Source organism: Silene latifolia, chromosome 10 (assembly GCF_048544455.1).
Source record: "Silene latifolia isolate original U9 population chromosome 10, ASM4854445v1, whole genome shotgun sequence".
Classification (NCBI taxonomy): domain Eukaryota; kingdom Viridiplantae; phylum Streptophyta; class Magnoliopsida; order Caryophyllales; family Caryophyllaceae; genus Silene; species Silene latifolia.
In genome coordinates, this window is record NC_133535.1 from 140,793,652 (window position 1) to 140,926,736 (window position 133,085).

The 133,085-nt window shown below is 36.6% G+C and overlaps 6 protein-coding genes and 1 long non-coding RNA gene across 9 annotated transcripts; 3 read left to right on the forward strand and 4 right to left on the reverse strand.

Annotated features, from left to right (window-relative positions):
* The first annotated feature begins 12,534 nt into the window (after positions 1-12,534).
* LOC141606050 (elongation factor 1-delta 1-like) lies at positions 12,535-15,888 on the forward strand. The gene is made up of 7 exons (XM_074425035.1): positions 12,535-12,649; positions 13,083-13,190; positions 13,289-13,405; positions 13,569-13,656; positions 13,762-13,876; positions 15,317-15,430; positions 15,550-15,888. Exons 2-7 carry the CDS (start codon positions 13,105-13,107, stop codon positions 15,711-15,713), a joined length of 684 nt encoding a protein of 227 aa, XP_074281136.1. The 5' UTR covers positions 12,535-12,649; positions 13,083-13,104; the 3' UTR covers positions 15,714-15,888.
* A 35,122-nt stretch (positions 15,889-51,010) lies between these two features.
* LOC141606051 (vesicle-associated membrane protein 711-like) lies at positions 51,011-57,105 on the forward strand. Its single transcript, XM_074425036.1, has 4 exons — positions 51,011-51,353; positions 53,073-53,263; positions 55,379-55,542; positions 56,662-57,105. Exons 1-4 carry the CDS (start codon positions 51,137-51,139, stop codon positions 56,747-56,749), a joined length of 660 nt encoding a protein of 219 aa, XP_074281137.1. The 5' UTR covers positions 51,011-51,136; the 3' UTR covers positions 56,750-57,105.
* Positions 57,106-59,531: 2,426 nt separating this feature from the next.
* LOC141606052 (uncharacterized) lies at positions 59,532-87,135 on the forward strand. Its single transcript, XM_074425037.1, has 5 exons — positions 59,532-59,631; positions 61,578-62,899; positions 63,895-64,015; positions 81,933-81,992; positions 85,439-87,135. The coding sequence occupies exons 2-5, from the start codon at positions 61,710-61,712 to the stop codon at positions 86,951-86,953; spliced, it is 2,886 nt and encodes a 961-aa protein (XP_074281138.1). The 5' UTR covers positions 59,532-59,631; positions 61,578-61,709; the 3' UTR covers positions 86,954-87,135.
* Positions 87,136-87,211: 76 nt separating this feature from the next.
* Positions 87,212-93,485, reverse strand: LOC141606053 (putative clathrin assembly protein At5g35200). 2 transcript variants are annotated; one of them, XM_074425039.1, is made up of 16 exons: positions 93,326-93,485; positions 91,932-92,051; positions 91,665-91,734; positions 91,374-91,471; positions 90,976-91,117; positions 90,779-90,879; positions 90,415-90,498; positions 90,114-90,164; positions 89,964-90,029; positions 89,808-89,873; positions 89,646-89,726; positions 89,466-89,543; positions 89,153-89,299; positions 88,674-88,749; positions 88,469-88,584; positions 87,212-87,868 (listed from the first exon to the last, which is right to left on the reverse strand). In XM_074425039.1, exons 2-16 carry the CDS (start codon positions 92,031-92,033, stop codon positions 87,536-87,538), a joined length of 1,611 nt encoding a protein of 536 aa, XP_074281140.1. In that variant the 5' UTR covers positions 92,034-92,051; positions 93,326-93,485; the 3' UTR covers positions 87,212-87,535. The 2 variants fall into 2 exon arrangements, with proteins under 2 accessions (XP_074281140.1, XP_074281139.1); XM_074425038.1 differs by lacking the exon at positions 93,326-93,485 and adding an exon at positions 92,788-92,876.
* A 3,111-nt stretch (positions 93,486-96,596) lies between these two features.
* LOC141606054 (uncharacterized) lies at positions 96,597-99,219 on the reverse strand. The gene is made up of 2 exons (XM_074425040.1): positions 98,005-99,219; positions 96,597-97,302 (listed from the first exon to the last, which is right to left on the reverse strand). The coding sequence occupies exon 1, from the start codon at positions 98,778-98,780 to the stop codon at positions 98,052-98,054; it is 729 nt and encodes a 242-aa protein (XP_074281141.1). The 5' UTR covers positions 98,781-99,219; the 3' UTR covers positions 96,597-97,302; positions 98,005-98,051.
* A 557-nt stretch (positions 99,220-99,776) lies between these two features.
* Positions 99,777-110,988, reverse strand: LOC141606055 (uncharacterized). Of its 2 annotated transcripts, none has more exons than XM_074425041.1 (16): positions 110,607-110,988; positions 109,856-109,923; positions 109,032-109,190; positions 108,782-108,949; positions 107,303-107,453; positions 106,805-106,884; positions 106,126-106,398; positions 105,863-106,006; positions 104,591-104,725; positions 104,179-104,277; positions 103,808-103,861; positions 103,352-103,556; positions 102,781-102,899; positions 101,008-101,076; positions 100,320-100,418; positions 99,777-100,216 (listed from the first exon to the last, which is right to left on the reverse strand). In XM_074425041.1, the coding sequence occupies exons 1-16, from the start codon at positions 110,731-110,733 to the stop codon at positions 99,977-99,979; spliced, it is 2,190 nt and encodes a 729-aa protein (XP_074281142.1). In that variant the 5' UTR covers positions 110,734-110,988; the 3' UTR covers positions 99,777-99,976. The 2 variants fall into 2 exon arrangements, with proteins under 2 accessions (XP_074281142.1, XP_074281144.1); XM_074425043.1 differs by having other exon boundaries at positions 103,364-103,556; positions 110,607-110,877.
* A 15,482-nt stretch (positions 110,989-126,470) lies between these two features.
* LOC141609253 (uncharacterized) lies at positions 126,471-127,163 on the reverse strand. Its single transcript, XR_012527315.1, has 3 exons — positions 126,975-127,163; positions 126,766-126,870; positions 126,471-126,680 (listed from the first exon to the last, which is right to left on the reverse strand). It is a non-coding gene; the product is annotated as an uncharacterized LOC141609253 (long non-coding RNA).
* Positions 127,164-133,085: the final 5,922 nt, after the last annotated feature.

Consider the following 133,085-nt stretch of genomic DNA (forward strand, 5'->3'; position numbering starts at 1 on the left):
CAATCCGCTTACGCTGCAATCAACCATACAAATGCATAACGAATATCATATTGTCACCTACAACAATAATCACATAATACAATTACACTTTGCACAATCCCATTTTCCCCAATTCCATATATACAGTAACCCCAAAAGAATACAAATGACAAGGGAATGAAACTTACCAACAGTAGAATAAGAAACTACACGCAAGGATCACGACGATTTGCACACACAACGAGATTAGAGGATGATTAGGGAGTGATTAGGGAGAGATCGTAGAAATGATAAAGCTTTCAAATGATATTAGAAACTGACGCGGAAATATAAAATACCCTAAACATTCCCTAATCAAACCGTCGAAATAACACTCCGCCAAACCGGACACTCGGTCGAGTAAGTGTATACTCGGCCGAGTGTCCCATACTCGGTCGAGTGTTCACTTTACTCGGCCGAGTGTTACTCGGCAGAACCAAAACAACAAACAACCTCAGCACTACTCGGCCGAGTAGGCTCTACTCGGTCGAGTAGTCACCAAGGAAAATCCGTAGTGTTACACAAACATCCGAAAAAATTAAATCTAAAGGAGCAGAAGAACGAATTGTATTTTGATGAAAAGCTAACTTATGACTCTTGTGAATAACACACGAGTTACAATTATTGATAAATGAAGATGGAATGTATAAATTAAAATGACTGCGTAAAAACTTCAAAATCGGGATAGAGGGATGGCCAAGCTTATGACACCGTCTTTAAGCTGTCCGTGAAGAAGAGTGCGGCCTGAAGTTTTGTCCTTTATAAAACAAAAAACAGAGGAGAATTCACAAACAGTGCTATTGTCGTTGCGAAGTTTGGATATGGAAATAATATTGCGAGAAAGATGGGGCACTTACAAAACATCGTTGAATTTTAAATTGGAAGACTCAGATGTAGATAAAATACACGAACCTATGTGAGTGATTGGTAAGGAAGAACCATCAGCGATGACAATCTCATCACCACCATCATAGGGTGAGTGAAGAGCCAAAGTATCGAGGTCCTTTGTGAGATGGTGAGAGGCACCACTGTCGAGGAGATAGCTAGAGGCCGAAGGGGTGTTAGGGGTGGGACCGGTGGTGGCAGTATGAGCTTGAGGCAGGGGACAAGGTTGTCTGTTCAAAGTGCGAGTAGGAAGAACAACATTAGGGTAATCCCGCTTGAATTTGTAACAAAAAAACAGAACATGACCTTTTGTGCCACAGTACTGACACGAGCCCTTGAAAGGAGGGTCTTGTTTAGGCTGATTTGCATCGAACGTGGGTGGGCTGGCAGAGGCAGGAGGACGAGAATAGTGGTTGTTGGAACGAGGTGTGTAGGAGGCAGCATGAACGGTGGCAGGGAAAGGAGTCGGGTGGTGTTTTGGTTATTAGTGAGTTCGAAATTAAGGACTTCTTCATGGAGGGATTCAAATGATATAGGTTCATCACGAGCCTGAACGGCATCGATAGCGGAATGATAAACTGTGTAGTGAAGACCACGAATTATTTTTGCAACGAGATCTTCATGGTCCATTGGTTTACCTAGAACGGCTAATTTGTCGGCACATGATTTAATGGAGTGCATATACTCGGTAATGCTTTGGCTTGTTTTGCAAATGGAATTGAGACGGTTTTTTATTTGAAGGATGTGGGCACGAGATAGGTTAGCGTAGGTGGGCGCAAGTGTGGTCCAGACATCACGCGTGGTTGGGGCTTGCATAACGAGGGAGTGAATGGTGGGGTCAAAGGTGCCGAGTAAGGCACCTTTGAGGAGATGGTCTTATCGTTTCCCAGTCATGTGGGCTGGGTTGGAGCTAGATGGTTTTGGCTTTGGTGGTATCGGTTGGGTCAGGTATGGTGGCCGAAGGACATGGGTGGGTTTCATCAAGAAATTTTAAGAGGTCATAACCGAAAAGGAGGGACTCGATTTGGTCGTGCCATGACATATAGGTTAAAGGCGTGAGTTTGTCAACGATTGAAAGATTGACAAGGAGAAGGGGAACACTCGGTTCATGGGTGTTGGGTAAGGTGCAACGGAGGTGGCCATGGGAGATCGACTTAAGAGGCAGTCAAAGATTTTCAGGGTTTTAGTTTGTTAGGATCGGTAGTATTCTGATACCATGTAAAGAATTGGATGTATTGAATATTGGATTGATAATTCATATGATTACAATAAGTGAGTATTTATACAAATAAAGACTACTTGATGTGTAAGCTAACAATCCTAGAGATACTATAATTACAAAGATATGGTAAATAAAAATATATACACAAGATTACGTAATATTTTTAACAGAATTAACATATTACTCCCTCTATTTCAATCAGTTGTTTACCTTCAATTAAAATATCTCTTATAACGAATAAAAGAAAAGGAAAACAAATGATTGTAATGGAGGGAGCACTAGATTTGAAACTCAAAATCCCCAACCTCCCTATAATATAGAAGAAATGTAGTTCATCAGAAACTCCACTGGTGAACATAGCTTTGGGGAGTTTAGTGTGTCTAATTTATATATGACTTTACTCCCTATTTTAGCTCGGTTTCATTTGATTATTGCACTTTTGTTAGTGTATTTGTGAGCTAATTCTGTGTTCTAGGTGTCTTTGCTTGTATTCATTGTATTTTGTAAGAAATGAAGCATTCGATAGCTTTTTCCCGTCAAATTAGCAAGTACTAAAGTTCACGAGGCTAAAAGAAACAAGACTTGACCATGGAGGGGCGTTTTGGGAAATTTCGAGCAAAGAAATCCCGAGCATGAAGAAACTAACTTGGGTTGATGCACAAGTAAAGAAATGAAAAAGAAGCCCGAGTAAAAGTCCAAAATATCAAGTGTAGTGCAAGCTTAGGATTCCTAATCATGCAATAAGTCGGAGGAATTAAGGAGCATTAACACGGAACTTTGGATACCATTTGCTAATTAATCAAGGATAAAAGGCATTAATCCGGCATTATTGCGTCCCCGATCAGGGTGACCCTCCTCTATGAATTTTACGTTTCACCTTTTATTCCTATATAAAGGGTGCTTAATCCTTCATTAGGAGATATCTTTCATACACTTTTCATACACCTTAGCACTCAAATACTCTTAGTTTCGGAATTATTTGGATTTACTTTTTTCCTTGTTATTCCAAACAATTTCCATTAAGCATTCTCAAGTTATAATATAAGTTTCTTGCAAGTTATTGGGTTTTTTTTGTGTTCTTCTATTTCGAGTTCCATTTCCTTGTTACGGTAATTACATTTCTAGTTTTATTTCGTTGATCCATTCTTTATTCTCGTTATTACATAATTTTCATTATCATTAGCATTTCCATTTCACTATTAGATTGTTGCATTTTATTATCTAGTCATTCCCATCATAACTTATTCATAGCATTTTCATATTTATATTTCATCATAGTTAATTTACTAATCACGTGTTATTTCACTCCTTAGTTATTTTATAAAGTATATTGATTCTAATATTATGTTATCATCATTTAGCATATTACTAATTCCTAAATACTTATTTAGTTATAATTCTTTTATCATCATGTTATTCATATCTTATCTTATTAGTTTAGTTTTTAACATGAGTGAGTAGTTTACTTTGTCTAGGGAATAGGGAAGCCATGCATAAATAGATTTTGTAATTGTTGAATTAGGATGCTATAATATCGTTTAATCGTTTCTATCACATGCTTGTATCGTTTGCTAATCTTTGGTAATTGATCACTATCTTAGATTAAATTTGTTAATTCACTTTTATAAGTCGAGAGGCACGAAAATGAATTATACTAAGCATGTTTTAGGAGACCGATCTAGTCATAGCGAGAGCTCGCTAGAACCCGTTCTATGGTTGACAATAAGGCCGAGAGGTGGTTGTCATTAAACCTAACCAATTAACGTTATTATCAATTCCTAGTTTAACATGAGCATTTACATATTTTCATGTGTGACCCGACTCCCCTAGACTTTTTTATCATTATTATTTGACATCATATTATTACAAGTTTATCAACAAAATCAAACAAACAATCGTAACCGACCTAGATAGAACTCTACTCATAGCAATTCACTTTGCAACTCCCGTCTCCTTGTGTTCGACCCCTACTTTACTACATTCATTTGTTAGCCAAGTCTAAGATATTTTTGTTAGGTGTGTGATAGCCTATCAATCATCCAAGTCCAAGTCAAACGTTTGAAAAAAATCAAAATTCAAGCCTCATTTCAAATCAAATTTGAATCTTTCAATTTTCAAATTCAAATTCCAAGCCCTTTGAAAATTCAAATCCAAGTCTTTTGAATTTCGATGATTTTAAAACAATCAACTTTTTTCGATAATCCTGACTTTCGAAAACTCAAAATTAAATTTTGTCTTCAAATTTGCTATGTGAATTACTATGTGAAGCATTTTTTACTTTATATAGCATTGTACTAGTTTGTTACAGGTACATTTGCAGAATCCAAGCACTGCTGCTAATAGGTTGGTACACCCGATAGCATCACAAAGATATCAATAATCAACTGGAGTTATGTGAGCCCGATTAAACAAATTCGATCCCCAAGTTTATCACAGCTAGCCGTCACCCGTAAGAAGCTCAAACATAACTGAGCTACGGGTTACGTCCATCGAAGCGAATGGTGTAATACTACAGTTTTCTGGTCCTTAGTTACTCGGTAGAGTAGGTAGTACTCGACCGAGTAAGTCGTCGTGTGACTTCTGGTCGGGTTACTATCCAGGAGCACTCGGTCGAGTAGTGAGATACTCGGTCAAGTTGGTCGTACTCGGCCGAGTACCCCAGGTACTCGACCGAGTACCCGGTCTGACATGATTATTTCCGCGGTTTGATTAAGGTGATTAGAGATTATATATTTCGTGTTTAACAGTTACTAATTCATTTTACAAAACCTAAACTATGTTTACCATCCCTCTAATCATCCTAATCACTCCCAAGTCAAGTGCGATCGATCTTAAGTCTACATTTCATCTTTTCCGTACCGGTTTCATTGGTAAGTCTCTAGTACCTTGTTAATTAGTTTATGGTTGTCCTTTAGGGTTTGCCCTAATTGATAAAGATGGGGGGAAAAGGGTTGATTGGAATGATATGATATAGTATTGTTGCTTATGCTTTGCTAGGTGACGAATTCGTAGAGGAACAATTCTAGCCTTCATTGTTGATTGTTGATTTCAAATTTGCGAATAAGGTAGGGTTTTTCTACTCAGTTAATTACGTGATTGATTTGAGATTGATTGTGATTGTGATTGATTGTATGACATGTTTCATTGGATTGAGATTGGTTGAGTTGATATTGTGTTTGGTATTGTTGTTATGGGACCATGTTCGGGAGATGGTTCCAACCCCATGTTCGCCTCTTGTCGGTTATTGATTAGTAATGGAGTTTGGAGAATGATATTGCAATTGGATTGGTTGCCTTGTTTGTGTTATGAATTCTTATCTTGATTATACAGTTGACTGACCCCACTATTGTTTTCAAAACTATGGTGATCCATTCAGGGATGGCGAGCAGTTGATTGAGCAGGTATAGTTGTGGATAGCTTGCGGGCTTGGATGGGGGTCGAGTCATCACCGACCGTTTATCTAGCTTCCGTTGACAGTTTATACTTTGGTTTTTGATGATTTTGGTTGTAACAGTTTTGGTTAAACTTCCGTTGTATCTTGTTTAAACAATTGATATACTTTACCTTGGGCAACCGAGATGGTAGCACCTTGATATGCTAGGGTGGTCTTGGTAAGGCACCTTGGTGTATGGGGGTGTTACAAATGGGTTCCATGAGCAGCTCAACATGTCTAGGTTATGGATCACATTCGCTGAGCAATAAGCACCAATAGGTCAACGAACCTTCCAACAATAAGCACCAGCAGGTCAGTGAACCTTCCAACAATAAGCACCAACAGGTCATCAAACCTTCCTACAATAAGCATCAGCAGGTTAAAGAACCTTCCAGCAATAAGCACTAGCAACAAGCAAACAAGCAGAAAGCTTAAGCACCAAGCAGGTCGATAAGACCTTCGAGCAGTATGTCCCTTTTGGGATATTTCCGTTTACCAGCAACAGCAATTAGCAACAACATCAGCACCAACACCAAACACCAACACCAACACCAACACCAACACCAACTCCAACACCAGCAATAGCACCAGCACTAGGCTGTGTTCTTGAATAGAAGGCTTAGACAACCCAGCACAAATGAAGTAGTCAGTTTGATATTAACTAGCTAAGAACACATTCACAAGTCCGAGGCGTCCAGAACTGATAGATCAGGTATGATCTCCTCTTATGGCTGGTGAGCTTATGTACGCAGGTCTAATGGACCTTAAACGACCCGCGGAATCCTCAGGTCTTGTACGACTTAGGGTATACTTTGACTTTCGCCTTGTCCAAGCCTCAGTCAAAGTGGGAGCTCTGTAGTTACCCGTATCTGTCGATAACGGGATTTATAGAAAACCCAACAAGCACCCGATGATGATATGACGATATGTATTGACAATGGACTCTGCTCAGTTGTGGGTCGATTTGCGATGTAGGTACGGTTTGAGTTTATTTAATCGGTTTTATTAATGAAATTAATTTAATTGATTAAATCGGTTTTTAATTGATTTATTTTCTTAATTTGAGATTTTATCGCTTTTAATTTTGATTTAAAATTGTTAATTTGCGTTTTATTATAAATAAAACAAAATGAGACTTTTTTAATTTCAAAATGTAAAATTATTAAATTAATTTTAAAGTTGATTTCAAGGTTTTAAGTTGTATTTTAAAATCATAGTTTTAAATTGGTTCAAAAATTAATTTTTACGACGGTTTTATATACGGTTTTTACGCGTGTTTTCGAGCTCGTTTCTTGGGCAATTTAGGTCCAACTAGTGTAGATCCCGCGCAAATGTGCGGCAAATATAGGCCTTTTAATTTTTAGTGTATTAGTTATAGATTTTAGATTTATATCTCGCGAATTTTTATAAAAAATAACTAATATTAAAATTAATCAAAAGAATTGAATAATTCCATGAATTGTGTTTTTTATGAAAATATTTTAACTACATCAATTTTTTAAAAACAATCTTTTTTCGTCACGAAGTTAATAATAGGAGATACAGTTTTTATGTATAGATTATTTTAAATCAAAAATTAGTTTAATAAATGAAAATCTAATTTGTTACCATATATAAGTTTGAACACTTTGGAGGGAAAACTTTAGAGAAGTTGTATTTATCAGTTCACTCCATTGTTTTTATCAGTTCACTCCATTGTATTTTGATATGAAACAAAAAAATTGAAATGGAAAACTAATAACAAATTTTATTTAAATTGTGAATTTTTTTTAGTGAATGTTTTTTGTCACAAAGCTAATAGTAAGCATGTGTCAAGTTATTCTCTACAGTAATAATTATTGCATTACTGAAAAATTTAGCAACTTATACTTTATAATTTAATATCAATTTTATATTATTTTAATGAAAAATCATAATTATGAATTTATTTAAAAAATTAGAGTTTATTTATAAGAATATATTCATTGAAAATATAATAATGTAATGAAAGAAAATTTTATTTATTACCTTATTTAGCTAGATGCTTTTTGGAGGGAAAACTAAGAGAATTTTTATTCTCTTAGTAGTAGGGGGATTCTCGAAGCAACTTTCAGCCCATACTTTACCCTTACAACCTAGGTTCGAATCCCCACAATCAACATCCACCTCCTTTCTTTTTTCTTCCCCTAAACCACGACTCCAACACACCTTCAACCAACACCCTTAGCTCACCCAAAGCCCGTGTCCCTGCCTAGCCTAGCCATGGCCCTCACCCAGCCCCTAAGCTTAACCTTCGAACCTGACTAAACCATAGCATAAACCTGCCAGCATCGTGCCTCTACCCCTGCTCTGTTTTGGCGAAAACCCGCACCCAGGTTCGAGCCATCATCACACATCACCTAGCCATCTCCTTTACTTGTTTCCTAAGTTAACCATCTCTGATTCCTTACAAAATTTCGTCTTGTAGCTCAGCAAATATCTTCCAAACCGACTTCTATCTATCTCTCCATATTTTCTTACCAAAAACCGAGTTGCATTCATACACAAACTTCCTAATTGTGTTTGTCTTTTTAGCCAAGAAACCTAGCCTTTGCTCTACTATAAATACAACCCTACCATTACCATTCATGGGGGACGGAAATTACACAGCAACATACACGAAAAAACAGAAAGAGAAAGAGCAAGAAACACACGAAAATAGTCCCGAAAATCCGCAAAAATAGAGTAGTACATGTAACACCCCGTAAATTTGAAGACCTTTATTATATTTTAAAAGTAATATTTTAATCCATTTTAATTTAATACTAATTTATTTGAAATAATAATAATTTGATAAAATATAATTTTATTTTAGTTTGAAGTAATGTAATCACTTTTGATAGTTTAGAAATGTTTAAAAGTAATTTAAACTATATTTAAACCTTTTACTTTGATAAAATAGATTTCTAATAAAAGTCGTAATATTGGGATTTTTTCCATTTCTTACGGTCGTTGGGTAAACGAGTTTGGATATTGGGCATATGAGTACTTAATCTTTTAGTAAAATCGTGTTTAAGAACTTTAATATTCTCGGAAATCGCGTTCGACGAATATTTCTAATTACCGTCGAAGCGAACCCAAAACGTAAATAATTGACCACCTTCCCATACAATTTGGACCGGCCACCTACCCCCATTTGTCCCCTCTTTCAATTCTCATTTCCTCCATAATTCACTCTCTCTCTTCCTTTCATCAAACACCAAATTCCTCTCAAAAATCCTCCTTACAAACCCTAAATCATTCATAAATCCTTCATTTCTCCACCAATTTGCACAAAACTTATATATTTGGAATTCTCTCTTCAATCTTCATCTCCTAGTAAGCTTTATTTTCATTTCCCCCAATTTTGTTTAAGACACATTTTTCTAGGGTTTCGAGTTAAGGCTAATTAACATGTTTTTATTGTTTGTATAGGTGAAAATTTTGAAGATGGGTTAGGGGACTCATATATTGTAGAAGATGATGAGTGATTTCAGTTTCTAGGGCTCTTTCTCAAGTGTTATTGTTCTCTTTTTCTAGCTTAAGGTAACTATTCCGAGTCACTCGACGAATTAATGTCACATTAGTAGTTGTATTTGTTGTTTGTGGTTGTTTGTTGTCGTTTGTTGTTTGTAGTTGTTTGTTGTTGTTTGAGACGATCTCGTTGATAAATGAATGAATGGAGTAAGATGAGTATGCTTATATTTAATTTATGTTACCCATTTGTATATTATTGTTTGGAACAAATTTGGATGAGGAATTATGTGTTGTGACAAGTCCGTGTTTTGGCTGGAACGCGTCAGTACCGGATCGAGATGGTTTCCAATGTTTCCAAAAATATGACAGATTGAACGGCATCGAAAAATTAGGTGGTTTAGCCACTTGAATCACTCAATTCGGAGTCCGTATGAGTAAATGGCGTCGTTTTATCGATTAAAAATTTATAGAAAAGTTTACCCTTGGGTGAGACGGTTATTTATGCTATTTAATTATGCTAGAATTTTGTGGAATTAGTTATTTTGTAAGTTGGAATGTTTTCTTTATGTTGATAGTGTTCACATGATAGAAATTGGAATATTGCATGAGAATGATATTGTAATGAATGTTGTGATTTGGGCCAAAATGGGCCAAGACTACGAGTGGGCCGGTTTGACCGAATGAGTTTGGTCAAACTAGGTTTAAACCGGTCAGCCTCGATTTGACCAATGACCCGTCGCGGGACTCGGGTCGAGGGTTTGTCTTTGAAGTGAGATTGGTTGTTATTGGATGTTTTATGTTGATGCCTTGATATTTGTGATTATCATTTCACATGTTGGTTGTTGGATGCTTTGGATGCCTTATGCTTGAGTCTTGTTGCCTCTTTGCCATTTTAGCTTGTTCTCATGGATTATGATACTGTTGGTTAGCTGGAATTTGGGTTATTATTGATATTGGAGATATTGTTGGATTGTCAGCTGAATATGCTCTTGCGTAGCCTTTCATATGTTAGGGTGTGTATGATCATTTGTGTGTGCAAGTTTGGACTCTTTGCCCCTCTTATGGTTAATTGGGTGTCCTACTTGTCTTGTGTGGCGTGGGCTAAAGTATTCAAACTGGGACTAGGTCCTAGGTGAGTATTTCGGCCTTCGTCATAGATAGGCCATTATAGTCTTTGACGAGTGTATGTTTGCGGCTTAATAGCCTTTGTGTCTTAGCTTGGTGGGTTTATATCCAAGTTAGGGCATGACCTCCTGACGTACTCTTAGAAGTATGTGGTCAGCTTAAATACTAGCCAACCCTTTGGTGGACTCGTTAGGGGTACTCATGTGTTGATATCATGGGTCTTGGATGCGGTAGTTTTCCGCATGTCGCTAGGTCTGCGCAGGTTTAGGACTAGGGTGTTTACCTTACCTCGTGGTATACACTCGAGTTACAGAGTGACTATTGACCGTCCTAAGAACTTATGCATGTCTCTAGATATATTGTCCTTTCTTGTTTGATGATTCTATGAATCATAGAAGGTGAGATGCAAGCCGGCTATGGTTGATAGAGTTTGGATTCCTGGATGTTATGTGATTCACATGATAGTGTAGTATGAGTCGGTCTAGTATTCACATGCTAGGACTATGTGTTGTTATATTGTTGTTCGCATGATAAGCACGATTGTCTAGCATCTATATGCTAAGGCTATGTGTTATTCATATTCATATTCTTATGTTTACATGTTATATTAATTATGACATTTCGTGGCTGGGAGAACTCGGAGTTACTCCCCACTGACTGTGGCTTTCGTATTTGTATAAAATGCGATAGACAGGTAGGTGATGCATATATGGGGTACATGGACGAGCTAACGAGTAAAGTAACCATGGGACCTAGATTGGCTTTATTTTATTGTGACCCTTAAACACTTTTTATGTCATATACTTTTTAGGGACATATGTCTCCCTTTTTCATATTTGGGTTGTATAACTTTGTTTTGCGACTTTAGCGATGTTTTATTTATGAGATTTATTTTAGACCTTGCATGTTTGACACCTTCCCATTTGAATATTTTTATAAAAGGTCCAGGTTTTAAAAATTACAGGTTTTTACCCAAATGAACCTATTACAAACATATCCATGCAGTTTTATTCTAGAATTACGTGTTTACTTTTCCGCAATGAATGAGGGTGTCACAGTACATCACTCTCAAAATCCCCCTCAAACCGCGACAAAACCTCCATTAAACCTTCACAAATTCATCAAACATCATTTACACAAACCCATAAATCTTTCACAATCTTCATACACGAATTAAAGTTCCTGTTTTGTGCCGCTCTTATTTTGAGTCATTTTCCATCAGCTCAAATTCAATTTAACCTCTGTTTGTTGCTAGATATCAAAACTTTAGAGACCCACGATTCCAAAACATCTTTCGGATCGAATTTTCGTTGAGAAACGAGCTCGTGGTGACGATTTAAAAATCTAATCTTTTATTTTGAGTTGAAAACCGTCGAAAACATACCCTCGTTAAAACCTACATGCATCGATCCGAAGCGGAGTTCGTCATACATGTAAGTTGAGGGTGAACAAATTCCATCTCTCTCTTTTACTCGTTTTTTTATTGTTCATATATCATGTTTATTGTTTAATTTGATTAATTAGTTATGATGTAGATAATTAGTTAGTTAATCATCTTTTAGTTTATGCATGTAATTTGAAGTAGGGTTATAAATTTAAATTTGACTTGAATAGAATATGAGACAAATTAATTAGATTATTTACGTTTGGTTTAATTTGTTTTATTGTGTTATTAACCATGTTTGTTTATTGTTTTATTCAATTATTATTGTTGTAATAGTTTAGCTCCCAACGGCTCCCCCATTCCCGTTCTAAGCCATGCTCATGTTTATGTTTGCTAGAATAGTAAATGAACCTTTACATGCTAAATAACTTGGACAAAGTAGTTTAATTTGCATTAAAAGATGACTTAGAATAGTAAGTGGTTAGGTCAGGTCATTGCGAGCCAGGTCATTATTAACAATCAGGTCGCTTTTGTTCGATTATTTCTTTACCAATTCGAATTGAGTTTTGGTCATTATCTAGCAGAGTTAAAAAGTTTGTTAAATTTAAATATTATAAGAAAAATCGTTCATCATGGCGGTTATCTTTTGGTTCTTTTCGTTAAATGTCGAGGTTATATTTTGAGTATATGTAGGGTTATCTTTCAGATAGGTCGGTTTATCTTCTGAGTCATATCAGTTGTCGAGACGGGTCGGGTCAGGTCGAAGTATGTATTGGGTCAATTCGGGTTACAAGTTATCTCAGGTCAGGCCGGGTTCGATTTTGGGTCTGCCTTATTCTGGTTCTGTCGAGTTACAAATAATAATCGAATCGGTTCAATCGCGGTTTACATATTTTGATTTGTCGGACTAGATTGTTTGGATCGAATCAGACTTGTCAACTCTAAACAAAAATCCAGAAACCGAATTATTAAGAGCCCATTAAAATATAGCGTGGGCTGACCCAATTTTTTCTTTTAAAAGCAAAAACCCTAGTCATCTCACAAATTCTCCAGAATAACTCACTGACCCTTTCGGCACAAACCATCATCTTCTCCTTCCTTCATCGCCGTAAGTTTTCAATTTTTTCCGTTTCGGTTTTTGTTTCGTTGATTTTTGTTTTCTGTTGATCTTTTAGATGAACACAATTAATTTAATATTTGATTTAGTTGTGATTTGTATAAAGTTGTAAGACTAACTAATACGGAGTAGATTAAATAGTTGCATATGTTTGAATAATTTGTGAGATACAATAATTGTGATTGTGATTAGATCGCCGTTGTTACCAAGTAAAAATTTAAATCATATTTTGGAGCTACGGTTGATGTTGCTCTTAGTTTTAATTTTGCTCTCATGTGATAGTTTTTACGAAAACAAAGTATTGTTATTGAGTAAAACTTGATTTTGATTTGAAATCCATGTCAAAGATCCGAACTTTATAATTTGTATTATATTTCGATGCGTGGGAAACCAACTAATGATGGGGTTTTTGTGTGATTTAAAGATTCAAACTTTCTGCTTTGATCATGGCCGTCTCACTATACAACCCTAGCTCTGAGGCCGGTTTGAAGAAGCTTGATGAGTTTCTTCTTACTAGGAGTTACATTACTGGGTGAGTCTTTTAGCCTATCGTTATAGATGAAATTACGGGGTACTTTACATGTTAAGTTCACTCATAATTGTTTCGTAATTTTTTTGATGTTATTTCAGCTACCAGGCTTCAAAGGATGATCTTACTGTCTATGCTGCTATCTCTAAGACACCATCTGCTGAGTATGTCAACGTTTTGCGTTGGTACAAGCATATTGATGCACTCTTGAGGATCTCGTAAGTTATTGCTTGATACCGAGTTTGTTTTGCTTTGCATATTTGCGACTGGAGTTTTGAAAACTACGACCTAAGAAAAGTAAATGGATAGATTAAATTGCGGGGATTAATCAGTTTGGCAATTGTATTGGTGTATATATTCACTCTGTTTGCCTGAAATCAGTGGTGTTTCTGGGGAGGGATCTGGTGTCACTGTGGAAGGTTCAGCTCCTGCCTCTGAGGTCGCGACCCCACCTGCTGCTGACTCAAAGGTAATGTCATTTGCTAATGCACTTCATTTGAAGGTTTTCTGCATCTTGGTCATTTTTTGTTCTCCAATTTGTGGGGTCGTCATGCTTAGTGATTTATCGGTGTAGGCTTCTGCTGCGGATGACGATGATGACCTTGATCTATTCGGTGAAGAGACAGAGGAGGAGAAGGCAGCTGCTGAAAAGCTAGCTGCAGCTAAGAAGAAGCCATCAAAGAAAGAGTGTGAGTATTGCCTGTACCTATACTTGTATATCTAAATTGTTTTCTTAGTATACTCCGTCTTGTAAATTCTTTTTCACGTGCTGCTATTCTCTAAACAAATTAAAGTTTTTTTTTCTTATATTAGAATGTGTGTCTGAAGTGCACAGGGTTGAGTATCATATGTCAGAAAAGTGATCAACTTCTTACAAATTTTGTATACCCCTCTATCATGTCTAGGGTTTGTGCTAATGACAATTTGAGCGAGTATTTGATTTTTCACCATCCCTCTGTCCATATTTTACATTCTGTAAGAAAATAAAATAAAAATTTAAAGCTTATCTGAGTCATGCTATTTTATAAAAGATTCTCAGTTGGAAATTAAGGTAGTCTTGTGAGCGAATAAGTGAATTATGATTGGAAATATATTGTGGGAATAAATTTTACAGCTAATTGGTATATTCTGTGGTGAAGTGTCTCATATGAAGGTATCCTCCGAAATGAAATCATAGTAGGGTAGCTTTAAGCACATTCAGTCCATTGTAAATATTTGGGGCATTAATCTGATGCCATGGCAGAGCAAGTGGTGTTTCTGCTAATGTATTACTGGAGTGACAGGATAAGACATTGTTTCACAGGCTTGAATTTTCTTGACAGTTGACAGCGTTCTAATTATAAACATTTGTTTTGAATCTTTCGTCTTATTAATGTTAGGGTCTGAACTACTCAATTATGTTGGTAATGTTTAGCTGATAGTAGCAAAGTTGAAGGAGTATGTAAAGGGGTGACAGTATGTGTATTTCATGACAGTAAGGAAATTATATTTGGATGTTAACTTTAATTATTATGGTACTAAGAGATGACAGGAAGTTTGATGGAGTCATAGTTTGGGTTTGAGAATTTGATACTCGTATGATTGACATGACGTGAGGTTTAACCCCACACATAAGTAAAACTAAGAATGAAGTGCAGAAATCGTTTCAAAAAATCTGTTTTCTGTCATAGGCTAATTTGGTCCAACTAGAACATCCTTGGACAATTTGAACTATCGTGTTGGCTTTAATGATGATTTATCTGAGTTCTGCCAAGCCCAGGCCAACGGTCAGCTGAATGCTTTCTTGCTCACGTTAGGGGGCGTCTAGGATAAGCACCTCTGCATTCTAGAATTTGCCAGTTGGGTGAACAATTTGGGAGTTTGATAATATTATGTTTGATTTGATATGAGTTGAGGTTTCATCTAGACTCATCAGAAAGTGGTGTGACTTGTGTGGATTATGGTACTTGATTTACATTCTCAGTAAGAAATCAGCTGAATGCTTTCTTGCTCACGTTAGGGGGGCGTCTAGGAGAACCACTCTGTTTTCTACATGGATGGTTTTTGCCCATAATTTACATTTTCCTTTGCTCTTGGAGAAGAAAAACCTCTCATTATTTTACTGACACTTCTCAATTTGGCACCTTTAGCTGGCAAGTCATCCGTCTTGTTGGATGTGAAGCCATGGGACGATGAAACCGACATGGTGAAGCTTGAAGAAGCAGTCAGAAGTGTGAAGATGGAGGGCTTGTTGTGGGGTGCATGTAAGTCGTTCTTTCCTCCACATGTTTTAACACCCTCCTACCCTCGACTTAATAGTAACGCGTTCTTGTATATTGCTTGAAGTTGCTAATTACCCTGACTTGCTTTGTATGTATGGCAGCCAAATTAGCACCAGTTGGATATGGTATCAAGAAGCTGCAAATTATGATGACCATAGTTGATGACCAGGTTTCCGTTGATAATGTGATTGAGGACTATTTGACCGCGGAACCCATCAATGAGTATGTTCAGAGCTGTGATATTGTTGCTTTCAACAAGATCTAAGGTTTTTTATTATGGCGTGTCAGAGATATTGTCAAGCTTAAATGCAGTTCCTGTGTTAAATCGTTTTTGTTAGTCTGTTGACCCGTCACTAGTTTTGCATCAAATTATGTATGGGTTGATATAACTCAAAGACAGTGTGTTATCTTATTATCATCAAAGTTTGTGTTGGTGACAATCTTTCTGGTCCAGTTTGTTAATGTCTTTATAAGTTACTCGGTATAACCCAGTAATTATGACCCTCCATGTCGAGGGTGAATCTTTTCCCTTTGCTCTATGTCCTTCCATTTCTCTCATAGAATTATCTTTAAATTGTCCTGCAATTAAAGGTGGTCCATTAAAATGAAATGGAAGGATGCGGAGAGGATTCAAATTGCCCATAATACCATTCCATTGTTTGGATATGGAATGTAAGTAGGGAAGGGTAAGATAAGTGGCGCCGCAGATTGGAGCGTACTAATGTGTTCAGCTTTTTTGCCATCTTTTTCCTGTGTTGGTATGACTTTAATCCTGTTTGAGGAAATTTGGACGTATCAATTGCATATTTGCACTCCTTTGATTCCACTCGTGCAAACGGCTCGTCGGCTCCTATCAAAAATATGTTTTTCTACCATATTTGAGGCTTGAGCCCATAGGCAACCAAAAGTTTGCTTAGTCTGGGCTTCTCAAAGTTTCAACATATCACAACTCATAGAATTACATTATTTTACACAAATTTATTGTAAAACGAAATCTTTTATTAACCACTTTGACCCAGTAATAGGGTTGTGTTTGGATGCGTTCTTTGACCTAGTAATAGTTGTGTTTGGATGCGTGTACAACTATATTAGTGTAAAACCGCCTAACATAAGACTAACAAAACATAGCGAGAAATTGTACGGAGAAGATAGAGATAACATAAGGGAGTCCTGACTCATCCTAATCTATTAATTATTACTAGTATAGACCCCGTGCATACAATGTATGCGCGGTATTTATAGAGTTTTACTTTTCAGTGTATTATTTATGAAATTTAAATTGACAATTCATCTATTTTTAATCTTTTTCATCATTGTATTTTGATTTGAGAAATAAAAAATTAAATCGTAAGAAGTCATAAAATGTATGTTTTTTTGATTTTTTTTTTAATGAGAAATTAATGACGTTACCTTATAAATATTTACTAATAACATGTTTTTTTAGCGGTAATTTTTTATCCGGATTTTCTAACATGTGCCCTTAGGCCTTAGGGCACATGATAAGAAGTTAAGTAGGGAAAGTTTGTTGATAATTACGACTGGAATTCTGGAAATTTGAAATGGTGGACCACATGAATAAAAAGACGTAAGAAAGACGACTCTTTTTTTTGGAGTTAGAACCAATAATTATATTTTGTTTGATGTAAAGATGGACCAATAATTTGGTCCTTTAAGCTCTAGCTTTTGCTTTCGGATTATTTTACTGTAATTCCCAATTGCATATTAACAATGTCTTAATCTTTAATCTAGTGTAAACCTCAAAAAATTTAACCTGAAAGAATCTTTCGTGCATAATCTCGAATGTTAAATGTTAAATAATTGATAGAATCAGTAGTCAGTATAAGAGGGCATCGGAAAATTCATCAAAATCTTTAAATCAACAAGGGACGCATAGATGAAACTCGTTGTATGAATACAACAATCTTATCGGATTTTTTTATGTAAAAACAATTAAACAAACATAATCAGGAAAATTGTTTCAAGTCAAACATGAGAAAATTTTCATTTCTTGCATCTTCATTAGTAACATTAAGTCATCATCACCTTTACAAAACGATCAAGTAGGAAGGTTTAAACTACTCCGTATATATACACATGATATTTACAAGTTCAGCAGAAAAGTGTCCGTCACATATGAGAATTCGCCTTACAAGTTATCCGCTTTTTCATTTTATCATTGAATCCAATCCTCTTTTCCATATATCCATCAGTTGAAAAGACGAAACTACCCGTCACATATCATCATCATCAAGACATCAACCATTCAACTCTGACCCCAACAGTTAAAATACATGACTTGTCGGAGAGACTCATCGGAAGCACACTTGTGATGATTCTCTCCGACAACATCAGACCCACAAGTGGTCATGGCACGCCGTGAATCGGCAACGAAGAGAGTTTTCATGCCGTTTGGGAAAGATTTGAGCCCAGATTTCCATCTATGACCCTGGTCTGAGTGCCCATTTACTACAGCTACCCCTGCTGCCATCCATACCCTGTTCATGGTAATTTTTCTTTGGTTTTAATTAAGACTAAAAGAGTGTTGTATTATTGAGTGGTTTTTGTGCAAGTGTTGCAAACAAAGGATAATGAGCAGTATTTATAGAGGAAAGGTGGGTGGGTGATTTTGGGATAAACTACTATCTGGTTTTAAAACAAGGTGGTTTTGTAGAGTGGGGTCATGTGAAATTGGAAACTTTGTCATACATTTGTATGATTGTCATTTGTAAAAAAAGTATCAATTGGTCTCCCTTGTGACGGGTTACCATTTGTGACGGATATTTTGTGAGATAAAATGGTAACAAAATGGGTTAGTGGAGAAAGGGGACCACATGAATAGTGTTGCAGATAGAGAAAAAGTGGGTACATTGTGAGGTAAAATGGTATCCGTCTTCAGCTTGTGACGGATATGTCATGTCTTCAATGAGAATTTGTGAAAAAGTATTGTTGGACGTCATTATCTTTCGTTTGGTTATATAATTGAGATTTTGGCATTTGGGATGATGACATTTTTTTCGGTAACTCTTCCGAGGTACCGTCTCTTTCACTATAATAAGAGAGAATTAATAAATAAATTAAAAACTAACTTAAAAGTTAAAAAAAATGTTAAAATAATAATTATCTTTTATGAGATAGATATCACACTAATATTAATGAGTGACCATCTCTTTTAAGAAATTATGTTTTTTTAAAATATAATAATTTATTGAGCTAGTCTTACTCAAGAGTGTTAAGACGGATCGACTTAAGATGGGTTTAATATTACTCTGTACCATATATGGCCATAGAGGTATTTAGGACAAATTTTTACTTTTGTTTTATTCAACCCAAGTATATTTGACTCGTCTTAGGATGGATAGTGTTCGCCTTAAACAACAAACTGTGTAGTTTATTTACCACCGGTATCTCGTCATCTGGAGTATTGATGTCGATAAATTGGATATGTAAAGAACAAAATCTCACTTTAGACAGAATAAAGTTGTAGACGGGTTAAATATGTCATCACTCTCATAATAAGACAAACAACAAGTGGAATGGTGGGGATTGTCTTATTATAAAAGTAAATGATATATTTAATTCGTCAATAACGAATATATTTGTCTGCAATGAGACTGACTACTCTAGAGTAGGAGACATTGGCATATGGTAAAGGGGATCTATAGGAGTATGATTTATGAAGAAAGAGGTATAATTGGGTAATGGTTTTCTCTCACAATCTCCTTAAATAATAATTTTCTCTTTCACTTTCATTTTCCTTTATTTTTATATATAAATTTAGAACTGTTAGATGTTTTCAATATGCAATTCGGGTCATTAATAAGTACTTAACTCTCCATTTATTTTGAGAAAATGGAGAGAAATAATTGAAGAACAGGTGGCAAAGTGCAATGCTTATCCCTTCCGAATTGACGATGACTCATCCGATTTATTTGGACCCTCTTATCACATGACTGTCACCTCACGTGCTACCATATGTCCTCCCACTTCCCATGCTCTCTTCCCATGGGTCGTCTCATTTTATTGGTCCACCAATTACTGCTTTCATCTGATTATTTGTCACCTTCAGCCCCCGTTGTCCCCTTAAGATCGGGCAGAACTAGACTTGGTAAAAGGGTTCATTGATTTGGGTTTGAGTCAAGTTAGTTTGGATCGGGTCAGTTCGGTTAGTTACATTATTGGGTAGGGGTGAGCAAAACCGGGTACCCGATACGGTTTCGATACGGTTTTCGGGTATACGGTTTTTTGAACACCAATTTTTTGCTTCCGGATACGAAACGGTTTTTAACGTGTATACGGTTTTGGTCCGATTAAACCGTGTCGAAATCCGGTACCGAATACGGTTTTCTGAATTCCAAAAAAAAAAAAAAAACACAAACTGAGGTACACTACTGCAAAGTTTGACAGCAAAAAAAAGAAATAATAAGTATGATTTAATTATGACAAAGAAAAAAAATGAAGCGAGAATGAGAAAAAGAAAGAAAGAAAGAAAGCGGATCGATTATATGCATACGCAAAAAAATGAAGCAGACGATTTTATATATGGTAACATGCCCTCGATAAGATTTATCAATGTAACAACTAACAAGTATCAACTTATTATTAATCTACTATAAGACACAAAATCAAACAACTACAATAAAATTAAGCAATAAAAGACAACAAATCTTGATAAAGTGACGATTTGAAACTTGAAAGGCAGATCTGAATTTGGGGAAATAATATGATTTAATTGGGGATCTGGGTTTTAAATTAGGGTTTTAAATTGGGGGAAAATGGTTAAATGGGATGTTTGATCTTCTGATTTGGGGTTTTGATTCTTTTGAATGAATGAAGGAAGGAGTGAAGGAGGGCGGAGGAGATATAAACCTTGTTGTGTTGTACTGTTGAATGTTGATTGTTGATTGTTGTACTTGTTGTTGAATGAATGAAGAAGTGAAGGAGTTAGGGTGAGGGAGGGGATATGTATTAGGTGGGTACTTAGTTTAGTTATGCTGCGTGTTTTTTTTTTTTTTTTTTTTTTTTTTTTTTTTATTAAAACTTAAAACCGGGTCAAACCGGGTATACGCTTTTCGAATTTTGCTGACCCGGATACGAAACGGTTTCTAAAAAACCGTATCGGGTATCCGAAAAAAATAACCGTATATACGAAAAACCGTATAATGAGAACCGTATACCGTATCGTATCCGTATTAAAAATCCGTTTCGGAAATTTTTGCTCAGCCCTATTATTGGGTTAATTCTGGTTAAGTCGGATTAGTTTGGGTTTCGGGTATGTTGGTCGGGTCATTTTGTGGTCAAATATATCGGGTCATTTTTGGGTTAATAATTAAGAGAGAAATAAATATGTTTTGAATTATTATATACTTATTGTTCCGGGTGTAATCCCAGAGCAAGTATCGTTACCACCCGTGGCTTGTAGAGTAATGTCTTGGGTTAGACCCTTCTTGCTTCTATCGTCTCCCTCGACCTCTCCTGCAACAATGAACGAACTGAGGGCTTGGCTTTGTGCCAAGCGTACTCACTCCGACGCTCAAGTCGATGGCTCAAAGGATTAAGTTGTGTTACTTGGCTAGATATGTATTGTAGAGAGATAAGGGAGATATTACCAGATGAATAGTGTATTTAGGTTCAGTTGTGAGATCCTTTCCTCAATGAAGGTTGAGGAGTATTTATAGGCTTTCACCTTTTGTCACGTAGTGGCCAAGTGGCCAAGTGGCTTATCAGGTGGAAAGACCGTTCTACCCTCGGCCGATGGTCCTATGGCGGGCCGGCCGAGGGTCTTGGATGTGAGTACGCGGATATGTGCCCCGGCTGGCGGGTTGCCATGCCGATACCCAGCTAGCGGTAGATGGGGTCATCGGCTAACGGCGAGGGCTAAGTCGTTGACTTCTTTGTGGATATCTTTGACCTTGCTCGGTGTGTTGACTTGGTCGGCGGTGCGAAATATGCCCCATCAATTTGCCCCCGAGCGTAGTAGTCTATGCCGTGGTATGGGCTCGGCGTATCTTTGAGCGCATATTCAAAGTAAATTTCGAAAATCTTTCTGTATCGGTGTCTCCTTGTGTATCGGCGTCCCTCTTTCTGCCGTACCATATACCATATCCCCCCTCCACATGGATGCGTGAAGGGTATCCGATGTGGAAAAGAACAAGACGATGGCCGAGACCAGGGCTGAGAGCGCCTGGTTGAATTTGATTGCCCCGGCCGTGCTTCCCGGCTTGGTTGATTGGTAGCCGGCGGAGACTAGGTACCTAGGAATTTGTTTGAAGGAGATGAACGAAAAAAAGATGTGAATAGGCGTGTGGAAGACGCTTGGTCACTGTTGCATTGATTGACCTTCAACTGTTGCGACGATTGACGTTCCGCGGTTGCATGCTTGACACGTGTGTGTTCGCTGATTGGTTGACGCTTCATGGGCTGTGCCCTGATTGGTCCTTCTTCATTGGCTTTTCTCTATAAATAGGGTAGTTATTCCGTGATTTTGGCCTCCATTTTATTTTCGAAAATTTCTCTCTAAAATCTTCATCTCTCCAAACTTTCAAGGGTTTTCTTCTTCTTAATCTTCGGAGGATTTGATCCGGCGAGTGTTTTTCTTTAAGGTAAACAAGCAAACTTTTATTTTTTCTTGCTAGTAATCTTTGTGAATCATGTCTTCTGCTGATGCTGGGATTGGTACTTCCGCGGCGGGGGGTTCCCCGTCGCGTTTTGAAGAGGAGGAGGTACTGGAGGCCATCCCGCTAAGGTTTGGGGGCCCTAGGTCTCCTTCCTCCGCAGCTGAGATGCCTCTCCTGGAGGAGTTGGAAGATGAGGATGAAGATGAGGGGGCTCCCGGTGACGGTGGGAGGGTTACTACTCCGGATCGTGGTGAGGGGGCTCCCGTCGGTGGTGGGAGGAGGGCTATTCCAGACCATGGTGAGGCCTGCACGACTGGCCTCGACCGTGCCTGGACAAACAAATTCGCAAGCAGCTCCGGGGAAACTCTTTTCGGAGATCACTTCTTCCTTGGTGAGGGGTATAAAATTGTTTTCCCTCGGGAGGGTCAGCGGTCTCTTGTCCTCCCCGGTCATATCGGCGTGTACATTAGGCAATTGGAGTACGGGCTCCGGTTTCCTTTGAACGAACACGTCGTGCCCATCATCAGAGCTATGAATCTTGCCGTGGCCCAACTGCATCCGTTGGCCGTGAGGACAATAATCGGCTTTGTATGGCTCTGTCTCTTTAAAGGGGAGGTCCCTACGGTTGACTTATTCCGCCGACTTCATAGTCTTCGGCCGTCATTCGCCCGAAGGGTGGGGTGGTATAAGCGTGCGACGGAGCCGGATATGTCTCCGTAAACAAACTCACTTCCCGCAAAGACGCAAGAGCGATGGGTGTACGTCCAAGTGCTTGGGAGGACTACCCGTTGCCTCGGTCTTTTCCGGGCCCCGTTCACCTACGGTGTGAGACCCGGGAAGAGTATGAGAAATACGTCTCCCGGGGTAACAAGGTTAAGATGGACGTTACTTTTGTCCCTCTTTCGCGGATGAGAGGCGGGCAATGCGGCTATTTGATCTTTGAGGAGGGATGGCGCCCCGACTCGGTTATTCTTCGGGACGAGATGCTATGCCGCGTCGGCCTCATACCGGCCCTCAGCTGGGGTGAGTGGGGTCGGTGTGAGGCCCACCTTTGCTTGCTATGTTCCTTTTTCTGAGCTTTGCTTTTACTTCTTTTATGTAACTCTTGTTCGGTTTCTTGCAGATCGGTTTGGTCGGGATCTGTCAGAGAAAGACTTGGGGAGGTTGGGGCTTGATAAGGACGGGAAGGTTCTCATCCGTCATCCTACGGCTGAAGTGAAGGATCGCCGAGTGTCCCCTAACGAACTCATGGACAAACAGACGAAGGCGTTGGATCAGGAGACGGCTCAGGCACGGGTTCTTGGTGGTGTGCCGAAGAGATCGAAGAAGGCGGCGTCCAAGTCGGCGGCCGCATCAATGGCAACTCCCTCTTCGACCCCAGTGGCCGAAAAGGTTCACGTGGAGGTGATCAACATTTCTGAGGAGGAGGTGACTGTTGCTAAGGCCCCTTCTCCGAAGAAGAGGAAAGACCCACCGTCTGCTTCCGCCGTTGCCGGGGAGGAGCCTGCTTCCACCAGCACTCCAACCAAGAGGGTTCGAACTGGTACGGATTTAACTTGTGGTTCGGATTTAGCCGGCTCGTTGGGTATTCCTGACGACAGGCTTTCTGACGTGTCAACGCAAGGTGACCTGGATGCTCTGTGTAAATTTTTTGTAGATCCATCGTCGGCGGGCGCCCGTTCTCACCGAACCGCGACCGAGAAGGCGACGAGAAGGCGGTACCGAGAAGGCCGGTGACCAAAACGTCGTTGTGGACTCCTTACCCCAGAAGTTTACTCCCACCGAGCTCGTGGCGGAGGGCGAGAAAATATACAAGAGGTCGGGAGATGGAGTCGTCCGGCCGCCTCCCTTATCATAGAGCGAGGAAAAGGCCACGCCCAATCCGGGCCGCTGATTACAAGGCTCGGCTTGATCTCTCCGCTGCGAAGGGGGAAGCCGGGAAGGCTAAACTGGATCTTCATGCTGCTGTGAGGCGTGCGGAGGAGGCTGAAAAGCTGCTGAGGGCTGAGAGGGCCAAAGTTGAGGATGCTGATGGCGCCACGGCCAAGATGATGGAGGAGCGGAATAGGTATAAAGGTGCCTACGACGCTGTGGTTGCCAAGAGGGACGAGTGGGAGGGTCGGTTCCATAAGCAGACGGAGGTGCTCGGTAATGTGCGAGCTATCCTTGCTCAAAAAGAGAAGGATATTGAAATGCTCCAAGATGATCTCCTCCCTAAAATGTGCGTCCAATTAAGGACCGGGCCGAGGAGGCGGCCGGGAGGCAATCGAAGGTCTGTCCCCCGACGGCTCCTTCCCGTGGGATAAATATGACCATTCATGGATGAGATAGCCGAGGTGCGGAGCGGCGGCCGCCGAGAAGGCGGAAGCGGCGAAGGCGGCTCAGACAGCTGAGGCCAAGGAGTTACTTGGAGATGGTCAGCCTTCCTCAAAGCCGGCCACCGAAGATGTCGTTGCTACAGATGGAGGGCAACGGCAGGCATAGGGAGACGGGCGGTCGTCACCGGACTCACCCGGCGTCTCGGATAGCCACTGTTCGGGGCCAACTATTGAGCCTTCTCTCCCTGCCATCCTTTTGGCGCTTCAAATTCCAAGTCTGTAATCTTTTGCTTTATTTGTTTTTTTCGCTTTTTGTAAAACTTTGGTAGGTAGAGTTTAGGCTACCCTCATGGGGACGGTCGTCGTTTGTACTCTCCTTGCAATTACCTGTAATAAAGTTATCTTTGCCGGCCTTTGTCTTGGCCGGGGCTTCGATCATAGTTCTTCGTTTGTCTTTTCACGTTACTGATTGAGTGCGCTCGTTTCCACACTCGGCATGACCGAGGTAGTTCGAGTGCACGTCTCAACTGTGTTCAACGTCTTTAGCGTTCAGAATCGCGTAGGCATATTGACCGCTATATTGGCGTCTCAATTGTGCCGAGTATACGTCTCTCTTTTAGCGTATCGGCCGTCGTGTTCCCCGTCGCTCTCGGTTTTGACCGAGGTAATCGGGGTTGCGGCTTCGATAAGCGTCGTCGTAAATCGTGGCATATTGACCGCTAGATTGGCGTCTCAATGCGGCGAGTATACGTCTCTCTTTTAGCGTATCGGCCGTCGTGTTCCCGATCGCTCTCGTTTTTGACCGAGGTAATCGGGTTGCGGCTTTGATAGCGTCCGTAATCGTAGGCATATTGACCGCTAGATTGGCGTCTCAATTGCGGCGAGTATACGTCTATCTTTTAGCGTATCGGCCGTCGTGTTCCCCGTCGCTCTCGGTTTTGACCGAGGTAATCGGGGTTGCGGCTTTGATAGCGTCCGTAATCGTAGGCATATTGACCGCTAGATTGGCGTCTCAATTGCGGCGAGTATACGTCTATCTTTTAGCGTATCGGCCGTCGTGTTCCCGTCGCTCGGTTTTGACCGAGGTAATCGGGGTTGCGGCTTTGATAGCGTCCGTAACTGTGTAGGCATATTGACCGCTAGATTGGCGTCTCAATTGCGCTGAGTATACGTCTATCTTTTAGCGTATCGGCCGTCGTGTTCCCCGTCGCTCTCGGTTTTGACCGAGGTAATCGGGGTTGCGGCTTTGATAGCGTCCTTCGTCCTGACTGTCCTGCCTGTGACTCTTCTTTTCTGATTGCTCGGCTTCGCGGGGATCTTCCCAGGTCTTGTGGTAGTCTTCCACCTTGATGGCTTGGTCGGCCAACTTTCGCGGCGTCCGGGCCCCGGCCTCCGCTCTTGATGAGCTCGTTTTTAAGGCTCCCCTTGGGAGGCCCTTCATCGATCGAAGGCCGCCGGCTCGGGTTAATTTCTCGAATCTGCTGGACCTTTCCATCGAACCTCTTCACATAGCTCCGGAGAGACTCGCCCCCCTCCTGTCTGATAGTCAGGAGGTCAGATGTCTCTACGGCCCTTCTCTTATTGCAGGAGTATTGGGCTAGGAAAGCGCCCTTCAGGTCGGCGTAATAGTACACCGAGCCATCAGGAAGCCCTTTGTACCAGCTCTGAGCCATCCCATGCAAAGTTGTTGGGAAAATTCGGCACCAGACCTCATCGGGCTGCTCCCATACCGACATGTAAGACTCGAAGGCCTCAGCGTGGTCGACTGGATCACCATCTCCCTTGTATGACAGAGGTGGCAGCTTGAGTTTATTCGGCACCGGGACTTCGAGGACGTAGGCGTTGAGGGGTTGCCTAACCACGTGTCGAACGGCACGCGGCGATCGGCTCCGTGGGTCCCTAACCTGCTCCTCCTTCCCCGTAGCGGGAGGGGCTCCTTCTTCGACTCGGACTTCTTCTCCAACTCTGCTGAGTCGGACTCCTCTGGCTTCTTCGGGGTGAGCCTCGTTCGTGCGGCGGGGACGTTGTCCCCCCACGAGTGCGGGAAGGACTTAGGTCTACCGCGCCCACTTTGGGCTCCCCTGGCGACTTGGCTGGGTCAGCTTCTCCTAGTGCTCCGTTCAAGTTTCTCGGAGTCACATTTTGGGCCCTGGTCTCCCGGACAGTTTCCGCTGCTCTTGTCGGCGTGACAGTGTGAGCAGGCGTACTACTAATTAGGTCTAGGAGCATTTTCAGTTTTGCTATGTCAACCACATGTCCCATGATGGTGACCTGGTTGGCTGGCAGCGGCGTGTCGGGTATTGATGGCATCCCGAACTCCGGTTGGACTACACCGCCGGTGGAGGGCTGTATGACTCCAGAATTGTTGAAAGTATCATCTTGGTAAAATGCAGTTTCGTCGGTTACGACTGCATCTTGTTGTTTCGACATTTTCTTAGCTTTTTGGGTGGGTTTTTGTTGGTTTTTTTTTTTTTGGGAATGAATGTGACTAGCTTCTAGTGTCTTCCCCACAGACGGCGCCAATTGTTCCGGGTGTAATCCCAGAGCAAGTATCGTTAACACCCGTGGCTTGTAGAGTAATGTCTTGGGTTAGACCCTTCTTGCTTCTATCGTCTCCCTCGACCTCTCCTGCAACAATGAACGAACTGAGGGCTTGGCTTTGTGCCAAGCGTACTCACTCCGACGCTCAAGTCAGTAAACTCAAAGGATTAAGTTGTGTTACTTGGCTAGATATGTATTGTAGAGAGATAAGGGAGATATTACCAGATGAATAGTGTATTTAGGTTCAGTTGTGAGATCCTTTCCTCAATGAAGGTTGAGGAGTATTTATAGGCTTTCACCTTTTGTCACGTAGTGGCCAAGTGGCCAAGTGGCTTATCAGGTGGAAAGACCGTTCTACCCTCGGCCGATGGTCCTATGGCGGGCCGGCCGAGGGTCTTGGATGTGAGTACGCGGATATGTGCCCCGGCTGGCGGGTTGCCATGCCGATACCACAGCTAGCGAGCCGATGGGCTGCATCGGCTAGGCAGTCTAAGTCGTTGACTTGCTGTGGATATCTTTGACCTTGCTCAGTGTGTTGACTTGGTCAGCGGTGCAGAATATGCCCCATCACTTATAATTTAGTCTTAACGATTGATTCTTTATTTTAACGTGAATAATATTAAGTGTGATTTCAAATCGGTCATAACAAGTCTTTTTTTATCAATTAGAGTCGTGTTTTCTCGTGTCATTCGAGTTGAGTTGTTTCGGATTAAGACATTTCGGGTCGGGTCAGCTACATCTCAACAAAGCTCGAGCCATGTATAGGTCGGGTCGGGGCACTTCGAGTTTCGGGTATCATTGGGGTGTTGCAGTTCAGGTCAATTTGGGTCTCAGGTCAGGTTTTTTCGAATCAGGTTGTGATAGCGATAAACTATGTGTCGTTAATAATGTTAATTACCCTATCAAATTAAGTATTTATAACCTAACTAGACTCTTATCAACTCTAAACAAAACGTAGTTTAACGACAAATTAGGGTCAAACCTAAGGGAATGACTTTAAACTAAAGACTCGATTTTTAACTATTAATCAAAACTAATTAAGACTCTAGTGACTAATTAGGACTCACTACTTAGATTATGAACACAATGATTAATTACAATGGTTAACATGTGAAATGACATAAAAGAAAAGTTTTTGTTTGGAAAAGGCATTAACTAGAATAAAGGTGCAAACTTTACTATTGAGGCAAAAAAAGAACACTAGATGTGCAATAAATTAGTGAGAGAAAAAACTTGATATGATAAATCTTAGGTAACCACTCTTTCTCAATGTAAGACTCTATTTATCTCTTCCAATTTACTTACTAACTTACTCGCAACAAAGTGATAAATCACACATTAAACCAGGAGTGTCACAAAGTGTCTTGCTTATGACAGACACTATCCGTCACAAGCTGAAGATGAATAGTGTCTTTCTCACAATAAGGCAAGTGGGGGGGACATCCCATGGATAGTGCCACTTGCATATTGTGAGAGGCGCACTATCCGTCTTCAGCTTGTGACAGATAGTGTCCGTCTTCAATGAGAATTTGCATGAATGACTGTTACTACCCAAGAGTTTGAGAGTAGATTTGTCCCACATCGGAAAAGTAAGGAGCTTATGATATGTTTATAAAGGATTCCACCCAGCACTTAGTAACAAGGCCTTGTGCTTTTGGGCTTAAGTGAGGAAAAATAATTGACCCAAAGGTACACATCTCATCTTATTAGGGTTGTGTTACGACGGTGGCGGGTCGGGTTGTTATAAATGGTATTAGAGGAACCCTGCGCTTGTGTGGTGAGCCTGTGGTCATGAGGTACTCGGGTCACCCACCTAGCGGGGGAGGATTCTGGGCTTGGCTGCCGTCAGCTCCGAGGCACAACGAGTACGTCGTGTTCTTTGAGTGAGGGAGTTTGTAACACCCCAAGAGTTTGAGAACAGATTTGTCCCACATCGGGAAAGTAAGGAGGTTATGATATGTTTATAAAGGATTCCACCCACCACTTAGTAACAAGGCATTGTGCTTTTGGGCTTAAGTGAGGACAAATAATGGGCGCAAAGGTACACATCCCATCTTATTGGGGTTGTGTTACGACAGTGGCGGGTCGGGTTGTTATAATGACAACACATCTTAGAATGTAACATCACATATTAAACTATGCATGATGCACAAACAATAACATTAAGAGCATAGCCAAGTGAATAAGTTTAGGATATTTTACAAACAAGACTAAGCCATACAAATTGAGAAATACAAGTAAGTATTCCCCTCTCATAAAGATGTGATCTTTAAACCAATCTCACAAAATTACAAGTTGCTTCAAACAATACTACAAAATCTAAGCCAATTTTGTAATATTTGCAATAGTTAGATGAAATAGATGAAAGAATTGGCCAATTCTCACATAAATTCATTCAACATTAACATTAAGTACAAGAGAAAACCATAAGTAAAAGATGGAAGAGTTTAGAGAATCATACAAATATTAAAGGTGGCACCTTGGATAAATCACACCAAATATGGAAGACTAGTTACCCATAATTTAATTACAAACCTAAATCTTGTGGGAAGATTATCATAATCAAGATAAAAATTATAACTTTTTTTCCTAAAACAAGTGTTCTTACTTAAGAATTAGATGAGAATTATTGCAGAAAAGATGAGATAAAATGCAATAATTTTAGATCTCAAACTTTGGGTATTTATAGTGCTACACACGGATCTAGGTTAAGCTCTAAAATTGAGCCCAACTTGCTTCAAAAGACGGAACAAAAATCGTCTGGAAACAGGGAAAGGCATGCCTCGATATGAGCTCTAGAACTCGAGATGTACCCATTTGATTTTTATCCTTGTGAACCGAGTTTTCAATTCTTCATTTTGCCTCTTGTTTGTGCATGCCAAGGCGTCAAATATTCCTTTTGCTTGATTGTCTTGACTCTTCACTTGTTCTCTTGCCTTACCTTTGTCCCTCCTTCTTTGCTTGATAAGTTACATGGTAAGACTCTAAAATTACAACAAAAAGTGAAAACCAGCATATTACATAAAAGTCCAACTAAAATCCAATATCAAGCATGTTTATTGTGATAAAATTAACCTACTGACTCGTCACAATTTGATTCCATCAAATTCCCCCACACTTGGACTTTAGTCGTCCCGAGTAAAACTCAAGACTATAATGGAAAACACCCAAGTCCTTTATCGATTATGGGAGGATTCGATCACTCTTCCCTTTCCACATCCTTCTTAATATATCTCCCTCAAAGACACAACCACCTATTAAAAGGAAATATTAGCGGTCACCCTTGCCTTATTCCAAGGCAATAGCAAAGTGAGTATAGTGACCCATCAATCCTCCTATGTATCTTCTCACAAACCTCCTAATTATATCACCCCCTTATCACTCTGGAAATGTCAACCTTGTCTACTTGGTTGGACAAACACCAAGAGAACTCACAACACAAGTAACCAACACAAAACAACCAATTTGAAACACATTTTGTAATACAAAAAGAAATTAAATCTATCCTACTCTCCTTTTGATGCCCTCCTTATTACTCCCTTCTTATGCCTCCCAATATCCTCTTCATCGGAAGTACTATGCCCAATTTTTGTCCTTTTTTTTCATTTTTTTTCTCGAAAATTCCTCATTTTGCCTAAGGTGTCCTTTCGGGTTTTCACCTTAACTTTTTCCTTACCTCTCATTGGTGGCTTGAAACTCGATTATACATTTTACCCCGAATGCCCTTTTTGGTTTTCATTACATCCTCGGCCACCTTCCCACTTTTTCTTAAGTGTCCACCCTTGTGGGTTTTCACCTAACTTTGATTTTCAATTTTCTTTTTTACATTTTTTTTTCAAAAAAATGCATCAAAACTTGAAATAAAATGTACATATGTTACATCCAAACTCCTTCATCACAATTAGTTTCCACATTATCCTCAATGTGGAGGAGGGTACTAAAATTGAAGAGGAAAGGAAATGAAATAAGGTGTGCGGGTTGCCTCCCATAAAGCGCTTTTGGTTTTCGTTGTTTGCTCGACGTCTTTTAGAATATTCTTCTTTTAGCTAAGATCAAAAGCGAAAGAACTCAACGCCCTTAGCAACTTGTCATAAACATTAGTCCATAAATAAAAGCCATGACAATAGCATAGATGACCCACATAGCAAGCATAAGCAAGAAAATAGTAAACACAAGACAAGTGTCTCAAGTTTTCATGCTTAATGATGGTTTCTTGTCACAATATGGTTCTTTGAAGGATGGGTTGGACTTGGTGAAAACCAACTTAGAATGATGGGGCTCATGAGCTTATTTGGGTTTGATAAGTTTGATGGCTTTTCAAAGCTTTAAGGTGTTTCCTTCTTACGGGGTAGACTGCCACAAACTTATTTTCCATTTCTTCTTTAGCACCTTCCTTGACCTCCACACTACCAAGTTTCATATGCTTTGGAGGGTTACAAATCACGTCTTCAAGAGCCTCCACCTTCTCTTTTTCTATCCTGAACTCCTCTCATGCACCCCTCCTTGCCCATTTTACTCAAACACCCCACTCTCCGCTTCCGTAAATGTCAAGTTCAAGAATTATTACGAACCAAAGATTTGTTACCAATGAGTAAGGTATTATTTTAGTACAAGGGGTCTCAAAAGAAGGCTTTAGAGGTGGTGAGTCCAAGGAAAGTTCCAATCCACTCATATCATCCTCATCATCAAAGAACTCATCAAAATAAGAGCATTCTAAAGCGCGAACAACCTCTTCCTCGACCTTTGTACCTTCATGTTCATCTTTTTCAACAATTTTACCTAATGACTTCTCAACCACATGATTATCACTTGAGGAATCTTCACCAATAGTGCAAGAGGGGATAGTAGACACAATAACCAGGGGAGAGGTTGAAATTTTAGTGAACTCATAAGCATCTTCCTTATCGTCCCAAAAATCAATCATCAGCGATATATTCTTTATAAGAGTAGCTTATATCATGAAATTGGGGAGGAGGGTCTTCAACCTCGCAATCATTCTCTTTATTAAAGGAGTCATCATCAAAATATTTATTGTCTAGAGTGTGAACAATCTCTTCACTACTCTAATTATGAACACACAAATGAGTATAAACAAGTGGAAAACAAGGGTTTTGACATAAAAAGAGAAAATTCATAGGAATTGTGACACAAACAAACTAAAAGATGTAAACTTGAAGTGAAAGGCAAAAACACAAACACTAGATATGCAATTCAATAAAGGGGAAAACTTGATGTAACTTGTCTAAGCAACTACTTCCTAAGCAACAAAGGTTCTCTCTTTTCTTCTTTAACAATTACCCAACACTACTTTCATAAGATGTTAATTAATTACTCCTAAGCTAGAGTAACTAATCCTACCTATATGATCACCCAAATGAAAATCCACAAGAGGGGTTACATACAAAAGCATTAAGTTCAATTCCAAACAAAAGAAGTTGAGTTTAACCCTTTGGAAGACTTAATCCAACCAACTAAAAGTTACCTTGCAATCCCTACTCACAAAGATACAAACTTTAAAACAAATTCATAAAGATGCAAGCTTGCTTCACTACTTTCTAGAGATGTCAAGAACAAGACTAGAAATCGCACTAGTTGTATGACTGGTATGTAAAGTTAGCTACTCTTAACATACTATCATTCAACATAAACATGAAATTCAAGGGAAATACAATAATTATTGAAAAAAGATTAAGAGATCCTTACAATGCTTAAAGGAAAGTAGAGCTTATCCAAATTACACCAAGAAATAAAGGCCTAGCCTTCCATAATCTTAGAAGAATCTAAGAATTGGGGAAAGATTAGCATAGAACCCAATAAAGAATACAACTTTGTCTACAAGTTTTTAGTGCAAAATGGTAGATGCAACTCTAAGATAAAAGGTGATTTGAAATCTCGAATAGTGGACTATATATAGTGTAGCACGAAAATCTAGGTTAAGCTTCTCAATAAAAGCCCAAACACAGAAATTCAGCCTAGGACGACAGGTGGCAGCGTAGGCTGTGCTTTGTTCTGGAGTCGCCTCTTCTCTACTCGATGCTTCCCTTGCCTTAGACCTTGATCATGCTTGCCCACTCCTTATTTGGCCTGTACCTTACCACCGAATGATGAGAGCTCAAGTAGTTGGGACGGGTTCGACCTCCATTGTAATACCTGCCCTGTTAGGGACCCATTGACTGACCTATTGATCATGTGGGGCCCTTAAAAGAGAGGAAAGAGGTAGTTATATCACGTTATTGTTTGAATACTCGACCTAGTAAGGGTCACTCACCCGAGTAGCTATGGTACTCGACCGAGTGCAGTGTACTCGACTGAGTATGTTCCATACTCGACCGAGTACGCGTTTGGCAGCATGTTATTATATAACACGGAGGTTATGACTTAACTCATTTTCGCTATACCTTTATCATTTCTAAACCTAACTCTCCTCCTCCCAATCCTTCCATCTCTCACTACCCAATCATGACTTAGCCTTGGACCCTAATCCATGGAGGGAGATAGCTTATGCATTGAGTCATCGAGTCCGTCGTCGCCGCCGTCGGCATCATCTCGATTATCCTTCAAGGTGAGTTTGTGGATATTCGTTAATTGGTTAGTTAATATTAATAGCATAGTAATAGGGCATAATCATTGTTGTAGGGAATGATGTGGATTCTTGTAACACCCCCATTTATTCAGGAGCCTTTAGCAAGACATTCCCAAATAAATAGGACTGTTACCATCTCGGTTGCCCGAGGTAGTGAATAACAAAGTACAACAAATCAAAGTACTTTAAATTAAAATTTAGTGATTAAAGGTTTATTACAAATTAGCCAACAGAATAAACTTAATATAAATAAATTACAACTCGCAGCGGAATTAAATAAACGGGAATATTAAAACTATGTGATCTAGACTTCTAGGTAGACTGGTCGAATTCCTCACCCATCCCCATGAGCTCCCAAGTCAGCTAACTCAAGTAGTTGTCAAGTCTGCTCCCCAGTTACGGTTCATCACAGGTGTTCATGAATTCACTGTCAACCACGAGGTTGAGTAGGAAAACTAAACAATATATGATAGTAACGCAACGTGCAATAATCATATTATACCATATCCAACATAGTCGAATGTACTCCGTCACTTTTGGACACACAGTCCACACCATGACACATAGACAATGGACACATAGTCCCGCCTTAGACACAGTCTGGATACTCCTGGACACACAGTCCCTCCTCAGGTCCACGGCCCTTCCACATCCCCGTGCCTAGCCTATACAAAACTCATCTCATCTCATGCCAAATAACAACTCCCAGATCCACATCAAATAATAATAATGACACACAATAATAATGACAGTCTCAACATTATAAATTAACTAATATTATATAAGACAATGGAACAAGATAGAAATTCCAGCAAGGCATTAAGAGATCGTCGTAAACAGTTAAGCTCATCGTTCACCAATCCAGCACATCATACATTTAATCCATCTTTTAGCAATAACAGAAATAAGACAAGATCGAGTAATTTCCTACCTTTTCGCAAATCCGCGCACACAAGCCAATCAGTAACAATTTTCTACAAAGTCGAATCCTACAATTATCACATATATTAATTAATAACTAAATTGACTATTTTACTACTTAATACAAATTAGCTTAATATTACTAATCTAACTAACTTGTATACTGACCATTAACGATAAAAATAACATATATTCGTTAGTAATATTAGATATTATCATTACTACATTTGCACCATCACCATACTACTAGTACGTATATACTATTTATAGTATGTATTACTACATTACTAGTTTACTATTATATTATTAATCATTACAATATTTTAATACTATGACTACTTTATTATTAATTATTTTAAGACTAGGACGCCAAGAAAATCACGACTCGTCAGCCAAGCTCACACTACCCAACTAGTTCCAACCCACCTCAACAACCATCCTTAACCCAACACCTCCACCACATATTACCACCTTCTCGCACCACCACCGCTCTCTACGCCACCACCATGTCACGTCATACCAGCGGCATACACCAACAACCATATCCCGACGCCGCAATTCGCACAACCCAATTATAAACACCACACACACACCGTCAACGGCCACCACCGTGACACACCATTCACGGTGCAACAGCAGCAGCCGTGACCAGCGCCCCCATGACAGCCCAAACACGGTTCACTCGCTGCCCTAACTCCATCAACGACAACCTGGCGCAACTTATACAAACACATGGCTTAAACCACTATTCACGACCACCACCACCACCACTAAAGACCACCACTACTGACCACCGTACCTCAGCTCGTCCTAACCCACAACCTCAACACCTGACAATCACCAACAAACAACAACCCGACATACCCCAAACACGCGGTTTTAACAAGGACTAACTACAACCCAGCAGCACCACCAAGGTCACCCCTGACTCACGGTGGCACACCACCTTCAACCACCCTAGATACCACGACTAAAGCAGCCCCAACACCCTCGGTCAGGTCTGGCATGATGGGTTCAAACCCTTGGCAAACACGATTAACAACAACAACAAAACACCAACACTACTACAAATCCAGGCAACTACAACGCCCCTTTAACAACGCTTATTCACGAAAATCACCATAGACGTTGTAGAACGTATGGCGCGAATTTTACTACAATTAATTACAACGGTTATGGTTATATAACCGTTGTTATAAGTTTTAACAACGGGTCAAACATGCACAACCGTTGTTAATAATTTGGCGCAAAAATTGGCGCAAAGTTAGTGAAAAGTAATCACAACGGTTATTTTTTAAACCCGTTGTTAAAACTTTTTAACAACGGTTTTTAAATTTTTTTAACAACGGTTTTTGTTTAACAACCATTGTCAATACTTTCCATACTATAAACCACACAAACACAGATCAGCTACAGCCACAAAACACAAACCTTAACACAAACATAAACACAAACACAGACAAACACAAACACAAACACACACTTTCTCATCGTCTCTTTCTCTCTTTCTCATCGTCGCTTTATCATCTCGCCATCATTGTTGGTTTCATCGTCTCTTACTTTCTCTAATTATCAGGTAAATCTCGCCGTCACTGTTGGTTTCATCGTCTTTCATCGTCATTATTTTCTTTTTCTAATTATTTCATTTGCATGTATGTGTTTTTATCGATCATTATGTTATTTCTCTAAGTATTATTCGCTTAATTAGCTAGTAAAACAAATTAAATAAAATAAAACAAAGAAGAAGCAAGATGATAGAGAGGAATGCATGATAAACTTAATTAATATATATATATATATATATATATATATATATATATATATATATATATATATATATATATATATATACATAAATTAGAAAAAGAATTACATTGATAAAAATGCAATTCTTATATTTTCATAGAGAGTCTTATTCTCTTCTATGATATACACCCTCTCCTCCTTAGCTATTTGGAGGTTTTGTTCAGCAGTTGTTATATCGTCATATAGCTGCAACAACTGCTGCTCTGTCAAGCTATCTTTTTTGGCGTCCTTGAGAGCGGATCGAGCATCCACAAGGCAGCTCCTGAAACTGTCCTCAATGTGGAGCAACCGGCGGATGAAACTGTTGTTGTTCTCGATCATAGTAAGAGTCTTAAGGATGATATCATTCATTTTGTTGATGAAGTTTGGAGTTTGTTTGAAAGATTAATTAGGGTTTGGAGTTTGTTTTAGCAGTTAGGGTTTGGAGATAGTGAGATAATGGAATGGTGGTTGAGATAATGCATTTATTTATACTAAGTAATGTGTGGTTTGAGTTGTTTTTTAATTAATATATGTTTAGGAAGTTGTGCCATAATCATCATCATATCTCTCTCTGCTGCTTCAAATCTTATTATAACCCTTCTCATTCCATATTGTCCATTCATATGCACAAGGATGGCAGTAATAATGCATGCATCGGAATTATAACGGGCCGTAATTATGCATGCATCTAGTAATATTTAATTTTTTTTTTTTTTAAAAACAAACAACAACGGTTATTGAGAAACAACCCATTGTCTGTAGTTATAACAACAGTTTTGTATATTACAACCGTTGTTATAACTTTCCCACCAAAATTGAGTCACACTTTCCACAACAGGTTTTTATACTTAAAACCGTTGTTAATAGTTTTAACAACGGGTTCCTTAAGAAAACCAACCGTTGTTAAAACCTTTTACAACGGACGCTTTAACAACGTCCGCTTTTTTATATAACAACGGTTTTTAACCGTTGTTATAGCCTGTATCTGTAGTAGTGCAATCATAAATCCTCAGTCAAACCACCCTTGGTCGGTCAACGGTGGTCCTATTCGAGTCACGGTGGTCACGGGCCAGGGTCACGGCCAGGGGTATGGGTGGTCAACGGTTCGCAAAGCTTATTTAGTTATAAGACGGTTTAATATAAACTTACCTTGTTTAATAAAGGAACGGTGATGACAATGATAACAGAATTACGACGATGATGCTTGCGTTAATAGCGACGTTCAGATGGCTGCTCTCGCGCGGGCTCTCACCTGTTGCTTTCACGCACTCGCCGCATATATATATATATATATATATATATATATATAGAGAGAGAGAGAGAGAGAGAGAGAGAGAGAGAGAAAAAAGAGATCAAGTGAGTCCACCTATATATACTAAGTTCATAAGTCCTATTATGAGCCATTGGATGGAGGGATGAGATGAACCCACCCAAAGGTGATTAAAAGGCTAAATAACACACCTCACTAATCCACCATTATTAATCACTAATTTACTATATATTTATTTTCCACTCACCCATTTCTCTCTCATCTCACACATTTCACTCTTCTCCTCTCTCAAACCTGAAGGAAAAGTAGATCTATATACTCAACATATTCATATATGTTTTAATTTAATTTGTCATAAAATTAATGAATGATCTTATGCATGCAAACAATAAACAATTTAAAGAAGAATTCATCATCTTACATAGGATGTTTCGGTTTTATGGGCATAAGTGAGTTCACCTACTCACTTGTTCTTGAGCTTTCCTTATGGATGAACAAGATTCAAGTATAGAATCCCTCCCAAAAGCATATACCCAAGGAATCTCTTAATAACTTATATATTTATGATCTAGTAATAATATAAGTTTTTACTATAAAATTGACACAAATAAATTGTATTTTTACTCTTGAAAATTTTGGTCAAGAGGTGGAATTTTGTGAGATTTTATTTCTCTAGAATTTTACAAATTGTAGAGAGTTTCTAATTTTCTTACTCTAAAAAATTTTTTATCCAAAAATGATGAATGAATATTGAAAAGAAAAACTCTCTTTTCTTTTCTCATATGGTTGGCCGAAAAAAAAGCCTTGGGTAGTATGCCCAATGCTTTTTATTTTTACTCTTCTCAAAAGGTTAGGTTTGCATGGCTACTTGTTAGCTTCCATCATTGTGTTTTCCACTTAACAATTAACACAATTTTATTCCACTAACTCCCTCCATAATTTCGGTACATTCAATATAAAATGGATGGTCCATTTTATTTTGTCATTTGTCAATTGTAACATATGTGACATGTTACTTGACATATGAAATTGTAATGTATTTTTAACATATTAAAAATCAACATACTCATAAAATATGTCATATACAAAATCGACTAGTAATTCGTAATTACTTGTACCAAAATGGTTTCCAAATTATAAACTACAACATTCTGTATTTATAATAATTTATTCATTCCGTTTCAATTGTTTTTGTAAACAATAATTTCATCTAAGTAATAAAACAATTCGATTACTTAGACTGTGTCTCATTTAATCATATTTACAATAAGATACGTAAATTATACTCACAAAATTATCCGTCAATTTTAAGCAATTTAATTAACTCGTATCGGTATACGATTAATTAAATAATCAATTAAGAGTATTTCCCTATAGGTATGACCTAAGGGGATCAACTGATCACCACCGTCACACGACAGTAATGTCAAACTCTAGTCAGCCAATCATTACCGATATGTGTGGACCAGTTGACTGTAAAATATTACATCCCACATATATTCTTAAAATGAGATTTAATAATGATATTTAAATCATGTGATCGCACTATTGTTGAGGACACATTTCCCAACAATCTCCACTTGTCCTCGACAAGTGTGCGTTACCAATTTTCTTGTCCTATTACTATCTCCCACTCAATGCAAGGTGTTTTTCGGGCCGTACTTGCAAGTGATCATATCGAGAGTGGTTTCCTCGATCTGGAGAATAACTGATTGACCGGATTTATCTATCATAGATACCTTCCGAGCGTAGCCACGCATTTCCAGTTCATTACTCCTCGAGTGGCCCTGAGATATTGTTTTAACCCTGACAAGGGGGTGGACAATTCCTATTGCACTTATTCCCTTCGACTAGCCACAACCATCATAACCCAAAATATGCCCATTTGACCCCATTTACGAAGGTCGTACTAACTCAAATCAAAGTTAATCTGAAACTGTGCCATCTTAGGCGAACAGTCTTTAGTCAAAAGAATCGACTCATTAGAATAATATAGCAGCTCTCGCCACGACTAGGCTATATAAATTGCCAGAACTCTATAAGCGGTCATAAGGCCCGACAGAGTGTTCCTAACAGTCTGCCTATGTGATCGACTAGTCATCTCACATGACTCTATGGCACTTGAACTTGCCATCAATCGCATCACACTCTAGTCACTTCGAGACGTCACCTCATACAAGCGACTATGGGCTAATACTATGTTAATCCGGGTTCACTTTAACGGAGTTCAACGTTGTCTCTACAACCCGTTTGGATGTAACAAAGTATAATAAAAGAGTTTTAAAGTAAAACTCGAACGACAAATGCGATTATCACATATGAATAGTCAATGCCTGATTACTATTTCATGTTCTATAATCTAATTTGATCTTGTACGTAGTTGTTCATTTCAATTCAATTGAAATGACATGACTCATCATGTTTAGCCTTTGAGAAGGCTTTGGTTAGTAGGTTTTATCAATTTCTTGTACCTTACTCAACCTTACTACATACTCGTTTTCCTCTGTAATGTATACATTTGCATCACAAAACTTTCTGAGTACGTGTCGAGATCCAATCAAGACATAGGTCCTCTAGCCTAAGAATAGCTCCCACTATTTTTACAGTGTGCGGGACTCATCCTCTTGCACATCTCATGATTGCAAGTGTACTCAATTTCCGTTATAAATATCTCTCATTGTTCTTTATTGCCTAGAACGATTCTAGAAAATCTACTTCTTAATTAACATAGCCACAATGGTATCTTAACCATCTTAATGTGTTTTGATTATGGTTTTGTCGGAAACCATGCGCAATCTCAATTGTCAATTGTCACTTGTGTAACACCCTTACACAAAATTGCATCATAAACACTTTGCTTTACTTCCTTAATGCTTTTGCAAGCACTTAAAGGTAATCTTTATAGCTTACTTGGTAAAGATTACTTAAATTCGATTTTGAAAACAATTCATCATACTCAAGGTATATGAAGTGTTATACATCATTACTCATTTAATTGATCCGGCAGCGGAAGCAAATGGAATTAATCAAATATGTTCAATTTAATTGAACTAGTCATGAGTCTTATCGTAATTGACACGGTCGATAAACTCGATTAAAATGACAATGCATGTTTTAGTTATGGCGATTTAGCGATGCATGCGACATATAAATAAAATGCAAAGCATAAAAAAAAATTAAATCCTAGTATGACCTTCCTAAAATAGAAAATCTAATTAACTATTACATATTCGGAAACCAACTCCATTGGTCCCTTGAACTTCGGTTGTGGCACGCATCTCGAGGTAACACCGTCTTTATGTATCACCATCTTGAAGAAATCCTTCTTTGGGAACTCCGAAATGAATAAAATTACATAATAAATACATAATTTCCTATTATACATATGTAACTATAATAAAATAAATCTATTAAATTACAAGACGGTGATACGAGATCACAATAAAATTACAACCGAATCGATATTCCCATACATTTCGGGAAATACCAATTAAAATCTAAGGCCATACTAAGTAAAAATTACATAATTCAAAAATTACATAAATTAAAATTATGACAATCATAACGAAAATGCAGCATTATAATATGTATGAACATGCCCAATTTTATGCTAAATCGCCTTTAATTAGCCAATATCGTATATTACTCGGTTTTTACGGATTTGCGTGATTTCAACATTTTATAATCACAAAAATTACATAAATTCATATTTATGCATAAGTTAATTACCCTAACCTCTTAGGACTCAAAATTTAGTCTTCACTAATAATTTGACCATAATTAACTCATATTACTAAAATTTGTTCATAATGGACTCAAAATTATAATAAAATGCTATAAACTTCAAATAAATCACAAAATTTCAAATAAATTCAAAATTTGAAATTTAAACTCATGAACATTCTGGAAAAATACCATGACACTCATAATGTTCAAAACCTTAGGTTAAAAATTTCGAATTTTTCCGGAAAAACAATGTTGCGGTTTATCGGTTTTAACTAAAATAATCATAAAAACATGTGAAAAATTATATACATCAATTTTTCAATTTTAGATCTGAAAAATATAATAAAATGCAACATATAATATTTTTCCTTAGTCATAGATTATGTTTTATTAATTTTTCACTAATAATGTCACTATTTATGCTATTTTTCTTCAAAAATCCATAAATCATGAAAAAAGACTTCACTATAGCCTATTATTTTACACACATCTTGTAAAATTGCATGTGACAACATACTAAATTTATATGACCAGATTCGAAATTTATCTCATATTAACCTATTTATCACTTAAATCCGAATTTAATAATGAAAAATCCATTTTTCGAGCATAAGAAGTCCAAAAATTATGAAAATTTACAGGTTATCTCGAAATAATATATGTGACAACATATCCAAAAATCACTAGAAAATACGAAGTATAGCTAATTTTAGTCCGAAAATGACATTTTTACTCATAAAATCATATTTAAATGCCATTATTGTATAATATGAACAATAAAAATCCGTAAATTAACCAAAATATCCTAAAAACATTTTAGGACCAGAAATTTAACAAGCATAAATTAATTTCGTGATATCTCATAATAACACTAATTATTCAAGTTTTATATGTTATTCTTATAACTCGGAAAAACTTTTAACCGATTTGCATGCAAACAACCAAGGCTCTTGATACCGATTGAAGGAAAAGTAGATCTATATACTCAACATATTCATATATGTTTAATTTAATTTGTCATAAAATTAATGAATGATCTTATACATGCAAACAATAAACAATTTAAAGAAGAATTCATCATCTTACATAGGATGTTTCGGTTTTATGGGCACAAGTGAGTTCACCTACTCACTTGTTCTTGAGCTTTCCTTATGGATGAACAAGATTCAAGTATAGAATCCCTCCCAAAAGCATATACCCAAGGAATCTCTTAATAACTTATATATTTATGATCTAGTAATAATATAAGTTTTTACTATAAAATTGACACAAATAAATTGTATTTTTACTCTTGAAAATTTCGGTCAAGAGGTGGAATTTTGTGAGATTTTATTTCTCTAGAATTTTACAAATTGTAGAGAGTTTCTAATTTTCTTACTCTAAAAAAATTTTTATCCAAAAATGATGAATGAATATTGAAAAGAAAAACTCTCTTTTCTTTTCTCATATGGTTGGCCGAAAAAAAAAGCCTTGGGTAGTATGCCCAATGCTTTTTATTTTTGCTCTTCTCAAAAGCTTAGGTTTGCATGGCTACTTGTTAGCTTCCATCATTGTGTTTTCCACTTAACAATTAACACAATTTTATTCCACTAACTCCCTCCATAATTTCGGTACATTCAATATAAAATGGATGGTCCATTTTATTTTGTCATTTGTCAATTGTAACATATGTGACATGTTACTTGACATATGAAATTGTAATGTATTTTTAACATATTAAAAATCAACATACTCATAAAATATGTCATATAGAAAATCGACTAGTAATTCGTAATCACTTGTACCAAAATGGTTTCCAAATTATAAACTACAACATTCTGTATTTATAATAATTTATTCATTCCGTTTCAATTGTTTCTGTAAACAATAATTTCATCAAAGTAATAAAACAATTCGATTACTTAGACTGTGTCTCATTTAATCATATTTACAATAAGATACGTAAATTATACTCACAAAATTATCCGTCAATTTTAAGCAATTTAATTAACTCGTATCGGTATACGATTAATTAAATAATCAATTAAGAGTATTTCCCTATAGTATGACCTAAGGGGATCAACTGATCACCACCGTCGCACGACAGTAATGTCAAACTCTAGTCAGCCAATCATTACCGATATGTGTGGACCAGTTGACTGTAAAATATTACATCCCACGTGTATTCTTAAAATGAGATTTAATAATGATATTTAAATCATGTGATCGCACTATTGTTGAGGACACATTTCCCAACAAAACCCCTAATAAATAAAAACCCAAATAAAAAAACCCAAAAAATCCAAATAAATCAAAAACCCAAATTAAAAAACCCAAAAAAATAAAAAAAAATTCAAAAACCCAATTTTAAAAAAAAATCCAAAAAAGTAAAAAAAAAAAACCAAACAAATCGAAAAATCTCTTCCTTATATTACCGCCACCCACCCACCGTCCCACCACCACGATCTCGTTTCATAATCATTTACCGTTTTTTTTTCCTGATTTGGTGTTAAATTTATTGTTTGAGATCGTTTTATTTCTATTTGTTAAAATTAATCTTAGATATATTAAAATTATTATAACTCATATTTTATATTTCAAATATCGTCCTTTTTTTTATTTTTGTTTTTTATTTTTTCAAAACTCGTCTCGTTAAAATTCGTCTTGTTATATAAATTTTTCAGTTTTAGTATTTAAATTTCAATGTGTATTTATTTATTTTCTCAAATTTTAATGTGTATAACTTCAATGTCTTGTTTTATAAATTATTTAAAATCTCGTATTGTGTATAATTTCACTGACATTATGTATAACTTCAATGACATTATGTGTAATTTCACTGACAATATGTGTAACTTTAAACCATATTATGTATAACTTCAATGACATTATGTGCAACTTTAATGCACATTATGTGCAACTTCAATGCCTCTTCAATGGTACATTTTGTGAAATTTTAGTGACATTATGTGCAACTTCAATGACATTATGCGCAACTTCAGTGGCATTATGTGCAACTTCAAAGACAATATGTGCAACTTCAATCTTATCTTGTTATTTTGTTGGTTTGAAATCTGAATTTATATTTAGACTAAAGTTATACAATTTTGGACTAAAGTTACACAATTTCGAACTAAAGTTACACAATTTCGGACTAAAGTTACACTATTTTGGACTAAAGTTACACTATCATTGAACTAAAGTTACACCAGTAGTGAACTAAAGTTACACACACCAAAAACTAGAGTTAAATAAACTCAAAATAATGGATAAAATGGACTAGAAATGAAGTTATAATACTATGGACTAAAGTTACACTCTTAAATCACTAGAATTACATGGTTTTGAATATATAAATTTAATTTGTATAATTTTAAGTCAATATTGTGTAACTTTAGTCCAAATTTGTATAACTTTAATCCAAATTTGTATAACTTTTGTAATTTTTGGGTAAAACTTTATTTCTTGAGGGTGAATTTATTAAATTTTAAGACAAGTTTATATAAATTGTCCTACTATAACTTTAATCTTTTTTTGTATAACTTTAGTACAAAATTATGTAACTTTAGTAAAAAATTGTGCAACTTTAGTTCAAAAAAAAAAAGAGAAATGAGAAGAATAAGAGATTTAATATTTTAAGTTTATAACTTTAATCCAGAATGATATACCTTTTGTTCTAAATATTGTAACTTTATTGTTTAAAGGGTATAACTTTAGTCGTAAATAGTGCAAATTTAACCATAAATAGTGCAACTTTAGTCATTAATTGAAATTTCTTTAATTTGAAGACATTATATAATTTGTCCTATTGTAAGTCCTTTTTGTATAACTTTAGTCCAAAATTGTGTAACTTTAGTCCAAAATTGTGTAACTTTAGTCCAAAATCATGTAACTTTAGTCCAAATTTAAATTCAGATTTGAAACAAACACAATAACAAGACGAGATTGAAGTTGCACATATTGCCATTGAAGTTGCACATATTGCCGTTGAAATTGCACATAATACCACTGAAGTTGCGCATAATGAACATTAAAGTTGCACATAATGCCATTAAAGTTACACAAAATGTGTAATAAAGTTACAGATAATGGTCATTGAAGTTATGCACATTGAAGTTTCAAGGGTGTAACTTTAATGTTTATCTAACTTTGAAATAAACAACTAATTAACCAACACAATAACAAGACGATATTTGAAATAAATTATCCTTCCTCTTCAACACTGAAAATTGCAAAAATTATAAAAACTTGCCTTAAAATTTCAAAAATTAAAATTAATATATTCAAATTCACATTGTATAACTCCAATGTTGGTGTAACTTCAATTTATACAATGTATAACTTTAGACGTTAATAGTATAACTTTATTTTGATTATTATATAACTTTAGCACAAAATATGGAATTTAAAAAAATCGAGTACTAACAATAATATTGCAGAAAAAAAACATCTAAACTTTAAGAATACAATCTGAAAAAAACCAACAATACTAACTTTAAACCGACAATGCTAGATCTGAAAAAAAACAACCATTATCTAAGAAAAACAAAATATGTAACACTAAAAAAAAAACATTACCAACAATAAAAAAAACGGAACTTTAAAAAACATAATTTGTGAACAAAAATAGACTCCATTTTATTTATTATGTTGAATTTATGTAATTTTAGTACAAAGTCTATGTAACTTTAAATTTTCAAGGGTGTAACTTTAGTCGTAAATAGCATAACTTTTGTCGTAAATGGTATAACTTTAGTCGTATAGCCCAATTAAATCAACAAATTATACATATAAATAAAATAAATTAACAAATTAAAGTGGAGGAAGTAAATCTGAAAACAAACATATATTAAGACAATATTTTGAAAAAAACAAATCTTTAAAAAAAATTCAAAAGAACAACAACAACAACAACGACAACAACAAAGCAGCAACATAGACCCACTATTTGAACCCCAAAAATAAATAAATAAATAAAAACCAAATAGATCTGGAACCGACACTAACACCCACCAAACCGGACAGGCCGACACACAGCCTCACCCCCTTCACCCTCACCCCACCACGACCCAACAAAACCCGACACCACGACCCATAGACCTCCTCCCTCGTCAGACCCAACAAACCCGACACACCCGCCTCACCAAACCACACTACCCCTAACCTCGACAAACTCACGCAATAACCCCGACATCGACAACCTCCCCAAACACCTCACCACCACCAGATCCTATGTCCCCCTTCACCGAAAATCGCACGCAACCCAACACGCAACAACCTCGACACCAGGCGCCAACACCGACCTACCACCAGCCGTCGACCACCATATCTAGTTTTCGTTTTTTTTTGTTTTTATTATTTCAGATCTCCCTTTGTTTATTGTGGTGTGTTTTATGGTTGTTGTCGATGAAGGTGTTAGTCGGGGTTATCTTTTTATTTTTCCATATTTGGTGGTTATTTTTTATTGGTGGTGGTGGGTTTTTCAGATCTGGAATTGTTTTGGAATGGTGATGTCGTGGATGTGGGCGTGGTGGTGTGTTGAGGCGCGTGGTGGTGTGGGTTGTTTGTGTGGTGTTGTCCTCTGGTGCAAGGGGTGGTTGTGGGGTTGTTGGTCGGGTGCGGTGGTGGTAAGGGAGGGAGGGAGGATTTCTATGTTTTGAAATTTTTGTTTTGATTGGTTTTGTGTTTTCTTTTTTGGGTTTTTTTTTTGTTTTAGTTTGTTTTGATTTGGTTTTGTTTTGTTTTGAGAGAATGAGAGGAAAATGGGGGAGAATGAGGGAATGGGAGAAGTGAGAGAGAATGAATAATGAGGAAGTGAGTAGGGAGATTAGAATGAGGACGAAGTTATGGAGGATTAGGAAGAAGTTATGGAGGATTAGGGAGGGAGATTTATGGTTTTTCATTGAGATGTAATCTTATCCCTCCATTCCCTTCATCCTGTGGTCCTTAGAAGGACTTAGGGACTTACAAGATGCAAATGACTCACTAGAACCCCCCCTCCTCCCCTCGCGCTCTCTCTCTCTCCCCCCCTATATATATATATATATATATATATAGGGTCGGGATCCGGTCAGAACCACTAGTATAATGAGAATCATGAGAACCACTATTGGATATAATAATAATACGGACGACTGTACAGCGAGGGTAATAATTTGAAAAAATCAAAGCCCTTCCCCCCAAACCTTCTAATCTCAGTCATTTTCCAATCTCTCTTTCTCTCTCTTCGACTATCAACATCTTCGACAACACTAGCTCTTTATTTCTCTACGATCGATCGTCACATACTGAACGATCAATCTCTTCAACGATTTACCTATTCGAGGCTGCTTCAATCAATGGAGTCTGTTAATTCGAGGTAAAATTTCGAAATTGATGATTATTTTTTGTGAAATTAGAGTTCATATTTTGATCTCATTGTAATTTTTTAATTCGTCGATTAAATTAGTTGAATTTAGGGTTTGATTATCGTGTTAGATTGTTCGTGAAATTAGGTTTAGATTAATTTTTTGATTCATCGATTAACTTTCGAAATTGATGAATTATGCTTGTGAAATTAGGGTTTCGTGAATAAGATTGGGGAAATTGACAAATTAGGGTTGCATAAATTCAGAAATTACCTAATTTATTTGAAAACAAGAAATTTGGGAGTCAATTTCTGATAGTCTTTTTAATCGTCAAATCATTAGTTAGGTGCATTTAATTTCTGTTTATGTGCATTAAAATTAGGGTTCCATGAATCAGTTTAGCTTAATTGAGACATTACAGTGTGGAAATTTGAGAAATTATCTAAATTGGTTGAAATCATGACATTGGGGACTCAATTTCATGAATTAGATCATGATACCACATTGTAAATTTGAAATAGCTTTGAAAGTTACAATTACCACAATTTTTCAAGGTTTCTATTGGACTCTCATTAGCTAATATGGAGGACTTTACTTTTGCTTTGTACTTCCGCAATGACTTATTCCAGGAGAATGTCAGTGTCTTTTATATGAATTTTAAGATACACCTCTTTTTTTTTCATACTTGTTGAATGGTGGTTTTATGTTGAGGCGACCTCACTATGCATGCTTCATTGCTTCTTCATATGTGTAGTGGTACTTGACAGTCAGAAATTTGCACCAGTTAAACTAGAAAATGTTGTGCTTTAGCTTACTTTTTTGTTATTTAATTTATGCTTGTAGTACCTTTATTAATCGGCTATAACATATTTCATTGTGAATTTGTGCAGGTTGATTATGGTCTATTAGACATATGATGTTGTCTTTGTCATGTTCTTTGTAGCAAGGTTCATCGTATGTTGCAGTTTATCATGCATTATTGGACTTCGGTATCCTGTTGTTGGACAATTATGAGACTTTATGCTTGAGCTAAATGTGTAGCTTCGTAGTTCGTGTACTATTACATATTGGCTATGTATTTTGATGCTTGAAACAAGAGGGTGCCTCAAAAGCAGACCTCAATGTGCTCCCGAAATACAGATTTTATATGTCAAGTAATGGGGAAAAGCCAAGTGTTGGCGCTGGACTGATGGTGCATATGGATACCGATAATGGAGACTCGGCAAGAATCGTATGTGTTCTTTTACCCGAGGATGCGAGTAAGTGCTTTCTTTTCACTCTCTTTTTCAAAGTTCTAATATAAGCACAAATATCGGTATAAGCACATTCAGGGAAGATAATATAAAATGGCGTGTATCAAGACTATTTACCAACTTAAAAATTACAGCAACAGAGAACTAAGGTGATAGATGTCCAAACCTTTTTGAAACATGCAGCATCCGTACGAAGTGTATACTTTATTTGATCTCATGTAAGAAACTGTATTAATGTGTGAAATATTAGTTTCAAATAAGCAAGATTGCCAGTTGAAAGAAATATAGTATAATGATTTGATCGCATGTAAGAAACTGTATTAATGTATGAAATATTGAGTGTAGACCGTTGAGTTAGCCATCTTAATTATTTTGAAAGTCATTTAGCTCAAATGGGAGAGCATTGTGCAATGCACAAGATGTGGGTTCGACTCCCACATTGGCTAGAAAATACCAGTGTTTCTTTTACATTGAGACCGCCAAAGACAGGATGTATGGTAATACTTTCTATGCATAAGCTACTCTTTGAACTTCTAATCACTACAAAGCAATTACATTCCCTCCTTGGTGTTCTTGCTGCACGCGCAATTACATTCCTTAAACTTTCGCTTCATTTTAGTACTACTTTTGCAAGGACTGGTCTGATCTGTTATATTCGGAGGGATATTGCAGCAGGACCATTTTTCAATCAACTGGATGATGGACTTACTGTAAGTGCATTAACAAAATAGAGTTGAAACTCATATTTACCATAATTAGTGATATAATGTTGAATATCTTTCCCTACTTAATTTCTTACCATGTGCCCTTAGGGCACATGCTTTTTTATCATAAATAATCAATGAAGTTTTATCATAAAGTTCTTAAGGAAAAAATAAATAATTTATTTATCATAGGAAGACCGACGATAAATTTATGCAGAATGTGAAATATTGAATGTTATAAATATTCAAATCTAAAAGATTATGCTCATTTATAACTCGTCATGTAAATACATATAGTATATGCTAAAAATACAAAACATTATTCTATGAAATATGTTTTAGGCGGGAAATTTTGGAATTTCGCCTATTCGTTTAGTAAATAGGGGATTAGGGTATACATATATTTGGATGACAATGGATTCTGGGTATCCAACCAGTCAAATATGGATCACAATGGATTTAATAGATATGGATATGGGTTGGACATTCAGATATATACTTGTTAAACCAGGTATGAATGAGGTTTAGGGGGTGTTTGGTTCATGCATGGGTATGAGTTTGGAATCGGGAATCATACCTGGGTGGTATCGGGCTGGAACTTGATACCTCATACCTTGTGTTTGGTTCAATTTTGGGGGTATGGGGTTAGAAATCAATCAAAGCTAAAAAAAATCTTCAAAGTACAATATTTTTAATAATTTTTATACTATTAAATCATGTAGAGAAAATTTAATCAGATAATTATATAAAAAGATTTTTTTACAATTGTTTTTATCACTTTTTAATATTTCTAATTTGATACCATGGGTATCAATTTCATACTCCACCCCCCTCCCTGGGTATGAGAAACCCATACCTCATGGGTTTGAGGTATGGGTATGAAACCTTCATTTTTGCTAGGGTTTGGTTCATTCCAAACTCATACCTCATACCTATACTGGGTGAACCAAACACCCCCTTATTTGGTTGAGCTCTATATCCTACCCTTAAATTTATTTTATTATTTTTTAAAGTAAAATTAAGATAAGAGAATATATTATATATTTAAAAAAAAAGCGTACATTAGTTATGGTTTTTTCCCGTTATCATTTTTTGGTTAAAAGAAAATACTTGACTATGGTTGTTTTAATTTTATGAGCTAGTAACATATTTTAAAGCTTTGGCTTTAATTAATATTTTTATTTTTAATATATAAGAGTTTGAAATGTAAACTTTTAATTGGAACAGAAGGAGTAAATCCTAGTAAAACCCAAAAATATTAATTTAATATTTAAAAAATAAAAAAAATCTTCTAAAGATTCAAATTTTAATATGATCTGGTTTTACAATAAAATATAAAATAAACGAATCCAAATTTTAATTTTATAAATATCATATTGAAATATAAGGTTTTTGTAGTCAAATTTATCGCAATACAAAATCATTTAATATCACTTTTATTCCCTAGTAGAATTATATTTAAAACCGTTTTATAGCTATATTAGGTAAAAGAGTCTTACATACGATTAAATTAGCACAAATTATCTAAGATATAAACATGAGCGGGTTCCTTTTCATGTAATATGTAATCTACAGAGCCAGAGGGGGTGGAGATACCAAACCAACCCACCACAAATAACAACAATCAATCAAACACAACCTTCAATGGCGATTCTCTACGCGCTGGTGGCGCGTGGATCAGTACTACTAGCGGAATTCAGCGGCGCGTCGACTAACGCTAGCGCCATCGCGCGTCAGATCCTCGACAAAATCCCCGGCACGAGCGACACGCACGTGTCATACTCACAAGATAGATACATCTTTCATGCCAAGCGTACTGATGGTTTAACTATCCTTTGTATGGCCGAGGATAATGTCGGAAGTATGAATTTCCCTCTTTTTATCCTAATTTCGATTGATTTTACGATTTTTCGCTTTTTATTTGTTTGTTAGGGTTTATGAATTGATTGATTTTGTTGAATTATGTCATTTAAATGATTTTTATTGGTGATCGATTGATTTTAAATTGTTATGTGCGATTATCATCCTTTGTATGGCTGAAGACAGTATCGGAAGTTAGAAGTTCCGTCTTTTTCGTTTAATTTCGGTTGATTTGTGATTTTTCGCTTTTATTTGTTTGTTACGGTTTATGAATTAAGTTTTGTGTTTGTTTTTCTGATGATTTGCGCTAGTTTGCGTGGAATTAAGTTTTTTGAATGATTTTGATTGCTGATTGATTGATTTTCAATCGTTATGTTAACATCAGAAGTATAAATTTCCGTCTTTTACTTGTTAATTCTGTTGTTTTGTATCTTGTAACTTGTGATTTGTTTAGTTTTTCACTTTTTTTGAGCGATTTAGATTGATGATTGATGGAGTATTGGTACGAGCAATCGCAGTAAGTCGTTGTGATCATCGTTTATTTTGGAAGTGTAGTACCATCTTTTTTAAATTTAAAATTTCATTGAATTGTATGTCGAAACACATGGTCATAGTATTAACTCAGCAGTGGATTAGAGCGATGATTCTAGAGTTAGGGAACTGTAGTTGATGGGTCAATTTTCAGTCACTAGTTAGTGAGAGGGGAGAGAAGAGGGGATATAGACGGATATTTTTCAAAAAGAAAAAACGGGGTAGAGAGTTAAGAGAGTGAAAGCTGTGCAACTTTCGCAAAAGACTGAACTTTTATTATTTTGGAGATACTTTAGTATTTAGAGATACTTTTTCATTGATTTGATTTTATTAAATTGCTTTGATTTGGTTATCAGGATGTTGATATGTTGGTCAATATTCAATTTGAATAAAGATTGAATCTTTCTATATTTGACCATAAAGATTGGATCTTTGAACTTTTCCCATATTTGAAAGTAACATTTGGCTTTAGGACTTGTGCCTTCTGATTTTAGAAAATTGAAACTGCATTTGTGCTGGAAATTGTTGCAATGATTTAATTTCTCTGCAGTTGAACTTGAACAAATTGTGTGATTATAATTGCATTCTGCTCTCGTCTTTGTTCTTTTCGATTCAATGTGTTCCTTGGTGACTGGTTGCTAACTAGTTGTGAAAATGACAATACTTGTGTTTTGGTAGCGAAAAATCAACTCGAGACTCCACTCTTTTTCCCGGCCCAATTTCAACAATATACTTCCTACCAAATTATGCATATATTTGCGACATGCCTATGTAATTGGATTGCATAATTGAGAATTCATTCCTTTCAACTAAATTCACAATTTTGTTTCCAAGTGTACGACTTTAGAAAGTGGTTATGATCTGAATCTGCGAAATTACTTACACAGTGATGTTTAATTTTTGTAAGGGGTATCTCATTTCCTTCATTTAAGTATGATCATTGGTGATTTTGCATGCTACCATTGCTCAAGCAACTATAAATACTAAAGTGATCCATAGAGCAAAAACAGGGAGTAGTTGGTCAACCTAGAGCTTACTGAATGATGTGTATCTGCTTATTCTTTTGTGTTACCCCTTGAAAACTTGTTGTCCTTGTCAATGATTTGCATGATGTTATCTGATCAGTGAGGCATAATCAGCACATTTTCGCCATTGCATTCTTCTACGCATTAAATCAACTGTTTTTCAGGAAGAATCCCATTTGCATTTCTAGAAGACATACATCAAAGGTTTGTGAAGACCTATGGTCGCGCCATACATAGCGCACCTGCTTATGCGATGAATGATGAGTTCTCAAGGGTGCTAAGCCAACAAATGGATTACTACTCAAACGACCCAAATGCAGATAGACTTAATCGCCTGAAAGGTGAAATGACTCAGGTATGTGTTTGCTTCTAATCATTTTAATATTAGATTAGAGATTCTTAGCTGTGCGGTGATGTGGTAATGTGTTATCTTGTACTATTTTCTTATGAGCAAGGTTTCCATCACCGAAGTAGACATGATATGGAGGAACATTGTGGCTCATGAAGCAACTATTGATTATATTGTTGCTATCATCTCTTTATCATAAAAGTTTGGTTATTAGACTTGTGAATTTGTGTAAAATATGTGCTCGCTTTCTACATGTCTATTAAATTATGTATTTGCTTTGCCCATGAGAATTAAGGAGTTAGGGCTACAAATGATGCTCCGAATCGGTTTGGTGAAAGCCTCAGCCGAGCTCATCCAAATCCAAATCGATCCCGATCTCAGCAAGGCTCGGATCGGGTTTTGGAAACTCGTTTTGATCGGGTTTCAGAAGTTCGTTTTAGTTATATAGTGTACTTTTAATATTTTTAAATGATACTAATTTTAAAATATATTGGTATATATAATTATATTATAATTATTACTCCCTCCATTATCTTATATAAGTCATTTAAGGTTTTGGTGATTTTTGCTTTTATATAAGACGTTTTAGCCTTGCATTATTAATGTTCCACAATTTCCAATATTTTGTTAATGTAACTTTTTTATTTGAACCAATAGAAAAGCTTAAGGAAAAGAAAGTGACAAAAGTGCATTTGAAATAGAATTGTAATTCGACACATATCCACAAAGTAAATGGAGAGGGGTAAAAAAGGTAGTAAATGAAAATCTTAATTCCTGTGCTAAAACGTCATGTAATCAATAAGGGTGGGAGTATAATCTAATATTTTTAAACTAGTTTGGACCCGTGCAATAAATGCACGGTATATAGAGTTTTTTATTTTTTAATAAATTACTTACGCCCTCCGATTATATATGATGTTTTAGCATTGTGCACAGGAATTAAGATTTTCGTTTACTATCTTTTTTGCCTCTCTCTTCATTACTTGGTGCATGTGTCAAATTACAATTATATTTCAAATGCACTTTTGTATAGAAAACAGTGGACTGCTTACCACTTTCTATAATGCAAGGCTAAAACGTATTATATAAAGCAAAAATCACCAAAACCTAAACGACTTATATAAGATAATGGAGGGAGTATAAAATTATGTCTCAATAATTGTTCGTATTTCTCGTCATTATGTTTTGTTTTGTTTTGAGGAAAAAAGTTGAAACAAAAATTGATTAAGAGAATTTAGTTATGTCCTGAAAGTTAATCTAAAAAAATATTTTTATACCCTAAAACTAATGATTTCAATTTATAAATTCTCCCAATTTTTTTTTTTGCGAAAACAAAATTAGTGATTTACAGCTTTGTTTGATACGTAGTATGAGTCAAGTCATTCTCAAATAATAGCATCAATAAAATATTTAACAATTTATAGTTTTGTATAAATTTATTAATATTTAATTAAAAGATTATAAGTTTAATGTTTAGTGAAAACAATATAATTTGATGAAAAAATAACTTTAATGATAAATTAATGAAATAAATTATAATATATAAGTAGATTCCTTATTTAGTGAATGAATTTAATTGTGATTAACTTCCTTATTTAAGAATATGCTTTTTGGAGTGAAAAATCATGAGTCACCTATTCTTTTAGTAGATAGAGGATTATATTTGTTTTTCTAAAAAAGTTTTCTTTTTTTGAAGTACTTCAAAAGCGAGTGAAAAAAAAGAACATAATGACAAATCGAGCTCGAGGGGTGCGGGCTTCATTTTTTGAGCTCGACAGGCCCTGAGCCAGATGTCGGATGTCGAGCTCAAAAATCAGAGCCCAACTTACACCTCTTATAAGGAGCACACAAAGATGTGATCATCAAGTTAAGGACAGTCGTAGGATCATAAACTATACCGACCACAAATAACACGCAAAAAGGGAAAGAATTACAAGTGAGAACTTTATTCATGGATACCCAACATGAAAACTGGAAGTTTGTTCATGTAAGGAGGGAGTAATTAACTAGCTAGGATATGGTGTTGGTGGAAAGGATGTGGTTGAAAGTTGAAATATTTGTATCATCTCATTGTTGCTTTTAAGCTGATGGTACATAAATGTCTTATGGTTGATAACACAGGTGCGTGGGGTCATGATTGAGAACATTGATAAAGTTTTGGATAGAGGGGAGCGTTTGGAGCTTTTAGTAGATAAAACTGCCACATTTCAAGGAAATACTCTCCGCTTCAGAAGGCAAGCTCGACGCTTCAGAAGCACTGTTTGGTGGAGAAATTGCAGGCTAATGTAAGTTAGTCAATGTTAAAATGTATAATGATTTTGTACGTATGCTGTTCTGCTTACTTCCTTCTCATTTAAACCGTCTCCATTTGACTAGAGGTGATAAGTTTGTTCTAATGAAGAAATTTTAGTATTACCCCGGACTTAAAAGAACTTGCATCTAGAGACACCACATTACCTTGTCATTACGATATTTTACTAGGTATAGTAAACGTCCCATTTTTTTAGCAGTCCGTCTTACTTCAGACCGCAAGTTCCGTCTGAAACAATAAGACCTCTCACAAGTGTGAAGCACATGGTTGGTGGGACACCTCCATGTGCTTTCCCACTCACTCCCTAAATGGGTTTTTTGTGAGAGGAAACGGTATCCGTCTTACATTTCAGACGGATCTTGCGGTCTGAAATAAGAATTTGTGTTTTTTTAGAGGGTGTTCGGTTGAATACGTGAATATTTTTGCGATGATATAGAACGTATTTAATCCATTCTAATGTTCGTTTGGGTTAATTTTGGATTGGACATAGATACCAAGTCCATTCCAACCCATGTCTTACTCTCCCTAAATTTCCAACTTTTTCCCTACAGTGGTAGAGATGACTAAACCGAACAAGTCCAAATTTGTACGAGGTTCTAGATCCGTATCTCTCTAATATCACATTATATTACCATCTCATCTTCTTGAACTAAACGACCCTTTATTTGACTAGATTTAGAAAGGGAGCACTAAGTTGGCTGCATTTTTTTCCATGGTGAAATAAAATATACTAATTGTCCATCTGGAACTAGCCTGTGTACTCACCCAACTTAGTAAAGAGGACTAATTGTGCTTTTCTAATGGTGCAATAGTTGACCTAATTTTCAGTGATGGGTCTCCGGGAAAAGTCTCCCTATGAAGGTTTTGTACTTTAAACCCCTATTAACCCTTTACCATAAGCAGGAGTACAAGACCCCAGATTAATGTCATCGTAGGCTGCAGTTGAGGAAATTTTGGCTTTTGGTGATCATGCATACTTGATAATTTAGATATTACTTGGCTTTCTACTTGCTGTTGTGGATATACATATGTTCTAGTAACACTTGAAAATTCTCAAGCTATTTTCTTAAAGTAACAATCTTCTTACTTGCAGGTTTACATTAATCGTTGTCCTCTTGATCATTGTATACATTGTGCTTGCGTTCGTTTGCCACGGACCACTGTTGCCTTCCTGCATTTAAGTAAATGGTATCCAAATTAGTTGAATATTTGATTGGCGGACCGTGTTCCTGATTCATCGTCAAGATTTTGTCATGGTGGTGATCAATGTCTTCCAACTCCGAAGGAGTTCTTTCGACTCTTTTTGTCGTGAAATTGTTTTCTCATATATGATTGTTGTGTATAAGTAATTTATTATATCTCCATTTTCACCCCCTCTTCATTTTCTTGTTCTGGGTTTGGAGCTGTTTTTATTTAAATACTGAGTGATCTGTTGTGCAGCTCTTCATAAGATTTTGATTTGTGAACAATAAGTACCTTGTTGCTATGACATTTTGTCATAACCTTCCATATATATATGTGTTTCGAGCCTTAAAAAGACGCTTTTTCCTTTTAAGTATATATATATATGGACTATAATCATATTATCGTGATATGTTCAAGTTTTGCTTCTGAAGCTCACTCATTTCGTCACCCTAATTGTGCAAGAAAATTTGCTTGACATACTATAAGGGGTTTTCAAGGAACTCTTGCGACACAATCCTCGTTTTAGACTTGTGCGAGTTACTATATTCAGTGGATCTGAGATAACCAAAAAAGGTCGCGCAACAAATTTCTCGTTTCTATGAGTTGCTGTACTCATTATATTTAACCTTTCAACTCCCTATTATCTTTATTCCCACACCTGACCCGCTCATGTGACCCATCAATTTGACAAAAGAAACATCAACTTGGAACCGGGAACCAAAAAAACCATACCGTTGGTGGGGCTAGGGGCTAGGGGCAAGGGCCGGCAAATAGCCTCGATTACATGCAAGGCTATCCACTGTTGGATCTCAGACTAAGATGGAGGATCGTGTGGATGGTGATTCTAGGAGACTAGTATCAAACAAAAGACGAAAAAATAGACGGACAAGAAGGGATTCAGGGTAGAAATTAACATTCAATTGAATAGATAAAATTAATGAGAAGATGAATGACATATCATATAAATAAGAACATGATTTTATCCAAATACTTGAATGTTGAGACCGTCTTGCTAAATACTCGTCCGTCCCAATCAATTATTTATCTTTGACAAAAATCTCTCTTTTAAAAAAAAGGAAAATTCCCACGGTGTCCAAGGCAGGTTTGACATTTTGGTGAGTGTGTTGTTTCTTAGTCCTTTTACAATCTATCTTTCCCGACTTGGATTTCTAAGAATGCTAGTAACGGAATCCCACTTGCTACACATGATTGGTCGATGAAGTTTGCGTTAACGTGTTGGTGGATTTGGCGTTGGCGTAATAATGTAGTGTTTGGAAGGTCCGAAGAAAACCCGTCTGATCCCATTCGTTTTCTTCACCATCGGTTCAAGTTTACGAGGAAAGCTCTCGATCCTTTCTCTATTTTTATACCAATGAATCCACCCCCACACGGGTGGTTTTTATTAAATACTGACGATGCTGCTCGAGGGAACCCTGGCCCGACTGGATGTGGAGGAATCATTCGCGATGAAACTGGCAATTTCGATCGTTAATGCGTATAATTTCTCTTGCGGGGTATGTAATTCTATGAGAGCGGAGATGCGGGCTCTCGTGGTTGGCATAGAGTGAGCTAGAGTTCTCAGAATTAAGAAGCTTTTGGTTCATATGGATACTTCATCATGCGTGAGCTTCGTCCGTTATGAACAACTTCTAAGCAATAGTCTTCGTCCGCTCGTTCAAAAGATGTATTGATCTCACCAAGCTAGAAGGGTGGATAGTAAAGTTCGACCATGTTTTTCGCGAGGCAAACAAGGCAGCAGATTAGTTGGCTAATGAATGAGTTAATTCAGACATTAATGTTGTCTATTTCGACCACCGTTCGGATGGTATTCGCACGATTCTTCGAGAGGATTTACTTGGGGTTGTTATCCCCCACTTGGGTCGTTTGGTTCAACAAGTTGAAATGGAATGGAATGGAGTTTGATAGTAGGGTGGTATGGATATCTAAATCCATACTTGCCTAATCTTGTTTGGTTCACCACAAATTATAAAAGGGGAGAATGGAGTTTGAATCCATGGGGGGAGTGTGGGTATGAGATTCCAAGGGTTTAGGATGGAGTTAGAATTCATTGGGTATCTAACTCCATTCCAAATCACCCCAACCAAACAATGGAATGTATCAAATCAAATCCAATCCATTCCATTCCAATATACCCAACCAAACACCCCCTTAGTTCCTATTTAGAGTAGTTTTGTATCGTGGCTCTTCCCTCTTTCGCACCAAAAAAAACCATTTTGCACGAAATACAATTTTTTTATCCGAATAACTTTAAGAGGCCATAAGCCCATAACTCGTGTTTATGATTTTAGAAAGTAACGATTTTTTGTTTCAAATCGATCATATTTCCGAGTACTACGATTTGAAAAAAAAAAAAAATCGAGTTTGAAACTCGTGACCAAGAGATATGGTCGCTCAAAGTTTCTTCCGTGAATGAAACTTTGACATACAAAAACTCCCAGCCACGCGATCCAAATACGGTAATTTTTTCTTTCGAATCGTATTTCTCGGAGAGATGATCCATTTGAAAAAAAAATGGTTACTTTCTGATATCGTAAACATAAGTTCTGAACTTTTAAAATTTTGCGGATAAAAAATTTGGGTATTTCGTGTAAGTGCCAAACTTCAAGGGTACTTTGTGAATTTTCCGGAAAAAAATGTAGACAAATGATGCATACCCCCAGTTAAACTGTTTTACCCAAGTAATCCGTCCGTATTTGGGTTAAGGTGTCACTAGAAGTGATATGCTCGAATGCTCAATCGGCTATCCATATTCATCACATGCTTCAAACTTCTAACTCCAAAAATCCCCAAAACTTAAACCTAATTTCTGTGAGATAAACCTTCGACAATGACGATTCTATTCCCAGAAATTTACAAGGTTTGTCTTCCTTGATTCATTGCAACTCGAATTAGGGTTTTTTCTTTCTGAATTTTGTTTAAAGTTACACTGTTAGTTCAACTATGTTGTAATTTGTTTGATTCGATTTTGAGGCGTTTTTGTGTTTAAATTAATCGGATATTTGTCGGAAGTTTGTATGCTAACATGATTGTCGTTAATTAGACGATTATAATGTAATTTGAGGAATTGTTTGTTTTGTGCATTTATTTAATGGTACTGTGTTGTGAATATGTTTGCATGTGTTCATCAATGTGGAATTTTCGTTGTATAGATCGATTTTGCGTTTAGTTCAGTTAAACTCGGCTGTTCCGATTGAAAAAAAAGCCAAATAACAAGAGAGAAATTGGACTTCATTAGTAAATTACAGTCGAAAATATGCACTACTTTGATTACTGCAGCTTACTGAATTGTTCACATGCGTTAGGTATTGGGGATGGGGAACCAGTTGAGCTGTAGGCTGGTTTGTTTTGCTATTTAATTTGGGCCCGGACACAAGGATGGAGGATTTAGTACTGGAATTTTGATTCGTAAAATACGAGTATCTGTAGAAGGCTTTATTAGTGTTCGGCTCTGAAAATGTGATATGGAAAAATGCTGGTCGAGGTCAAGTAATATCATTTAGACACTACTGGAGAATATGTAAAGTATCTCTATGTTTTTTAATTTGTAGAAGGTTGATGTTTGTTGATTCGGAGGATGTTATAGCGTAGGGTTTGTCCTGAGACTCTGGGAGTGGAGAACAATCAAAATTTTCAATTTTTTTGCTTGATCTTGAATAATTGTGAAAATTAGAAGAAGAAGAAGAAGTGAGATTACTTTTGGCTATGTCACCGGACTATGCTTCTTTTGTTGGACTTGGGACACGTATAAAAAGTAATTTGTTGATGTGACATTTTCTAAGTTTTTATAAAAGAAATCCGGACTTCGATTTGAAAACCTATAAGTTTACCTGGCTTTTGTATTATGTTTCACTCCCCTTTTGTTTTTCAATTTTTCTTTTCTTTTTTTCGCATTTTGAGGCGTGCATTCACTCATGGACGGTTCTAAAGGATGATTCATGTCAGCCGACCCCAAATCATTTTGGGATTAAGCCTCTGTTGTTGTTGTTGTTTTTGTTGTTGTTGTTGTTGTTGTTGACATTTTCAACTATATATGAACCAAGTAGTTTCATCAAACCCTAATAGCTTCACAGTTGGGTCTATGAAGGCTAATCATGTCTTTTTCTCATTGGTGCCTCCTTAACTTAGTTTTAAAAATGTACAAAGGGTACCGAGGTGAGAAGGGTTTGTGATGTCAAGGTGTTATGTGTAAAATGAAGGCGCACACCTCATACAAACGAGCGCTCCCGTGGTGTGCATGAAGCTCCTTAAGGTGTAGATCATTGTTAATATAGAAAAATGGGTCCGTTATCATCATCATCATCATTGTCTTCTTTTGTATGCCTGAGGCTCATCAAATAGTCACTATTCTTATTTATTGGAGTAGTGATAGTCATCTCATTTAGCGTGAAGGCCAAGGGGACTATCAGAAAACCTTTTGGTTGTACTTCCAAACTAGCAAGCAACGTCTTTGAATGAATTGTGTTGAAATTCCAGTTGTTGATGATTTTTGTAGTGTGATTTTACTCTTCTTTATCTTCTCTTCTTTCCTTACCTCATTTATTTATTTTAGGCATTTTCTTTTATTACAAACTGACCTTTTTTTTGTGTGCGTGTCTGACCTACTTACTGCAAACCTGATCTTTTTGTTCTTTTTAAAAATATTAGGAAATCTCAATCTTTGTTATATTGTTGACTGAATGCTCGTGATTGCTTCTTGGGTGGTTTCATGTTTTAGCAAGTTGTAGGATTTCACTGCGCTGCTTGTATATCCTAAACATGCGTAGGTATGATACCTCATTGATGCTTAAGCCTTGTGTTGTGCAGTAAGTGATTTCTCATAATGCTCGTTGACACGAGTCCTTCCTTCTCTTAGTGAGTTTTCCTGGTTGTCAGCTGTAATTCTCCTGTACATATTCATCAGATAGATTTTAGAGGAGATTCTTTCTACCTCTTAAAATGCAACCACCAAGGCCATTCCGCGGAGCTTCATATGACAAAGACATGTTTACCTATCTGCCTGCACGTGATAATCGAAATGTTTTAGTTGAGTCACCAAGAAAAAGAAAATCAATGGCTTCTGATCATCATATCCCCAAACCATTTGCAAATATGGGGTATGTTCCCCAGGGAAAGCTGAAACCTCATGAAAATGCTGATGATTTACGAGGTAAAGAACTTCAAAATTTTGGTCCAGGTTCTTCACCTAGGAAATCATCAAAACTTAGTTATTATTCAGATAATGCCACGTTTGGGCATCAGAATGAAGCTGGTGCGTCTTGGCATTTGAATGAGAGGGAATTTTATGACTCTAGATCTGAGTGGCGTGGTTATAATTCTTTTCACGGGCCATCTCAGTCGTCCAATTACAATGATTTGCCTCCTTCATTCCAGACTTCAGCTGGGCTGACTTGTAAGCCAACAAGTTGGAGTCCTTCGGTAACTAAAGACTTTAATCAGCGTGAGAGCCCCGACTCTAATTCACCTATTGGAGGGGTAAAAGATTTCCGTTTTCCAAAATCACCAAGTTCTGGACTGCAAAATTCCACTTTGATGAAAGTTGAGGGATCAGGTCCCAATGAACTATTATCTGGAGAGTCACAGAACTTGCACCAGAATTTTATAAAACCGGTGGCGTATGTTGCGGGTTCAGATGAAAAAGGCTGCCGTGAACTAAACTATAAGGTTGAAACTTCCTCTAACATACAAGGATTTGGTGATTCTAGTAGCATTGCTGGAGTTGAGAGTACTAAATTGTTAGGGAACAATGTTAGCAGTTCCATATACAGCTTAGATGAAGCCAATAATATTATCCAACAAGCACTGAGACTTCTGAGTGCTGCTTCTGGTACTGGTTTATTTGTAAATCGAGATGGGAGTAGTGAAGCTCGTGCAGGTGATTCTATGACAGCGCCAAATTCTCATAGTCAAAGTGTGTCAGATTTCTTGAATCAGAGGACTCTATCTAAGGGGAGTGAAGCTGGTCTCAATCTTGATAAGCCTATTATTAACTGTGATAAAAGTTCTGTAAATATTGATGATGTACTCAAAACAGAAAATGGGGGTTCGGTACATGCAGAACGGCTGTGGGATGGCACCCTTCAGCTGAGTTCCACTGTTGTAGTGTCGGCTATCGCCTTCTTTAAAAGGTCAGCGTCAGTGGTTTAATAAAAATAGCAACTTTCTTGTCATGTGCATATTATCCCATGCTCTCCATTTCCTATGGAGCTAAAGCCTCACAATAATTTTGGGTTTGGAATATGGTAGAAATAAGCAAAGGCTCTCTACAAGGTGGCTATACTAACTGCTAAGTCTGACCGTTTTGCCCCTTTGGCATGGTTAGCTATAATTCATATCTATAACTCATAAGCCTTGAGTCTCATCCCGAATTTCGCTTGCTCCCCTACCAAATATTTTTTTTTTATTTTTTTTTATTTTAATGTAAGGCAGTCATAGTAAAGATGGGAAACCAAAATTTGAACTCAATCGTTATATAGCAGCAATAGAACCATTATGCTGTTACTTTCTCCCTGTTTATGATGTATATTTTAGTGGTCGGTACAAATAAGAGTGGGCATCATGATTTGTTTGTCTTGGTGATATCCTAAATTCCTATATGGTTCTTCACAATGCAATCTGTACAGGGTTTGTAATTCACAATGCAAGCCGTATATGGTTCGTAATTTATTTTTCTTAGCATCTACTATTCTACCGAATTGTGCATTGTTTGTGTCTTTTGCATATCTGGCTTTTGTTTCATCATTGGCTTTGATAATCTATCTACTATTTAAAAATAAATTTTGTGGTCTTGTGCTTGGTTTGGTTACAAGTAATAGCTGCAGATTTTCACTCGGTCATGTGTATTATACTTGCTTTATCAATTATGATTTTTTGTAGAATATAGCCTAAAACTAGTTTGCATTATGATTCTGTCATGATGTCTTATAAATATTAAAATACACAAAAATATTGTATAAGACGGTTTTACATGTGAGGTCATTTCATTCACCGTGTAATTAAATGAAAAATATATTAAAGATTTGACTTTTGAGTTAATCCAACATGTGATACCGTTTCATACAAGACTCGTTACAAAATGTGGGATGGTAGATTAACCTTCACATAACTGCATGTCTGTTTCTAGTGGAGAGAGGATGCCGGACTTCAGTTGGTGTGGATCTATGGAAGTTAAAGGCAAAGTGAGATTGGAAGCATTTGAAAAATATGTTCAAGACCTTCCCCGTGCACGCTCTCGTGGACTCATGGTAAGACAACTGTCATTGATGCTGTCTTTCACTAGTCTTATGTTTTTGTTCCTGAAGTTGAGACCTTTGCTTGCTGGCTGTTGGAGTAACTTGCAGATAAATGTCTATTTATTTAAAGTTGAGCGAAATTTCTCATCCCTGCCCATATCCATGTCAAAGTTTATCTTTTATCCATTTATGTACAATAGTACAGCCAGGAGTTATCTATGCATATACTCCCTCTGTATCACTATGCTTTTCCGGTTTAATTGTTAAATGTGAAAGTTTTCAAATTTTGATCTTTATAATTCGAAAAAATATCAAAAATTGTAACTGGATACAAGAATATTCACTTCTGTGATTTGTTATGAAAAGAAGCTTAAATATATTCTTTCCATCCCATAATAACTTCCTAGTTTGACTTACATTGTCTCGAAGATACCACTTTGACTCGTTTTTTTTTTTTGTTTTTTTTTTTCCATTTGTATTCATTTTTTTTCATTCAAAATGTAAAACGAATGACTTTTTTTACAATGAAAGTAGATATTTTATTATAATGTTTTATTTTATACTCCGTATCATTTGAACACTTATTTATGGGTCAAAGCTCAAAGTCAAACTAGGGAGATAATAGTGGGATAGACTGATGGAGGGAGTATTTTCAAAATAATAATAGTAATAATATAATACTCCCTCTTCTCACTTTCCTATTTGGTTAAAACCTTTATGTTCTTCCCACTTCTTTTCCTTCACTTTTTGGGTATTTTTTTCCTTTGAAAATTACCAAAATATACTACTCCCTCCACACACTCATTTTCACCCCATTTCGTTAAAATACCCCTCATATATTTGAGAAATGGGGTGAAAATGAGTGTGTGGAGGGACTAATAAATATCACATATTTACAAGATACACCCCTCATCAACATTCTAAAACAATCATGTAATTAACTCCACTAGTTTCTCTCCACCATCCCAGCCACCATCATCCCAAACTCACCCGTTTTTAACTACACTTAGTTGAGGGTAATATGCTTTTTTTGAAAATATAACTTGACAAGGAAATGGTACATCTTTATGAATCACAAAAAAAAAAAAAAAAAAAAAAACTAAAAATGATAAAACTTTTCTATGGAGTACATGTTTCTATAATTCTATGTATATGACTTTGATATGCATGATTTTCAGTTGTAGAAATGCTTTAAAGTTTAAACATAAATTTTCTCTAGTTGCCTACATGCCTTCAAGGGGTGTAAGGTATGGCATGGCATATGAATTCTGAACCCAATAAATTTTGTAGCTTGTGATTACATCGTTTTTGAATTTTGCTACTTCTACCCCTTCTTAATCCTTCCAACTCCGTGACATATTTGTTGGTACCATGTTTTGGTACTCCCATGCTGCACGTGGATTTCATCCTGCGGGCAATAACATAGACGTGTAATTGTATTTCAGTTGAAGAAGATAGAAGAAAGTAGTACCCCAGAAAGAACATAATGATAACAGGAAAGCTGACAAATTAAGTCTTCAATAGAGAAGGAAATAGTTTGGAAACTTAAAACTCTCAAAGTGACTTTATATAGGATATAGGAATGAGAAGATTGGTTTGGGGGGGGGGGGGGTGATTATATTGGTATGTATTAGATGCCATTTTGATAGCATCATAGATGATCCAAGAGATACAATAGTGCAAAAATCTTCGCCAAAAACTAAACCAGAGAGACAGATAATAGGGACAAAAAGGAATAAAGAAAAGTATTTGGGCGAAATTGTGGCTGAACTTTGAAGCTAATTAAGCACTTGAACCTAGCTAGATTTAACTGTTCTTTGTAACACACAAGTTGGAGGAAAAAAAAGGAGGGTGTGGCGTAATCTTTATTTGACTTCTTAGGTAACCTGAAATGAAAGGCGATATAAGACGCACAGAGTACATGAAATAGATTTCATGTCCTTGTCTTTTTTGTTGAAATAGAAGATAATGGACATCCTTTTCCCTTTTACAACCTATATCGACTGATGTTCCTATAAGGCCTTATGGCAAAGACTTGGGGATCCCACTACAGAAAGAGCGGGAAAGGTGCCAATTGTGTATCCCTCCTTATATTTTCCTCCCTTTCCTCCTTCCCACGTAACCTGTCCACAATACTGACATTGTTCCAGCGCATCAAAGTCTGCTAGATACATACTAATTTACAATATAAGAATGTAGATAATTTAGGGCATTAGCAATAGAGGTTTGTCAATAGGTTTGTAAGATGATGTGTCAAATATTTTAGAGGTTTGTCTACAAACCCTCTATTGTTGGACATGGGTGTTGAGGTTCATGGATGAGAGGGGTTACAATATAGTATACAGGTTTGTGGAAAGAGAATATCAAAGAAGAAATAGTATACTCGGCCATGTGATAAACCTTGAAGAGGTTTATTTATTGTTGGGATGAGGTTTGTAGGTAAATGATTTTGTATACTAGCTTATGTGGCATGAGAACAAACCTATTGGAGGTTCATCTATTGCTAATGCCCTAAGTGTGCTATTTTTTTCTATTCCATTAGATTGCAAAGTGTCACGGTCCGGTACTTTTGCCGGATCGTGGCGCGCACCCTTGCCCGTCTCAAGGCAAGATGCAAGCGACAAGGATCTTCGAACTAGTGAAGGGTCGCTCACTAGCACGATACTCGGGTCTCGGCAACACTCGACAAGAATAAAAGCGAGAGCGTTAGGCACTAGTGTTTGTCAAGCACTAGGCGCTCGTAATCGGTCTCTCGTAATCGGTCTCGGGTGTGTGAGTCGGGATCCTAGTGTCGATCCCCACAAACACGGCTTGTTAGTAAAGTGAAGGCTAAGAGTCGTTCACAACAAAACAACAAGAAGCAATACGAAGGCACAAGGTAGGAAGCAGATTTTCATTCACTAGTACTCCCTAAAGAGGGAAATATGATAGTTACATTCTGGTCAAAACTAGTGTAGAATAGCGATATACCTATTTATGGAAAGCTATTCTAAAACTATGCTAGACTAAGAAAATATTTTACTACAAATGTACAAGGGAAATGAAATTACGTAAGTATGAAATAAATCTAAGGGTTCGAGTGTGCGGATCGTCACACTCTCCCCCACCTAATCTGTTGCCGCCCTCGGCAACACAAAAATCTTGAATGGTGCTTCAGTGAGACATCCCCGGTGAGCTCTGACTGTCCATGCGGTGTTGAGGATTGTCTTGTACAACTCGGCTTGGATGTGCGCTTCGTCCCAAACAATGACTGGCCTTTTCGTCCCTTCAAGGATAGGCTGGAGTTCCTTGACATAGAAGCTGCCGAACATCATGTTCTCCAAGTCCACCACGTGCTCCTTGTCTCTCGGGAAAGTCCACTTTGCCGCTGCTTGAAAAGACCTCTCTCGGAATTCCGGAATTCCTTCAAGTACTGGCCCCAACGGACCTTCATATTGTTTCTCGTCACTTCAGCACCTGCATTCAAGAGAATGTGAGATCTCCAGGACGCCGAATCAGCATTTCGGCGCGGCCCCCTGATGGTACGAGGCCTTATCTCTTGGGTCGACTGACCCACAACCCAGACGCGTCGATTCAAAGACATCGACGCGGCCCCCTGATGGTACGAGGCCTACTTCTTTGGGCATCTCGGCCCTCATTGTCTACTCCTCGGTGAGGGGGTAGACTCTTCTTTCGTCCCCGGGCCACTTAGCATCTTAGCATCGTAGTTAGCCCGGGTCTTGTTCGCCCTCGGCTCCACCGAACCTTTAGGCATTCTCCAAGGTCGCATCCCTTATTTCGGCGTCGGTATCACCCTTATAGCCGAAATTCGATGCTGCCCCTTGTCTTCGTCGCTGTCTACCGTCTTCACTACGATAGACCCCATTAGTAGCATCGATCCGTCACTCGGTTTCAATACTACCAATGCTTTCTGAAAGAACTGCATCCCGAGTACTAACTTGAAGTCATCCAAAAACGGTGGTGAAGTCGAGCTCCCCTGCCCACTCACCCACTTGGACCGCAACCTTCTTAGCCACTCCTTGGACGCGTCTCAATTTCCCATTGACCGGCTTTAGGCAGCTGTTAGCATCCCGCAGAACTAGCCCCAACCGATCAACTTCCTCTTTCGTAACAAAGTTGTGGGAGGCGCCCGAGTCGATCAAGGCTCGTGATTGCTTCCCATTCACCATCAAGTCCACGTACATGAGCCCGTTGGATTTCTTGGCGCAGGAATCTTCGTACTTCCCCATCGCGCTAATCCTTTGGGCGTTAGCCCATCCGTGGTTGGTCTTCACCATCACTCGAGTCTTCGTTACACTCTTGGTGATAGTCGGCCAACGCCCCATCAAGATGTTCTTGAGCCCCCTTCGGCATCTTCTTGAACATGGCATTGAACTCCGCTTTGTTCGGACAATCGGCCATCTTGTGAGGACCCTTGCACACAAAACACGCGAACGGTTTCTTCGTTGTGGAAGCAGTTGAGTTTCCCGCCTTCGAAGACGAGCTTGAGGGCGGGTTTGTAGTGCTCGCCGATTGGGCTTGACTTCCTTGCGAGCGGAACCGACTGTTCCCAACTGAAATGACGTTATTTTGTGGCCTTTGTCCATTATACCCACTTTGTGACGTACCAGCATTCCCCGTCCCGTTGGTGCCACAACTCTTGGTGCCTCTCGTTCCCCATGAAAGTCGAGCAGGCGCTCTGCGGCCGATATGGCCGAAGGCAGAGTTTTGGAATTCTGCCTCGTGACCTCCTGTTGTGCCCACCTCTTCAATCCGTCAATGAATTCGAATGTCCTATCCGTCTCGGACATTTCGGTAATCTCGAGCATGCACGCTAAGAATTCCTTCACATATTCTCGGATTGATTTGGTGTGTTTGATTTCCTTCAACTTCTTCCGAGCAACAAACTCCGTGTTCTCGGGGTAGAAGTGATCTTTCAAGATCCTCTTAAAGTCGGCCCACGATGTCACCGTAATCGTGCCCGCATCAATTTCCTTGTACCTAGCCCTCCACCACATCTTGGCATCGTCGACTAGATACATGCTTGCCGTGACAACTTCCGCGTCTTCGTCGAGCCCACTTACTCGGAAGTATTGCTCCATATCGAAGATAAAGTTATCGACCGCTTTTGAATCCCTCGCCCCATCGTAGGCACGAGGTGGAGGTGCCTTCACCTTATGGCCCCCCAAAGATTTCCCGTCGTTGGCTAACGCTTTCAAGAGTGTAGCGCAAGTGTTCTCTAGCTCCTCGATCTTTCGATGGAGGTGAGCTATCTCTTCCGCCCGATCGTAGGGGATTGCATCACTGATCACTTGGATCCGGACACCCATCTCGGTCATGGCCGACTCGTAGCCACTAACGGTCTTTTGCAACTCCTCGACGCTCTCCCCCATTCGCATCACGATTGTCTTAAGTATAGGGAGTTTCTTATCGAGCGCTTCCTCTAAGGCGTCCACTCGGTCCTCTATACTTTCGCCCATTTTCTCGATCTCGATGAACAAATGCGGCTTGCAGAAACCCGTCTGAAGACCAGGCTCTCATACCAAATGTCACGGTCCGCTACTTTTGCCGGATCGTGGCGCGCACCCTTGCCCGTCTCAAGGCAAGATGCAAGCGACAAGGATCTTCGAACTAGTGAAGGGTCGCTCACTAGCACGATACTCGGGTCTCGGCAACACTCGACAAGAATGAAAGCGAGAGCGTTAGGCACTAGTGTTTGTCAAGCACTAGGCGCTTGTAATCGGTCTCGGGTGTGTGAGTCGGGATCCTAGTGTCGATCCCCACAAACACGGCTTGTTAGTAAAGTGAAGGCTAAGAGTCGTTCACAACAAAGCAACAACAAGCAATACGAAGGCACAAGGTAGGAAGCAGATTTTCATTCACTAGTACTCCCTAAAGAGGGAAATATGATAGTTACATCCTGGTAGCAGGAAACATTGAAATTTCAAAACTAGTGTAGAATAACGATATACTTATTTATGGAAAGTTATTCTAAAACTATGCTAGACTAAGAAAATATTTTACTACAAATGTACAAGGGAAATGAAATTACATAAGTATGAAATAAATCTAAGGGTTCGAGTGTGCGGATCGTCACACAAAGCCAAGAGGATGATGGAAAAATAGTGCACGAGTGATACTCCATAAACCATGTTTGAGAACTGTACTAATTAATATCAATGGTAATAGAGTAGCATGTTATGTTTTGATAAGAGGACACTCTATGCCCTAGTAATGCACAAGTCTTATTGCAAATACTCATTTGCGAGGACGTGAACAAACTGTACATCTTATGAGACACAGTGTCAACTTGTTTTGATGATGATTATCAGTCTATTCCCTATGCAAAACTATTATCTCATATATTCAATGCGAGCACACGAACACACTAGAGAAAGATTTATGCATATAATGATCTGTCGAATAAATCCTCCATCGTTTGGTAGAGTTTAAAATGTTTTTTTGTTTCTCAGGGTGGTCTGAAAATTCATTAGAACCATGTAATATTAAATTTATACCCCGTATTCTCGTATCAATTATGGATGCGCTTGTACAGTTTTGTAGCCTAGAACTCTAGAAGTCAAATACTACCTCCATTTTATAGGTTTTTCCCCTTTCATCTTCACATGATTTAAATAAAACAATAATATTGCAAAATTACTGAGGATAAATAATGCGGGGTTCTCAATCACACGAGGCAAGATTGGAAGATATCAAAGAAGGATACCGGAAAGAAAAATTGAAAGATATAAAAATAATACAGCGGGTATTATGGTTTTAATTACTCCGTATAATATATGTATATGCATAATATATTGAGTTCCGATGCTATTGAGTCTTGACATAGTATTGGCCTTCTTTCACAAATGGTTGATCTTTTCTTGGCATAATCCCTTTTTTCTTTGCATAATCTTGTATAGAAAAATCAGTTTAAAGCTTTTAAGGAAAGGGGCGGTTGGTGTTACTTTCACTTGATTAGGATAGTGACTAAGATTACTGGCTAATATAGCATTTGCTTAAAAAGTTTTAGGTGAAAGGTGCTTGCAGTGTTCTATAATGTGATAGCTCGAAGTGCATAGTCTGATACGGTTGTTTTAGCATATGGTTCGGTCATTAGGATAGTGAAGCATATGATTAGGGCAGTGAAGCAGACGAATCAGTTTGATCCCTCTAATCAATAGTCATAGGTTACGGTTAGAGGTGGTTAGCATGGTCTGGTCTAGGCCGATTCACCAACAGGCTCAAATTTGGACCCAAACCCTAAATTAGCCGGAACAACCCAAGGTGGATGATTATTTATTGTAATAGGCTTGCGAGTTCAGGAATAGTATCAAGTAGTATCAGCTAAAGCTAAAAATAATCTAATCAGTAGATTTCTCTCTTTTCGTTTCTCCCCTATTTTCCGCATTCCCCTCTTCTGAACTCAACCCACACAAAACTCCATTTGCTGGTGTGACATTTCACTTATTTCGGCCCCTTAGACGTTGCATTTATACACCTTTTCATTAGTTTCATCACAAATTGTGATTTTGACACGGTGGATTCTGCTTTATTAGTTGGTGAGTCTCGACACTAGTTTCAATCACAAACCTTTGAGGACGTGGAGAGTGTGAACTTTTCCCCCCTTGGATGAAGTTTGTTTCTTCTTAAAGGGGTTGATTCATCCCTTCTCTGCTTGCTCGTTACTCTCATTTAAGCTAAACGATTGTTTCTTCGTTTGTCGCTCATCCTAAGTGTCGACAAATCATCCAACAATTGCTTGTACCACTCTCACATCATCTATATGTTCTTCAAGATAATTTCTTGACTCGATTCTTATATTTAGATTCTTACTCCCACCTTCCGGTCTTTCACATCAAAGGTACAAATTATCTTATCAACGATGGCAAGGCAATTGTTCAAGCCGGTCATCAAGCCTAAACTCTCTTATTTGTGACCGTAAGCCAATAGTTCAAGTCGTTCATCAAGCTTTTTATGGTCGATATTTGCCCTTTATACTTCCTTCGTTCCATTTGCCTATATACATTATTAAATTATGTGAGAATTTTGAACATGAGTAAGGCCATAACTCCGTCCTTGGTAATCATTTCACTATTGGATTAACGACTACCATAATTCTCTATCAAATTTGTCGTTTACCTAATTATCCGAGATAATGATAAAATATACCTTTTCAAGAAGAAAGAAGAAATTTGCCGATCTCTCTTTTTCATCTAGGATCGGACCGAACCGAACCGCCGGGGTGGATTCGGTGAACAATCATCAGTCATCTAGGTAGCACCAAAATGGTCACGGACAAGACACAAACACGTGACACGACATCCCGAAATTTAGGATCCGAGACACGGCGTTTAAATTTAATAAAATACATATTTTATAGTTATAAATAATGTACAATTTTATTTTTGTAAATATATTTGATATTAAGGGGGTGTTTGGTAAACAGTAGATTGATGAAATTTCAGCATATTCAAGGCTTTTAGCATGTTTGACTCAACAATCTACTAAATTACGTGTTTGGTAAATGACATATTGAAACAGTAGATTCAGCTCCAATGTTTACAATATGCTATAGTTTACGCATGTATACAACACCCTAAACCTGCTAATAACCAAACACTTTTACTAAATCTGCTAATTGTTATATACTAGTCAAACATGGCAATCAAATCTGTCATTTGTAATCTGCTTGACCAATTTGCTTCTGCTAATTATAATCTGTTGAGTATTAAACATGGCCTAAATTTAAATGATTGAAGGTAAAATTTGACTTGACTATTACTCAATTCTCATTTCCCACCTAAACCTGTCCTCCAATCAATCTCTTTCGGTCTTTAGACATCTCAATCATCATTTATAGGTGGTGTCGGACACGAGACGGTGGTTATGAGGAGTGTCCGTGCTACCTAGTCCTTAATTCATCGGCCGCATCAAAATCTCATAAAGCCACCCGTCATTCATTCATTTATCGTTCGTGGATAAAACAGATGGATTGGGTGATATAAGGATGCTATATACTCCCATTGCCTAAGTCATTTATTTACCTTTGTTTTTGACATAAAGACCAAGGAGAGAGGAATAGACCATTCGTGACTTTTGTCATTAGATGACAAATGGACAATACTAAATGTGTAAGATCAAATTACTCATTAGAAATACATTTCTAATACAGAAAGATTATTAGAAAGATACATAGATGAATGAGATACCCAAAAATGAAATTGGTAAAAAAATGACCGTGACGGATGGAGTACATGTTTAAAGCTAAACAAATGATGACTTTAATTCACAAAAGAAAAGTTAGATAATCATTTGCGTCTAACTTTTTGTGTGTACTTTCACTAAATATTTTTTTTTGAGTAGATTAATTAGAAAAATGAATATTATATTTCTTAATAATGTATTATATACATTTTCTTTAATAAAAGATAAATTAATAACATTTGGTGGTGGATGGCGTGTGAAATTTCTTCATCCAACCCCATCATCTTTCCGTCATCCGTTTTGCCCGTCATCTATTTAAATCGGGCTTTTATCCATCTTTTAGGATTGGTAGATTATTGGATGGAGTGAAATTGACATCCCTAGACCAATTGGATCAAATATTATACCGTGTTTTCTAGTGCAATTGTGTAGAATTTAGGAATATGAAACATAAGAATGACTTATGTTACATTGCAAACTCAAATGTTCGAAAATAATAGCAAAAATTGTGCATCCTTTTAATGATTATCAAACTAACCAATTAGCCGTAATCTAAAATGATCGCAACGTAATAAAAAATCTCATCATTCACTTTCAAGTGTTGTGTTTTTTAAAATGAATAAATAATTAGGAGACATATATACGTCTACCAGTGGCACAACAAATTAGGAGAAAGATAGTATCTTTAAGATACTAGGTAAGATTTTAAATTTTTGGGTTCTTAATGTTTAGCCCATAATCTTCTTCACGGTCGATTCAGGGTAGTTACGGGAATAGAATTAAGTATTGTCGAAACCAAAGTATCTGGTCCGGTTTTGGTCCTCGATATGGACCATTGAGTGATTCAGACCTACTTATCACGCGGTAAAAATCGAAACATCGGAGTTAAGTGTAAGTGGGTGATTGTTCAATAACACAACTCGGCGGTGATATAGGGATATGTGTACGGTGATAGGGATGGTGATAGGTTTGTGTGCTTGATATCTAGTGTGTGTTTAGCCTCGGCCATAAAAATACAAATTGGCCAAACACACAATTATTTAAAAGTTGAAAATAGCTTCTTAAAAGCTCAAAAATAATCTTTTTGCCTTAAAAATAGAATGTTTCTAACTTATGATACACATTTTTAGAAAATTAAGCATAAGAAATTAAAACTCATTTTTAACAAACCAGGCCAAACATGCTCCTAGTCTCCAGTATAGTGGTTGGTACAAATGTATTTAAATAAAAGAAAGAGATCAGAACGTTTCTACTATTGAGCAAGTGTTTAGTCAAGTGGGTAATTTGGTAATAAACTACTCACGGATACATTTAAACCGGTAAAACATGAATGATGCAAAATATTGGTAATTTGGAAATGGGTAAATTTATTTATATTTTTTATTTAACTATAATCCTCAAATACCGATTATTAGAGTATTTAACATGTACTATATTGACTTTTGTAATTTTGAGAGAAAATAGGTTAATATGTTGCGACTAAAATAACTTTGCGGCAGAAAGTCAAAATTTTGAGACTAAAGTTCATTTTGACGGATATTCCGTCGCAATCTAGCACCACGGAGGAAAATAGAAGTGCAACGGACTATACGTTGCAAAAACATTTGGGGACATAAAGACACTCCTTATCTCAAATCCCTAAAACGCCACAAATGTAGAAAAAAGAAAAAAGAAAACAAAACACGCGACCACCTCCTTTTTTCTTCTCCGACGAAACCAAACTCCCAATTACCATATAAATCCAGTCATATAAATGTAGCTATTGTCATTTACTACTCCCTCCACATCTATGATATTCCATATTGGTTTTGGAAAACTTTAGTGTTATGATAATATATCGGGGAAAATGAAAGTATGAGAGAGAATATGGGGTAACAAGTTATTATAGCCACAAATGGTAGACACGAAATTGGAACATCTTTGTGAATTTCCTGTTTTAGGAAAGGTGGAACACATTGTTATCAAAATCTTGATTCGATCCTACGATTTTACGATCCAAAAATGCTTAACCAATCCTGGATCCTACGACTCTATCATGGTTCTAGAATCCTACGGTCTTATTCATGTGAAAAATTTCTAGAGATACGATTATAATACGATCTTATGATCCTCTGGTCCAGTTCTATAGTAAAAATATAAATATAAATATATATTTTTATATAATGACATTGTAAAACCCAAATTTCGTGTAAGTTGTAGAAACATGTTCATTCAATGATACGAAAATCATTAGTTATCAATATTTATGGGTAAATATTAATAAATAATTATTTTTATTTTCAATTATATGCACATAAAAAATTATATTTAGGGAGTTTGTAGAATTTTACAATTCTACGATTCGATTCTACCGATTCGATTCTACTCACTCCATCGATCTAAAGTAGATTTCCGATCCTAACATAATCATTCAGAAGCGGAGGGACTGTGGGAGTAGTATATTAAACTAAATAATTATGAAATCCCCCCTACTACTAAGAGAATAATACTTCTCTTAGTTTTTCCTCCAAAAAGCATCTAACTAAATATGGTAATAAATAAAATTTTCTTTCATTACATTATTATCTTTTCAATGAATATATTCTTAAAAATAAACTCTAATTTTTTAAATAAATTCATAATTATGATTTTTTCATTAAAATAAAATAAAATTGATATTAAATTATAAAGTATAAGTTGCTAAATTTTTCAGTAATAAATTATTACTGTAGAGAATAACTTGACACATGCTTACTATTAGTTTCGCGACAAAAAAATTCACAATTTAAATAATTTTTTTTATTAGTTTTCCATTTCAATTTTTTTGTTTCATATCAAAATACAATAGAGTGAACTTATAAATATTAATGAAGTGCAAATTTTAAAAGTATAAATCCTTCTATATACTAACCCAAATTTTTATATAATGACATTGTAAAACCCAAATTTTCTCTCCAAAGTGCTCAAACTTATATATGGAAACAAATTAGATTTTCATTTATTAAACTAATTTTCCATTTAAAATAATCCATACATAAAAACTGTATCTCCAATTATTAACTTTGTGACGAATCTTTTTTTTTTTTAAAAAAATTTGATGTAGTTAAAATATTTTCATAAAAAACACAATTCATGGAATTATTCAATTATTTTGATTAATTTTAATATTAGTTATTTTTTATAAAAATTCGCGAGATATAAATCTAAAATCTATAACTAATATACTAAAAATTAAAAGGCCTAAATTTACTGCGCATTTGCGCGGGATTTACACTAGTTTAAGAATAACTATATATTTATACAAAAAAAATAAAGAAAATGAACATCTTAAAAGGTGTTAGTCTGATCCCTATTTTAAAACCTAACCCGTTTTAAGTCCAACTCGTACAATGCCATATTTTGAAACTAGAGTAAACTGACCCGTATTTTACTTAGAAGCCAAAATGACCAAACCCGTAAGCCGCTCGACCCATTTGATAAGGTCTAGAAACACTGAGTGCCAGGAGTAGTATTGTAGCAAGTACACTGATATCTTAGAAAATAGAAATTGTAAAACATAAAGAAACTAATATCAATATTTGGTGATCAACCGGATAAAATCAGGAGTTATATCTAAATTCCGAGCCGTGTAAAAGTTTGTTGATATTTTGATTATGATCTGTAGAGCATTGCTGTTTCGCGTTTGTTTTAGATTGTAATTGTGTTCAGATTATTAAAAAACTTTTGTCTTAGCTGCAATCTTGATTTTGAATCTGTGAAGATTGAGTTATGAACCTATGCAATTGTTCAAACTAGACCGTTCTGAAACTTGATCATTTTCTAATGCTGAAAAATAAAATGGAGTACCATTACTTTGTGTGATGTATCTTTAAGGGATGGCGCTATTCAAAGTGGCGTGTTTTTGTCCTAAATACAAAGTTGAAACACTCCATGTAACTATGGGAGATAGGGTGTTTTTGTCCTGTAACACGCCGCGTGAGTGGTGAGCTTCTTCCCAATCCATTTTGCCAAAAAAATGTTTTGTCGAAAGCCATCGCGCTAATCATTTTGTCTTTCAACATTATCTTGAGAAAAGACTCATTTTTGCTCCAAAATTGCATTATGACTGTGGGGCACTCTCCAGAACTGTCCTAAGATGCATGCCTGGATGGTCTTAGCTAATGCCGTAAAACTAAATATAAAGATGCATAAAAGTCAAGTGTACATTGCTAAAATGCGCACACCGACATAATTATGAACATCAGGGATTCTTGGCGAAGGTAGAACAGATGGGATTGGTTGAATTGGCAGAGAGTGATTGTATGCTTTGGTTGAATTGGTAGAAAATGATTGTATTGGTCATTAGTAAGAGGCTCGATAAACTATCCAAAAAACATCCCAGAATGAGTTGTTAAACTTGCTATATACTGACCTTTTCTTGTCGAAGGACTTGGTTCTGGTTTACGTCATGTAAATGGAGAGGATTCTGACTCATACGTATGTACTCTGTAATGACTCAGTCAAAACATGTACCTTGGAAAACTGCCTGCTTGTAGTTAGCTAGCCAGTGTGTATTTAAACCAGATGGAGAATTATTTATCTGCTTATATGGTTTACTCAAGAGATCCCAACCATTTTACATTAGCATTGCTCCGATCTTTTCTTTGATTGCTGATTACATCAGAGTTATTAACATTTGTGTGGATGAATCAATCAATGTCTATAACTGTGCACTTATTACTGGACATACACTATACCTCCTTTATTTTTCCTTTATCTCAATCAGTTGCAGATGACTTCGTTGATCTCGTTCACATATCTAGAAAATTGTATATATTGATTGGAATTGAGAGCGTAACTCATGAACGGGTTTGTTTGCATCTTGCTTAAAAGGTTTTTAGTATTATAGAACATAGACTTGGTCTCCATAATTAAACTATATAATAGCCTGTTTATTGCTGGGATGGCAGGATATTTTTACTTGATTCTTGATTGAATGGAGCAGGGTAATTATTATGTTAGTAGTGCAGGGAAAAACACCGAGTATAGAGCTAGTGGTGGTCATGGAGAGGTCTAGTGACTAGTGAGGGTGAAAATGTGCCTTCTCTGTGGCTAAACCGTGTTGTCTAATGTCGTGCCCAATGTTAAGACAATGTTAAGACAATGGCTGTCTTGAGTACCAATTGTTCAGAGGGTGTCTGGATAATATGCCGTGCTTTGCTGATGTGCTTTATTTTTGTACTCATGGCCATGCCTTGTTTTTCTGTCAAAATATTTTGCACATCTAGGATAACATATGCGGCCATAGATCCACCCTTAGGAGGAAGAGATGACTGATGCTAATAGTTCGTTACATTTTTATGTAGGGTATCCCGTCGCTGTCCTAACGGCTTCCCTTTATCCCCTTTTTTTACTAGTATAACAATGACATGACTCCTACTTGACCATTAAATGAAGTCTATGTCGCCTTCAGGGATCGATGGGATGACCTTTTAAACATTTAGAACCAGTAGCTATGCAGTAAAGGTTTAGCCTCCGTAATAGTCAAGCTACGATGATAACCTACTGAGTTTTGGCAAGGATTTTTTTTTAGTTCCTGGTCTTTTCTTCAACCTTCAACTCTAATAGGAGTAGAATATATTTTGTGATTTGCAAGTGAACACCTTCATACTCTATTAGTTCATCAGGGAGAAGGTCGGAGACTGTAGAAACGAGAACTTTGGCAGCACTTCTCTAACCTTCTTATTAGTAGTTGTGGACGTAGAATCTCGTAATAGATAGATGCTCAAAAAGTTCCACCTTTATCTTGACCACTAAGGCGCATGCTTTTTCCTGCATATTCAAATTTCACTTCACTTCACTTTCACCATTTTATTCGATTAATTTCAAACTCAAATTTCTATTCATTCAAATTTCACCCACTAAATTCAAATTTTTCAATTTTGCACATCTTAAACTTAATAGTTTTTATTAATATTTTTAATATTATCTATTTATTTATTTTATTATTATTATTATTATTATTATCATTATTATTATTATTATTAATTTATTATTAATTAATCATCCTCATTTATTGTTATCATTTTGAGTATTATAGTTATTAAAATCAATAATATTCATATTAATAAAATTAATACTATTACTAATATTATTATTAATATGAATATGAATATTAATTATTAATAATATTATTAATAATATTGTTAATTTTAATATTACTATTATTAATACCTAATTGTTTTTTCATATACGAACTTTTATTCTTTCACATACACTTTTTCATAAACGTTCTATTTTGTACCCTTTTCACCTAAAACTGAACCAAATGGACTCTTGAATCAATATTTTTTCCTAAAACTTAATTTAATTGCTCAAATAACTTAAAACTTACAAGATGGATTCTAATTTATCAAATAATAAATTAATTTACTTGTTTATCAATTATTAATATTATTTGTTGAGTTTTAATTAATCAATCAAATTTTATTTGTTTGTTAAAGATGAAATTAGGGTCTATCGATTTTTATTTATTAATTAATTAAATTAGGATTGTTGTTGCTTCGTGGTGGCTACCTAATCACTCAAATTAGGATGATACATGGCTAGACTTTGAACAACAATCTAGCAAATTGGTGCTCCATTATTTAACCAAATAAAATTGATGGTGTACTATGGTTCATGGTGGCTACCTAATTAATCACTCAAATTAGTATAATTACTAGTATTAATATTATTATTAGTAATGTTCTTCTTCTTGTAGTAGTAGTAGTAGTAGTAGTAGTAATAATAATAATAATAAAAGTTTGCATTTTTATAAAAAAAACAAATAATAATAGAAGTAGTAATAATAATAATAATAATAATAATAATAATAATAATAATAATAATAATAATAATCATTATTATTAGTATTAATATTAATATTAATATTAATAATAATATTAATATTGTTTCACTCAATCGACTTTATTCGGTTCAAATTTCTATTCATTTAGCTCACTTTCTATTTAGTTCAAATTTCGGCTCCATTCAAATACTGCTCGATTCACTTGACTCTAAAAAGCCAGAAAGAACAGGGCCTAAATATTTCACCTGCTTCCTGCGTATCTCAACTTTTGAATTACCGTAGCAGATGAAAGGATCATTACTTACTGCTTTGATTTACCCTACCATGCTGTAACAAGGGTTGTCAAAGGTTGAACTCATGTTTACTCAGCATGATTCAATGATGGTTAAAGGTTAAACTGATGTTTGCTCTTAAAATAATTTATCTTTCGCGCCATGTAAGTCGATACTTCCAGAAGTAAATGTAAACATTTCATGTAGGCCTAACGATATACTCCCTCTATCCCGGGGAATAGTTTACATTTGCTTTATTTTGTGAGGGGGAAATAAAGCAAATGTAAACTATTGACTGGAATAGAGGGAGTATTCTCTTTTATAACTTAGCCGTGTCCGAGGACCATACATCTATTTAAGGTACTAATCACTAGTCACTATCAGCTGTTTCTACTTTACTGTAAGATGCTTCTTGTCATTTAGCTGGCAAAAGATTATCTCTGTAGAGATGCTGCTGCTAGTATCTTCAATACGTTTTATATTTTTGTGAATTTAGACGAGCGAGTTATAATAATAATGTGGCCGATAAAAACAAATCGAAATAAGTAAAATCATATCATATGAATTGCTCGGTTCTGTTTGTGTAATATCAAATAGATTGAGCTATTTCCATCTTGGGCATCTCCAAGTAAATCTTTCCTGAATTTAGAGGAGTATCACTTCGATAGTGTATGACCTTAGCATTATAACAACCAAATTTAACATCTATATTTTTATTAGTATAGTAGTAGATGCTGTACGTACCACTCTCTCTTTTTATCAAGTCTTTCGACAACTGACACAGTTCAGAATTCTATAATTAGAAACTCAATTATAGTTCATCTTTCTAGGTAATCCCGGTTCAATATTAGCTGTATGCCTGCACAAAATGTTCTCTTCATCAAAATATGATCAACACTTTATCTCACTCTTTGCATTCACTTGGATCCACTGAAAAACCTCATCTTTTGAGGTGATATCAACTCGATAAGAGTTGAGTACCGGTAGGACATGAACTGTCCTCCTTCAAAGAAAACAAAAGTTGATGCTATGAGTTCCGTGTGTCAGTCGATTACTATAATGTCCAAAATAAGTGTTATGCGTTGTTCTTCGGCAGAAAATAATGAAACAAAGTGAAATGCAAACTCAACCAGAGGCGTTTCTCTTGTTGTGAAGTAGAATTTGGTCAGTCTAAGCTTAGGCTTCTGTTATGGAACCTAAACTATCCTTCTTGATCCAATTTTCAGTCCATGGATAAAAACTCCAGAAACTGTTCTGATTTTTCTTCTCTTCTTTTTTTATGGTGTAACTGGAGTTGCAAGGACGGATTATACCGCTCAGTTTCTGAATCCTGGTCATGACTGATGAGTACTGTCGCTCACTGACTTTACTAGTATCTCTGACATAGTACTGTTGTGATTTTATTCGTAGTTGAACTTCATGGCTTTACATTGTCAAATATATGCGTCTGTGTTGATGCTACTGTGTAAACTTTCTTGTACGTCTCTGTACTATTGAAGCTCCTTTTTTAGGGCTATTTAAGAAAGAAGAAACCTGTTATTAGCTTCACCATTATTGATTAATGGACTCATCGTTAATGGTGTTAAATGTGTTTGTTGGTTGAATCTGCCAATTAATCCTTGAATCTCTTTTAAAACTGAAGTTGTAAATGCGTGCTTAATTTCAGGTGATGTCCCTACGCTGCAAGGAAGGCTCCTCTCCTGCTGGTGTTAAAGACATGGCAGAGGTGAGTGCAGATAAACTCTTCTATGTCTTTCTCAATTCTGAAAGGTGGCATAGAGTATAGTTCACAATTTCTCATGAAGACAATGTAATATTAGAAGAGGGGTGCTATACGTGTCAACTTTTTACTAACGCCATCAGCCTTTTTGTCATTTTTTTCCCACCCCTATCCTTACGGCCTTACCCCTCTTCCCCCCTCACCCCTCCCTCCTCTCTTAGGCCCTGTTCTTTTGGACTTAAAGTCACTTAATTTAAGTTCACTTCAGATCCTATAAGTTCAGTTCAGTTCAGATCCTATAAGTTCAGTTCAGATCAGATTAGTTTCAGTCCAAAAGAACAGGGCCTTACTCACTTTCATTTACCTTAACTTAAAAAAATGCAAATTGAAAACTACGACAAACACCAGAAATAAACAAAAAACGATGATAAATCAGATAATAACAAATTGACAAGAAGAAAACGCAAATTTGCAGCTCACAAAACACGCAAAAACGATGTGGGATAACGGAAACGACGGGGGTGTTGAGTATATTTGTTAGGTTATTTTAATTATGCAAAACCTGAACATCCAATTCGCAATTAAGCTTTTAGGGCAAAAATTTTTTAGTCTCCGCCATAAACATCTTGGCCTCATCCATCGCATGGGGGTGAAACATCTTGGCCTTATCCTTGGTTCACAATGCGTCCCTTCAATGGTGGAGACTTGATTTATACACGTCCTGAAGCCCGAGCTATGGTTTTGGCATGAAGAACTTTGAAGGTGTATAACTTTACGTTTGGGTGCCCAACTTCAGCGATTTTTTTTTTTCAAATCGCTTATCCCACCGAGATCGACGTCCATACCTAGGTTAGACCATGGATTTTTCACGCTCCATGCATGGACGTGGATGTTTCATGTCAAGGCGTGAATAACCACGACCTAACCTAGTTAGGGAGGTAGATATCCTCGAGATAAGCAATTTGGAAAAAAAAAATTGCTTAAATCGGTCACTTGAGCGCAAACTTATTGCCATTCAAAATTTGACTTTAATCACCGCTTTTGTTGTTTACTTATATTCAAGTCGTCGTTAATTACGTTGTCAATTTTTGATTTTGTTTGTAATTTGTTTTTTGGGGTTTTCAGTTTGCGGTGTTATTAATTATCGTTAATCGTTGTTAAATTTTCGATTTTGATTGTTAAACTAACGTGAAAAATGGACTCTTCTAATTCCCTCGCATACCCGTGTCCGACATTCGACACTCGACACTCGGACATATGACACTTGGACGCCTCATTTTAAACCAAGATATGCTTATTTTTCACAAAAATAGCCGAGTCCGACACTTGGACACGTACCCGTGTCGGATACTTCTAAACGAGTCTGAGTTACATAGGTGAGAGTGAAGGAGAGAGAGAAAATGAGGGTTATTTTAGGGAACTTTATGTCAAAAAGTCGATGGCGTTTAATTAATGGGTTTTAAATTTACAATGTTAATTGATATAAATAGGCGGTGATAATATAATATAGAAAGTGAACCTTTTTTTTTGAGAAAAAGGTTTTCATCATTATTATTGAGCTTTGGCCCGTTTAGCGTAAAGTACGAGAATTTGATAAAGAACTAGTATTGATGTCCGGCTTCGCCCGGGCTACCTCTACTTACCATTAAATTTTTTTTTTCATTAAATAAACTTACTTAAAGTTGCATAACCCATAAATTTATCATTAATATCTTTTTCTATGACATATCCTAAAATTACGATGAAATAAATTTTGAGACAAATTCACCGCTGTTAATATTTTACTCTTATTAATGAAACAATAGTAATAACATTTCACTAGTTGCCCGTAATCATTGTTACTTTCAGTACTCCCGCCGTAATTATTGTTACTTTCACTACTGCCGCATTAATATTGATTATTTCATTACTCCCGTTGTTGTTTCTACCACTTTCACTAATCTCGCTGATAATATTGTTACTTTAACTATTCAAATGAGTGACTATTATCATATAACTATATCCAATGTTACTACAATTCTTTTTTACTACTTAGGCATGCAATTTTAAGAGGATTATATATTTATATATAAATATATTACGTATATGCATTAAATCAAATCAAAAGAATATGTAATATTATATATTATGGAATCTAACTTGAAACATACTTATATTATATTTTTGTATGTTTAATAATTAACATCTCTATACATTTAATAAACTATAAAGTTTAATAAAATTGCATAGATTTTAAATTTAATATATAATTTTATGATGATAATAATTAATATCATAAGTGTGCATGTTTATACTAATTAATTATTTTATTTTAAGGAAATTTACCATTTTCTAGTCTTCTATAAATATTTAAGAAAATTATCAAGCATCTTCTTTCTTTTAGTCTCCTTGAAATTGACCATCTTAATTAATTATTTTATTTTAAGGAAATTAACCATGTTTTAGTCTCTTACAAATGTTTAGGAAAATTACCAAGCTTCTATATAATTTAATTTTAACCCAAACTATATAATATTTGCATTTAGATCCCTTAATCGGGTCTATCACACGCTGCTAGTGATTAAAACTGCATAGTATAATTAATTTGTATAACTTTCTTTAATTATATTGAAGTCCCTTGGTTTCTGGATTTAATATATAACTAATATTGGTACCCGGCTTCGCCCGGGCTACCTCTACTTACCATTAAATTTTTTTTTTCATTAAATAAAATTACTTAAATTGCATAACCCATAAATTTATCATTAATATATTTTTCTATGACATATCCTAAAATTACGATATAAATTTTGAGACAAATTCACTACTCCCGCTATTAATATTTTACTCTTATTAATGAAACAATAATAATAACATTTCACTACTTGTCCGTAATCATTGTTACTTTCACTACTCCCGCCGTAATTATTGTTACTGTCACTACTGCTGCATTAATATTGATAATTTCACTACTCCCGCCATAATTATTGTTACTTTCACTATTGCCGCATTAATATTGATTATTTCACTACTCACGTTGTTGTTTCTACCACTTTTACTATTCAAATGAGTGATAGTAATTAATTATTTTATTTTAAGGAAATTGGCCATGTTTTAGTCTCTTACAAATGTTTAGGAAAATTACCAAGTTTCTATATAATTTAATTTTAACCCAAACTATATAGTATTTGCATTAAGATTCCTTAATCGGGTCCATCACACGGTGCTAGTGATTTAAAACTATATAGTATAATTAATTTGTATAACTTTCTTTAATTACATTGAAATCCCTTGGTTTCTGAATTTAATATATATTATTGATTGATTGATTATTGATTGATTGATATTGATATGGTGACAGACGGTTTTATTTTGTACTTTTGCTTTTCGAATAAGTTAAAATTTCCTAAGCCTTGACAGATTTGATATTTTGAAAAACTTCAAATTTCCAAGGTTTTTTTTTCCGGTAACAGGTTGCCAGAAAATACAGAGAAGGGAAAAAGGTTGGGTTTGCACAGCTGAATAAGGGTGTTGACATGTACGTTTGTCCCCATAGTGACACAATCATCACTATTCTTGCAAAACATGGTTTCTTCAAGGGAATGTCTGTTGTCACTGAAAAATCAGACCCACTTCTTGCTTGTGTCGTGTGGCGTAAAAACTCCACTTTTGGTCCCACAACAAAAGCAACTCCAATGATCACTGCTCCTTCAGGAGACAGCAATGCCGAGAAACTTCAGACAGAAACTGGAGTTCAGAAAAACGGCGCAGAAAACAAGAGCCCTGAAATTTCTGCCTCTCCTCGTGTTACTCAACACGAGGATTCAATAATCATCCCACAAAATAAGAGTGTAACAGGAAATGTGGAGATTGCTATGCCTAATGTATCACTCCCTCCCATGTCGAAACCGTCTACCGTGTTATCTGATGATGAGGATCTACCTGAGTATGATTTTGGAGCTCCGACTTCACGGACAGTGGATTCCGTGCCTAAAATGGAGCAATTTAGGGACAGTTGTGACCTCCCATCCATTACAACTCAATTGAGGTCAGAAAATTCTACTGTGTGTCAGAATCCAAGTATCCAACCTCATCAAGAAAACCACACAGGAGACTGTGTGACTAGTACAGGGCCATCAAATCAAGGATTATTCCTGGAAAACATAGGGAATCTCCCCAAAACAAAAAATCCAAATTGGCCGCCAGTTGAGGGGAGAAAACCAGTAGATGATTGCCATGGTGATAGTACTAAGAATCAGAAAAATCTTTTTGATGATGACATGCCAGAATGGTGTCCACCGGAATTTGAAAAGATCAAGCCTGAGGTTAATGAAAGGGTTGGATCATTTGCTCAGAGAAACTCCATGGCACTTGGATCAAGCTTTACAGATTTAGCTACTGGACGTCAGCTGCCTCCTTCACCACTTCCACCACCACCACCACCACCACCACCACCAGTGTCACGACCTGGACCACCATTGACCCAGATGAAGCTTTCCCTACCACCACCACCATTGCCACCGGGACCTCCGCCACTACTAACACCCCAGGGACAGTTTTCTGACAAAAACGATCCTTTTAAATACTACCCTCCACCTCATCATCTGCCTCCACCACCTCCACTACCACCACCACGACCACCTTTGAGTCCTCCCCATTTTTCAAATAAAGATTACCCAACTGCCCACAGTTTCCCCAAGCCAGCTCTTAATAATTTTATGCATTCTAGACCGGATGCTCCATCAACCAATGCCCGGTTTCAGAACCAACACTACCCTCCACTGCCACATCCTCCGCCACCTGTGCCTGAAAAGACGTTTGATAATAGTTTAATGCACGTAAGTGCTGCTGGCATGCCCATAGGGGATGGTTCCAGGCATGAATATTTGCGAAGTTCAACTTCAAATCTTGTTCAGAGGCCTCAGTTCCACCAGTCAGGGATGAACAATCATCCCTATCACTCAGGCCGGAGGTACTCAAGGCCTTAGTTTTCTGTGTTAGTAGCGGGATGGAAGATCTAGTTTATGGTTTTGCAAAAACGCTCAAAAATGAGCATAGTTTTGTTGTAATTTTAGTCTGTGGATATAGTGTCGCCACTTTTATGCTGTGAATTTCTGTAAAAATCTTCTGAACATCAAGTTGTTATATTTATTTTTCTGGCATTATGTAATCAGTTATTGCTTGCTTTCTTTCATTACTTGTGTATGAACTCAAAGTACAGAACATGTATTAGTCACCCCAATGTATGGTGGAAATCGAACAGCAAATTCACATATTGAGCAGTTAAGCTTATACATAGTTTGGTTTTACTGCTACAAAAACATACAACATATCAGCGGCTCCATGAATATTTTTAGTATATCATTATTCAGTCGATTTTCACAAAGAATGGTCAAATAAATTCAAATGGCCTCCCTATAATTATTGAATATTTTTTCATGTGCTTGCTATATATAGTACACAAATTATTTTCCGCGACTGCTCCCATCACCAGAACAAAAAATCGGTTGAATACCCATTGATCATCGTCCTCTCCTTGTGCTTATAGCAAAAAATCAGATCAGTACCAACTATAACAAACTTGTGTATGGGTTGTATGCTTGAACAGGGATTCCCGGACCATAGGCGTTGGCTGCATTAGGGTTCCCAAAGGGGTTCATAGTCGGTGACTGGTGTTGTGGGCCCATCATCATCTGTTGATGCAACAAGAAAGGTTGTTGCTGATTGGACATAGTAGCCACGTGACCACAATGTGGTGCAGCCATAGAGTTTGAGTTGAAAAAAGGGTTGTGAGACGGTATCATTGAAGCCTGTTCCCAGGGATTGTAGCTTGTTGGCTCATTATTTCTTCTCATTGCATCGTCATATAGGCTGTCTAGTGTGAGCTTGTCGAGTCCTCCAGCCTTTCATGATTTAAAATTTTTTACGGTCAGTACACTGAAGCTTCATTGTGTCAAATAACTTCATCAAAAACATTACATATTCTCTAGCCAATAAAGTTAATAAAGAGCCGCAACACACCCCTGGTATCACAGAGACTTCCATTTATGGTGTAGCAAGGGTGGTTAGACAAATGAAGCCTAAACCCTGTGTTTTCAACAAACTTGACGAAAATTGCATCGACGTTCTGCTACTTCTATAAATTAGAAGCACACAAAACTAAGAGATGCAATGTGTGTATTTCCATCAAACTCGGTCCAAAACCAAAGAAAAGAAAATATTTGTCGTCTTTGGAAATATAAAACAAAATTGCAAGGGGATTTTCCCCATAAAGTCATAAACTATACAAAAATTGACCCAGCCACACCCAGCTGGATAGTTATAACCCGAAACCCAAACGCCCCATGAAAATAAAACAAAAGGTTAGACTTGACCAAATGGACAATTCGGCCATGCTGCACTGAACCTGACTCGTCCGACCTATCTAGCCATTGAGTGGATAGATGCTCATTAAATTGCCCAAGACTATAAAAACTAAAGAAAACTTTGAGAAATGCATGTACCAGATTGGTGGCTGCAGTAGCACTTCCATTTGAGCTAGGTGCAGTAACAAGTGCCAATTCCCATCCAGTGGCGCTATCTTGCAAATTAGGAGTTGGAGCTGTAGTTGATAGATCATCTGAATATACAAGACATTGTTATAGAGTCTGTTTAATCATTTTTGAACTAATTCTTATTCTGGTCGAATTTGATTCAAAAAAGACCTACCAGTAGTAATAATAGCTAGAGCCAATGCATTCTTCTCATCTAAGTATGATCCAAGTGGATTAGGTTCGTCCATACTCTGGCAGAAACGAGCAATGAAATGTTATATGGATTAGACCCGGCAAATAGGTCATTTAAACCATTTCCGGGTAAGATTCATTATAGGTCAGATTTAAGGGATTGATCTTCTGAGTTTGACTCAGGTCCTAATTGTGGTGGTTGACAATTTTAGTTATTTTTGATGTACATAATGTTAAATGTATTTTAAATTAGTGGATGAAGTCTTTTTAGATCATTCAAATCAGGTGGTTGTCTCAGGTCATTTCGGGTCCATCACAGTTGGGTTCGGGTAGGGTAAGTTCGATTTTGGGGTATTGGAGCAAGCTTAGGAGGTCAGTTTAGTTTGCTAAGTCACAGGACAGTGTAGATTCTTGCCAAAAGGCAATAGCATGCACACAAAGAAGAGTCATTTCATGGTTTACCAATAAATCAGGAACCTCAGCCACCGGCTTTTCTTCCTTGACCGGTTCTGGAAGAGGTGATGGTGCTTGTTCTTCCTTTGCGTCTGTAATATCCGCATCTTCAATTGACAGAACTACAGTGGACTTTTCCTCAATCATGTGCTTCACCTGGATATTTAAAACAAAAAATGATCTAGGAAAGCCCGGTACTCGGTTTTTTAATTTCGATCATCACACTTTGACTATAAGTAAATATGTAAAAAAAAAATACTCCGCAAGAGTATATAGAAGAAAACAACAATGGATCATGAGCTAGTAGCTTCATTTATCATACCTGTTCTTTCTGGAAGGTGGAACCTCTGGGTGCTTCTTTCACATACTCTTCCATGGCTTGTAAAAATGAGGAAGGGGGCTACATAACCGACAGGTATAAAGGAATGCATCAGCAAAATTCAAACGTAAACTTTTAAAATGGATGGGAATCAATGAGGAAAGTTTCAGTGATTTGAAAAACCTGCTCAATTTTGATAAATTTCTCTCCGCGCCCTACATCAAGGCTCTTACAAGATTCATATAATTCTGACAATCTTTCAGCCTAAATTGGATGTAAAGTTGTCAAATAAAGAAACAAATTATCGAAACCTGCAGGAAAAAAATTCAAGCACACAGCACAGACCTGCTGTCCTGCTTTTCGATATATATCAAGGGCTTTCAAGGCATCATGTCTTTGCATCTCAAAGAACTGTTAAGAGAAAAGTTTACCACAATATGAATGACCTTCCTGTGAACTTAAACAAATGATAAATGAAAGACAATGGCAAGTCGAATCCACCTTGTCGACCAGGTTAACTGTCCCATCACCTATAGCACTGAAGATTTTCATGCTTTCTGAAGCAACCTGTTCAAAGTAACCAGAACATGAGGGCCAAATGATGGCATTGCAACTCAACAATCGGACAGCAATATTGAAGGAATTGCTTACCATTGAAAGTGCTAACTGTATCACATGATTATGAGCTGCTGCTCCTTCAGGCTGCAAAAAAGTTCAATGGTTTATACAACTTATAGCAACACTACCTCATGGTCTCAATGGCCTATGAAGGCGTAAGGGAAGTCGATGTACGATGAGGTTGTTCATGGAAAACCATAGTGAAAATTGCTTCTTCAAGTAAGCCGACACTGAGATACTTCACGATACAAGAATCATAGAGAGTACCAGTCCACAACACACATGCATTGTAAGTAACTCATAACAAACCTGGAAAGCAGAACCAGAGTCCTACCTGACAACCAAGAACACGGTGCAGAAGTTGTTGTAATGCTGGTAGTTGCTTGAGCAAGTCAACCAAATCAAGATCCTTCGTTCTCTGAATATAAGATCACAAATTACAATTTCAATACTTACAGTCTTAGACTCTTAGGTGGTTATATATACAGAAAATATATCAAACAATAACACAGAAAAGCAATGATACATTCCACTAAATGTTGTATATATAGGATGATTTCAGCAAGCGGAAAATTTTTCGAAAGAATTTAGTAGAGGTCACGTCGTACTATAATGGAAATCAGGGTAAGCTTCTAGATAAATATAGTCAATATACAATAGGAGAACCCTATTCAAAAGAAAAGAGTTCAATGTCTTACAGGGCGCTCAGTTTCAACATCATATTTCAGCACTCGGGAACATTCAAGCCTTTCTTCTAGAAACAAGGCATATGCACGAACCCAACCAGAGTAATCCCATGCTGAATTGATGTTATGACACAGTCAGCATTAAGAAATGAAGAATCTTTCTTTAGAGACAGAAGCTTTATAACTAAACGGAAAATCTGAAACGTTACCGCTTGCACTTGAATCATCTTTGAAATGTGACATGTTCAGCATATGGTTTCTGCTTCGTCCATAGTTAATAAGCTCTTCGAGGAAAGTGGGGTCAGCTTCCCTTAAAGCACGATGAATAACAATTAATGTTTTTAAAGCCACCTAGAAAACAAGATAGAAACATCAAGACGACTTAAGGTAGGCTAATCAGATAGCACTCAAACAATGTCTACATGAACTTTGCAATGAGAAACATATAAGCCTTCTAACCAGGACATCTCAAATATTCCACTAGCCTACTGCTTTGTTTTAAAATCATAGTCGAAAGATAAAAAAAAAAAAACCATTAATCAAGAAACATAGATTGCCCTTTGGTAATTACTGTCAAATAAATACTAGCTTCAGATTCAGAACTAACCGCCCAATTACGTGTCTTTGCTAAGCGCCTTGCAAGAGCATGTATGCAATACGCTACATCATCCCGAGATCGTGTGGCTGAAACTGCTGCAAATATTGCTGAGCATAGGAACATGAAGAAAAATCACCACAGTTAGACTCGCTAGTTAGACTCATTAACCCCACAGCCTCACAAAGAGTACTCGAATCCATAAAAACATGGGATATTCTCAAATGTGAGCCTATATCTTATCAAATGTGAGCCTATATCTTATACGGAGTATAAAGCTCACTGCATTTATTTAACACAAACCTCTAATATGCCTCTCCTTCGCTGGACGCTCCACATGATTAGTTGCCTTGACGATTGCAATGTCCAACTCCTGAAAATCCCATTCTCTTAGAAAGTTAAATTAACACTAAAAAAAACATCACCTATATTAAACCCGGCATAAGATCACAAATTCACAATAACCTCATGCAATAACAAAAGAATCCGAAAAATTACAAAATACTTCCTCCCAATACCTATGTTTGCCCCATTTCAATAAAATAATCCTCACACATATTAGAGAAATACCTTGTAACCACTATTGACTTTAGCCAAGCTAATAGTGGTAGTATCCTTAATGGAGCCCACATATTTCCTCAAACTACTATTTGTTCCTCCTCTTGCCATCATGTCTTTGGGCCAATCTTCCTACAAAAGGATAAGTAAGAGGTGTTCATATATTAATATATTAGTATAACAATTAGCATATAAGATTTAGCCTAATTTATATCCTACCCATATTAGAAGATATATGTATATTGTAGTAAGTTAACGTTATTAGGAGCTAGTATTCCATATTTATATCATTATATGCTGATTGATAGCTAAATTGATATGCTAAGTATGGTAATATCATACAACAATAACATTATCAAGTGCCTCATGGCTCCCGCAAATTGAAGGGAAAATATGTAGAGTAGGTCTCCTGAGAGACGGTCTCTTAATAAGATTTATTGAGAGACCATTGTACAATTTTAAGAAAAAATGGTACTAAAGTTAATAAAATAAGTACAAATTATGATTAATGGTAAAATGGGTACATTTATTATGTAAATAGGTACGAAAATACTATGTCACGATCAACCATAAAAGGGGTACGAAATACAAATAAAAGGGTACGAAAGATTGGTCTCTCAATAACTTGGTGAGAGACCGTCTCTCCCAAGTTTTAGTGAAATATGTAAGCTCGTGTTAGCAACACAAAGAGGTTGTTTCCGAATGACCCAAGATGAAAATTGTATGGAAAACTACATTGAAATTCATCATTAAAACACCCACAAAACAATCAAACTCATAAATCATAATTCATCATAAACAAATCAAAATCATGACATTACAATTTGGAAAATTTCCACTTGGGTGTCCTGAGGTTTGGGATCCTTACAATTTTACAACCTTACTAGCATTGATCTCTAATCACTAATAAGTACTCCCTCCGTCCTAGTCATTTGTTAAAATTTGAATAAAATACTCCTCGCAATTCAAAAAGAATAAGAATGGTAAACAAATGAATGAGATAGAAGGATGAGGGAGTAACAAGTAACAATATTAAACTTTGATCACATTCCCACCATTTCAAAAAACTAAAAATTGCATAATCCTTGGCATACAATTATAGCTAATTTAAGCTGAATTACTCACAAACCTCCATGAAAATCAAGCACGAAAAATTCTACTCCAAAATTCACAAGAAACACAACCAACCCACTTAAGATCAAGCACAATTCACCACTAATTTAACCTTAATAAACATTAATATTTAATATATAACATAAGATCCAAAATTCAAGTACCCAGAAATCAAAATCAGAACTTAGCTTAAAATTGAAGCTAAAGAAGTAAAAATGAACTAAAATGTAGCTGAAATTATTAATTTGAGTAACAAGAAAACTACAATCAAAGAGAACTAACACGCAATTTACCTGGAATTGAGACAATTGTTGAATGTAGGAGAGATTAGAGAGATTTTTATTGAATTTTTGTGAGAGAAAATGGAATGTTGAGCAAAGACAGGTGAAGTTAAAAGAGAATAAAGGGAGAAGAAGTGGAAAGTAGGCAACTTGGGTTTGGGTGGTTCGTCGACGTCGGTGTCTTTTTTAAATTTTCCCGCAATATAAAATGTACTACTCCATTATTATTATGTGATGTATAATTAGACCCGACAAAACTAATTCGATAATGTCATTTGTATCCGACTTGCTTTGAATAGAGGATCCAAATCAATCCGCTACCCAAATTAATCAAATCTTGATCTGATCCGTATGTTTATTGCCACATTCTGATTGTTATCCTTAATAACTTGATAACACCACTATCTAGATATAATCTGTATACATCATATTACCGTTCTAGCGATTGACTTGCCAATCAAGGGGTTGATTCCTCTACTACCGTCACTTACTTCGAAGCTCCATCGGGTCCTCTTCAGCTCTTCGTCTATCATGCGTGAAGACCTCTTAGGCGTAGCTACTCCTCGAGTTGTCCCTATTTAGTTTCGGGCTTTGTCCCTCTTTTGTACCGAAAACAAAAACCATCTAAAATGACTGGAACTTAAAATTACCCGATTTTGATACAACCGGAAATCTTGTCAATGCAAAATGTTCCAAACCTAATTACTTGAAGTAATTCTACCCGCTTTCAGCCCATTTGACCGTTTGAATGGATTAACCTATAACAAAGTATTTTTTTTTATGAAACAATTTTATATTCTCTCTCAAAAAATAATAATTTTATATTAATTTTACTACACCTATAAGATCATTTTATTATCCACTAAATGTTTAATAGTCTTCATAACCTTTTAAGTATCACAAAATCTCATTGAAGACGGCACGTATCCGTCACTTTGGAGTGACGGATACCATTTCCTCTCACAAATGACCCAAATAGAGGAGAGAGGGAAGCACATGGGGTGCCCCCACCTTGTCCCCCCTATCCATTTTGTGAGTGACATTACCCGTCACTTGCTCCGACCCGTCTTCAGCAAGACTAATTGTTTAAGTATTGATGATATCGATCTAGTACTATCTTAGATTTTTAGGCTTATCTTCATAAATCATGATGATGCTAATCATTTTATCGATAGTAACTAATAATTATTATTTTGTATTACTTATTAAAGTGATCTTAAATGAATTTTAATCATTTTGTATTAGTAATTAACGAGTATGTGCAAGTGTGCAACTTATCATTAAATTGACTCTTCAGTATTTCGAAAAAAAGTATCCTAGCTATCGGTAGGAGATACTGAATATTTTTTTTCCCACAAATTTATAACTTGCTTTTAGAAAACAAACAACATAACCAAAACCTTGGATTCCAAATTTTGTACTATGCATTATGATTATAATGGTGGCAAAAAAAATGATTATAATGGGAAAAAAAATCATAAAAGTGGTTACCGAAGTGCTTTCAAAAGTTGTTCAAATAGGTACTCCTACTACTTTGAATCTGAAGACAATCATTCATTGGTTCATAATTCATTCACTCACTCATATCCTTACGTCCACAACGGATTAGAATTTTCTCTATTTCCTAAAAAAAATAGTCCATTTTCTCTCCCAACTCCTTTTAATAACAATTTTCCCTTGAACCTCCATTTTCCCTTTATTTTTATACATAAATTTAAAATCGTTAAAAGTTATCAAAATAAGAACCAAACTAGTAATATGAAATAGACTCTGCATTTCTTAAAAGAAATGAAAAGAATGTTAAATCGTCAAAAACAGCAATACATTAGCTATATTACTATATCAAGGAGTATTACAAAATGCCATCCAGCAAAGATCCTCTCATTTTTTCTATTCAAAGTTTAACGTATATGTTGTATTAGTAGTAATACTAATAATTACAAACAAATAATCATGCATACTCTAAAGCGTGTTTAAATAATGAGACATGATTCATTGTATAAACTATAAAGTCGGTGGTGTCTCTGCATGGGATGGGAGTAGTCCCCATTTTTGTGGGCTGGCCTGGGCCCCACGCCAACAACACATCTCTTTGGACGCCGCTCAATTACGCTTTTCCTTTCTCGTAAGTCGTACCCACTGATAGCTCAAATGTCGTGCTTAAGGCTAATTCCGTCCATTTAACCAAGCCCTTGGAAATATAAGTACAAATAACGTACAATATTTAAACAAAACCGCAAATATGTCGTTCACTAACCCATCTCAACCCTGATAGCCCACTCATACATCGGATATTATAAGTCGATTCAATTCTTAAATTTTCCAGGATGTCTAAGGCCACCGGCAACCACGGGCGTGGGAACCGAGCCTCCGCTTTTGGTCACCGGATTACAAGCTTATATTAATGAAATTCAATACAAACATCGAACTATAATAGACTTATGCATTTATATTTGAGGCCTCATTTTCTTGTGTCGCACTGAACCTCCATTTGTTTTAAGACGCCCTTGAAATTTTCCATTAGACATCCATATGTACAAGACAAATCAAATTCAACCATGTTGTTTTAAGGAATCCCAATTCCCCTCTAAATATCACGAAATCAGGGCATTAGCAATAGAGGTTTGTCAAAAAATTTCTAGGATGATGTGTCAATTATTTTAGATGTTTGTCTACAAACCCTCTATTGTTGGACATGAGTGTTGAGGTTCATGGATAAGAGGGGTTACAATATAGACCTTGTTTGGTAAACAGCGGATTAATATTAGCAGAAGCAGATTTAGAAAGCAGATTTGACTAGCATAATGATTTAGCGGGTTTGACTAGCAGATTTATTTAGCAAAATTTTTTAGAGATGTTTGGTAATTGACAGTTTTAGATTAGCAGATTGTTTAGATTCTTTGTAAAATGACAAATAAGGATATGAATAAATTATTTATTAAATATATAAAAGGAAGGTTAGTATTTTTTAAGGGGGTAAATATGACAATATTTTTTCATTCTAATCCGCTAACCTAATATCTTTAGTAGGAGCAAGATATTGCAAAATAAAGATATTGGACCCCAATATGCTATTTCAATATGTCATTAACCAAACGCTCTAAATAGCATATTCGTAAGTCAAACATGCTAAACATCTCCAATATGCTGAAATTTGGCCAATATGCCATTTACCAAACAGAGCCATAGTATACAGGTTTGTGGAAAGAGAATATGAGAGAAGAAATAATATAGTGGTTCATGTTATGAACCTTGAAAAAGTCTATCTATTGTTGGTATGAGGTTTGTAAATAAATGAGTTATATATTATCTTATGTGGCATGAGAACAAACATATCAAAGGTTTGTCTATTGCTAATGCCCTCAGCGAGCACATTCAGATGTCCACAACATTTAAGATTATTTGATCAGCTGTCCCTTTTTGAAATCTAATAAATGAGCATTATTGCACACAATTTTGTTTTCAACATATAAATTGTTCGCGAAAAAAAAAAAAAAAAAAAAAAAAAAACTCATGTCAATTGTCACTAAGACCATCTCCAAGACTCCAACCATGAGTTTTTCTTCTCCTCATTTCACTCTCTCTTATCACTTCTTACTCATCTATCTCATTATTCCTCAACTTTTCAATTTTACTCCTCCAACCATAATTTACCCTTATTCCTCATCTCAATCTCTTTTATTATTTATATTTCTTACTTTAACCTATCCACCGATTAAAATATTGCTCAATTACCCACTTTTTGATACGTGTCATTATTTTCAATAGGATGCAAGTTGTAAAAGTATGGTGTGGATTGCAATTTGATGCAAGTGGGCCCTCTTCGCGCAGCGTTTTGTTCCTCTACAAACAGCGGAGCTCTTTCTTTTAACGAGGCCACATCCTCATGGTTGGAAGCCCCACTTTTCACATCCTCAATTTTTCGCTGCATGTCATCCGCATCGTTGGAGATGCTCTAAGGGCCTTCTTCATTGCCACAGTTCCCACGCCTGTTAAATCCAAAAGTCATACTGTCAGTTTCACAATACTCCTTAAATGTTACAGATTATGCTAGTAGGAGATATGCTAGCATGCATCAGATCTAAGGCTAAGATTTAACTGTTATTCAGAAATCAGCACGTCAAAGCTCGTTGGTTGTAAGTGGTGGTTTAGGGGAGTGAATTGACCCACGGAAAAATCCTACTTTAACTTACATCAACCCCATGTGACCAGCCTTATTTTATACACCAATCTACCCCTTATAAGGCCAAAATGTCGTGTTTGACAAAAAAATTAGAGACTCCACAAATCACACCACGAGGCCACCATAATATCCATTAGAAATCATAATATAGTCTCCGCATTCGAAAATCCCGAACCAGAAGCTCAAAAGAGGAAACAGCCAAGAACATAAGTAAGAGAGATCATAGTTATACTCGAATTCATATACTAATACTTCAAACAAAGAAACCAGAATCGAAGACAACAACCAGATCAACCAGAGGCACTCTGGCATCCAATATTTCTGTACTATTAACAAAACAATGACCATGACAACGTGAAGAGCGCACACGGTGGAAAACGAACCATGGGGAATGTCATTTCAATCATATGTAAGGCATACTATGTCATTAACCAAATACAGGCTATAAAACACATTTGAAATTTTTTATCAGTGCAGCTTAAGAAAGAGAGAAAAAAGAAGGACCAACCTTTACTACTTTGGTAAACATAACTACAGACTTGGCTACGAAAGGGATTAGCATCGCCTCGAAATGGTGTCAATGTTGGAATGACCTTTGCTGGTTCGATAAAGTTCAAGAAGGCCTGGTGCATCCTCCTTAAATGGTTCAATAAGTATCCTTAGGAACTCCTCCTCAGATTTCTTGGTGGCAAGATAAAAGTTGTAATCTAACAAACCCTTCTCCTTCAAAACCAACAACACCCGATGCCTAGGCGCCAGTCGCTTCTCCAGGCTAAAACCCAACAATGTAGAATGTGTAGCTAAGAAATCGGGCTTGTAACCCAGCTCAGTCATCAAAAAACCCAACTTTTTCCTAAAATTTTCTTCAGATATTTGAAAAATGATAGGATTTCTCCTCATTAATTCAGAAACATCATATTCAGTCCATCCAAAGCTTCTGAGCACCTGACATTTCGATTCGATTACGTTCTTACTACAACCAGACAACAAACGTATGCCATATGTAAACATCCCAGAATTTCGAGGAATCCCTAATTCCTTTTCAACCCTAACCAGTATATTTTGGAAAAACTCGGTATCCATCAAATAGGATCTGGGAGACTGAAGAATGACATTCCGAATAACATTAATATCAAGACCATACTCCTTATTCAACAATGCAATATTTGAATTAAGATTTCCCAAAGCAGATGATCCGATTAATAAATGGGTTTTTCTCAAAAACTTGATTAGGTTGTCAGTACTGCCCAAAATTGACCTGAGACCACGGATAATAGGTTCCATATGTCTTGATACAATTAACGGAGTCGACGAAATAACAGAAACTAAATCAGACTCAGACAAACCATGATCTTGGAAAACTTGAAATTTGGGTTTTAGGGTTTGGTCAACATTAGCAGATAAGATTTGAGGGTAACAAGATACAATCTTTTTGATATGGGTATCATCAAAACCATATTGTTTTAAGAAATGAATAACAGAATTAGCATTACCAGAGAATTTGGAGAAGTGAGCATCATCAAACTTGTAAGGAAGCTTGGTAGAAATGGAGTTAGCTTGTTGATGGGAGAAACCCAGATTATTAATTAAATAATTGGTGTAAGAATGATTTGGGAATTTAGGGTTTTGATTAGAGGAATTGGTTGTGGACTGAGAATAAGAGACGGGGGAAGAAACAAATGAAAATGTCGGTCTTTTAGGGATGCTTATATATCTCGATTGTGACGGTCACAAGGTTTCCTTGACTTGCTCTCCTACTCGTCATTACTTTTAATCGGTGTGAGATATTACAAGCTTGTGACCGTCACAAATGAAATTTTACGCCTTTAGAAATACAAGTACAAATAATGTACAGTATTTAAACAAAATCGCAAATATGTCGTTCACTAACCCATCTCAACCCTTATAGCCCACTCATAAATCGGGCAAAAGATTCGTGACTTTTCCGATCAAAACTCGATAGGCCACATTTCCGATCGACCCTGATAGACCACTAATACATGGGACAAAAGAGAGACGCCATTAATTACTAAAAAAACAGAGTACACAATTCTGGATTTATTAAGCTTCGAGCCTTCGACGTTGTAAATTTCAGTACTTACTAAAAAGAGACATTACAGTGCTAATTAATTACCTTCCACTAAGCACCGAAACGTCCTATAAGTTTGGCAATTTATGAAGTGTTAAGAGTATATAGATATTATACAGAAATACTGAATTGTGCATATTCTTCACTCGGGCTTTTAAACTCGAGGATGCTAGCAAAAAAGGAACAATAAGTTTTGCATAATTTAATTTAACCTTGATATAAAAAGACGATGTGGAAGCCAAAATTTTTGTATAAGAACGCTCACCCTATGTAAAATTGAAATCAAGCAATGTACAAGTACATCTATGATCTATGACAGAATTCCTAGTATTTGACTAGGCAAATAATATTTTACAGAAAATGGCGCCGAATTCCTGTAAATGACAAAACTTCATGATCTCTTAACCACAAGTACAGCAAAGTTGGGATGATAACTGAAATCCAATGAGATCTTGAGAGTTGCATCACGACCTCCGACACAATTAATGACGTTCAAAGCAATGCTATTTCGCTCTGCTACCTGTTCAATGCATCGAAGTTCAGCCAATTTATTCAGATCATTAACGAAGACCTTTTTGAGTTCCTTCACGATTCTTTGGGCGTCCTTGAAATGATTATACATGACGAGTGTCTACAAAATCAAAAGACGTTGATATTATAAGCAAAGGCGGAAGATGTACAATGGTAAGAAACTAAGGAAAAGCACAGAATTAAGCGTTACAGTAGTCACTCACTGAAAGTCGGGCTTGGGAAGTACATTCCTGAAATGACTGATAGGTTATGTGATCAGGCAGACAGGCCTTCTGCAAATGCTCGAAGTGTTGAATAAATCTCTACATGGTCAATACAAAAGAGGCTTATCATTATAATGAGAATTTCAAAGGCGTCTAAACTTGTGAAGCTGACCCAATCTGAACCGACCATAACCCAACCCAAAGCCAAAATAGTGGAGAACCGAAGCAGACTCAAAATAATCAAAGCCACGATGACCAAAAATTACTTATTTGACCCTAAACAGACCCTAAATGACTCGACTAGTAACCAATTAATCGGAATCAGAACGAACTGACCCGATAACTGACCTCTACGTCAGGTCTAAATTTACATCCGATCTTCATATCTTCCCCGCAGCTGGAGTCATTGAGGGACTGCTGGACTGAGGTAATGATTTGTTTTTATTTTGGGGTTTGGAGAGGAGGAGGAGGAGGGGTGCTAAACCAGAAACTTTGTTCAAGAATTAAACAGCAAGCTTTGACGATGTAACACTAAAGTGAAAAAATGATCAACAATGAACATATTTCCATAAAACTTGACACTGCTTACCACACTAGGGATAGCCGGAGACCCGGAGTACAAAAGAAGGGCTAGTCACATGCAGATGTTCTTCAAGAAAACGTAAAACATGTAAAATAGTTGAATTACCTCATACTCAGTGTTAAAAGGAGATGCATGTTGAAAGACTTTTAGCTCATTTCTGACTGCAGCCAGTATCTGCAATTTGTAAACCCAGCAAGTACAATTTCAGATTTTCTGTTCAACAATACTTAATAGGAGTTGGGGGAGTGCAGCAGAGATATGGGTTCAAGTAGTAACATTAATATCACTTCCCATGTTTACGGGGAAGGGATATTTTGCATAGGCCTCACTGGAGACCGTCGGCTACACACAATGAGCCCTGTATTGGCTCAGAGTCCAAAAACGTGATACTCGCACTCCCTCTACTGCAGTCAGGGTTACCGATTTTGTATTACTTTCGATTCGAATTCGCGATTCGCTAAAAATAGGGAATCCGATATGCGGAGTATTACAATAAAAGCGATTCGCGAATTCATAATTGCTAATATGCTTAATTTACTTAAAAGATCAAAATAAATAAATAAAAAGTTCCTTCTCATAAAAAATCAGCAGTACCCAACATCCCATATTCGGAATCCCATGTGCGTCAATATCATCTGACCATTTTTGAAGGAAATGTCTAAAGTGTAAGACTAAAAAAGTCCTAAAACATGCCACCCTCTACTTTGTTCTTTACCCAACATCCTATATTCCCATGTGCATCAATAAGGTAAAAAGTCTCCTGCAAATTAGAAGTGTCATTTATATAATTATATCTCAGTCGAGTCGTCTGCCTCATCAACTTCCTCTTCTTTCTTCTTCTTTTGTCTGGAAAATAAAACTCCATGTTTTCATGAGGTACTGAGGTGGTCTAATCTACCTTCTATTAATACAAAAACATTTACTCAAATTTTATGCAGCCACGTCATCAAATACCATGTATATTTCTCTTTCTTTTTGCTAATAGTGGTGGGACAGCCACAAGCAACAAGTTTATTTTGTAGATTGAAGTGACAATTTATTTGCATATTTTTTATATTACTTACGACATACGAAGTACCTAATAAGAACCATAAATATTTTGTACAAATATTCGTCACATTACTTTCTATATTACGTTAATTAGCTAATACGGAGTATAATTTATAAACCAAAATCTTAAAAATGGAGTGATATAAAACTTAAACATGTCTCTTGAATTATCGGATGATGACAATAGTTAAAAAACAACCCGTGCGATTTTGCACGGGGTAAAACTAGTTACAATTAAGCTTCATACTTCTTTTGCAGTTCTTCAATCTGCACCATACCTAAATTCAATTTTTATATCTAATTCGCATATTCGAGCGTATCAATTCGCAAAGGTATAGCAAATCGATATGGGCATATCAATTCGCGATTCGCAGCCTGGTTGAGCGAATTAGGTAACCCTGAATGCAGTTATGCTGTCCCAGTTTGAATCAAATGATCAAACCAAATCGACTTTGCTCGATAATTTATCACAATATTCAATATTTATAAAAGAAATTATATGAAAATAGTTGGTTTTCATAAATCAAATGTGAGGAATTTTACATCGTCTCTCTACAAATTAGTTGAAGAAATTTATGTTTAAGGTTGACATCGGTACCACAAGTATAATGGGGGAAATCAATTTAGGATTAAGGTAGTGTTCAGTGCAGACAATAAGTAGCCTTGATTAAGAAATAATTTAGGTAGACTGAGACATACCAACAAATCGAACACTCTAAATATGTAACTACCAGGGAGAGGAAATTAATTAGACTGAACTCAGCCTGTAATACACACTCACACAGCATAAAGGACATCTTGCAGTTAAAGAAAGACAACTCGATTTACCATTGAAAGTCCTTCAGCAAGGCATACATAACACTGTAGCAACATCACAGCAGGTGGGATCTGATAATCCTTAGCTGCGTCTATTACTGAATCTCTTTTCTTTTTTCCTTTCTTTTTACCTGATAAGAGAAGCATACACAAGTTAAATACAGAGGGGGGAAAGCAGCAGAATGAAAGAGAGTCACTTTGATGGAGGAGTAATTAGCCACCCTGATGTGGTTATTTGTTTAATAATCATTAAACAGTGCAATTGTTTTTCTGCAATTCAAATAATGAACTTGATACACTTTGTGTGAAACAAGCACTTCATTTTAATATCTCTCTAAATTAAATATGCATTCAAAGGGAATATTTATCAATGATGGAATGATGGAGAGATTATCCATATAAATATATAATCACCAAAGCAGCATCATTCACACAAAAATAAAAATTGATTTGATTGCAAATCACTAGTTGATTCATGACGTTTATTGCACTCTGGACAACATATATTCATGTGTGAAAACGTGTCTATAGCTTTGAACAATCAAAAATTTAGAAAATGTAGCACAAAAGTATGTGAGCTCACCGTAGTCAGCACCTGCCAGTTGCTTCACATGTATCTTTTCTGCAAGCTTAACCAGTATGACATAAAGGTACCAGTATACCATGCAATACTCATTTGATGAGTAAAGATCCAGATCAAATCCCAGTGAAAGAAAACGCAGAGCGATCCAATATGTTTGTTCCTCCACCCAAATAAGTATGTGTTTAGCCAGTTTAATGCATGAATTCTGTAAACCAACTAAAAGGATATCAATTCCAACAATGAAATTGCAAGGGGTCAACAGAACTAATTTTGCCACTTCAGCCTTCTAGCTCTTGGACCAACTACCAAGTGGAGGAATCAGGGGGATAACGAAGAAAGCATAAGTCTTTTGTGACATAACTTTAATTGTAATGTCATTATTTCTATTTCATCTAGCGTGAAAAAACGAAATTAAAGACTTATAGCACACTCTTTTATTTGGCATAACTGACATACCTCATCAGAAATGCCGGACAATTCTCCAAACTCCTTCCTGAAAGCTAGTTCAAGCTACAAGGGTTTGAGATTTATTTGTTTCAGTAAAGATATTGTGTTCAAGGATAAAGACAACACTTTAAAATGCAGTAGCTAGCAAGTTTTTTTATATGTGGATATTGAGTAATGTCTAACAGAAGAAAATATGTCTAAACTTATTTATGATGCATGCACCCTTAGTGAACAGATTGTGTGTTTGTAATTATGATGCGTAAACTGGGTAGAAAAGTCTAGCACTGATGGTTCATACAAATACTACTTGTCACTAGTAATGAATACTGTTTATCGGAGGACAAAATAGACGTAAGAGCTAATACATGAATATCAAATACCTGTACATAGATGACTCGCCAGTCTTGCAAAACTCTTCCAAGCTTACGCCTTTGCCATGCGACATTAGTGCACAGTATTCTGAGCAAATTGATCAAAAACTGCATCAATTAACCATACAACTTTCGTCAAATCACACAACACAGAATTCTCTGTTCTGCAATTCCATGATTGGAGAGAGAATCACATAAATAAATACAAGGTTGTTAGACTTTCTTTTCTGAGATAAGAATAACCAATGAATAACAAACAATAAGGTACATTCTATATAAATAATTGGTGCAAGTGAACTTTCCAGAAGACAGACATCTTTTGAAATGATGACATGAAGTATAGTACATACAAAATGAAAGCCTACAATAGTTTGGATCACAAATTTACAATGTACAAAAGTAATGAGGGATCTGCACTCGCCTGTCCCAATTGTACAACAGCTTCGTTATTTTGGATATTATGATCCTTCATAACTACAGGTAACGCTGAAGCTTTACAGATGGTATGGAACATAAGATCCCTACCATATAGTTTCCCATCTTGAATCAAGACAACCTGCAAACAAGTCCAAAAACAGGACAATTGTGATTAAAAAAAACTACATCATCTGACCCTACCTTTTTACTTTCCCAAATTAATATTCGCAATGCAGAAACATTCATAAATTTACACTTCGTAATTACATTGACGTGTAAAATCCATAACACGGGCATAGGCCACACCCCTGAGGAGAGAATCCAATTTATAAGCTCAAATGAAACTTCATCCCAAAACCAATTGGTAGTGGGTGGAATAACTCACTGCCTTGTGAAGTAATCAAATCTCCCCTCAGATTTCAACGTGGGACACACATATGGGTATGCCTACACAGAACACGTAATTGGAGTAACTTTGACACCAGTTTTAAAAAAAATTGTTGTAATTAACCGATGTACAGCATGACGACTTTATGTTAAACTGCACTTTTGAAAGGTTGATAAATGCAACATTAGAATGCTTCAAGTAAAAATTTTACTCCCTCCTATTCTCTATGATCTTCCACAATTCCTAAAACGGCAAATTCATAAAGATCTTCCACTTTCCTTATTAGTCTATTATTTGTGGTTATCATAGCTTATGACCCCACATTCTCTCTCTTACTTTCATTTATATCCACATATCACCATACCACTAAATTCTACCCAAAAAGCAATGTGGAAGAACTTAGTGAATAAGAGAGAGTAACATTTTACTTTGGTTGCATGTCCTGTGTATGATACTCTCACTTTATGACATGACACTACCTAATGATACAAAACATGAAATTTTTTCATAAATAGTCATGTCTGACACTCGACACCATTTTGCACCCGGCACTCACTACTGAGTGAAAGTAACGTAGTTAAAGTGAATCAGATTGCTAGTTGATGAAGGTGTAAACGTGGTATGCACTTTGTTGTATGAGCTTAGAAGAATGAACTTTATTGTTTTATTAGGGTTGCACCAAGCACTTGGTATATTTACAGCCTCTACAAGACTACAAGTAGTACTTAAAGAGCCGCTTAGAGAGAGATTTAAATAAGTAAACCAAGAAAGACTTAACCACAACGAAAGTTTGGATAAAAGAAAGAAGGAAAGAGAAGGAAATTCCACAAAATCAAAATAGATAGTGCATACAACAGAAAGCCAGTAATATTAACACCAGGAACTCACTTGAAGAAAAGCTCTAGCAACAAGATCTGGTTGTCGCTTTTGGAATTCAACAATGAAATGCAAGACATTTTCTAAGGATGGGTCCAACGGAAATGAACAAATAATATCTAAATCATGGAGAAGCTTCTTGAAATATTCCAAAGCCTGAAAAAAATTAAGATAAAAGAACGCTTTAATATTGAAAACAATCTAGATAAGCCCCCTCCTTGCCCACCCCCCCACCAAAAAAAAAAAATCCTTGTCTCGGTGTCTGTCCAACTCACCATTTCCCAACTTAGTATTTTCATAGCACGAGGTGGAGCAGGAGCTGATATTCTAAGGTTTAGACTTGTGTCAAACCCAATAGGTTGACGGCCAGAACCAGTCGTTTCTGACTGTATTGTATCTTTGCTATTCAAGAATCCCACAGATCTTAGGAATGCAGCTGATTTTTGCGCATTTTCCAGCTCTAACAAGCAAGATGATATATGTTTTCTCGCCAACTCGAAACCTCTCCCAAGAGGTCTCCTCATACAAGCAAGTAAGTGATAAAAATGCTGCAACAAATAAAGCAGTCAAAAACAATGTATAAGAATGCATCCTCTTGCTCACAGAAAATGAGCATACAGCAACAATTTGGATAATATACTGACTCTCAGGCACATTTAAGAAATTGTGGTCATCAGATCACACCATCAACTGTTTCTCGGTTTGATGATATTCAAAAAAGATGACCTATAATAACATGTGATAATGTTGCACTAACATATTAGATGCAAAAGAGAACTCAAGTGAAGTATGAATACCGAGACCAAGATAAAACTAAGATAAACACTTCATATCTCTTTTCAATGAAACACTATGCACAACGCAGACATCTTTATAGATGTGGCCCCATCATATGTAAAGGGAGTTTAGAAAGAGGGAAGAAAAAAAAAATAGCAAGAGTATGCGGGTTAAGACCTTACGAAATCGTAATCGGCATAACAAAGCTCGGCACAAGCCCTCCTCCAAATCTGGATTAGTTTGTAGTGGTTCCTGATCTGATTTACAATGCGTGAAAAATAGTCGGTTTGAATATTCATCATAAGTTTTAAAACAATTGATAACGTACACTAAAAAGTTGAAGTGATCACATCATTCAGACCACATCATTAATACAACATTTGAGTAATACAGGTAGCTTCATTCTCCTTTAACCAGGCACACTAATGCGTAACATTTTATGTTTCTAAAGTAAAATTGAAAAATTAGAACAGAGATTGAAGATGAAATCTGACTACTCTCACAATCCTAATCAGGCATTAGAAAGCTAAAGCTAAATTTAATTATTTTTTTTTTTCTAAAAAATTGCTAAATGTAAGTACCATTAACCCAGTAATAAAAAATGAGTTCATGGAGAATATAACAGAAAATTTTCTTGGTGAGAGCTGCCAAGTGAATCCAATATAAAAGGGGTACCTTCTACTACCATTTTTCTGGCAGTTGGAGCTTTACAGGCACGAAGTTGCCGACAGAGAGTTTCCTCTACTGCATTTAGAGTAGATAAGAATCTCTCATCTTTTTCTCCACTCAGAGGAAGACCAGGAGCCATTATGAACAAGTCTTCTTCCTGTAAGAGGATTTAAGATAAACTAAGAGGAATTATAGAATAAGAATATCACCCAACAGTAATTTGACACAAGAAGAACAACAAAACCTCTGTCACATACACATTTTGGGTTAACTATCAGTAACCTTTATATGGACCCGCAACTATAACAGGATGGAACAATAATACAAATAAAAGCTAGAAACATAGAGGCAAAAACAAAAAAAACAAAAAAAAAAAAAACTTCAAACGCCATCATCCTCTTGAATACTCTCCCTCTAGTATGACATATCCAAACCTATATTTTCTTACTCACAATAGCGAAATAAAGAAAACTTGTTTCCTGTTCAGCATCAGAAATGACTTTTAGGAGATTTAGTTTGAAATGTGGATACCCATTCCATACAATCATCAATATTCCGACACTTTTGATGATGAAATGTGCATAAATCTCAGCTCAAGAGTGCTATTACATTCTTTATAGCATTAGTCAAGACCAAATAAGAAGCATTTAGACTCAAGTCTTGCATGTGATTAAGTCGGTCCACTGTCTATATGCGGGCGCTTTGTAAAAACTAGTCTATATGCTAGTAGAACTTAAAAATCTCCCGATCGTCCATTATTTTTATCAAAGTGATATGGACTCTTCAAATACAATAATAAAATAACAATGGCTCCAAGCAAACTCCCTAGATCAAAGCATAAGCATGTGACTTACAAAGTTACAGGTTTAGTAGGTTTCAGGAACAAATTTTTACGGCCACCAATATAGTTACATAAACTCGAGTAAGTAGATTAAACCACCAGCAACTGATGGTATAGTGTTTGAGCTTTATAAGAAAAGTTTTGAGTTTAAATGTAGAGTTTATGAGCTTTATTAGAAAGTTTCTGAGCTCCTTTATATAAATATGGAACTCAAAATAAATATAATGAAACTCAAAAACAATGCATATAAGCTCAATTATATTTTCAGATAACTCAAAAACTTTAAACGCTCGAAAAAAATATACATAAGCTCGGTTATATTTGTTTTGGTTGTGCAATGCTCTTGTAGAACTGGTAGTATAATCCTATTTACCCATAAACTCAGGCAAATTTTCAGCCTTTGCGGCTTTCACATGGTTCCAAAGAAGAAAGAGTACCAACATTAACTAATCATATCATTTCTTTACAGAGGCATTAGAAGCACACATCAACTACATAGAATTCCATGCAAGAAGAGCCATGGTGTATGTACGGTACAATTTTATGAAAGCATTGTACAGCTATTTCCAATCTAGACCAACAGAAAAGACGAGAAACAGAAAAGAAGTACGAAAAAGGCTGAAAGAGATGGTTAAGTACTTTACTTCATGTGTGCGTGCCTCTGTAACAATTGATATGACTGCATTGCATATGGCGCGAATTGTTCTACAATAAGAATGTAATAAAGAATGTGACGATGTTCGCTCAAGCCGCAAAAGATAAATGCAGGAAAAGACAGTTTGCGCCAAAGAATGGCCCTTATGCCATGTTGCCTGTCATTACACAAGGACGGAATATCAACAAAATGCCAATTACTTAAATGTAAACAAAAGACTCGTGTTTCAACAAAAGTACCTCACAAGCGAGTAGGTGATCCATTATATCTATAATGCATATAGCATCAGTAGTTTTATCAAAACTGAGTGGAACTGGAGCTGCGCCACTCTCTATAGCCTCATCAACAGAATAGTATCTATCATTTACCATGCCCGAATCCATTTTTGGATCCATTATCTACAAGTAATGCAGCGTAAGCAAAGACTAGTAATTTGATGTACAACAAGAAGGCAAATAATAACAATATCATCTACAAGGATTCTCCAGCATTGAAACTGGAAATTTGATTGTGTATTGCAGATTTGCAAACAAGGTCTAACAACAAACAATCTGTAGCCCACTAGACCTGCATGGCTGCTTATAATCCTTATATTGTAGGCAGCCAAATGTCTACCACGAATACACAACCCATCAGTTTCAAAATTCATCCCCCTAATGGCCAGAGGATGGAACTGAATGCAATCATTTCAAAATACAAGCCATAGATTAAACTGGAATGGATAAGTAGAAATCTCCACGGGTTGTTTGGATTGAAAAATTTGAAGGTAATCCAAGGGAGGGAAAAGGAATTATCTCTCCTCTTTCCATCCCTCCCCTCCCGTTCATCCTTCATCCACCCTTTCTTCATATTTGCTTATCCAAACAAGTTGTAAGATAACAGCTTTAATTTGTTGTTGTTGTTGTTGTTGTGCATGTGCAACCATTCCAAGAGCCAAGTATATAGTGTAAATTGTCCAAACATTGACATAATGACAAATCTACTAGCATTACGAACAAAAATAAATGGCAATAACTTTTACCATGGAAAACAAAAACTCAGAAGCAATTATAATCACCAGTACCTCTAAAGCAGACATGGCAGCAAAGAGACTAAAATTATCGCCATGAATCAGCTCACCATCACGGAGTTCTGTCCCCCCAAAAACGACACACGAACAGAATTCAATATCAAACAAGATTACAAAACTCAAAAGTAAAAATTAAGAACCTAAAGAAAGTCGTGGCAGATCGAAGGGGAATACTCAATACCATAAGCAACGAAGAAACTCAACTTTTTAGCTACAAGATTTGATTTTTTCTATACTATTATAATACTAGGCAAAGACCTTTTTGGTCACACTGAAAGAATTTTCTGAACTATGTTTTAGCCTCCATAAACTTCAAATCTTGGCTCCGCCACCCGAAAGAAAGTATCAACTTTTACTCCTTACCAAATAACAGCGGAACATCATGGTACAATGCTACCTAACATCATGCGAACTACAGAACTACAAAACATCATGCATCAGTACCCCATTTTTCAATTACAGTAATATTTAACCAAAAATAATTGTTCAAAAATCGGCGAACTACAGAACACCTCACTTATACTTTATAAAAACGGCAATGGTGATTAATGTCTAATGCTGTTCCAATCATTTGTTTACCGTATTGAAATACATTTCACAAAGAATAAAAAAAAAAGGTAAACAATTGACTTTGACCGAGGGATAGCTTCAAAATTCATCATTAGCGAATTAGCATTAGTTAATACTCCTCCGTAATACGCTAATCAATCGATAACGTAAAAATCAATAAAATAAGAGATCGTACCATCACAAGCAGCGGTGAGAAGAGGAGTGAAGTCGGCCCAAACGGTGCCGTCGCCGGTGGGAATCGCCTCCGCGGTTGTCGGCGCCGCCGTGAGAAGAGTTGAATCAGTCCCCATCTCCGCTGCCATCGCCACCGTAGCAACCGCCAAGGTTTAGGGTTTAAGGGAAGACGGGAAAATAAAAGGTAAATTATTGTCGAGTGCGGAAGGCTGGCAAAGCAATGTTGGAGACTTTGAGCAAGGAATGTACAAAGGGACCCCTCTCAGGTCGTCAAATTAGGCTATGCGGAGAATGAGCTGGTCCGGCTCGATAAACCCTCGAAATCGGTTTGAGATAGTTTAACTTGAGACGAGTCGCACTTGACTGAGCGCACTTGAGCTGTTGAGCATGTTTTAATTTGAACGGAGCTTTATATCACAGATGATGACTCACCGACTCGGAAACGATTTTTTGTTCGGGATAATTGATTAATTGCTTGACTAGTATAGATCCCGCACAATGTGCGGTATGTATAAGAGTATTTGTTTTTTAGGGTGTTATTTATAATAATGGAATACTAAAGTAATGAAAGGTGTATTATGAAATCTATATATATTTTTTACCATAAAATTAAGGATTTCATTTTATAAGTTTTCCCCAATTATTTTAATGAATTTTTTTTTTGTCACAAAGTTAATAGTTAGTATGTGTAAAGTTATTCTCTAAAGTTATAATTATTGCATTTAAAGAAAAAAATTCCAACTTATAGTTTATAGTTTAACATCAACTTTATTTTATTTTGATGAAAAATCATAATTTAAAATTTAATTATAAGATTAAAGTTTAATTATAATAAGATTATATTTTATTGAAAAGATAATAATTTAAAGAAAGAAAGTTTTACTTGTTTCTTTATTTAGATAGAAGCATTTGGAGGGAAAACTAAGAGAATTTTTATTCTCTTAGGCCCTGTTCTTTTGGACTGAAACTTATAGGATCTCGAATCGAATCGAACTTATAATATCTCGAATCAACTAAATCAACTTATAGGATCTCGAATCAACTTATAGGATCTCGAACTTAATCGAACTTATAGGATCTCGAATCGAATCGAACTTATAATATCTCGAATCGAACTAAATCGAACTTATAGGATCTCGAATCAACTTATAGGATCTCGAACTTAATCGAACTTATAGGATCTCGAACTTAATCGAACTTATAGGATCTCGAACTAAACTTATAGGATCTCGAACTAAATCAATCGAACTTATAAGATCCGAATCAACTTAAATTAAGTGAGTATAGGATCTGAATCGAATCGAATCAACTTATATGATCTCGAATCGAACTTATAGGATCTCGAATCAATTGAAATTATAGGATCTCGAATCGAATCAACTTATATGATCTCGAATCGAACTTATAGGATCTGAATCGAATCAACTTATAGGATCTGAAGTTAACTTAAATTAAGTGACTTTAAGTCCAAAAGAACAGGGCCTTAGTAGTAGGGGGATGGGTGAACGAAGAATTTTAGAAGATTCAAGGATCTTCTAGAGATTGTGACAGGTTTATCACGTACTTAATCAAAGATATAATTCTCTAGGTTAGGCTAACAACAAATGAATATAGCCAGGGAAATAGGGATCGATCACATGGAGATGGGATATACAAAAAGTTTGAAACACGATTATATTCATGGTCTTACATGATGATTTTCTTTAGTATTTTTACTCCAATGTTCTCGACATAAAATTGAAGTACCACTTAGTTATTTCTCTAATATTTTAAACATTAATTAAGTTGTTGTATCAAATAAAATTTTATTTTCTCGAAATTATACTAGAAAATATAGTTTTCAAATCGGATCGGATATCCAAATGTTTTAATTCTAATATCCATATCCAAACCAAAACCAAAGATTTCGGATCAGATATCCAAACCAAACTTAACTTTCGGATCGGATATCCAAAAATTCGGATCGGATTCGGATCGGATATCGGATCAGTTTGGATAATCGGATTTTTTGCTCAGCCCTAATTCTATTAAGGTCGGCCGATTGTTTGATTATTTGGTTTGGTAATTGAAATAAATATAGGTTCACACATGTACATTAACAAGGGATCGTTGTCAAATAATGGGCAAATAAAATCGATAATTGTCTAGGTTGATAGCAAACACCTCTCGGTTGATAGCAAACCTTAGAACAGGTCCTAAAAGCTTTCGATCTTACTAGGTCGGTCTACTAATCACGCTTACTCTAGTTCCCTTCGTAGCTTTCGGTCTTAGGAGATAAATTAACAATTATAGTCAAATGATTGTAGCCACCAATCGATAACTGAGCAATGGAAACAAGCATGGAATAAAAACAATACATCGACATTCATAAAATCTGATTCTAACAATAAGAAATGCTAAACATACATGCTTCTCCTACGCCCTAGATAAGTAAACTACTAACTCATGTTAACAATTAAACTAACTACTATCAAAGTAACAAATCTCCCTTCTCCCTATATACTAAGAGAATAAAAACTATGAAAAAATTTCCCTCCAAAATGCAGTTAAATAAATAAGGAAGCAAATAAACTTTTCTTTCATTAAACCATTATCCTTACATTAAACTATAATCTCTTCATTAAACTCTAATTATAATCTTCCTAAGTGAAATAAAATATGGTTTGAGAATTAAAAAATAAAATCATTAAAATACACATTTTATGATATTACCCAATTATTTCGATTTGTTTTGCCGATTAATTTTTTTTCCTCAAATAAAAAATGGAATGAGGTGAAATGAAATTAGTGAGATATCAATTTATTTGGATACAAACTGAATTAACGGCTGATATGATTACATCCATTTATCATATCTGATTCCAACGTCATCAGTTAATGTTGATGTTTTTAGCAGACGCAGTAATATAATATTATTTTTAAAAATAATGTTGACATAATATTGAGCAAACATAATCGATCTTATTCGGGTTAAAATTATTAAAGTTTCTCTTTTCTACTCTTAATATGAAGGATCTTGATAACAAGCGCCCCCGGGGCGCTCGATAGAAAGATTCGGACATTTCATTTCTGTCCAAAAGCAATAAAATAATACTGTAACAATTAACAATAAATATTAATTCCTCCACCGTTTTGTGCATGTTATCAAATAACTAGCGGCTCACATCTCCGTTCCGATAGCACATCCATCACCGACCAGAGCCACCTACCTCCCCCCCAGCATACTCCAATAACACCTTACGACCAATCTTAAAAACTGACCGCTGTCACTACTATCAGCGCACCTGAAAGCACTAAATCTACCCCGGCCATCAATCTCCGACTTTCCTGAAACATACCACAAACTTCATCGGGGTGACTTTACCACTGCATCTAAAACCAACTAACACCCTAGGAAGGGAATGGTGAACCCGTTTGGGTAAATTGTCAAAATAATATCGTCATATCGAAGTCCTTACCATCATTATTTGCTAGTGAAAACCTTCCTATAAAATGGAGATTAGAAAAAAAAAATCCGATGATGGAAGAAACTGAGATAGAGCCAATGAAGGGCCAGTGTAGAAGCAAAAATGAGAGAAATGTTGGAGGCTAAGTTACCGAATTGCCAAGGAAGCGGAAGTGAACAAGTAGTCCGGTCAAAAAATAAAAATAAAATAATTAAATAATTAATTAATAATGTCGTGGTGGGGTCAGCACTTAGCAAGTCTTTAGGAAATTAGGGGCACATTCGTAAACTCGCGTTGCCTAAACAAACGCCCCAGGGGCGTTGTATAACTTTTGCCTAATATGAAATATTATCAATAGTTGATTTTATTATTAAATTTCTAATGGAGTTAAACAAATAACAATTTAATTGTTATAATCTCTAAAACTCTCATCTAACAAAAACTGTACATTTGTACGGGAACTACACTAATATGAAAATAATTGCATAATCATAAGATAATAAAAGTAGAAATGAAATAAACAAGAGAAGTAAGGACATAGAAAATTACCAATTGGAAACTAAAAAAAAAAAAAAAAAGCAATGAAATAGAAAAACAATATCTCTAATACAAACCCAAATCAAATCTTAAACTTACTCTAAAATGTTTGATGAGAATTATTGAAGAAGATAGATAAAGTTTCTAATCCCTAGAAAACATGTACAATGGCGGAAAAGAAGTTCGGTTTCGATAATACATAGTATTGGTTATATAAAGGAAGGAGGAGAGCGAAAAGTCACATAGGCCCCGGGAGCCGGGGTAGAGGTTGTGACCCCGATCGTGGTCATCGTAGCCAAACACTTCATCAATTCTTCGCAATTCTTGCACAAGCACGCAACCCCATGGCTCCGGAGTTCTTAACCCCTACAGAGGTCGCATTACCAACACACTTTAAGCTTAATTTTCTCTTCACTTGAACATGAAACAACCCCAAGGGATAAGGGTTGATGATAGGGGTCGGAAGCTATTGAATCACAGTATTGTGATGAAATGTAAACAATTGATCAAAAAATTTGATGAACAACAAGAGTAAATAATGTTCTGATTATATTGATCAAAAACTTAATTTACAATATTGTTTGAAGTGCTGTTTATATACAATTATGTGTAAAAATATCTACATTATTGTAAATGAAAATATCTGTAACAAACTTTTGTAACAAATTGATGTTAGTCTGTTATTGTAATAGATTGTAAATGCTGATGTGGAGGAGCAATCCAGGAGCCTTTGGATGGATGCTTGAATTGAGAAGCCTTGCGTGAAGATGACAACCAGGGACCCTGATGCAAGCTACCTCTCTAATCTTTCAGTTCAGCAAATGCACTAGTGTCAACACACCCCCCCCCCCCCCCTCTCAAGTTGGAGTCAGGTGGAGCTGCCACAAGACCCAACTTGGCAATGAGATAATGATGCTGAAATTCCCCAAGAGCTTTAGTCAGGACATCAGCCAACTGTTGAGAAGTGGAGACATAGGATATTTTGATTAAGCCTGATGTAATTTGCTCCCTTACGTAATGACAATCCAACTTAATGTGTTTAGTCCTTTCATGAAAGACTGGATTCACAGCAATGTGCTGAGCAAATTTATTATCACAGTACAATGTAATGGATGTTGGAACCTTAATAAACAACTCCTTGAGCAGTTCATTAAGCCAAACGATTTCACTAGCCGTCTGACTCATACTTCTGTACTCAGACTCGGCAGAAGACTTACTAACAGTGGCTTGTTTTTTAGTTTTCCATGAAATAAGAGAGGTTCAAAGGAAAACACAATACCCTGTTAGAGATCGTTCAGTATAAGCGCAGAACCCCCAATCTGCGTCACAATAGCTATATAGTGTGAGATTATTTTGAGCAGAGTAAAATAACCCAAAATGTATCGTGCCTTTCAAATATCTGATCAAGTATAAAGCTGCATTTAGATGAGGCTGTCGTGGTTCACTCAAAAACCGACTCAATTGTTGAACGATGTAGCTGATGTCAGGTCTGGTGGGAGTGAGATACAACAACCTGCCTATGATTCTTCTGTAAAGTTCTGGCTGTTTAAGTAACTGTCCCTCATCCACTGATAGTTTTAGACCAGTAGGAAGAGGAAATTTTGCTCGTTTAGCTTCTGTCATATTGGAATCTTTAAGAATATCAACTATATACTTTCGTTGATTTAATAAGATGCCAGACTCAGATCTTGCAATCTCAATACCAAGGAAGTACCTTAGCAATCCTAAATCTTTGATTATATAAGCCTGGTGTAGCAGCTTTTTGATGGATTGAATCTCTGAATGATCACTGCCTGTGATTAAAAGATCATCAACATACACAACAATGGCCACACAAAATGTCGTGGATTGCCCTTTGGTGAACAGAGAATAATCAGACTTTGCCTAAGTATATACATGCTTGATGAGAAATTTGGATAACTCAAGATCTCTTTAAAAAACAAACATCACTTGGATTCCCATTATCATATCCCTCAGGTTTTTTCATGTATACTTCCTCATCCAAGAAACCATGGAGGAAAGCATTGTTGATGTCAAGCTGATGTAATGGCCAAGACTTGGCAGCAGCTATGGCAATGAGACACCTAACAGTAGTGAATTTTGCCACGGGACTAAAAATATGCTTATAGTCCTTTCCTTCAATCTGGATGTAACCCTTAGCAACCAATCTGGCCTTGTACCTCTCAATGGACCCATCTGGATTTAACTTGATTTTGTCCACTCATTTAGCACCTATAGCTTTTTTACCAGGTGGCAAAGGTGTCAAGTCCCAAGTGTGATTCTGTTCCAAAGCAGTAATCTCCTTTAGCATTGCATCCTGCCAGTGAGGATTATCTTTGGCCTGATGATATGTGGAAGACTCATAATGCTGAAACACATTATGACAAGCTGACTTGTAATGTGGAGAATACCCATCTAGGTGCAAAACTGCAGTTAAAGCAGTAGTAGGATCTGTGGGTGTAGAAATAGGATTAAGAGAAGGAGGTAATCCCTTACACACAAAATCATTCAACCTGGAAGACACTTGTCTTGCTTTGGTTGACTTTATCATGGTAGCAGTGTCAATTTGCTGAGCAGCATCAGTATGAGCAGTGAGATTAATGGTGTTGACAACGGTAGTATTAAGATGTGTAGGATGATCTGCAGTAAGAGGAATGGTCTGTTCAACAGGAATGATGTTATCAATAGGTTGATCATCTTCTGAAGTAAAAGAGATGGAATGATCAATAAAACTGGTATGATCTGGCTGTGTGGTGACAGATTTGAGAAAAGGGAAAACGTTCTCTCTGAAGACAACATCTCTACTATAAATGACCTTGTGACTGTCCAAGGTATACAATCTGTAGCCTTTCTTGCCCATGGGGTAACCAAGAAAGATGCATCTTGTGGCTCTATCTTAAAACTTATCCCCATCATGTCTAGTGATACGTGCATTTTATATAGTCTTTTTGGCCTTTTTATGCACGTATTTCTATGCTATTATCGTAGTTTTATGCTACGAAATGCCCCGAATATGCTACTTTGGTTTGTTTTGTCTTATTTGCAGGAATGAACCAGACAGTAGTGAAATCGAGCCTTTTATCGTCCGTTTAGCATGCATTTGGAGGAAGAGTGAATTTGGAGCGGGAATATAGCTATTTTGAGATGCGCAAAAAAGAAAGATAGCTAGGCGAGCAAAGGAAGAACTTCAAATTGCTAGTGCCTACTTTGAAGAGCCATATTTCGAGTTCTACAACTGATATTCAGGTGATTCTAATTGGAAATGAAAGCTTGTCCTCTTAGCTTTCTAACGCCACCAGAATCGCCCTGTTTGCCCAAGTAACGAAGAATGGCAGCCGTTTGAAGTTCAGTGCACAAAGAAGGAAATTGTGCGCTGGAAAGTACTCGATTGAGTACAATTATGTTCGATCGAGTCCTTTTTCTACTCGATCGAGTAGATTAAATTTAAGGTTTACTCGATCGAGTAGATTTTATACTCGATCGAGTGGTTTAAGCTTAATTTTACTCGATCGAGTGATTTAAAGTTACTCGATCGAGTGGTTTTGATGTTACGCGGGATTAATTAACCCGTGTTGGGCTTAATTTCGGGATAGACTTTTGTTTTCCTATTTAAGCTTTCATAATTAGGTTAAGGGGGCTCTCGGATCATACTCCACATACATCACACGTTACTTTTTCCTCTGGTTACTGTTGAATACTATTTTCTCTCCTATTTTCCGGATCCTTTTCTACTGTAACTTTCTTCCTTTCCCTTTTTTCTTTAATTTAATTAATGCTTATTGTTTTTCTTCCCTTTATTCATGTTCTTTCTTTTATTATGTCTAGCTAACTTCTCTGCTAGGATTAGGCGATTCAATGGATGAATGTTAATTGCTAATTAGTTTATAGATTGGTCGTTGTTGTTTTAGTCTTTGTTGTTAATCACTGCTATAATTGTATCCTGCTAGTTGAATCGATGCAATTAGCTTTTTAATTTTGGTAAGCCTTGACCTAGACTGAAATGTTGGAAGGGGTGAGACCCGCAGTGAACAATGGGATGCTTTAGTGAGGGCGAAAGTTAAACTAATAACATTTTAGGGCGAATTGAGACCGAAAGGAGATATTCGTTGCCCCTTAGACCGACACATCGACTGATCTGTGACCTTAACTGCGATTGACTGACGTTCATTGATGACACGAAATCCTAGTTCCCTCTCTCTTCCTTGTTAATTTTTCTTATCTTTATTTTTCTTGCCTTAGTCTCAGTAGCTTAGTTAAATCAAATCAAAACCCCCACACTGTGACATTAGACGGACCGAGTAGACAAGTGAATAGTGACCGCCTTCCTGTGGAGATCGACCCTACTTACCGCTGACTTCTATTAGTAGTACTTAGGTATTTATTTTTGGTACTGAAACGACAGTATCAAATTTTGGCGCCGTTGCCGGGGAGGCAACTACTTATTTGCTTGTTTATTTTTGTCTGTTTTTAGCCTCAAGGGACTTTTTCCCTTGAGCCCGTTCTAATCTTTTTCTTTAGTGCTGTTTTGATAGGCCCTACAGGTCCTACCTAGACAGTTCTAGGTAAAAGATCGTCAAAGGGAAGGCTTGAGTACCTTTGACCCGTCACCCATGTTCCATTATATGGCACAACAAGTGATTTACTGCGGGAGATGTGGTGCTTGCGAGCACAATGCGACTTTTTGCATGGCGAGAAAATGACGAGGTCTACGCATTCAAGCAAAGCATAGACGAGCTAGTCAACCTTCTGTAGTTGTGCCGCCACATCTGCCCTATCAACGAGGCTACCAACAGCCTCCATTTATCTGGCCACCGCAACAAGAAGCTCCTCCTCCTGATAAGCAGAAAGAAGAGATTGCTGAGTTGAAGTCTTTATTGAAGGCACTTGCACTCAAAAGGCAATAATATGATAGACAAGTTTGTGCGCAAATTGATGAGCTCGAGTCTGAAATAGCTCAGTTATTTGCTGAGTCGAAAATTAGGCAACTAGAGGAAGCCTGCGTTACCTACGCAGAGAGCGGTTTTTCCCATGAAGAAACCATGTTGCCGAATGCTGATGATGATTTCCATGACTCGGATTACGAAGTTCTATCATATAGTGACGCTTCAGACGAAGATTCATGCACTGATCAGCACTTTTCACTCGATCGAATGGACTTTAGTGGTCGATCGAGTGAAATTCTTGAAGAAACGGTCGATCGAGTAGTTTGCTTCACTCGATCGAACAACTGTTTAGAGGGAGTACTCGATCGAGCTGTTCCAAGTGCTCGATCGAATGATTATCAAGAGGAAAGTTGTCGATCGAGTAATAATTCTGCTCGATCGATTAGTTTGGCCAGCGAGAGCAATGGTTTGTTACTTGGGTTCGTTTTAGACGACAATTTTGATGATGACAACGGTTATGGTGAGTCTCCCCTTTTCAAAGCCGAGCTAGATGCGCTTGAGGCTGCGATTTACGGGACGGTTTTCACAGAGGAGGTAGCTGAGTCAGTGATTGCTCCTAACACGGATGAGGTAATGTATTCTTTTGTCAATGATTTCGACATTGAGAGCAACCAACCCGAGGTAGTAGACGATAATTCTATTATTGTTTGTTTGGATAGTACATTCCCTCATTTGACTCATGCTTTGTATTTTAATACTATACCCCCTCCTAGCTGGACGAGTAATTTATAGTTTTTCACCGTACTTATCGTCACAAACTTGTTAATCTGAAATGGAGCCCTAAATCATTATTAATTGCTCCTGAGCTCCTTTATTTTATTGACAAATTTAGGAGCTCTCATAGGAAATTTGTTAGGCTTAAACAATTGTACATTTTAATTTCCTATATCTTTATTCCATTATGGTGCTACTTATGCTCTTGTGTAGCACATGCGCAGGTATATGATCTCATGCTAAGAGCTTTGAGCTGTTTTGATTGTGACTAATTGGAGCAGCTGGATGAAAAAGAAGGTCGAGCTGGGACCTGTCTGAAACTAGCGCTACCCGGGAGGCAACCCGGACATTTATTTTAGTTGTTTTTCAAACATTGCTTTTGATTTCAGTTTTAGTTGTAATAATTGGTCTTCGTACCATTGACTATTCGGCTAAGCTTGTTTTGTTAGTTTTGCGGGCTGTTTTGATGCGTCTTTGCAGGAATCCACTGAGGATGACTCGATCGAGTACTTTTTGTACTCGATCGAGAACTTTTGCTGCTAATTTCACTCGATCGAGTATTTATTTTACTCGATCGAGTACCTGCAAAGAGAGAAGTCTTCGATCGACCACTATTCCTCTCGATCGAGCTGTTTTTGACGCCCATTCCACTCGATCGATTATTATTCCCTTTCGATCGAGTGGTTTTGACTTGGATTCGCTTCTTATGACGATATTTGGCAGCTGTTTGCGACCTCCCACGTTGCCGGCTGGTTTGGGGAGGTCCCTTATTCGCGCAATCTTGTGAGCTTTCCGTATTTTACTCCATTTCTTTTTTAGTTTGCATTTCCTTTCCATGTTTTGGTACAATGGGGGTATTGTACGGTTTGGTTTGGGGAGGTTATGCATCCATATCTGTGTCTGCATCTTGTTTTAATTTGCATTTCTGTTACACGTTTAATTTTCGTATTGCATTGTTGTTTATTTTTATAAAAATCAAAAATCTCATAAAAATTAGAAAAATTCATAAAATTCAAAAATTTTCACGTTTATTTTTTCATATAGGTTGAGTCGGAACGGTAGATTTCAATGATGATATTGCACTGCAATTGTCCTTTTTACTTAAGCCTTGCATAAACTATTATTCTTTTTAGCAATGTCTTATTGCATATCTACGAGTTACTGTTAAAATTTAGCTGAACGAATAGACTTGACCTGAAATTTTGGCAAGCTACTTATAACTTCTAAGATTTAGAGCCTTATAAACTGGTGTAATTTGTGACCAGTTTCATGTAGGATTGTGAGTAGTACTCCTTGCATAACATGTATCATCAATTTGCTCGTATATGAAATTCAATTGCTTTTTGCCTACATACATTCGGGTTAGTGGTTGGTGTCACATGCAGGGAGGTGCTTACAAATTTCCCTTTCTTTCATTTTTACCTGTTTAACTCCACATTAGCCAAATTTGCCTGTGACCCTTAGCTACATCCAAATTTAGCCTGCCTTGTCAAGCTAGTTTAGATTGTTTTGCGGTATATAATTTATTGTGCCAAATTTGGCTTGTATCCATCGACTTGGAGTTGGTATTTGATGAAGAAAAGGAGGTTGATGAAAAAAAAAACGTGAAAAATGAAAAAAAAAAAAAAGAATTCGAAAAAAAAAAGAAAAAAAATGTGAAGAAAAGAAACCGAAAAAATAGAAAAAAAAAGAAAGAAAAAAAAAAGAGTTTGTATTGTTGACGGTTTCGCTCCTATGCTTTATTTACATTTATTGAGGAGTATTTTCAGCTCGGTTTGGTGAGTTTGTGCCAAATGAAGAGCACTCGTGCTTAAATCTATAATTGAGTTGGAAATGGATGTTGTCACATGGTTTTGTTTAGGTACTAGCTTGGCCGCCTATACCTCCACATTTCCATAAATGTTTTGCCTTTTCTTACCCATTGCCTCACTTTACCATATTTTTGTAAGCCCTCGGCTGTGACAGGACCTTGTTTGGTTAGAATGTGTGTACGGTAGCTAGAATTGTCTATCATATTAGTTGCATGCATGTTTATGTGGGTCGTAGTTTAGGTGAGCGACTATTCTTCTTTCTCTCTTACATATATATGTTCACCCTTTGCTTCATGAGAGAAGAGTGACCCGTGAGAGTCCATTATTAAAGGTCTTGCAAGGTTGACGGTTCAGCTTTATTATAAACATCTTACAACTCGTTTGCATTTGACTGTTTGCTATAAGTGTTAGTTTGCTTGCATTAAATTGGTTTAAGTGAGCATTTGTAGCTAGCTCTGAGTTATCTTTTCCGTTCCATTAGTTTGCATTTAGTTTACTCGAGGACGAGTAAAGGTTTGGTTTGGGGAGATTTGATACGTGCATTTTATATAGTCTTTTTGGCCTTTTTATGCACGTATTTCTATGCTATTATCGTAGTTTTATGCTACGAAATGCCCCGAATATGCTACTTTGGTTTGTTTTGTCTTATTTGCAGGAATGAACCAGACAGTAGTGAAATCGAGCCTTTTACCGTCCGTTTAGCATGCATTTGGAGGAAGAGTGAATTTGGAGCGGGAATATAGCGGTTTTGAGATGTGCAAAGAAGAAAGATAGCTAGGCGAGCAAAGGAAGAACTTCAAATTTCTAGTGCCTACTTTGAAGAGCCATATTTCCAGTTCTACAACTGATATTCAGGTGATTCAAATTGGAGATGAAAGCTTGTCCTCTTAGCTTTCCAACGCCACCAGAATCGCCCTGTTTGCCCAAGTAACGAAGAAATGACAGCCGTTTGAAGTTCAGTGCACAAAGAAGGAAATTGTGCGCTGGAAAGTACTCGATCGAGTACAATTATGTTCGATCGAGTCCTTTTTCTACTCGATCGAGTAGATTCAATTTAAGGTTTACTCGATCGAGTAGATTTTCTACTCGATCGAGTGGTTTATGCTTAATTTTACTCGATCGAGTGATTTAAAGTTACTCGATCGAGTGGTTTTGATGTTACGCGGGATTAATTAACCCGTGTTGGGCTTAATTTCAGGATAGACTTTTGTTTTCCTATTTAAGCTTTCATAATTAGGTTAAGGGGGCTCTCGGATCATACTCCACACACATCACACATTACTTTTTCCTCTGGTTACTGTTGAATACTATTTTCTCTCCTATTTTCCGGATCCTTTTCTACTGTAACTTTCTTCTTTTCCCTTTTTTCTTTAATTTAATTAATGCTTATTGTTTTTCTTCCCTTTATTCTTGTTCTTTCTTTTATTATGTCTAGCTAATTTCTTTGCTAGGATTAGGCGATTCAATGGATGAACGTTAACTGCTAATTAGTTTATAGATTGGTCGTTGTTGTTTTAGTCTTTGTTGTTAATCACTGCTATAATTGTATCCTGCTAGTTGAATCGATGTAATTAGCTTTTTAATTTTGGTAAGCCTTGACCTAGATCGAAAGGTTGGAAGGGGTGAGACCCGCAGTGAACAATGGGATGCTTTAGTGAGGGCGAAAGTTAAACTAATAACATTTTAGGGCGAATTGAGACCGAAAGGAGATATTCGTTGCCCCTTAGACCGACACATCGACTGATCTGTGACCTTAACTGCGATTGACTGACGTTCATTGATGACCCGAAATCCTAGTTCCCTCTCTCTTCCTTGTTAATTTCTCTTATCTTTATTTCTCTTGCCTTAGTCTCAGTAGCTTAGTTAAATCAAATCAAAACCCCCACACTATGACATTAGACAGACCGAGTAGACAAGTGAATAGTGACCGCCTTCCTATGGAGATCGACCCTACTTACCGATGACTTCTGTTAGTAGTACTTAGGTAGTTATTTTTGGTACTGAAACGACGGTATCATCTAGCAGCATAACAAAGACAGCCTATCACTTTAAGATGGGTGTAATCAGCAGGTGTGCCAAATAAACACTCAGGGGGGGGGGGGGGGGTACGCCATTTTAGAACTTTTGTAGGCAAAAAATTTATGATGTGAGTGGCAGCCAAGACCATGTTTCCCCAGAACTTCTTAGGTAACCCAGATTGATGCCTCAAAGCCCTGGCCACCTCCAAGAGATGCCTATGTTTCCTCTCAACCCTCCCATTCTGTTGGGGATTCCCAGGGATAGAGGTTTGATGTATTATCCCATGTTTAGTAAATAGGGTGGCACAAGCTTGTAGAAGTATCTTAGTGCCATTATCTGACCTTAGGATTTTTACAGTAGTGTGAAATTGTGTCTGGACATAGGCTAAGAAGTGACTCATGGTTTGACACACTAAATCTTTATGCTTGAGAAGCATAGTCCAAGTCATTCTGCTAAAATCATCAACAATGGTCAAAAAATATGATGCACCATTCAAAGCCAAAACCCTATAATAACCTCCCCACAAATCAACATGAATAAAGATCAAATGGAGCATGTGTGACAGAGGTACTGACAGGAAAATGACTTTTGTGATGTTTAGCCATTAAACATGTATCACAATGAAAATCAGTATTATTAAAACTGGTAGTATTGAAACACTTTACATGTCTCATTGTTGATAAACCACTATGTCCTAGTCTAGCATGTAGTAAGTATACATCAGTTGATGCCACATGATTGGAAAGAAGAACATTGCTAGACATAAGAGGATTACATTTATTCGTAGTATTCTTAGTAATGCTATGAAGATGATAAATGCCAGCAAACTTCAAGCCTGAGCAAAGAGTCTCCTTAGTGATATTGTCGTGAATAAAACATCCATGAGGATGAAAATTAGCACATAAACTAGGTGTATTCAGCAATTTGCCGAGGGAAAGTAAATTGTGCCTAAAATCAGGAAGGTAGAACACTTTATGCAAGGCCAATCTATAAGAAAGCTGCACATCACCAACACAATTAACTGTCTAGCCTGTCCATCAAGTAAAGTGACAGACAAAGGTGTGACCAAATGCTGTAACATTATGCAAATTAGAGAACTTGTATGTCATATGGTCAGATGTACCAGAATCAATGATCCAAGGAGTTTTAACTAAGGCCGTATACTGGATATGTGCACTAGCAGCAAAGAGAGTACCTGAAGCAGGAGAAAAAGCACTGGTGCTAGCAGTATTTTGACACTGTAACTTGAAAACCTCATTTGCTATTGCTTGAAAAAAAGCAGCATTTATTATTGGAGTTTCCTGAACATCCAATGGAGTGTCAATTTCATACCCTTGTACTTCCTCAACATGCCCTACAAACTTTTTGCCAGTATCAGAGGCTGCAGCAGTAGGCTTTGGTTGAGTATAGCAGCTTTCTTTGCTTGCTCCCTCTTATGAACCCAGCAATACTCCAAAGTATGACCATGCTTCTTGCACCGTGTACAGTAATAAACTGGTTTATCAGTATCCTCAATCTGATCATCAGCCTTGTCACACCTGACCTTCTTAGTATCCCGTCGCCAAACATTCTTGGCATAGGTCTGATTAGCAGCCAAAGCAATGCTATCAGTGTTCATGACAGTATCAGCAGCAGCAGAGATACTTATCTGCACTTCAGCCTGATGTATCTTGGCATAAACTTGATTGATATTTGGGAGGGGATCAAGTGCAAGGATTTGATTGCGGATGGAGTCATATTTATTATGCAAGCCCATAAGAAAATCCAGAATGTGATGAGTCACTAGTAGAAAACCCCCCTACGGTGGCGGTTATAATGACCTTTTACGGCGGTTTTTTGAGATTTAGGGTGCGTCGTTTATCGCGGCGTCGTATAAACTTTACGGCGGTTGTAGGCTGTTGTTAAACCGCCACTATAACTATCTTATAATGGCGGTTGTTATACAAAACCGCCATTATAAACTAATCTAATACGACGGTTTTTATACAAGAACCGCCATTGTAATTCATCAAAACCGCCACCATAGGTATTTCAAAATAAATTTACCCTCAAACCCGACACTACATGTTATCTATAACGTCGGTTGTAGCTACAGAACCGTCGCGATAGGTTAGTATAACGTCGGTTGTAGTTAAGAAACCGCCATTACAGGTATTTATAATGTCGGTTGATTGTTGAAGAACCGCCATTAAAGGCAATTTTTTTTTGTTTGGTAACCTTTTAGCGTCGGTTTTAAAGAAACCGTCGTAATAAGTATATTTATGTTTTTTTTTTAAAAAAAAAAATCTACGGAAATTTTGGCAGCACCTCCCCATAAATATTATGATTCCAAATACTATATGAACCAAAGAAGACCTGTGAATAGAAATTTAACCACATTTGTAATCTTCCAAACACCACAAGTCCAACAAACTAATAACATCCATGTGCCATTACATCCAACAAAATAACATCATCACTAGCTATCACCAAAAAATACATTCAACCGTATAAATAACACAAGCCTTAGTTGATAACTAATCTACAAATTCTGTAAACAATTCGTAGCCCACTCTTCTTTGATCTCATAAATGTCGGCATCTGACATAGTTGAATTCGCCATAAGCTATAGTTGACAAATAGGTCAATTAGTGAGAATATAAGCTATAACTAGATAAATAAACCATACCAAGAATTTAAATAATATATACCTTCTCAAATTGTTCCTCATTGCTCCTTGTAAATAAAAAAGTTATGTTGTACATCCACTTCATGACATAATAACCACACTCGTAATTACTTGGTTGTTGGGGACACTAAAATTTGAAGGGAAAAAATCATATTAATTATATAGCATGTAAAATGTAATATAATTTAAAGTTAGTTGTTACAATATAAAAGGAGTTTATATTTTACTTACCACGATGTCATCTTTAATGATGAGCTTATTATTCTTTCTAGCGAAATTACGCCTTCCGCCTTGAGCGCAATGTAAAAACCAAGCGTTTTTTAGTCTTCCTTTTATGTCCAATTTCTTTGTTGTTTTTTGGTCCGAATCCAAAATATAAATAGTATTTAGCCCCAAACAAGTAACGATCAACATCCAATGGTGGCTAGAGATATAAGTTCATAGTTAGAGTTACTATTACTAAATCATATATTATTACAAAACATAAAAATAAATTAAAACAAATAAAATTATTACCTCTCATAAAATGCGCCCAAGATATAATTCTTTTCCTTTTGAATCTTCCAGACATGTGCAATATAATCTTCACATTGTCGCCCGTTTTGCATATATTCAGAAAGTTTCACCGGACACATGTATCCGACTACTTTCACTGCTTCGCTTTGAGTAGCACATTGATGCAGAAAACTACACACAACGATTATATTAGTAAATGAAGAATGAATGAACGAAAAACAATATATAACGAATAAGTAGAAAAAATCTCAGACTAAATAATACAATGTTTTACTAATAATACGTACCTTCCCCAAATTTGAAGCATCACAACATTTAGCCTTTGATTTCTTAACATTTGCCTAATCTCGACAATAGTTAAAAAGCTCCTTGTGCTACCTTCTTTGTAATTATAAACCGACTCATCTATCACCATCTCAATTGTAGCATTTTTGGACAAGGAACACAACTTCTCTTCTAAAGAACGACCAAAAAAACCTAATTTTCCAACCTCTTCTACACTTAGAGGTCTAACATCGTCTTGTTCTTCATCACATGACGCCTTATTATTACCTTCTACCGATTCCTTTTCAAGAGACTTAGCATTCATAATAAAAACAAGTTAAATTCAGCTCATCCACAATATACTGATTAATTAGTATTAATATACGAAATGATGATACTTACTTGCTTTCGAACTTTATTAGCGGACTCCTCTGTGTTTTTGAATTTGTCTTTTCTCTTGAGATTTCGAGTCTTAGAATTGACCTTAATAACAAAAAAAAAAAAAAAAAAAAAAAAGAGAGAAAGAGGAAACAAATGAGAGGCATAATCACCATATCAAGCTATAAGGAAGTTCAATAAATGCAATATACCAAATATGGACCACAAACGAGAATGACCAGTTTATAGTTATAGTTTATAGCCTGATGCCTGCATTGCTACGCAACCACAACCGAACAAAAATGGTGTAATACTACCTAAATAATGGTCAACAGAAAGCGCAAACATTAACACTAATTCTAAAGATTTTTGTATAATTACCTCGTTTTCTTCTAATAAAATCAAGGATTTGGGCCATTGGGCAAAGCTACCAGCTGCATCACCGACCATTGTGAATCCGGTCCACGGCAATGGAAGTGGTACATCACCGCATATGACATTGTCGATGCAAACATGGGCATTCTCCATGGTTAATAGTTTGTTGTGTACCATTTTACCTTGTACCCATGGAAAAACCATTCCATGAGCAACAATGGTCAATTCCCCGTTCACGTGTAGAGCTAGCCAACAACGAACAGTTTCCTACACGTATTAACATGATCCACAACATAATTACAGCAATATAATAACGAACTCTATCCGAACTCGGATTAATTCGAACTAGTGTCAAATTAAAATGAAAAAAGTTTGCCAACATAATTACAGCATAATTACAGTAATAACCCGTTTGCCAGCTCTACGAAACACTTAAATTGGAGAAGCAACATGAAAAATGAGTAGTGGTTGTCAGTGGGAAATGTCCTCCCACAAGTCCAAAATTACAGCATAATCCAACATAACCCAACAACATAATACAACTTAAGTAGAGCATATGAACCATGAGCATAATTGTAGCCGTATATATGATCCAACAACATAAGCCACCTTAGACAGAGAAGCATCCAAGGATCATTTTTGAGGAGTATAATAATGACAGCAAAAAAAAAAATGGTAAGTAAATATGGTTGTATGGTGTTGATATTACCTTTAATTCAACAAAAGGGTCAATTTGATGAGTAGAATGACAACTACTTAGATCTCTTTGATGCGGCGATGGATCCTTAAATGAACCTCCAATATGAACATCTAGACTAGACATTTTCGCCGTCATTTCCGCCCATTTCTTCTCCATCATCATATTCACCTCCTCCATGGTTTCTCTTTTGAAATCAGCTTTTGCTTCCGACTGCGCCTTCTCAATAAGCAGTAAAACTTCGTCTTCAGAATATGTCTTTCTAGTAGTCCTTCGTGGTGGCTTGCCAAAATATTTCTGGAGACCAACAAAACCGCCAACTCCTCTTGTTCTGCCATTGTGTTCCGGATTTCCTAATGCTTTGACCAATGCATCCTCAAGTCTTGTAGGAACAAACTCGCCTGTTTTCTCCTTTTCCTTCTAGTGTTTCTAAGAATAAAGAATATAGTTGTAAAGTTAATTGGGACTATACACAAAATTAAAAGTAACATTACATGACATGGTGCCTTATAAAAAAAAGTTTACTTACGTATTCTTCAATCACGTTCTCTGTTCTAGGTAGAGGAGCATTAGATGATGGGGTATGGGCTTTAATCCATTAATAGTCCCGATCATTGATGCGTTCAGTTACTGAACTAATGGCTTGTTTGACAAGATCAGGGTCTGCATCATCTTCGTCCAATTTCTTTTGCGCAAGTTCCTGCGAGAGTTCTTCTTTATACCATTTTTCTCTCTTAGCAGCATATCCGGCTCTACCCAAATAATGTGGATGCTTGTTATTTCTCTGGGAGGCTCGAGCCTTTGCACTTTTTTCCTACAATTTGGTCACCAAATATTGACAGATTAACCACAATGTAGTTGACGTTATATTGATAGATTAACCACAATGCAATTCATTTTACACTTTACAGCATCAATCATTACTTTTAAAATATCAAGGTAAGGACCTCTACCCTAACTCAGTTTCAGGGGCTTTGTCTTTGAAGCTATGGTGGTTGCAATATAAGTGTTTAGTGAATTTTTCACATGTAGTGGTTGGGATGGAGATGGTCAGGGGACCTGTCATATTTTTTAACCCTTTAACTCCTTAATTGCTTGCTACTGGTCTTTTTAGAATGATGGAGTACGAAAAAAATGCTAACCAGTGTTGCCTAAAACTCCAGATACTGGGGTTTGAGTGGCGACACATCTGTTCAGAAATGTTCAGCATTAAACCTTACTCTAGCAGCAACTTTAAGGCTTTGTATCACATAGCTCAGATTGAGTTATTGAGCCAATGATGCACCATATGAAAGCTATAATAGTTGGCTCTTATATCCAATTGGAATTATACAAAATTATCGTATGGTCTGTGATTTATAAAGCTAGATTGGCATAGACCGTAAAATGTCATAACCACAAAATAGTCGGACTGAGACTCAAACTGAATAACCAATAATAAGGAAGCATACTCACCAAGAAGCTCTTATCCATGCGTTGCCTTTTAAATTCTTCCCAATCATCTGCCTTGATTTGATCATATTTACCAACAGGAGAATCGCCGGCTACTTTTCCATCCGGAAGTTTCATAGTCTTGGTAAGGTAAGTGCGTGTTAATGTACATCTGAATTCCCTAAATGCTTTTGACAAAATCTTTAGAACATCCTTTTTATTCCTATCATCTGTAATATTCCACGTCAACCGCATAAGAAAAATAAAAACAATATACAAATGATAATATATTCCATACAAAAACTCAGTAAAAGAATAAATAAACATCCGTGTTATCAGGTTAAGAAGGATTATGAGCCTTCTAGATGCTCTACTTGGGCCTGGAAACGTATTTGTCAGGTTAAGAATAAATTCAAGCACTTGATTTTTGATGATACTTGGAAGAGGACTTAATCAGGAATATTTTACCCAGATGGGATACTCCTGGTTGGAAGAAGAGGCTGCTGATGTTCCCTGGTTTCCTTGGATTCATAATAGAATTATGCTCCCAAAACATTTTTTTTCATATGGCTGGTTGCTCAGAACAGACTACTAACTCAAGACAAGTTAATAAAGATGAATATCATAAAGGAAAATTGCTGCAGAGGAGACCATTGATCACTTGTTCTTTCTCTGCCCCTTTAGTCAGAAATGCAAGCAGCTCCTGGCAGCATGGTTAGATTATTTCATTCCTGATCAGGATATTATCCTATGGTGGATAGGTGTCAAATTGATCATGTTATCCCTCTCCCTGCTGTTGTTATAAAGCAGGTCTTTATATTAAAGCCAAACCAACCAATTTGGAACTAGAATAGGGAATAGTAACTGGAGAGTTCAGCCTGGTTAGCACGGCTAGAACAAGGCATGTAATAGACTAGAGGTGCACATCTCTAATTCCAAATTGATTGGTTGGGTTTTAATATAACACTTACATTTCCCAACAAAAAAAAAAATCCATGTTATCTGATTCGTTCTTCATACCTTTAGTTATTTCCAAATGGTTTCTTTTTGGCCTGTTGGTACCCTCCTCCAATCATTATATGTGATCTTGATATTTTGAATTAGTTATCCCAGGTCAGTGACAAATTTCGAGTGGTACTCTCCCGTAGGCTGGCCATACTCATTAACATCAATATGCAACTTTTCTGGATTTTTTTCTTTTTCTTCCTTTAAGTTCTTCCCGGTTGTAACACCTCTCGTATTTCGCCTTTGGACGAGTCATTGATCTCATTTTCACTCATGTTCAGGGACTGAAATAAATAAAGAATTATTTAGAACATATAAGAAAATAATAGATACTCTTTTTTTGGTTTAATAAAAAGTCGCTTTTACTAAAGTTTCCTTCATCTTTTCTTTATTTTTCCATCTAGATAAACTAATGGTCAAAAGTTTTATTTCGTATACGTGAAACTAAGGTTTTCCTTAGAGCTGGTCGATGGCGAGAACTTGATGCCCGAGAGAGTCAAGTACTTAGTAAGGCAAAAAAGAATTATTCAACAAATTGAAGTGTTATTACGCTGCATTCATACTCAAGCAATTTATCGATATTACGCTTTGCATTCGAATGACACAAATCCAATCTGTTTTGGAGCAAGACACTTTGGGACAGATCCTAGCTTTGGCTTGCTAAGGGAAGCTCGATCGGGAGGGACTGTAGTACTCGATCAGTCACAAGAAGTAACATAATCGATATATAATCAGATAGAGGATGCCAATAGTAATCAATACTGAAACCAATGTGACTAAATTAGAAAAAATCGAAATGCCCAGCAAGAGTGACACTCTCAAACTATTGAAACTAGAAAGTGGAATGCAAGCTTAGAGATCCCAATCAACTATCATAGAAGTGTTTGAACAAGCCTAAAACTAAACAGGTTGACCAAATGCCAAGTAAGAAACATCCAATATACCACCTACTTTTATTTAAATCGAGTCCAAATGGCTAAAAACATCAAACAATTTACAGAGAACTTTTCGTCACTGGTGCGCCCAACTGGTGACTGGTGTCCAGCTGGTTCAAGTATGGTATCAACTACCAGCACCCACGCGTGGTACCTGGTGGTGACCTTGCCAAGGTTCAGAGGGCAATCTGCATTATCAAACTATTTCGGGTTATCAAACCATATTCCCTCGTCATGATCTTCACGCAGATAAGTTTCATCACGTATTAGTTGCTCATTTTGACAGTTTGTAGAAATAGGAGAAGGTTCATCAAGTTGATCGTACTCTTCTTCATCAACAACACCATCCACTCCCAGAATACGCCTTTTACCATAACGGACAACTGACCGCTTATCTTCCAAAGGATCTTTAATATAGAAAACTTGTTTCGCTTGAGATGCAAGTATAAAAGGATCCTCAATATGTCTAATGACATTGAAATCAACCAAAATAAATCCCATATCGTCAACGTTTATGCCTTTCTTACAATCAACCCATTCACATCGAAATAAGGGTACATGAAAATCCACATAATCAAGCTCCCAGATATCAAAAATTACCCCGTAATACGACTGTGTTATATCCACTGGTTGCTTACCCCTGCCAACATGTCCTATAGATGATGCAACAATTGTAACTCCGCTGTTTTGCATTGTACTTTTCTGATCTTGACGACTTGTGTAAAAGTAGAACCCATTGAT

Coding starts and splice junctions, on each gene's coding strand:
- LOC141606050 (XM_074425035.1), top strand. CDS start 13,105: ATGGCCGTCTCACTATACAACCCTAGCTCTGAGGCCGGTTTGAAGAAG. Junction 13,406..13,568: donor GATGCACTCTTGAGGATCTC/GTAAGTTATTGC, acceptor GCCTGAAATCAG/TGGTGTTTCTGGGGAGGGAT. Junction 13,877..15,316: donor GAAGCCATCAAAGAAAGAGT/GTGAGTATTGCC, acceptor TGGCACCTTTAG/CTGGCAAGTCATCCGTCTTG.
- LOC141606051 (XM_074425036.1), top strand. CDS start 51,137: ATGGCGATTCTCTACGCGCTGGTGGCGCGTGGATCAGTACTACTAGCG. Junction 51,354..53,072: donor GGCCGAGGATAATGTCGGAA/GTATGAATTTCC, acceptor ACTGTTTTTCAG/GAAGAATCCCATTTGCATTT. Junction 55,543..56,661: donor TGGAGAAATTGCAGGCTAAT/GTAAGTTAGTCA, acceptor TCTTACTTGCAG/GTTTACATTAATCGTTGTCC.
- LOC141606052 (XM_074425037.1), top strand. CDS start 61,710: ATGCAACCACCAAGGCCATTCCGCGGAGCTTCATATGACAAAGACATG. Junction 62,900..63,894: donor GCTATCGCCTTCTTTAAAAG/GTCAGCGTCAGT, acceptor GTCTGTTTCTAG/TGGAGAGAGGATGCCGGACT. Junction 64,016..81,932: donor CACGCTCTCGTGGACTCATG/GTAAGACAACTG, acceptor GCTTAATTTCAG/GTGATGTCCCTACGCTGCAA.
- LOC141606053 (XM_074425039.1), bottom strand. CDS start 92,033: ATGATGGCAAGAGGAGGAACAAATAGTAGTTTGAGGAAATATGTGGGC. Junction 91,118..91,373: donor CAAAGACACGTAATTGGGCG/GTTAGTTCTGAA, acceptor CTTGTTTTCTAG/GTGGCTTTAAAAACATTAAT. Junction 87,869..88,468: donor CTACTGCAGCCACCAATCTG/GTACATGCATTT, acceptor AAATCATGAAAG/GCTGGAGGACTCGACAAGCT.
- LOC141606054 (XM_074425040.1), bottom strand. CDS start 98,780: ATGGAACCTATTATCCGTGGTCTCAGGTCAATTTTGGGCAGTACTGAC.
- LOC141606055 (XM_074425041.1), bottom strand. CDS start 110,733: ATGGCAGCGGAGATGGGGACTGATTCAACTCTTCTCACGGCGGCGCCG. Junction 109,924..110,606: donor TCTCACCGCTGCTTGTGATG/GTACGATCTCTT, acceptor TTGGGGGGACAG/AACTCCGTGATGGTGAGCTG. Junction 103,557..103,807: donor TGTCCGGCATTTCTGATGAG/GTATGTCAGTTA, acceptor GTTGGTTTACAG/AATTCATGCATTAAACTGGC.